Source organism: Lissotriton helveticus, chromosome 2_1, assembly GCF_964261635.1.
Source record: "Lissotriton helveticus chromosome 2_1, aLisHel1.1, whole genome shotgun sequence".
NCBI classification, from domain to species: domain Eukaryota; kingdom Metazoa; phylum Chordata; class Amphibia; order Caudata; family Salamandridae; genus Lissotriton; species Lissotriton helveticus.
The window spans coordinates 536,060,402-536,182,823 of record NC_136059.1 but is presented as its reverse complement, the minus strand read 5'-3'; the positions used below and the strand labels follow the sequence as shown (position 1 = coordinate 536,182,823).

General features: G+C 44.8%; 1 protein-coding gene across 1 annotated transcript; it reads right to left on the bottom strand.

Annotated features, from left to right (window-relative positions):
- Positions 1 to 12,560: 12,560 nt before the first annotated feature.
- Positions 12,561 to 100,555, bottom strand: LOC144819414 (uncharacterized). The gene is made up of 5 exons (XM_078677311.1): positions 100,305 to 100,555; positions 77,903 to 78,060; positions 75,174 to 75,342; positions 31,318 to 31,453; positions 12,561 to 13,857 (listed from the first exon to the last, which is right to left on the bottom strand). The coding sequence occupies exons 1-5, from the start codon at positions 100,351 to 100,353 to the stop codon at positions 13,602 to 13,604; spliced, it is 768 nt and encodes a 255-aa protein (XP_078533437.1). The 5' UTR covers positions 100,354 to 100,555; the 3' UTR covers positions 12,561 to 13,601.
- Between the last annotated feature and the right edge of the window lie 21,867 nt (positions 100,556 to 122,422).

The window sequence follows — 122,422 nt, the reverse complement described above, 5'->3', positions numbered from 1 at the left end:
TTAGAGGCTTCATGTCAATATTAGGTACTACTAAAATAATCTGTTTATAACATCATTTGCACTTTATCGTTTTCGAAGCATATTATTAATGGATCACTGAAATAATATCGACTGCCAAAATATCGAGTACCCAAAATATCGAGGAAAAAATATCTACAGCCAAAATATCGAGTTTGTATGTACAAACAGGTAAGTACAAAAATATCGAGTACAAAATATCGTTTACAATAATATAGATGTAAAAAATATCGACTTTATTAAAAACAGTGTTAAATTAAATTAAAATTTAAAATTAATTACTAAAATATACTTACAAAGACTTAAATTAAATTATAATAATTAAATATTTAATTAAAGTTATATTTTTTTTTAACAATCATATTTATTAAAACATATATATATATTAACATATTATAATTAAATAATAACCTATTTTATTTACGTACAATAGCAAAATGTAAAAAATACTATTCCCACTCCAGTGGGTGCAACAGTAGGGAAAGCGTTGGATAGCGTAGGGGTAAAAAATACTATTCCCACTCCAGTGGGTGCAACAGTAGGGAAAGCGTTGGATAGCGTAGGGGTAAAAATTACTATTCCCACTCCAGTGCGTGCAACAGTAGGGAAAGCGTTGGATAGCGTAGGGGTAAAAATTACTATTCCCACTCCAGTGGGTGCAACAGTAGGGAAAGCGTTGGATAGCGTAGGGGTAAAAATTACTATTCCCACTCCAGTGGGTGCAACAGTAGGGAAAGCGTTGGATAGCGTAGGGGTATAAATTACTATTCCCACTCCAAAGAGTGCAACAGTAGGGAAAGCATTGGATAGCGTAGAGGTAAAAATTACTATTCCCACTCCAGTGGGTGCAACAGTAGGGAAAGCGTTGGATAGCGTAGGGGTAAAAATTACTATTCCCACTCCAGTGGGTGCAACAGTAGGGAAAGCGTTGGATAGCGTAGGCGTAAAAATTACTATTCCCACTCCAGTGTGTGCAACAGTAGGGAAAGCGTTGGATAGCATAGGGGTTAAAATTACTATTCCCACTCCAGTGGGTGCAACAGTAGGGAAAGCGTTGGATAGCGTAGGGGTAAAAATTACTATTCCCACTCCAGTGGGTGCAACAGTAGGGAAAGCGTTGGATAGCGTAGGGGTAAAAATTACTATTCCCACTCCAGTGGGTGCAACAGTAGGGAAAGCGTTGGATAGCGTAGGGGTAAAAATTACTATTCCCACTCCAGTGGGTGCAACAGTAGGGAAAGCGTTGGATAGCGTAGGGGTAAAAATTACTATTCCCACTCCAGTGGGTGCAACAGTAGGGAAAGCGTTGGATAGCGTAGGGGTATAAATTACTATTCCCACTCCAAAGAGTGCAACAGTAGGGAAAGCATTGGATAGCGTAGAGGTAAAAATTACTATTCCCACTCCAGTGGGTGCAACAGTAGGGAAAGCGTTGGATAGCGTAGGGGTAAAAATTACTATTCCCACTCCAGTGGGTGCAATAGTAGGGAAAGCGTTGGATAGCGTAGGCATAAAAATTACTATTCCCACTCCAGTGTGTGCAACAGTAGGGAAAGCGTTGGATAGCATAGGGGTTAAAATTACTATTCCCACTCCAGTGAGTGCAACAGTAGGGAAAGTGTTGGATAGCGTAGGGGTAAAAATTACTATTCCCACTCCAAAGAGTGCAACAGTAGGGAAAGCGTTGGATAGCGAAGGGGTTAAAATTACTATTCCCACTCCAAAGAGTGCAGCAGTAGGGAAAGCGTTGGATAGCGTAGGGGTTAAAATTACTATTCCCACTCCAAAGAGTGCAGCAGTAGGGAAAGCATTGGATAGCGTAGGGGTAAAAATTACTATTCCCACTCCAGTGGGTGCAACCGTAGGGAAAGCGTTGGATAGCGTAGGGGTAAAAATTACAATTCCCACTCCAGTGGGTGCAACAGAAGGGAAAGCATTGGATAGCGTAGGGTAAAAAATTAATTAAAAGTAATTAAGAATTTAATATAATATAATAATTAATCAATTAAAATTACAAATTAAATTTAATTAGCAATTCTAATTTAATTAATTACCTATAAAATAAATAATTAACAATTAATTCTACAATACCAATAAATATGTTTACATATTTAATTAATTATAATTAAATTACTTCCCACCCAATTCCCCTATAAACCCACAACCCACTACAGAAAATAAATTAGAATAATTAACATAATTAACAATTAATTAATTAATTTAAATTAATTGCCAATTATATTTTAATTAATTACCAGATAAAAATGAATTAACAAATAACAAAAAATGTATAACAATAAATAAATTTACATATTTAATTAATTATTATTAAATTACTTCCCACCCAATTCCCCTATAAACCCACAACCCGCTACAGAAAATAAATTAGAAAAACTAACATAATTAACAATTAATCAATTAATTTAAATTAATTGCCAATTAAAATGTAATTAATTACCAAATAAAAAAATAATTAAAAATGTATAACAATAAATTATTTTACATATTTAATTAATTATTACTAAATTACTTCCCACCCTATTCCCCTATAAACCCACAACCCGCTACAGAATTAAATAACGCAAAAATTTAAAAATACAAATTTCATTAATTATTATTATTTATAACATAAATACACAATTTTCACACATATAATAACAAAATACACACTATAAATAATTCAATGTTATTAAAAATTAGATAATTTTAATAACCTATATTATATACTTTAATATTTTAACTGTCTATATTTTTAACAGTCGATATTACTTTACTTACCTTAAAAACGATATTTTGCTGTCTATATTCTGTCCAGTCGATATTTTGTCCAGGTGATATTTAAAACTCGATATTATGTCCTGTCGATATTTTGAAGTCGATATTATGACTGTGCACCATTATTAATGTGTCACTCTGAAATACACCATCTAAACTTTACAGAAAGCTGCAGGTTTGCTTAATATTGATTATTACTAGATAAGCATTTTAGCATTTCAGGACTTCATTATTCGGACATTTTATTTCATTTGTAATTGCATATGGAAAATATCATCATCACAACACTGTTAGCTAAATTTTGTTTCTCATAACACGTCTTCATTAAAGAATATTTCTCGTAAAAATCTTTACATAGTGAAAATTGATAGAGGCAACTATCTTTTGACATTTACGCTCCATCAGCAGCATGGGCACATGTTGGGTGGCGTCCTCAGTTCCAATGTTGACCTTCTCTGGCAGTAAGTGAGCAGGAATGCAAGGTGAGAGATGCCACCTGTGTTACCCTCTAAGTGGCTGTAGTACCTCAGGGCCGGCTCTAGGCTCATGGTGGCCCTGGGCAGGGAGTGTAGGAAGGGGGCCCGGAAGAGGGGGTCTGGGCGGGGCAAAGCGCGCAGGCCAGTAAAGAGGGGAGGGGGTCAGGGTGTTTAGAATTGGAACAGAGCCGGAGGCCGCCAAATCCCTGCCAGGGGCCACCACGCAAATATGTATCCATCCTCAGAGGATTAATATATTAAGGATATATATTGGCGTGGTGGCCCCTGGGGTTTGGTGGCCCTGTGCAGGTGCACAGCTTGCACATGCCTAAAGCCGGCCCTGAGTACCTGTGTAACATACTTTGCTTGCACACCTGCTGATGGGGGCTAGCTTCCTTCGCCGACCGCTGTACGCACAGCTTTCACTTCACTTATCTTTCGTCAATTTGTTTGCATTGCAACAGATGCAAACTGTAAATCGAAGAAAGGGTGGAGGAGCAACGTGGGCACCAGCAGACTTGCTCTTCGGAGGTCATCAGGCATTGAGTCTCAGAACACCTGCAGATGTTAAAGGTGTTTAACTCCTCTAATTTTTCTGCTCTCCCCAGGAAGAACAGCGTCTGACCACTTCCTGTCCTGTGAAGAGACGGGGAAATTCAGCTGTAGTGCTGCCAGGTATATCGTGTCTTTGGATATTTAAAGGGCCTTGGTCCATCCCTATTCTTGTAGTATATAGGGGTTCCAGGCCTAGCACTTCCAGTCCTTCCTGAATGTATGAGTGGGTTTGACGCAAGAGTGCATTTCCTATTTCCGCCACGATGAGGAAAGTCAAGTAGTGCACTGACTCCTTGGTCCCACTTCAACGATTCCTCCTCTTATCAGTAGCGTGGAGAAGTGTGGCTCACTGGTTAGAGGAGGCAGACCTGGAAGCAGAGGTCAGCCCGGGACCAGGGTTCAATTCCCGGCTCGGCGGGGTCTTGAGTCCTAAAAATGTCCATGGACTCGACAATTCTCTCGCTCCGGTGCCTACTCGATTCACAGGTTCACACTCTGCGACTCTGGGCAATAGCTTGCTTAATCTCCACAACGGCCCCTCGCGGCGGGATGCCTGGCTTTCACCTTGCGGATACCCTGCCGGGGTTATCTCACAGGGGAATACCAGGACAGGCCTGGCTTTCACCTTGCGGATACCCTGCCGGGGTTATCTCACAGGGGAATACCAGGACGGGTTCCCTAAGCAAGCGCTTAGAAACCGCTTGGTGATTTGCGCTATATAAATTCCTGTACATCATCAGGTGACTAGAGCGGAGATCAGAAAGGCATAGCACATCATTACGAGAAGATCCAGTTTGTGAGCACAGCACAGATGGGGCAGACTCTGGAGCAGCAAGTCAGCGTGTGCTGGCCTGCCCATGCTGCCACTACCACTGCTGAGACAACTGTCCAACTGAGGGACCCTAGCACATGGAGAACACTGGGGTAAGTGACGCATCTCTCTTCCCATCATCTTTCTTCATCCCATGTGTTATGTGCAATTTCCTTGTATGCACTCTGCCCCCTGTGCTGTCTTCCCTTCCCCCACCTCTCTCACTTGCTCTCCGCCCTATATCCATTCCTGTGACACCCTCATGTCCTTGGCAATCCTGTCTCTCCTTGGGTGTTCTCGCTTGGCAAGGCGGAGAGGCTGCTGGTTGCCAGTAGATTTGGATATCTTTCAATGCACTGGACCAGCCTGCACGTTCTGAGCAGAGAGGTACCGGTGAGGTGCAGTGCAAAAGGTGACCTGCTAAACACAGCTTCAGGAGCACATTTGCAGATGTATGCCTGCCACATGGCACCCGAACCTGTTTTGGGGGTGCTAGAGGGTGTCAAAGTGACACCCCCTGCACCCTTGTGAAATTCGGTATTTACCGATTCGGTAAATACCGAATCGGTAATGCCCATTCATTCCCATGGGCTGCAAAGCCCATAGGAATGAATGGGCATTACCGGTCGGTATTTACCGAATCGGTAAATACCGACTTTTACAGATTCGGTAAATCCACATCTGGATTTACCTACATCTCCCTCCTTATATTTTACCGATTCATAAATACCGAATCGGTAAAATTCGGTATTTATGAGTCGTTAAATATATTTACCTACATCTGGCCCATAGTTTCTAAAGTAGGTGCACACTTGGCTTCACACTAATTTATTTGTCTGCTACCAAAATAAGTTAATGAAGATGTTGATGAACATATTCTTCCAGCAAACTATCGTGCCTATAGATTGCTAATTTGTACTATTCATGCATTTCTATTGATTTTGAGTATTTATTTTAAAAGCCTATAATCAATCAGTCAACTCGGATTTATAGAGCACGGCTAATCACCCGTGAGGGGCATCATGGGGTTCTTGCTGGGCTCAGTCGAAAAGCCATTTATTGAGTCCCTTTCTGAAATCCTGCTGGGAGGATGCTGTTTGGAGGTGTAGGGGGAGGTAGTTAGATCATTTCTCTTCTGCAGGAAGAACACATGGATAAAATTATTTTTGCCAACTTAAAATAACAGCCTGTATTCCAGTATGTACCAAAGTGGTGGCTGACCACATTTCCAGCAGTGGATGGGAATATTGCAGTTTTGGACAGTACTTAACAGCAAATTATGTGACAAGACAAACCTCTAGCACTTGAATGGGTGTTTCTAGTACTTGAATGTGGAGAGGACAATGAGGCATGAGGGATGTGTACTTTTCTTTTGTTCACAACATATTAAATATATTGTAATGATGCTATCCTGTGGCTTCTGCTATCCTTGGACTACTGCCGAACACTCCAAAGAACCAGATACAAAGGTAGTTACTTGGTTTTCTATTACAAAGTGATATTAATACCTCTGCGTTTGCTGCAGGCATAAGCATGCTGGGTGATTGTTTAAAGTTTGAGCATCTAATAGCCTAATTGGAAAAACTATTTCATTTATATGAAATCTATTAATTAACTATGAAATAACCTTGATGTTTGAGAAAGTTGATCATTTTTCAACAACTGTAAACACCTTTCTGCAACTGTACAAAGCTCCTGATTCTGTAAACCTCTTCCATCTTTTGCAACTTGAATAGTTCTTTAATATATACAGTCTAATCGTGGGCATTTACCATGTGCACAAAAATGGTTACTTGTTTTTTCACACTTGCTTTCCGAAGTCCCCAACTTAATTATTAAGTTAGGATCTTGTTATCCATATTGACCAATGACACTGGGAAGTATGCCTGGCATTTCATGTCTCTACCTAGTTTAGAGCAGCCCAGGCCATGGCGGTGACGGACATGCTGCAGTGGGTCACATTGAGAAGCCGGGGGACCCAGACTGCATGGTAGAAATGTGGTCTAGCTGGCCCCACATAATTCCCATATCACTCTGGCACTCGTCAAGAAATGGTACCCCATTCCACCTGGACCTGTATTAATTATGAGGTGAGGTGTCACACCACAGGGGATTAGTTGCCTTTTCAAAACGCCGCAATTAATGTACGCCATCATCAACACATGAAGGAAAGGCCAATATTCCACTGCTACATCCACTCATATTAAATCTGGTGAGTCCCTTATTAGGAGGCAGCACTGAGGGTAGTCCCCCAGCTGGTGCGGCTTGTGGCTGGGGCTCCCTAGCTACAAAGATCGTGGGTAACACAATATTCTCCAGCAGACATTCATTGGTCTAGCCCATTTCATGAGTCGGATGACGTGGGACGGGCGTCGGGGCTGACCTTGGCAGCTGGAGGGGTTTAATATCTTGGGGTATTTCTTTTGCCAGTTCCAGCCCGCTCTTGGGAGCACAATATGGTTCCCTTGCACCTCCAAGTCAGGGAGAAGGTTAAGACTTGGTCCTTGTTGCCTCGGTCTTTATTTGGTAGATCAGCAATCTTTAAAATGGTATCCCTAACCCACCCCTTCTGTCAACTTCAAAATTATCCCTATACTATTCCCCCCACATGGTTTCTATAGATCAACGCAATATTAGGCCAGTTCCTGTTGGGGTTGAGGTACATCCTGTATAGCCCTTAGAACCTGCTTTCAATCCACCTTTTGTGGGTGTATTACCGCTGCAGATGTTCAATAATATTATATCGCATTCCACTTGCAGATCCTGAATGACTGGTGGTACAGTCCGCAGAATGACCCGGCTTACACCACAGAGCGCTGGGTAATTGGAGATGTTTCAATTCTTCATTGGTTACATAGTGGGTCTGGGATGAAAGCACTTCCCACACGATATGAGCGGTGGTGCGGGTATGGCGACAATCCCTTTGTAGAAAGGTTGGTGCGGGGGGGGCGCTTGACAATCAAGACACCGCTGTGGAAAGGCACTTTTCTCCCACAAATGACTGGGCTGCAGGGCTTTCAGGGGTGGGATGCTATTGGTATCTCTACATTAGGAGAAGTTATGCATGGCACTATATCTAAATCGTTCCAGGAGCTCCAGTCCGAATTCACAAACCATCGTAGTCAATTTTACAAATACTTGAAGTTGCGTCACGCTATCTTCCTGTATCTGCAGGACCTTCCAACCCTCCCAGAGATTAGTCTGCTCGAAGGCAAGCTTTTAATGAGCAACTTGGTTAGCCATAAAATCTCAAAAAAAGATCAATCACTGGTCACCAACGGCTCGGCGATGCTTCCCGCCCGATGGGCAACATGGCAGGTCTATATTGACGACCTAGATGATAACGATTGGACAGAGGCCTCGAAGGCATCCCATGGGGTGGCAATTTCCTCTTGTCTAAGATTAATCCAATTAAAATACTTACATAGAGTATATTATACGAGAAGTTACTTGTGGCGTATGGGTCTCATCGAATCTCCCTTGTGCCTCTGATGCGAAGTTGAGGAAGGCACGTTCATGCACACTGTATGGAGTTATAGAGTATTAACACAATTCTGGAGGGGTGTGGTGTCTATATTTGTGTGAGATTTTGGCAAGGGCTATTCCACTTGTCCCAAAGCAGCTGCTCCTTCATACTACTAATACAATAGAGGGGAACAGATATAAACGCTACATATTGTTCCTTGAGCTCACACTGGTGGAGAGAGATATAGCTAGACAGCGGAAGGCCAACACACTGCCGTCTGTGGGGGCATAGAAGCGTGGGATGGACTTTTGCATGGGGTTGTAAATAGTGGTATTCCAGGCCAGGGGGTTTCCCTACAAACACTCTGACAGCGATGGGCAAACTATAGGGGCTTATTCCTGGAGCCAGTACACGCAGAGGGCCTACATTTGGACACTGAAATTAAACAATATGGCAAAAATATACAAGACACTGTACCAAGATAGAGACGTGCAACTGTATAAGATTCTTGCTGTTGTATTGGGGTAGGTAGTAGGGAATACCAGATCTTCTGTGCATATAGTTCTATTTTGTATGGTTGAGGGTTTCATCCTACAGTCTTATGTTTATACATTGCCCGTTGGGGTCGTTTGCTTCTTCTTTGCTTCGAAACCCAATAAAGCTTGTGTGACAAAAAAAGAATCAGAGATATTTTGTCCTTGAAGAAGATAGGCAAGCATTTCCATAGGTCAAATGGAGGAGAAATTGATTCAAGGGCCCATACAGGATTGGCAAACTCACCCACTATCCTGAATATTTCATGGGAGACATTACTAGCCTTTAATGCGAGATGAATAATACTTTGACCTAGCATCTCAGATCCCCTTCTTATATTTTCCAAGTGCAGTGATACTGGCTTTTGATAATTGGAGAATAATTAAGATACCAGACTAGTTCCAGTCATTAACAAGCTTACTTAGTCTCTGCCTCTGCAAGAGCAGGAGAGAACCAGATGGCTGAAGGTCTGGTTCAATGAGACACCAAGGTTTTACAGGGAATGAGAATGTCAAGCTGAAGTCAGCCATCTGTTGACACTATCATTATTAGCCTGGGGATCAAGAGACAACTTGCTTGAAGTCAGTGTGATATGTCATGAGACCCTGGACTGTTTAATTTTAGAATAATTACATTTAGCCCTGACTATGGTGGAAGGACCCTGAGAGAGGGACTAGACTTGGTAAGCAAGAAAGAGCAGTGTGATTCGAACAAAAAACCGGGAGATAATCCATACTCCATGAAATCCCCAGGTGCAAACAACAAACCGGAAGAGTACCCTGCAAAAATGCATAGGTTCAGAGACAAATTGGTTGAGGCCCTAAGTAATAGATACTTCAAACAGTCTATTAGTGGCAGAGAGATCAGGGGTATCTGTCCATATGTTAAAATCTCCCACAGCCAAAAACGTGAAGGTATTAAGCACCAAAGGAGAAATAAAACTGGTAAACTATTGACTGAACTCTGTATTATTTCTGTGGTGGGTGGGGAGGGCAACAACAGTGTGATATACCAAAGCACCCGTTAGGGATGTAGAAGCATTACAGGAGATGTTAAATAAAATGTGTTCTGAACTTAAAATCTCCCTCTGAGCCAAGGTTGTCAGTCAAATAATCTCGATAAATAATTGCAATATCCGCCACAGGTTTTGCACTTCTGGTCAATATATGTAATGTTATATCCCGGAGTAACTGCTCTGTAGATCTTTGGTGAAGAGGTTTCTTAAACTGAATTACAGTCAAAAAGAAAATGACTAGGTGGTGATCAAACATGAAATGATGTACCTCATCACAATGTTTCACCAGGGATCTAATGTTCAATAGGGTGGCCAGAAAACCAGTATGACATGCTGTCATGCATGCGGGTAAGACAGCAGATTTTCCAAGGACGTATCAGAGAATTGTTCAGAGAGAAGGCAATCCTTACGTGACCCTAACAAAGACATGGTAGGAGCCCATATTAGTACAATTAGCCTTGCAGGTACCAAGCTTGTGCATTCTACTGGAATCAGCAAGAGGGGAGAAGAGTCAGCGAGAGAAGCTCATTGCTTTGAGTACCTGACAGCAGGCTTGCACAGGCCTGTGTATTTTACACATAATTACTGACCGAAACATTGAAAATCTAAAAAAACGTTTACTTGTAAGATAGGGTGTATGTAAGTCTCCCTGATGGGCAAGGTGTTGGACTCCAGCTTTGATCAGTATGAGCTCCAACTGCCCCCAGCCAGGGCATCACTCAGACAAAGAGTTTATTATCTTTTAAGGGAGGCATTTACACCCCCCCTGAAGATGGCTAATTGTCATAGTAAAGCAAAAGAAAGATGGGAAGATGTGAGTTGGCGCTGCTGCAGTAGCCAGGATTTGGCACACTTCAAGGAAGTGCTAATGGAACAATTTATCAGGACTGGCCCGAGTTCTGGATTTGGCTCAGGAATAGCTTCCAGAATCTAGCTGAATCCCATTCTATAGAGATACTGGATACAATGCAAAACTAGCCGAATTGGAATCAGTGATGTACACAGAATTCGTATCCACTTTTTCAGAATAAAAGGTCATACTGCCTGTCTGTCTTATCACAGATATTTGTTAAGAAAAACATTCCAGTTCAGATTGTCCCAGTTTCAGCACAAAAGTACATGATAAACCGCTGAAGGGACCACCTAAGGAATTGCTGAAGGGATAGGGGATATCATTGCTTGCTCATAGACCCCTGCCCCCTGCAGCACAGTATGTATAACCCACCTAACTCTGGAACACACAAAGTTGAAAGGGCCGAGGACGCTGTCAGTCATGCAAAACAAGATACGTGTTCTGTAACACTTTAGCATTCATCTGCTGGCTGTGGGCTAAGGCAGTTTTGGATACCTGTGTGGCTGTGGGGTCACAGTAGTGCTTTTGATGCACGCTAAATGAACGTTCTGATGCAGCCTTGAAAAGGCAGGAGGGATGAACTACAATGTCTTTTATGAATGTTTGAAGGGGTGTTCATAACTGCAAAGGTTCCACAGTAAGAACGAGCCATGAACCAGTCCAGCCTGCTCACCACACAGGCATGGGAAGTATTAGCCCAGGCGTAACTAGTTATGGAAACATGGTGGCATTCCAGAAACTTTCTGATCTCAGCTTAGAAAGATTACCAGAGTGCCAAGAAACTCCTTCAGTGTTCCTGCCAATGATTCAGAAGGAGAGGTCCCTGTGGCAGGGGGTTGGGGAAAGCCTAAGTGACTTTCGGACCTCAGTGAACTAGGTCCGCGTGGTCCATATAATAGGGTTTGGTTCTACCCCATGCAACATCATTGCCATCTTACCCACATGTGTGGGTAAGACTGCAGATCTTCCAAGGAAGAATCAGAGAATTGTTCAGAGAAATGGCAATTATTAAGTTACGCTAACAAGGACCTGGTGTATACGAATGTGTCTTCCTGATACAGAAGGCACAGAGAGACTTCAGGATTATAAGCGATCTGAAGGAAGTCAACATATTTGTATGTACAGTGACTTTCCAAATTAATTAAGACTTTCCTATGAATTATTCTATTAGTTCGATCAGAGCAGTTCTTGGCCTCACTGGATCTGAGACTGCAAGCCTTCACATCCCCAATCCCAGAGAACCAACACTGGGTTCTCTCTTTTGCCACCAAGGTTTGAATTTCCAAGTCAGGTTTGGATCTGGTACCTGGCCATGTGAGCTTGGTTACCCCTATCTTCCTTCATATGGTCATATCCCATTCTGTTTTTGCTGCTGGAGATTTGGAAAGCTCTGTGATATTCTCACCTGCTCCTCTATTTGGAACTCACACTCCTCCCTTACCAGAGCGTGTTCTTTTCATGTAGAATGAAGGCAAGAACAAGGTTCATCAGCACCATCCAATTCTTCTAAGACAAATTTGTCAAATTTGTCCTATAAATACGTCACCTAAACAGATAGGAGAGATAGCAACGTATGTGGGCATGCCATTCAAATATCAGTTCTGGCCCTAGTGTCCATATAGGGTTGCCTCGTGTCCTTGACCTCTTGCCGTTTGTAGCTCCCATCATGCATCAGTTACTCCCTTACTGGTACATTCCAAAGTCATTGATGGCTTTGGGGTGTCACTTCCGTTTTTTCTAGTTGGTTGCAGCTGACGATTTTGCAGCCCATGTGACCCGTGAGTTATTTCCTGTGCCAAGATGTAAATAATGCTACCTCTGTAATTTTTGACACCAGATTACCCAAACCATTTATCCCCATGAGGCCTTTTCTCCAAGCCAAATTGTACTATTCGGCACCAATAAAATTCCCAGGGATAGAAAAGCCACAGCTTTCCCATGAGTACATCCGGAAAACTGTGACTGACAAAGTTTTTCAAACATAAGCTGAGACAGTTTAGTGATTACACAACAAAAATAAATACAAAAAAGAGTACACTCAGATGGGAGAGGACATTTCCAACATACTTTTATATTTTTTTGAAACACGGTCACAGGGTCCGATTCACAAAAAAAGCCATGCAATTACACCTGTAGACATACTCCTACACATGGCTGTGCATGTATGATTTTTTCCAATTCACAAACATTCCCAGTAGTATGCCTGATAAGCAGTGCCCGTGGGCACTGGAGCAATACCAATGCTGAGAGGCAAATACATATTTTTTTCTTCTATATATTTTCTCCACAAGGAATAAAAAGTTCTCTGTCCGAAAGCACTTTCCGCACACCCTATAGTTTGGGAGTGTTCTGTTCCTGTTTTCACTCTGGAACAGCCTTTTGCTGCGGTAAATTGGCAACTGCTTCATGGTGGGAAAGGGACAGAGGGGTGTTTGTGAATGCCAACATGAACTCACGTTATTGAGCGTTCATAAACTCTCAGGGCAGACCACGCCTGGATTCACCCACTTTCTGCTCACGTGTGTGGTGTTTACTGCCACTGCCGTTGAAGTCTTCAGTTAGGTATTAGTAAACACATGTATGCCAGCCAGGAATCCATTTAGTGGAGCTATTTTTGACTATAAACATGGGTTATGGCCATGAATGTCTTTGTGAATCGGGCTCCCTCCCCTGTTTCTGTTTACGCCTCTTTCTTTAACAGCAGCTCTTTGCCAAAACCCAGATCTGGCCATGTACTAATGAACAGAAAATCCCAACAACACAAACCTATCTTTTTATTTTGCTTATTGCCAGAGAGATTTTTGGTATTCACTCCTCTAACCCTTTATGGAACAGAGTTACCCTCCTGACATATAGTGCACAGAAGATCGCAGAGTAACAATCATTTCCTTGAGTTTTAGGCAAAATGCACATTTTGTAATTGAATGTTTACGTTTAAACCACACTTTCGCATTTGAAAACGTATAAAAATAACAGCTTTATCCAAAAACGCATATTTCGTAACTTGAAAATAAGGAATACATTCCAGAAAATCTATCAAACCATTTTTTTTAACATATATACAAGCCATAATGCTTTGTGGTTTTCTACTTTAGAATTTAGCGAAACATAAGTGCCAAGTGAGTCCTTCTTTGGGGGGCATGCGCGCTTCCAGGCAAGAAATCCACGCTGAGTCCTAAGTCCTTTACAGTCACCTTAGACGTGGCTGTTCCCTCGAGTCTTGTGATCAGGGCTTGCAGCTCACCGTTGAGGTTTTTCAGCTCTTCGTTTTCTCTCCTTGTGATATCGTGTTCGTTTAATGCCAGATCTGTCTGCCACCGGACAAAGGCAATTCTTTCTTCAAGTTGTTTCAGGCTAAAGAAGAGCAGAATTGATTATCGATGAAGAGGCAGTTGGTGATATGTTTTACAAGAACTGTTACTCAAACAAGACTTATGCATAAGTTGCTGCTGTTTATTATCAAATATACATATACATCATCCATCTGATCTCAGCGGGCATATTCGTTATACCGGTTCGATTTACGCGTGCAGATGTCTTGGCTTACTCGTGCAAGCTATTGACAAAATGTTCATTTGTAATAATAAATCACTTTACTCACAAGTATCATCATTGCATACGATTTTTTTAGGCCTCGCCTAGGCAGCACTTGCGCTATGTCTTCGAGACATGCTGTATTCAAGTATAGATTTGAAGCTCCACCCACTGTCAACCTATATTTTGAATTGGCTGCTGTAACTGTCCTTTGTACATGGTGGCTTTTGATTGGTTTATAGGTTTATTAGTCCCTCCCTAGTACCTCCCTGTTTTCTATTGTTACCTCCCATCACGGCTGGCCTTTTTACATGAGTTGTTGCTAAGTATATTTTATTTACACCCTGTCAGCACTATTTTCTTAAATTACTTCTCCTGCATGTTGTTGCAGGCAGGACTTGCTCTCCCGCAACTGCTTGTGTTTTTTATACCTGTGGGGCATACCTTATGTTTTACGTCTTCTAAGGTGTAAAAGAAGTGGCATGACATGAGGGGCCTTTGTGTACCTCATCTGCTCCTCCTTTCAGCCCAAAACAGCATCATCCTTATTACCCCTTCCAGTGTTTATCCCTCCAATGACTCTTCCTCCTCTCACCCAACTGTCTTCCTTCATAGTATGATTTTTGTTGCCTCCTACTAAATGTCTCTTCCCTCTGTAGCATCTTCTTGGTCATTGTCTTCTCTCCTCTCCTCTTCTCTTCATGGCTTCCCTTTTCAGGCTACCACTCTATAAGCAGGAGCACAAAAACATCAATGGGCAAGGTCTGAACCCGCGGTCACACTGCACACATAAATCATTTTTAGGCTATTTTAGTCACTTTGAAGCCTTGGCCAGCGGCTCTATGTGAAACTGAAAGTGGAGAATTTCACATGCAGCTCTGCTTGCGGCAGAGGGGTAAGGGGTGGGGGGTGGGGGGAAGCAGGCTTGCATTACACAGGCAGTTCTCAGAAGAAGCCATGGCACAGCTAAGGGGGAAAAACAGGCTGCTACTGGATTGAGCAGTAGGAGGTTACCGAAGCAATGTCTGCTGGTGGTAAAAAAGGTGTTTCAAATCGCTACAGACCAAAAAACAAAACAAGGACGTTCCTGCATAAAGCAATGCACAATTAGTGGGAAGAGTTAATTTAACATCAGAAAGGCTGAAACAAAAAATGTGAGACATAACAGTGGCAGAAAGCAGCAGTCTAAGGTTGTTCATTATGTATCCGCGTGCAACAAGGTACACAGACAGTTACATTATTTTTAAGGTTGTTTACCTAAGATTCCTGGACAAAAACAGCCCAACTGACTTCCTTACTTAGTCAGGATTTGATTACATACATTTTGTTTATAAAATCAGCATTGGAGCAATTACCACACAAGTTCCACTCTGCCGGTCACGTCATGCACAAGAGTACGCCGGAAGCACCAGAGTAGGCAGGGACCTAACCCCAGCTTATATGACGAGAAGCTTACTCTGTCCCTTGAGTGTGTCAAAATCAGATGCAGCCGTTTTAAGTCCCAGGAACGCCTACAGCACCTTGAGCACCAAGTGGTTGACACTGAACTGTGCAGAAGTGGACATGGGTCCCAATTAAGTAAAGACAAGAATATGTGCTCACAGCTGTAGTCCTCATAAGTTGTACCACATTTATTACTACATTAAACTGGTCCCATTTTACAAACAGTTCAACACCAGCCACTGCCAAACAGAACCAATAGACATGCAACATTATATAGATTCTGCCTACAGGTGATAACCATCAATCCTTCTTTCTACATCCTCCAATTCCATGCTATCTCAAAAGCCCCCATTCCACTACAGCCCTAAACCCCTGCATGAATCTGACTTCAAATAATAACTGTTCCTCTTCCCTTCACCCTGTCCTTACCCTCCATCCTCTGCATTCCTTACGGTCAGAGTATAGCCTACTGTATTGCATGCCTGTTCACTTAACTCCACTATATTTCTGCGTACTAACGATTCCTCTCCTCAAATCACAAACACACCTGTGTGAGCATTCACTGCAATCTAACAATATCGACTCTCTGCTAGCCTACTTACTCAGCTCTTGTTGCTCTCTATGGGCAGAAGTCTAACCCCAATAATCAACAAATACTAATAATCACCAAAGGAAATCACCAGCCTTGGGTTTCTGGAGTAGTATGCTACCCGCCACAAAGCACTTCAACAACTTGTCAGGTGTAGTAAGCACCGTAATAAATTCAGTTACAAAGCAACACAGTGGCACTCAATATACTACACACTCAGTGAATCCAAGCATTTCAATCACAAATGCGGAAACATTACACAAGACCATCTGCCACCCTAAATACATGAAGCCACATCTTAAGTGTACAATAAAAAGCTTTCAGGGTACAGACAAGAAATATTGGCTACAACAATTAAACCAAAGATGCCTAAAATGTTTGGCACTCAAATGTGTCCAAGCGCAATCCTGAATGTAGCATGAAAACATCTGTAATCATTGACACCAACATTTGTGATAGGCAAATGGAGAACAACATGTAGAGTAGTAGAACCATGCAATACTTCAGGACCGTAAAAAACATTTCCTTTGGTGCCAAAGCATTGAAAACCTGCAAGGGGTGCTTAAACATGCACTTTGTACTTATAGTTCTAGCTTACTAGAAGCACGGCTGGCAGTAAAAGAGGTACAGTTACTGCCAGCCTTGCTTCTTGTAAGCAGTGACTAGAAGTGCAAAGTGCGTGTTTACGCACCGCTTGCAGGTTTACAAAACATAGAAGTAAAAGGCATTGTCATTTACAATGCTGATAGCTGGAACTCTCACACGCGAAACCTATTGCATTGCTAATGCTTGTTACAGTTTCAAATAGGAATAGCTCCAAGAAGCATAAGGTACCAATGATAGTCAATGGTCACTGTAGATTGGAAATTAGGTGCAATTTGATGCTGACCACAATGGAACGTTGGTCAGATACACCAACCAGAAATGTTCTAGTCAAAGGTTTTACCTTTTGACTGTAGTCTTTATAGTCCCAATCCACCACAGAAGTAGACTTCTAAACTCCCAGGACCTCAGGGAAGGCACTTAGCGACTCACAGGGTGTTAGGCTTAGGTCAAATAGTGGTATCCAGTACAGGTCCAGTTGCCACTGGTCAGCTTGGAAGTTGCAGAAAAAGACGTCTTGTAGCTTGTTGTGTTTCTGTAGTTTCAATAGGAGGTCAGCCATATGACCCTTGAAATCCAGTTATTTGTCCTGGGTAAAATAAATAGTAGGTCCAGTCCTGCAGGGCTCTTCTCAGGTCGCAGATAGCAGTTTCAGTCCTCCTCTGATTTTCCTCAGGTTTAGGAGTGTTCTGAAGTGAGTGCTTGGAGGTGCCTCATTTATGCCTAGTGGAAACTAGGGAGTGATAATGACTCCTGGGCACGGTCTAACCAATGAGGTAAGAAGTCCCTTGGCCAAACACTTAGGGCTTTCTCAGGATGGCGAAAGTCATCAGTCACACTAAACTTGGGGTGTGAGGGCAACACTAAACTTGGGCTTTGAGGGCTGGGTGCCTTTAACTGTCACATAAATATTTTTCTTAAAAACGGTACTTAAAAAATTAAGTGAATCCTCAAAATATCACAATATTTCAATTTCAGAATCACCATAAGCCGCAGCTTTAAGAGCAGGTGTCTTTTGTAAAACATTACACCAATGCTGTTTAAAGGTGTCTTCAGACAGCATTAAGGGTGAACCAGAATCAGCCTAAATTCCTAATTCTACATTTCCAATAAACTGAAAAATAAGGTCCTTTCTGGTTTGCTACAACACCCATGTCATTTTGTAATTTTACTGTAAATATCACTTATGAAACATCTTCCCTGACTGGTACTGGAATTGTTATTCCTGCACACATGCATAAAGTGTCATGCATTCAACTGTCTTGTACTTGTTACATTGCTTACTCTGCACAGGGCAAATAGAATTCTTATCAAAATGTGTGCCTAAACCACATCTAAAACACACTAAACTTCTAAAACAAATATGGTGGTAGCTGGCAGCTCGTCCTTAATTGGTGGTTTGAGTGCCAAACACAGTGGCTTGGCATCTGGTGGCACAGGTCAGTGTAGACGGTTGGCAGAAAGGGTTAAGTTCAACTTCTGGCGGCAATATGCTGGCAGTAAGTACTCCAAGCAGATGGTATTGGTCTATCCTCAGGGGGAGTTTAGGCCACAGAGTGGCACTGCCCCATTGTTCTGTTTTGACATTAGGGTGATGGTTTTTAAACAGCTGGGTATGCTGGAGCCTACTGGGGGAATGGATGTGGCCTCATGGCTAGAGCAGTCAACCTCGTCATTGGAAACCAGGTTTGAGTCTCATCAGGAACGCCCATCATCCTGTGAGTCTGAGCATATCACTCAATCCCCACCGAGCCTGAGAACAAAAGGAATGGTTACGTTTTTGACACAACTGGCACTCACTTAAAGCACTCTGATACCTTGGGCAGCATGCGGGCACAAGAGTGATACTGCAATAAATTGGTAGTTTTGTGGATTTTTTGAGACTGTGATGAACTTCAAAGAGACTCATGACAGAGCTTGCACAGTCTCATCAGTTCACAAAGGAAGCATTTTTAATATTATTACAAGGTAGCCATAGTTGTTGCTTGATTACCTTATGCAACTATGAAACAGTGACAGTCAATAGTCCTGGCTGGCTATAGGTCCAATGTTACGGGATGAGTAAATAGATGGATACCATGGCGGAAGAGGCAGAACTATGCGGCACGCTATGCCAAGCAAAGATGTCAGCTTAAATGTTAATCCAATGCCAAGAGAGAACCTCGACGATCGGGCTAGAATCAGTAGGACATCGGGTGGCTTTACTAAATACTTTGAAGTGTGCAGATGGCACAGTTGATAATGGTGCAGTATAATTACCCTTTAAGGTCTGTCTTGTGAAAGTCAAATGGGGATGGCTTGTACATAGATAAACATGCTTGTTTTAATCAATACTTTGTTTTAGTTCGAAGGGATTATTGGCCTATTTCTGACAAGCCAATGACTATTAGTCTTTGACTTGAAACGGGGTCATGTCCAGCTGGTCTAAGCTGAGTGGGGTGAGTTGCCTAACAGCCGATATGTATCATTGACAGTTCACAGAGCACCTTCGCTGTGACCAGGTAGGCACATCGTGAAAGGCTGAAATCTTTATCACCGTTTGGGTTATGAGCTGAGATCAGGATATGGGAAAGGACTGGTTCACAAACCGCTATCTTAAGCTCATGTAACATCATTGTTGAGTGATATTAAAGTGCACCAAAATGAATAACTCCTTTTCTCGAACAGGGATAACGACGGCAGAGTTCGAAAGTAAAAGTGGAGCTGAACCTATCGGTTGATGTGCAAGTCAGTGAAAGCCAAAAGGGTATTATGAGGTGTTGGAAGCTGGGTCTTAGAAACCCAGATGGAGCCTGGGTAGATTAGTGGGCAACATACCCATAGCACCCCACAAGTTGCCCCAGCACTGGTATTAAAGCTATTCCAACTTTATTATTAGAATAGTGAAATTTAGATTGTCATTTCCTCATAAGGGGCAACAAAATCACATCGCCAAGTCCATATAGGCAGCTTAGGAGGTGCACAATGGTCCCACATTTTCCGCTCTTATCAGGTTCCCAGGATGGCACCAAGCGCGGGCATTACTGCCCTCTCTTGAGGGCATCATGCTGCATTCTGGTTGGTATTATAGATGAACAACATAGCTATATAATGCAAACACACACAGGAAAATGTGTTATACAGTTGACACCCTGACCACATGTAGTGCCCTTATGTCAAAGGAAGGTACAAGAAAGAAGTTCAGACAATTGCCTATACACAATGTAATCAAGCAGGGTATAGGGGCTTCGATTACTTAAGGCCATCTGCTTAGAAGTTGTGCCGTCATGGATAAGACTCCGCCAGCAGCAGCACATTCACTTGGGCCTAGTTTGTCTTGAGTCACATTCAAGTGAACTGGGCCATGTACCTAGGTCACGCACATTAGGCAGAGGGGTTCCAGTAGGTTTCACATAAATGGGGACTGCACCAGAACATGAAACTGCAACAGTTAGATTCCGACTTAATGTCGCCGCACCACTCATAATGTTAACAGTTAAACGGCCTTTGAGGAAGATCAGCTGAACAGCAAAGGATTCAACTGCACTTGGAAAATTCCTTTAGAGGATTATTAGACAGATAGAATCATTTCTCAGGCCACTCGTTTATAAGCACCAGAAGCTGGGGAGGCTCTTAGCTTGGGGAGGACGGTCACAGACGTTTAATAGCCTGTTGTGGCCAATCTAGCAGAACATTCTACTAACTTTCTACTAATGGGAGCCTCTATGTGGTATACAGTGAGGGGTGCTTGCCTTGAGTGTGGTGAGTTTGTTTGTTAAAGAGCATTTCAGGATTTCCATGACTTTTAGTCAAACGACCACTGCGCAAGAGGGTGGAGGGTGATTACAAAGGACAGAGGATGGTTGATGGCGATGGCAATGCAAGACTGCCAGCTTGCTGATTAAAATGCATCCTATCACCAAGTAGATGGGTGCTAGGAGGCAAACCAGTGTATATGCAGGCATTTTATCCTGGTGGAGGGTAATCAATTCCGGGAATAAACTTAGCGAGCTAGATCCTATTCTTCGATGGACTCACTCAGCAGGGAAGAAAGCAAGATTTTAAAACAAGTCTAGGTACTCATGTGCAGATGCACAAGAGACAAATATCCACTAGAAACAGATTCAACACCATTAACTTGTTCGCCATAGTTTATCAATAAGATTGTCAGTGCAATGTCTGGTCAATTGGGCAAAGTAGTCGCGTTACGCAAACAAAGGAATGTACAGGTTGCACAGTCATAGCAGTGCATACCACACCACAGAGGGTTACTTCAGTTAAGCTAGAAATGACCGCTACACCGCCACTGCAGCTAGGCAGGTTGTGGGAGTTCTCATCTAACAAGGGTGCTGGGGTTCCAAAAGTTGGTGAAATGCTGGGTTAGAGCACAAAAAGGCTACAAGTTAGTGAAAACATTAGCATTCCCATTATTCGAGAAAGGGCAGGGAACGGTACACATGGTTCTCCTCCTGTTCCCACCATTTGCCATCTCTTTGGTATACATTAGCAGAAGTTTGGAAGTGGATGACTTAGGCCAGGGCGGGGACATCTGCATGGCTACAGAGCACCTAAATAGCAGTCAGACGGATACAGGGCTCCCCTCCCTCACCTTATTGCATTAGATGGTAGGGCAGTGGGACCCACTTTGCTATAGGCGTTACATTTGTCCATATAGGGGCAGAAGGGTATATTGGCAAGAACCTGCAAATAGGTTTTCCTTTTGGCCATGTCTATAAAAGATGTGCACCCTGTAAAAGTGAGAGAATGGGTAACGGGATACTGTAGTTAAGCAAGCCTGGTGGGCTGCGTACGTTTGTCACTCCAAAAAATGTGCTGTGACTCCAACCGTTTGCACAATACAAACATTCCCTTAAACCAGATTTGACACCATTAATGTGTTCGCCATGGTTTAGCAATAAAAAGTTCTGTGCAAATATCTGGTAAAATTCAGCAAAGTATGTGCACTGTGTAACCGAGGGCATGTTACAGGTTGCTTCAGTTAAGCAAAACATTACCCCCACCTCCCTGATAGCCATGGTAGCTAGGCTGGGTGTGGAAGTTGTCATCTAACAAGTGTGCTGCAGTTCCATAAGTTGGGGAAACTATTGGTTAGAGCACAAAAAAGCTATAATGTAATAAAGAACATTTGTAATTTCTATTACTCAAGAAAAGGCAGGTATTTGTACATATTGTTACACTCCTGTTCCCACCCACTTGTCTGCTGCGTGGTACACATTGGCAGAAGTTAGAAAGTGCACGACTTGTGCTTGGAGGGGACATCAGCAAGGCGACACAGCAGCTAAATATTGCAGTCAGGAGGTGATGGGCTGGCATTCAATATGGACATGTAATGAAGCAGAATACAGGGTGAGGGGCAGGCGCAATGCTATAGGCGTTACATTGGCCATACACAGGCAGAAGGGTACAGTGCCAGGAATCCGCAAATAGAGTGGTTTTAAAAAGGTGACTTGCATAAGTTTTCAATTCCATAAAAGTATGTGGAGAAACAAGGGTTAAGAGCACAAATGCAGACAGTTACTAGAACACAGTGTGCAATCAAATTTGGAAGGAGCAGGTAAATTTCCCACTGCTGGTGCGGCACACGGTTATCAGTTTGAACCCCCATTTTTGGGAATAACCACGTACAGGGTTAAACAAGGGCTTAGTCAACCCTAAATGTAAGGCACATATTGCACGCGGTATACAAAGGAGTAAATCAGACATAACTATGGTTCCGAAGAGCAGTAGTTTTGTATTCCCTATTGGGTAAGAATCCTTTTGTTTTCAAACTCTTTTTCTTGAACAAAACAACAAAAGGCACAGCAAGACAAGCCATCAGCTGTATACATACAGGTACAGTAAATGTACAGATTGCTCTCAGTGTACTGCTCTCCCCCTCGATATTTAATAGGTCTTGCAGTCTTACGTCACGGTGACGTGGCTCCACCGTAGTGGACAAGCATATTTCACCCCTGTGCATGTTCCAGGCAGCCCACTTACGATATCATTTTTTAGGGCATCCTCTGTGTTTAAAAACATCCTTCTCTGCAATCATTGCTCTATACATATCTGCAACCCATTCTCTGATTGTTGGTGATTCCCCCACACCCCATTTTTGTGCGATGTTTCGCTTTGCGGTGGCCCAGCCTAATGAAACCCATGATTTCTCATTTTGGGTTAAATGCGTGGCCTCCCATATGTTTAGTAGGCATAACTTTGGTGTAGCAGTTAGTTCCCCCCCCCTGCTCTCTCCATTTGTTCTGTGACTGCTTTCCAGTATGTTTGGTCAACTGGACTTTCCCACAATATGTGAAAGAAAGTTCCCTCCTGGTGGCACTGCCTAAGGCAATAAGTGTTGGCCCTCCTACCGATCCTGACCAGAACTCCAGTGGCAAGGTAGACGCAATGCAGAATTTTAAGTTGGACTAGTCTCAGTCTCATAGGAATGGCTATTTCCCTGGGGCGGCCAGAGCGTCTCGCCAATCGTCTTCCTCTAACTCACCAGGTCCACCTCCCAATGCTGCCGCAAGCGCGTTAACAAGTCAGGTTGGCTATTGATCAATTTTTTGTACGCTAGGCATATGGCCTTCTTGGTCATGGGGTCTAGCATTAGTCTGTCTTCTAGAGGGGCAACTTCAGGAAGTGGGCCACCCCCCGGTTTGCTGTTTTGAGCGCATGGCTGATCTGCAGATATCTGAATGTTTTGGATTGTGCAAGGTCATATTCCTTCTGTAGTTCTGCGAATGTGGCCAACCCTCTTGTATTTCACGTCCCCCAGCGTTGATATACTAAATAGATCCCACTTATCGAATCCGGGGCAAGCGCTAGGAAGGCCCAACTGCTCGGGTTCCCAGAGTGGAGTCGCACGTGTAATTTTGTTGTGCCAACCCAGTTTTTTGTTGACCGCCTGCCAGACTTCAATTGTGCGGGCAGTCGTCCCCGTAAGACCCAATTTCCTGGGTTCATGTATAGTGCTCTGTGGTACCCACACTGCCCCATGAGCCACCAATTGGTGTGGAAACTCTGGTCTCCCCAAGAACTATGGCCCCTGCGGTTGACCAGCACGAGTTGAGATGACCTGAGATCAGGTAAGGCGATTCCCCCGTCATACCATCGCGCTGTTAATTTCTGCATCGCTATGCGCAGGGCCCATCCGTCCCACAGCAGGGTGTGCACAGCGCTATCAATGTTTGAGAAGTAGGAGTCTGGGACCCTGTAGGGAGTGTTTTGCAGAGCGTAGAGAAAGCGGGGCAGTGCCAACATTTTAAAAAGAAGCGCATGTGCCCGGAGAGTCAATGGTAGGCAATGCCAGTCTTTTATATCCGTGCAGAAGCACGTCAGACCCTTGCAGATGTGTTTCGTAAAAGCGGGTTGGATCCGTCGTTATGTATATTCCTAGATGTCGGAAGCCTTCCGCTGCCACAGGGATGTCATACTCCATTGGTATGCGCGGCTGCGGGCCATGCAATTGGAATACATAGACCAGTTTATTGTGTATCCTGAGTGGTTGCCGAATATGTGGAAAATGTGGAGGTTACAGTGAAGGGTAGATGTGGGGGAAGCCATTTACAACAATATATCATCCACATAGACCAAGATTCTGCAATTGAGATTCTCAGTCCATTTGAGTCCCCAGATCAGAGGGTCTCCCCTCAACCAATGAATGGTTCTAATATGTTAATGTTATGTTATGTTATGTTAAATTAGGGCTTATATAGCGCAACGGCTACTCCAAAGGAGTGTCCCGGCGCTTTGAGCTCCAAACCAAAAGGGGGGCAGAAAACATAACAGTAACAAAAAAAGGGGCCACAGAGGGGAGAATTATCCGGCAAATAGCCAAGTTTTCAAGTTTTTCCTGAAAATAAGCAAATTAGAGGTGCTCCGCAGAGACAACGGCAATGAGTTCCAAAGCTTAGGAGCGAGAAAGCTAAAAGACCGGCCGCCTAGCCGAGCCTTTTTGATACGTGGAACCCGAGCCAAGGCCAAAGTTTCTGACCTAAGGGAGCGTGCCGGTCGATAAAAGTCCAGCCTCCTCTGAAGATACTTGGCACCAGTGCCATATAAGGCCTTGTGGGCAAGAGTCATGGTCTTAAACAGTATCCTCTTCCGCACCGGGAGCCAGTGAAGGGATGCAAGAAGATGAGAGGCACTAGTCCGACGATGAAGGCCAAAGATGGCACGCGCAGCAGCGTTCTGGGTGATCTGCAGGCGTTGGAGGAGGTATTCAGGCAGGCCCAGATAAAGAGCGTTAGCATAATCCAATCTGGACCCTATGAGGGCAAATATTAAGGGCGACAGGGGGCTCCCTTGCAGAGTACCCCCACCCAGCTGAAACTGTCGAGATGTGTGACGGTTCACCACAATTTGGGCTGTCGGGCTGGTGTATAATAACTTAATCCATTTAATGAAATTGGGCCTGAAGCCCAATTATTTGAGGACAGCAAACATATACGTCCATTCAATAGTATCAAAGGCCATATTGACATTGAGGGACAACAGGGCCACATCTTCCCTTATCGTGTGTTCCCTACCCAGCACCCCATGCAGGTGTCATAGATTAAAGGCAGTGTTCCAGCCGGGCATAAAGCCTGACTGGTCCAGTCAGGCTTATCAGACCAGTTATCAATGGGATGAGTCTATTGGCCAATAATTTTGCGAGTATTTTAGCCTCTGCTGTGAGTAGAGAAATAGGCCTGTATGCCTTACAGTCGGTGGTTGGTTTGCCCTGTTTGCGTATTACCACGATTGTGGCTAACCGTATCTCATCTGGCAACAGACCTTTCTCATAACTTTCTAAATACATCTGGCAGAGGTGGGGAGTTAGTTTGGTGGCAGCCGACTTGAAAAGCTCAATTGGGAGCCCTTTGGGTCCCATGGCCTTGCCCGAGCGTATGTCTTGAATGGCATGTTGAATTTTCACTACTGTGGGTTCCCCTTCAAGAGAGTCTCTCTCATCTGGTGAGAGGTAGTTAACATTGAGAGTGGAGAGGGGGTCCCGTGCGGCAAGTGGAATGACCGCCACTGCCGACGTATACACTGATTCGAAGTAAGTAGCGAATGCTTCTGCAATATCCCGGGGATCAGTTATGCCTTCCCCCTTGGGCACTTGTAGTTGGTGTACCCACCTTTATACCTGTCCCTCCTTTCCAACCAGGCTACCCGTTCTCTCCCCATGTCCACATATCTTGTGATAGATTGACTTTTGTTTTGCCTTGGCCGCCTCTGTGAGGAGCGGTCTGTAGTCTGATGTCTTGACAGCCAATAACTGCTGAGCAGGATGGTCGGAGGACTGTGCCAGGGTTTCCCCCCCCCTCAGGATTGCTACTTCGAGTTGGTCTATGTGCTTCGTTAATGCCTTCTTATGTCCCACCATCAAGGCCAGAATTTGGGACGAAGTTACAGAGCCAACATTTTCCTTAACGTATAGGTTGGAATCTTTTAATAGTGCAGCCTTGATGTGTGGTATTTTAAACACCCATGGGTTTATCGTCAGGTTCGTACGTCTATATTGGGGACTCACCATCATTTTAGTCAGAATGGGCGAATGGTCTGAAATTCCATACGCCAGGCAGCGGGTCTCACTAAATTCGGACAAGTCCTCAGCATGTGTAAGCATGTAATCTATACACAATTGACTGTTGTGGGCCCCTGAGGGGAAGGTGAATTGTGTGGTCGTGGGATTAAGTTGGCGCCAAGTGCAGAGTGGAATTCAGCCAGCCTAGACCCGGGGCCAGGATCTCTGTGCGGGGGCAGGCGGTTGAGTAAACCGTCTACGGTGAGGTTAAAGTCCCCTCCTATCACTAACGTACCAACCGGGAGATAAAGGATACATTTACAGAGATCTTATAGGGTGGACTGTTGCAGTGCTGGGGGAACACAGACTGAGAGCAAATTGAGTATTTTCCCCTGCCAGGAGCCAGATGCCGCCGCAAATCTACCCTGAGCATCCACCCATGTTTTCTTAACAATACAGGGGCGGTTCCTCTGCAGGAGCATGCCAGTCCCATGGGAACTGGAGGTAAACCCAGAAGGTGCTATCAATTGGTAGCCCCATCTGTTTAGGGCCTTGCAGGTTCAAGTTCAGGAATTTGTATAGCGCACTACTCACCCAGAGGGTCTCAAGGCGCTTGAGTGAGGGTGGGTGCATTACTTATCGAATAGCCAGGTTTTTAGTTGTTTTCTGAAGGAGAGGTGGTTCTGTGTAAGTCGGAGGTGAGTGGGGAGAGAATTCCAGGTCTTGGCCGCTAAGTAGGAAAAGGATCTTCCCCCCATGGTGGATCTGTGGATGCGCGGAATTGCGGCGAGGGCTTGATTGGATGATCGTAGTTGGCGGGTGGGTGAGTAGAAGGACAGTCGTGTGTTGAGGCATTCGGGTCCTAGGTCGTAGAGGGCCTTGTGTGCGTGGGTGAGGAGGCGGAACGTTATTCTTTTGTTGACGGGGAGCCAGTGGAGATCCTTCAGGTGACCGGAAATGTGAGCATGACGGGGAATGTCCAGTATGAGTCTGGCTGAGGCGTTTTGGATGCGTTGGAGTTTTTTCTGTAGTTTGGCTGTGGTCCCGGCGTAAAGGGTATTTCCATAGTCCAATCGGCTGGTGACCAGTGCGTGGGTGACTGTCTTTCTTGTTTCGGTGGGGATCCAGCGGAAGATTTTTTTGAGCATGCGTAGGATGTTGAAGCAAGAAGATGAGACGGCGTTGGCTTGTCTGGTCATCGAGAGGGAGGAGTCTAGGATGAAGCCCAAGTTATGTGCGTGGTCTGTAGGTATGGGTGCAGTACCCAGGGCCGGTGGCCACCATGAGTCGTCCCAGGCAGAGGGGGATGATCCTAAGATGAGGACTTCCGTTTTGTCCGAGTTAAGTTTTAAACGGCTGTTCTTCATCCATTCGGCTACTTCTTTCATTCCTTCGTGTAGATTGGTTTTGGCGGTGTTTGGGTCTTTGGTGAGGTATTGCCTATCAGGTGGGTTTCTTGTAGAAGAGCTATGTCAGGAGCATGTCTCTTTAGATACTGGAGAATAATTCCTCACTTCAGTTTGTTCACAAGCCCATTTATGTGCCATGTAAGGAACCTAAGGTCTGCACTTTGCCTCATTGGCTTAGATGTGTGTGGACGCCATGTGTGGTAACAGCAGCACAGCCATTACCCATGGATTACAGTGATATTTAGTTTTACGGGCATTCAGATTATTTACTTGTTTGTAAATCTGTACTCTCACGGCTGCTTGAAGACAGTCCCAGATTACGCCCCCATACATTGCAATGACGCTGGATATTCGGGAGTGAGAATCTAGTTCCAGTATTGACCATTGAGTAATATTTCGTTGCTGTGCTAAACTAAAACAAGTAACTACCACCCCACCACATTGAACTCCCTTCACCCTCCTCCTTGCATAACAGAATCCACTGACCCGCTTCCCCAACTGTGCAGAGTGCCCGCCACCCTCCCAACCCTGAAGTGGAGGAAACGTAGGCTCAACCCTCTCCTCCCATCCCCCTCCATGGTAACCATATCCTTTGCTACAGGCACCAATATGTACAGTTAATATATACTCATCGCAGTCCTGGACAACATTCCCCAGTCCTTGGTGCAGTGTTCCCACTCATTCTCTACCAGTAACAGGACTATATTGGCCATCAGTATATAGACAGTTCCACGTTAACTTTGGAGCCCGTTTTGCCCCATTGAGGGTGAGGCGACGCACTTTGAATGTCGGGATGAATGTCCACCATTCGAGTCTCGGCTCAAGCTCCTTTAATGATTTCACAAACCCCCCGTCGTATGTTGTTGTCCAGGGTCCTGTGTGGATTCTTGCCTCCTTTGCGCCTTTACCACTCGCCGTTCTTGTCGGTCCGGGAGTCCTTTGTCACCCACTCTCCGCCAGCCGTCGAGCCAATACAACAGGGTCCGTAAAAAAACAGCTTTTGCCCTCCGCCTCCACACGCAGTTTTGCAGCAAACAGCATGGCGTATTTGACATCTTTGTCCCTGAGAGCCTTTTTAACCTCCAGGAGTAAACGTCTTTGTTTCTGGACTTTAGCGGTGGAAACAGGGAAAAACATGATTGTGCTGTTTTCAAATTTGAGTGGGGGAGCACATAAGGCTATTTGAAGATTATGGTCTCGGTCTCTAACGTTAAACACTCTCGCCAGTATAGGTAGAGGGGCGCCCCAAACTTGTGCCTACCCCCTGGTATATGGTGGGCTCGCTCAATTTGGGTACTCCTGTACAGTAGGCGGCCAGCTGGTAGAGATACGGGTATGGTGTGGCCCACAAACAATAGTTTGTTAACAAATACACTGTTGGCCTGAGAGGCGAACTCCAATATGTTTTCCAGCGGATTCTGAAATCAGTGACTGGGGAGTGATGGGTAAATGTATGACCCGCAACACATAACAAGTAGGCTTTTATTGACAGTGGGCACCTTAGGGATTTTATCCTGAACTGTGGTTAAAGTAGAGAATAGTTGTTCTCAATTCTGGGGAGGCCATCGAACATGGGTGGTTAAAACAGAGAACAGTAATTCCCAATTTAAGTGGAGGCCATCAAACTTGCCTACAGAAGAGTAAATAAGCCATGCACAAGCCCACCAAGCAGGAGGGCTTGGTTCAACTCTGATTCAAAATCTAATCAAATAAGAAGGGCTTAGTAAATAAAGCGTGGTCTCTTTAGTGCATACACCATGAGGTTCCCCAATAGGGATGGGAAACACTTGCAGAGGTAGATGGGAATTGTCCAGCCAGAAGGACTGGTAGCCTGTCAGAGGTAGATGGTAATTGTCCAACTAGAAGGACTGGTAACCGCACATTGCAGGAGGTTGTGGAGCCTGCCATGGTGGGGGGCCCGGATATGACGGCAGCCACATCCAGGGCTTTTGCGTAGTTACAGGGCAATCCGGAGGCTGAGGGGTACCCTTTCAGGAGCACACTAGGGGTGCATTATGCCAGAACTCCCAGGCGTCTTTACGGCAGGCCCCTAAAAAAGGTGTGAGTAAAAGTGATGGACTAGGGGTCCATGGTATGTAAGGGAGATCACCAGTAGCGGCCCGTGGTGGGACTGCTGCCAGGCACTGACATGGGCAGGGAGGGGCAGGGTGGGAGGTAGTAAACTCCGGAATACAGCCACACAGAGGTAAGTAGACAAACAAATAGATCAAATTAATTTTGTTGCGTGCACTGCATCGCCAAATGCGATGCCGCGCGCACAACGAAATTTGTAACCCCCACATAAATGGTAGCACCGATTTGATTGGCCACGGTGCAGTTTGGCTTATCAGGCGGGCGAGGAAGCTTAGGTTAGTCACCGCTGCCTGCCCTTGGATCGCCCATTAAGTTAACCCACCAAGTTGGCATACTCCTTGTATGTAATAAACCTGCAGCGAACTGTTTCCCAACAAAATTTGTGTGTACTGTTTATTTTGCACAGCGCAACTAATTACTGCTAATAAGGGGGGTTGCCGGCACTATGTACGTTGGTGCGATGATATGTGCCTTGTCTCAAGGGCAGTGATACTCACTAGTCCTGACCTTTACTTCAAGCATATGGCTTACGAAAGGCGTCTACCCAATCTTCCAAATATGTCGAAAAATAAAATTGTCGCACACTGCCAGTCCCAGGAAAAAATCAGATTCAGCTGAAGAGCTCCTAAGAAGCACAGTGGGCGGGAATCCTGAAAGGCTTGTCACCAAGTATGCTGTGGAATGTCTCCAGGTTATCCAAGAACGAATAAACACTCAAGCAATGAATTGAAAGTAATTATGTATCTATTGAGAAAGCAAGCAAAACTAAAGGAGCCCACCAGAACTGGAACGCGTGACAACAAGCAAGTAGCAAGAGTGTGAATTTGTGTAGTACATAGAAATAGCTAACATAAATAAACAACGTGTACAGATACAACAGTAACGACTTAAAATGGATCAATAGTGACCTTGTGTGCCGTAGAAAGTGATGACCAAGAGAAAGTAGGAGTTGTATAATATGAGTTTACAGAATCCCTACAAAGAAGCTGAACACTGGCAGTGATGGGAAGGAGCCACTGATGCTGGAAGCAATTATTCAGAAGGAAGAGCACTGTTACAGACTATTATTCCTTCCCAATTTGAGCACAGAAACGATGGCCTTTCTTACAGTAAAAAAAGGCCACGCCTGAAATCTGACGAGAGCGGCAATATTAAGCTAAAATACAAAACTCAAAAGGGAGCATCACGGTTAAAAAATTCACTTGTTCACAATAAGCGGCAGCTCAAAGCTTGCCGGAGAGTGTCAGAGTCATCAAACTTAAACACAGAATTTTAAATCCATGAAGATCTTGTCATGATCTTGGGCGCCAGTGGTTTTGGATGGGTGTTCGGCGTGATTGTGTTCAGAGTTGAAGGTGGTATTCCATATGAAAAGACACTGCTGTTATATCATTATATTTATTTTTAACTCTCCACATTCCAGCAGTTCCACCCCCAGCATCACTCGGACCTCTGTGCACTGTGTAAAAGAATTAATGAGGTTTCATTTAATTTGGGAGTATCTAAATTAAAAGAACCTCTGGAAAAGGGATGACGCCTGAGAACTATATCTATATGAGCTAGTCGAGTTTTGTTGTTGCCGTGAATAATCTCAATAAACAGATTTAAAAAACAGGTAAGTATGTAAGAAAGCCTCAGTGGATACTTACTTATCCTGATATTTTCTCTTCAGATATTGTATTCTCTGGTGAAGTCTCATGTTTTCTTCTTTCATAGCCCACTCATGCTCATTGCGGGCAAGCACAACTTCCTTCAAATTGCGCTTCTGATATGCTAGTGACTGACCTTTAAAAAGAAGATAAGGCATTTCTCATAAGTTACGCTTCAAATTTCCTTGTTGAAATTGTTTAATTGGTGCACAATAAATGCCAGGTTGTATAATGTGTGCAGTGAAAAAATGTTGTATGTTCATCATAATTGGAAGAACTATTTCAAACTGCAAAAGTTTTAATAGCACATTTAGCAACAAGAGCCTTTACAAATGGCGCTCCCTTTCCCCATAAATGAAGCACATAAAATCACTGACTTTTTTATGATTGATGTTATTTGTGAAAACAATATAAAGTGTAGAGATGCACCACCACAACAACAATGCAAAAACAAGAACAAAGATGTGATGCTTGTCATTATTTTTTTGTTTTTGGAAAATTTCACATATTTGCAGTGAAGCCAGCCAATGCATTTCGTCAGTGAAATTGACTTCTTCAGGGCAAGTATAAACACACACGAAGTTCACCCTAGTAAAAACATCACAATACAGTTTCAGAATGGAACCACTGTAATATATTTTGTAATATTCTGTCTTATGCAATGCAAGCATGATTAAACATTGTCGTTCTATTCAAAAGGCAAATATTTTCCGCAAGAGTGACACCCTAGTAGGGTAGTGACAATTGTTACAAGGGCCAGCATCCGTTCGCTGAACCACGGTGTAGTGGATAAGGGAATATACACAGGGTATAGTGGATACTGTGGAAAGGAGGACCCGCTGAGGCAAAGAAATTCTATTGCTATAATAGCAACAGAGTGAGATTTTCATACAGTGTATGTACGCCTTTGGATTCCACATGTGTACAGAGTTTTGGAAGTCTTATTGCGTGACGAGACAGGCAGCATGACTTCAATGTCGAATTTCCCCTGCAGAAGGGTGAACTCACCTGAAATGCATTGGGATTCGCAAAAAAGTTGTGTTCTACTTTGCTTTATTATGTGTGATGATGTCTCCTATCTGCTGTGCTGAGAAACTTTGTGAAACAGAAATTTAGTTGCATTGCGGATGGGCTGAAGCAGAGCTTTACTGCCTGCCTACAGGACCTAATGCCTTTTTGTTTGAAGATTGGGCGGAGCAGTGCGCGCCTAACGTCCAGTAGGCTTGGGCACATGCAGATTATGTGCACAAGATCCTCACTTCCATTTCCCTTGAGGCGGCAGATGTGCTCTCTACGTTTCCTTTTCCAGGGAGGTAAGTGCGAAAGGATGCCTAGGCAATATCTTAAAAAAGTCTCCCTCGTCATGATATTGAACCCTGCACTCAAGTAGGGTTGTGGATTGAGGGCTTTATAGTCACTGAGAACAGACCAGCCGTGTACCCTTTTTGCCAGAATTGCTTTATCTTCGATTATAGATTTTAGCTGTTGTAGCTTTAGTTACTGCTTTTTTGAAGCTCAAATCAGTTGCTGGGATATCCCACAGATTGGTTAAGCCTAGTTTCAGTAGGGAATCTAGGACCTCCTAGACTCCCTGGTGGGTGAGTTTCGCGGGTGTGAAAGTTCGTCCCAGAGGTGTGAGTTTAGTGAGCCTTGCTCGACTCCCCTGATTTTATCCCAGCTTTTTATGAACACCCCCCTTCTGGCCACAGTCTGTTTCTGTAGACCAAATTCTAACCAGATTTGGGCTGGGAAGCATAGTTAGGGATGTGGAAGATCATTCTATAAGCACGGATTATGATTTTGTCCAAATCGATCGCATCCCTCCATAGCATTGACTGGCTTCCGTAGGATAACGTTGGCTGTAGCTTGGCCTATAAGACCTGTAGTAGTGGATCTAAGGTCAGGTCTAGTAGTGCTTTTTTTAGGGGCTTCATTGCTATTGTCGTTGTGATGTCTTTCCTGCGCAGGGCCTCCATCTGGGGTTAGCTCTCAAATAAAACTACAAGGTATTTGAATTCCGTTGCAATTTCTAGGTGATACCCGTCCAAGTGCCAGTGCAGCTTTTTCTTCCTATTGTACATTATTGCCATTGTTTTTGTTTTGCTTAAGTTAATATGAAGAGTGTTTACTTGCAAAAAGTGTTTGGTAGTATTCAGTAGGTTCTGTAATCCAATTGGCGTTCTACTTATTAAGATCAGGTTGTCTGCATATATAAGGTTGGAAAGAGATATATTTCCCAGTTTCGAGGCGTGTGCTATGCTTTTATCTAGTTTCGCCAGGAGGTCAGCCATGAAGAGGTTAAAGAGGGAAAGCGCTAGGACACATCCTTGTTGTTGGCCTTCAGTGGTGTTTATGCTCCTGGAGTGATGTGTCCCTGTTCCCAGCTTGAGTTTGACCCAGGTATTTGTGTGTAGTAAGATCAGCTGGTTTAAGAGGGGAGGTGGAATGCCCCTTTTTTAGGTCTCGCCTGTCAATGCGCATGCGCATTGAGCGGAGCGAGACTATAGGGGCTTAAACAGAAGTTTAACTAGACTGGCGATTTACTGGCGATTTCATGCAGTGCATGTGCACTTTTAGCTCAATGCGCAAGCGCAATGAGTTAAAATGCGCGTGCACAGCGCCAGTAAATCGCCATCTGTTCCCCAGGCTCGCATTTCTCCTCCCCCTCCCCAGCCGCCAGCACCTCCCCTCTCTCTCCCTGCAGTTTCACGGCCGCCAGGCTCGCTTTTCTCCTCCCCCTCCCCCTCCCCAGCCGCCAGCACCTCCCCTCTCTCTCCGCCGGAATCTTCCCCTATGGCTGTTTATTTCACGTCTCCTGGTGCACGGAATGAGCCTGTCACCGAAACAGGGGGCTGCCAAATCAGGAAAGTTAATATGTGAATTAAGGTGTCAGGCCAGGTGATCCGTTTAGCGTGACAAAACGCAACTCGCTGGATCCGATTTCGCCATGTAAGCATTCTCAAATTTTTCGTTTCCTTTTAGGCCCTCAGATATTAAGAGCTTGGACTGGACGCTCTGGTTTGCATTGTAATCTGTAAACTGGTCGTTCTAGTTTATATTGTAATCCGAATGAACAATTTATTTAAAAACATTGTGGACGCATTTTCATCCTTCGGCTTTCAGAAACAAGAGCCAGTAATAAATTAGTTTATTCCAGTCTCAACCTATTCCCCCGCAGGAGTTTCCACTAAAACACAATAGAGAATACTTGAAGCGGTGCAGAAATAAAATGATGGTACAGTTATACAAGCACATGCCAGCACTGCAGAGTATCAAGAGCCCATGTGTCACCCGTTAGTGTTTAGTATAGTTATTTCACCAAAAATATGAGCATTGCAATGTCGTCACCAGTACTCAAATACGATCTGTTATTATTTTACGTTACTCCAAAAGATTGCTGTGAGTCACCACACTTTAGTACAGAAACCAAGCGCCTATCACCATTTATTCAGACAAATCGGGAAGAAAGGAAACATCGAGTGAGTTGTGTGGCCACTGAAATACTAAAACAACTGTGACATCCAAGTTTTAAATGGGTTTGTTTCGAGAGATAAAGCCACCTTCTGTTGCCCTCTTAATTCCCGTTTGTGTTTTGCATTTTAGTACCTTCATTAAGACCAGCTATATGCTGACCCAGCGTCCCTTTTTTTTCAGTACAGGACTATGGGCACAAACACCCCCGAACAGGCCGGGAACACAAAAGTGACAAAATGCTTCCTGATTCAGTGGAAGCTGTCCGGATGGGAGGCTTTGTGAGATCTTCATCCGAGGCCAGATGTTTTCACAGGGTCGCACCGTTGTGAAGCCGAGCGGCTTTGAGGGGCCCACAACACATCCATGGAGAGTTCGCAGACTACAGTAAACGTCTCGCATTAGCATGTTAAAAGGGCTCGATTGGTTCTCGCGGCTGCCATTTTTGGCAGCCGGTCCCGCGTGTGGGCGGTTTCCCCTACAAATGGTGATGCTCGGGAATGTCTCCTCTGTTTGATTACCTCTCAGCGCAATGCCCCTGGTGTTTTATGTGCCACTTGGTAAATGGAATAGAAACATATCAAATATTTGTAAATTGACTGGGTATATCCAGATGCCGGCCCTGCCTTTTGAAAAAAATACTGAGTTTTCACTGTGGTCTTGTTTCCCTATTGAGTTACAAGCTTACTTCTATGGTGTTTGAAAATCAACTCTTGTTCTGCTTTGGCATTTTACTGGATATGTAAACGACAACCCCTCTTGATGTCTGAAGCGCCAAGGCAACCAGACGCCTCCTTCGTAAAACACCTTAACAGCATGAAGTGTTCATGGATTCTTTCGTGCCATTGCGCAGCAAGGCTTCAATTGACTCTAAAGCAAGCAGTGGAAACGAGCCCCCATTCCCTGGTTTAGTAATAAAACAGCTATAATCGGGATGTAGCGGACCCGCACACATCTCTGCCTCTGGGCCCCCCCTATCCCATTGTGGACAACCTCCCCCCCCACCCAGCCCCCCCTCAATCCCATTGTGGACAACTTTGAAAGTATTCATATTTTTTGGCTCATTCAAGCCTGTTTGATGCAAAAACATTGAATTATATGTTGAACTTTGCAAAAAATAGCCAAAAACTCAAGCTGTCTGGTGTACGCCAAACAAACAGCAGCAAAAGAAACATTGAACACGCATTCATAGAGCCATTTCTTGAGAGCTTGTTTAACTTGTGATTATCACGGGCCCTCCCTCACTCTATCGCCCTTCATCACTCTATCGCCCTCCCTCACTCTATCCCCCTCCATCACTCTATCGCCCTCCCTCTCTCTATCGCCCTCCCTCCCTCTATCACCCTCCCTCTATCGCTCTCCCTCTATCGCTCTCCCTCTATCGCTCTCCCTCTATCGCTCTCCCTCTATCGCCCTCCCTCTATCGCCCTCCCTCTATCTATCACCCTCCCTCTATCTATCTATCACACTCACTCTATCTATTGCATCACCATAGCATCCCTCAGCACCACCACAGCATCACTCAGGGGCACCACAACATCACTATGCGCTACAACAGCGTCACTGAACGCCACAGCATCACTTGTCGCCAAAACAACATCACTCAGCGCCACCACAGCATCAATCTGTGCAACCATTCAACAACAACTGGTTCAAATATTTTCTGTCAATGTTTCAAGCTTTATTACAAATGTCATAAAAAGATGTTAAATGTTTTCACTTCTGTTCTTGTTAAAACATTGTGATTTGTCAGACCAATACATGTAAGACATGGGAAAACTAAACATGTACCTTTACTAATGCTATAGATGTAACATTTGCTAATTTTATAACTATTGGCATTTCTAATAATAAAATTAATACTTTTATATTTTGAAAAACAAACAAAAATTTTAAAAAATGTACATTTTCCACACCAAAAGCTCAAACTTCTCTATTGCGAGACCTATTGCATTTCCAATGCTTGTTCTAATTTCTGCCATAGTCTACCACGGTCTACATGACCGAATGCAGAGCTGTAATATGTGAAGCATATAAATAGTGGTTGCTTTGCCTGTTTGACTGCATCAATCAGCAGTGACAGGGTCATGATGTTGGTGATGGATCCCATTTGTCTGCAGAAGCTGATTTGGTTTACTGGAATGATCGATTTTGATGAGGCCCGAGATGGAAGTTCTTCTAGGATCACACCTGCGTAGTATTTAGCCTCGTTATCGATTCGGGAGACAAGACAATAGTTGCTGGCATTACACTTGTCGCCCTACTTGTAGATTGGAGAGATCGTGGATCCCTTCCAAGATTCCGGGATGGTTTCTATCTCCAGTGCCTCGTTGAAGACTGGCGCCAGAGCTTTACTCCAGTACTATGGGTCATGTTTGTACAGGTTGGGTGGTATTCCATTGGGGCCTGGAGCACCTTCTGATCTCCCTTTGGCTATTTGCCTCCTGATTTGTTGCGCTGATGTACTATGGAGTACCTCATTGCTGGTTTGAGGTGCTTCAATGCCTGCTTCTTCTATTACTTCGTTGGATGTGGTTTGGCTCTATGTAGTGCCTCAGTGAGTGCCCCCTTTCGATTTGGCACTGGACTCTTACCCAAGTTTTTCTCCTCCCTGATCCAGGTTCTTGGAGTGATGGTGCTGGAGTTTTGCTTTATGGTTCAGTCTGGTACCTGGGTGTGTGTCGTCACCTGGTTTGGCTCGGGGTTCCTCACCGATCTTTTCTCCCCCTTGATCCTGGCTGTTAAAGTGGTGATGCAGGTGTTTTGCTCAGTCTTCCTCTGAAGTGAAAGTTTATTCCTTGGTGGCTTGGCCGCTGGAGGGTGTTAATTGTCCACCAGAACTGAGCAGCGTTCTTGCTTTTTGAATTGTGCAGCAGCCTCGTACACAATTATTCAGTGTCTTGCCTTTTTTGTCCCTTTTTGTTCTTTTCAGGATTTTCTCAGTTCTCCTTGCATAGTTAAGTTTTGAGGGTTCCTGCGGAGTTGCCTTAATATTTGGTTTATGGAGCGTTTGAGTCTTCTGACCTGGGGAATGATTATGTTTAATGAGGGGTTCCTTGCTGTTGACCCCTTTTTTTTAGTTCAAAGAAAAATTTATTAAAATAATTGAATAATGGCAACATAATATACAAAGAGAAAACAATAAGAATAGCATGAATATTAACTGAGAGCATTATAAGAAGTGTGATGAAATAAAATGAGGGGAGGGACAAAAAAGAAAGGGAGGAGAGGGAGGATAAAAAAGACAGGGAGATAACAATGAGGCTAAAACTTTAAAAAGTACAATCATTGAATCTACATAACATTAGAGGCAGTGCACAAATATGCAGATAAATAATCATTAATGAATAAGAAGGAACAAAAGGTTATTCAAGGGGGTTTCGAAACTTCTTGTTGAACTGGGGATAGGTGAACGGAGCGCTGGGCACATGCATCTAGGTAAAGGGTAACGGGGAGCCATAATGCAAGCCTTTTCGGAGCCAGGGAGGTGGGGTAAACAAATGCAGTATCTAGTCTGTGGTTGTAACATACATTAAACCACCAAGCTTTAAAAGTAATGCCCTTGGAGTCTTTCCAATTAACAGTAATTTGCTGGAACGCAACAGCCAATAATAAATCAACAATATGAACATTTGCATCAACATCAATCCAAGAAGAGGAAAGTGAACCAAGGAAAATGTCAGTGATAGAAAAGGGGATGGAGGTATGGAAGATAGAGTTAATTTGATTCCAGACTTTAGTCCAGAAAGCATGCGTGGGAGGACATGTGAAAAGCATATGAAAAAGTGTGGCATTGGGGTTAGAGCAAGACCAGCAGAGGTCTAAGGTCAGGGGAAAACGTTTGTGGAGGAGAGATGGCGTGTAAAGAAGGCGGTTGTAGAGGAAAAAAAGGGTTTGCGTGAGAGAGGCTGCCCTGGAAGATTTGCGTAGTTTGGTCCATATTTTGTCCCACAGGGATGTGGGCCACGAGACATCGAGATCAGATTCCCATTGCTCCTCAATGTTGGATTTAGGCCTAGGTGATGGAGGATCGTAAAAGGAATGGTATATGGAGGATGCTGATGGGTTAGAGCGTAGTTGAGTGTGTAGAGAAGAGACGGGAGTGATAGAGGGTGTAGTCGAATTAGAGTTAGAGAGAGAGTCATAGGCAGACATAACTGCGTTTTTGAGTAGGGTGTATTTATGAACAAAGGAGGCAGGGAGAGAGAAGAGTTGACGAAGAGTTGGAAAAGGGGTGAAGGCAGATCCAGTGAAAAGTTGGGAGACCCAGATTAAACCACGCTGCCGCCAAGTTTTCCAGTAAAAGGGTTTCAAATTGATAAGAATGCTATTATTATACCAAATCGTGGTGGCGAGAAGTTCTGTAATAGAGGAGGGAGGGGCCGGAGTCATGGCTAAAAGTAGTTTCGCGGTATGTTTATGAATTGGACTGGACAGGAATTGGGGCTTGCGCGAGAAGGATAAGTATTCAGCAAAGGTAAAAGGAGAAAGAGAAAGGCGTTCAAGTTCAGCCCATAGAGGAAGGGGGTCAGCAGGGTCTGTAAGCCAAACGGCTGCCTGTTTCAGGAGGAAAGCTTTATGGTAAGCAGGAAAATTTGGGAAATTAACCCCACCCTCCGATTTGGGGAGGCGGAGACGCGATAAGGACATACGCGGTTTCTTACCAGACCATAAAAATACAGAGAGTATGGAATTTATTTTAGTGAAAAATTTGGCAGGAATGGAAATCGGTAAATTAGAAATGGTGTAGAGGATAATTGGGGACAGCATCATCTTAATAGTGTCGAGACGTCCCCACCAAGAAAGGTATAGGGGTGCCATCTAGAAGTAAGGTCAGACAATTTTTGAGAGCATTTAGTAAGGCATAATGAAATAGTATCTGGGACAGAAGGAGTAATGTACAAACCGAGATACTTGATATGAGCCGGACTCCAAGTGAAAGTGGATGCAGCAAAATCGGGTTTAAAGGTGAATTTGGTGAGAGGCAGGATTTCGCACTTATCGCTATTGAGCTTATAACCGGAGAGATGGGAATAAGTGTGGACTTCAGCGAGGAAAGCGGGGATGGAAACCGACGGATTCGAAAGAAAGAGTAAAATGTCATCTGCATAGGCAGCTAGTTTAACTTGCGATTGAGCAAGAGGGAAGCCATGAATGTTCGGATTTTGACGTATTCTGGATAAGAAAGGTTCCAGGGCAAGATTAAAAAGAAATGGGGAGAGAGGACAGCCTTGTCGAACGCCTCTACCGAGACGGAAAAATGAAGAAATGAGGCCATTGGCACATACCGCTGCTCTAGGGTTTGCATAAAGGAGGGAAATAAGGGAAATGAAGTTAGGGCCAAATCCAAACCATTTTAACACGGAGAAAAGAAATGACCATTCTACCCTATCAAACGCCTTCTCGGCGTCCAGGGCAATAGCAGCTAAGGAACCATTGAATCGTGGGGATTTAGATAAGACATTAAAAAGGAGCCTGGTGTTGTCGGAGATAAAACGACCCTTAACAAAACCCGATTGTTCAGGACCAAGGAGATCTGGGAGAAAAGGATCAAGTCTAATGGCCAAAGATTTAGCATATATTTTATAATCAATGTTGACAAGGGAAATCGGTCTATAGTTCTTGCAATGTTGATGATCCTTGCCCTCCTTCGGTATGATGCATATGTAAGCATCCGAAAAAGTACCTGAGGAGGCATCGCTAGTCTTGAAGGAGTCAAGAAGGTGGAATAATTTGGGTAGAAGAAGGTTTGCAAAGTGTTGGTAAAATTCGACGGTGAAGCCGTCTGGGCCGGGAGCCTTATCCTTTTTAAGTGAATGAAGTGCAGTGCGGAGTTCGGGAATGGTAAGGGGAGCTTCAAGGGAGGTCAAATCAACAGGAAAGGTGGAAGGAGGGTGTATGCTGGATAAGAAAGTGGAAATAGAGTGAGCAGAGGGTTGAGTGCCAGAAGAATAAAGTGCAGAGTAGAAGTGAGAAAATACCTCCAGGATGTCAGCATCTTTATGTTGCAGTACTGAATTGATATCAAAAACAGACTCCACATTTAACTTATTTTGTTTGACTTTCAAATAATTGGCGAGAATTTTCCCCGCCTTATTTTTCCCACCATAAAATTTTGAACTGGATTTCAGTAGGTACAGGGAAGCATCATCAGTGGATTGTTTATTATAATTCATTTTTGCAGTGATTAGAGCTGTCAGAGTCTCCTGAGTATGAGAGGTATAGTAGGAGTGCTCTAGGAGTTTAATCTGAGACAGAAGATCATTAGTGCGTTGACGAGCAATTTTACGTTTTGCCGCAACATGTCTGAGGATAAAATCTCTGGCAGCTGCTTTGAAAGCGTCCCAGACAGTGTGAGCAGGCATGGATGGGGTCTCATTAATAACAAAAAATTCATTGGTGAATTCAATAAAGGAGGTGGTAAATTTGGGATCAGTGAGGAGGGTATTGTTGAAGCGCCATCTTTTAGGACCACTGGATTTCGGTAGAAAATCAATGTTGACCAGGACAGGAGCGTGATCAGAGAAAACTATGGGACCAATCTCCGCTTGGGTAAGGGATTGGGAGATATGGTGGGAAAGAAATATATAATCAATACGGGATTGGGAGTGATGAACCGGGGAGTAGAATGTAAATTCTTTGTCGGTTGGATGACAAAGTCGCCACGCATCAATTAATTTGTGCTGGGAAATGGCGTGGGCAAAAAGTTTATGGGATTTATTAGGAACAAATGAAGATTTGGAGCGCCTATCCAAAAAGGGGTCCAATGGTAGGTTACAGTCACCTGCTAAAATGAAATTGTCATCTATGCAATCGGTGATACGGGAAGCAAACGCTTTCCAAAAAATAGGATCCCCACCTGTGGGGGCATATACATTAAGCAAAGAGAAAGGGACACCTTTAGAGGATAGTTTGACAAATAACCACCTGCCCTCAGGGTCAAAGTCAGATTGTAACACTGAATGAGTAAAAGATTTACGAATTAACAAAACAACACCATTTCTTTTGCCATCACCGGGGGCAGAAAAAAACGTACCCACCCAACCTCCTTGGAGTTTAGCAGCCTCACTGTCAGTTAAGTGGGTTTCCTGTAAAAAGGCAATGTCAACATTGAATTTAGCTAAATGAGAAAGTATCTTTTGCCTCTTAATGGGCGAATGTAAACCTTTAACGTTCCAAGAGACAATACGAACTGACATTAAGAAGATATGAAAGGGGAAAGTGCAGAGCAAAAGTGAAGGTAAGCCTCAAAAAATTCGAGAAGGAAAAAAGTGAAAAAAGGAATGAAGGTAGGAAAGTATACAGAAGAAAACAGGCAGAGAAGTACTAAAAGGGGAGAGCATGAGAGAAAAAACTGCGATAAGAAAAACATGGGGTAGTACTTACAAAAAGTGATGGGGGATGGATGTTCAAGAGCAGGAAACAGAAGGGAAGGAGTGGAGACGAGAGACGAGAGGAGGGGGAAAGGCCAACCAACGGAGGACAAGCAAACGGGGTCACGGGACGTCCCATCGGAGAGACACGACGGCACACAATGAGATGATCTGTGAGAAAAAGAAAACAGTGAGATTAGAACAAGCAAACGACTAAATAACAGGAGAAAAGCGGTAGATTAAACAACTGGAGAACAAGAGTAAGCCAGCACAAACTGAGACCGACAAGGTCATGTAATAACTGGGGAACCTGTGGAAGAAATATCATAACGTTAGAGGAACAACAAAATATCATAAACAGCAGGAAAGACCGGAAATGTTAGCAACAGAGTCATGGCGGAAAGGAAGAAGAAGGGCCAGAGAATTCCATATCAGCTGGACCGCAGGAATTGAGGAAGCTGCGTAGTCGGAGAGGATCTTCAAAAGTCATTGTCTTGTTGTTATAAGCAGTGGCGGTTTCTCTTTGTGGGCGTTGGGGCTCCGCCCCAGGTAATTTAGCCCCAGGCAATTTTTGTTAACTAGTTTCTTTTTCAATTATAATAAAAAAATGAAATCGGGGCAAAGAACACGGGGCACTGCCTCGAAGTCTGCTGCCCCCCACTGCCAATCCCGCCGCGCTGCACCACTATGTTTTTGCCGGCTGAGACCCTCAGAGCCCGGAGGCCTGTGATGTCGTCAGCTCGCAAAGACATAGCCTGGATGCCCAGTCTCCACCCCCTGATGGCGTGGAGATTAAGTTAGCCCCGGGCGTTTTTCACACAAGCCCGGGATTGCTAACGTCTCCACGTCAATCAGGTGGAGGAGGAGAGCTTGCTGTCGTGTGTGTCACTGTCACCCCTCCCAACTCGTCACAGGGCGTGGTGAGACCCTCCCCTGTGACGAGTGGGTATCGTTTGCGCAGACTCTGACTTCTTCCCGCCGCCGTGCATCAGGAGAAGAAGACTATCAGCCATTTTCTAGACCGTCAGTGACGGACTGTCTTTCAGTGAGGTCAAGGTCGGAGCGGGGAGCCTGAAGAAAAGCAGTCGACTCTACCGGTCGTGCCCTGCCGTTTTGGTTGCAGGCAGCAGGCTGGGCAGACCGGTCACCGGGCTCCGGAGAGAGTAGAGAGTGAGACGTGTGAACTGAACTCGGGCAGGTAGGGCCCCACACAGGCGGGAAGTTTTCCATTTATTTCGCACATCGCAATCATGCATCCTAAGCGGAGCCAGGAATGTGTTGTCACAGTCTAGACCTAGACGTTGTCTGAGTGTCTTCTAATGCCGCGGCGCTCTCCGAGTCCTCCCCTTCATGATTCAAACTCTTCAGGTCTCGGCCGGGCCTACAGTTATGAAAGGTGGCGCAGATTAGAAAATAAATGGTGTTGAACTGCAGTCTGCAGATTTCCAAATAAAACTAGACTAGTGGCCTATAAACAAACATGCGATGCTAGTCACCGAAATTTCAGATCTAAGAGAAACACCCAAGCAATGCAAGCATCATCCTGTAAGGTGCAGAAAATACCAGCAATTTAGTGAAATGTCTAGTTATGTTTAATTGCAAAATAAGTTAGGACCCACACACTCTGGTGTCAAAAATATAATATCTCAGATCGAAGGTGAAAATTTCACGTTCTAAACTTAGAAACCGACTCATGCACTCAGCACATCCTAGAAAGCCTGGGAAATAACTGCATGCCTTGTGCAGGATTTCGATGGTGTTTTGAAATCATTATTTCAAAGCCAGGAGAAAAATAACCGTCGATCGTTAAATTGTGATAATGCCTTGCTGCACATAATTATCGATACTATTTTCAACAGCGTCCAGTGTCCACATATTTGTTTGTAACCAAATCTACTGAGCGTGTGCTAAGAAAACTGTAGCATTCCATTTTAAATAAGGTACCACCCTCCCCTTACTGGAAATACTGACAAAGCCTCCAGGACGAAGTCTGCATGTCCCAGCATTTTATACTCTGAAAATCCCGACGAGAGAGCAGTTTTAATAAAAAGAATATAATTATACGATTTTCTTTTAGAAAATCAGTCACAAAACAAACATTTATTTTGTAGCAGTTTAGACCAATTTGCAGTTTAAGTACCAGATTATAAACGGCGTCACAAGTTGTGACAATTTACTTGAAACTAATGGTACACGTAGTATTGAGTAGTATTGGACTAGTGGTAATTTGACACATCAGTATTGACACAAACCAAAAAACTCACGAGTATGCAAAGCCTTCACTCGTGAAAGAATAAGTACCTAACCTGGCCCCAAATTTTTCTCAGACGTCCACTGGCGCTGCTGCCATAAGTTCCTTCTTTTTCCTCTTTTGGGGAGTCAAAGTTTAATGATGAAAAATATGTCCTGTACCTCGAAATAAAGTGTCTGTGATACTCATCTGCAAGCACCAGCTAAAATAAAGCACTGCAAGTAGGATATATTTTTTTCAGTTAATTTCATATCATGGTTAAGTAGGGAGGCAGCCTAAATCTTGCAGCGAATATAATGCTTTGCTTTCTTAAGTTTTGCTTGAGTGATTTTTTACCACATTCGATAGCACACAGATAGATATGTGCCTCACCAAATGAATACATTCGCTATGTTTTAGCCATTTGCAGTGGCGTAAGGGCTGAACATACACTGCACATGGTGCATTGATGTGTGGAGCACGCACCAATCACACACCACACACACAAACTGCTTTCTCTCTAAAGAGTGTGGCAAAGGACTGGCAAAATATGCTCGAACATTATTTATTTTCAACGAAAGAAGGCTTCCCCGGCAACAAGTCACAGTGGGATCTTCCATTCAGGTATGGTATTATGATATCTCATATCTGTAAACGTTTGGTAATATAATTTACTTAAAGGAAATTGTACAGTTCTCTCCCGCACAAGACACTGTTAAGCACAAGACACTGTTAAGGAAGCATCGCACGCTTTCCATTTTAAAAGCATTGGTGTATCTGAGGTAGAGTGTTTTACAAATTGTAGTACAAGGAGAAACACCCCTTTTTAAAAAAAAGTTGTAGAGGTTTGGATACATCTGAATATTAGATACAGCCACAAAAGAAACGATTAGCACGAGTTAGATGTTGGCGAAGCTCAGCCTACGTTCTGCACTTTATTACCAGGCTAGTGTTTGAGGGAAATATAAAACTTCAAGGCAGATCTTGCATTGGGAATAGCGTGTGCTGGTGTTGTCCATGTGTGTTGAGGCTGAGTCCGCTATGTGGAATCTGAGCCACAATACTAAGTTATGAAGTATGTGTAACTGCAAAAGATAGAAGGGGAGAAGAATGTCATAACTTTTAGGGAGGGGGCAACTGAACAGCTGCAGGGGCTGGCAGGGTAACCTCAGACAATACATGTGCAGGCGGGAGCCCCCACGGAGCAGATCCATCTAAGGCACCACCTCGGCCCATGGGACCTGCCTATGTGCAATCAAATTCAAACCATGTTGTTCTGTGTGTCAGCGATTGAGGTCAGAGCAGAGGGCCAGGTTTAGGGCAAAATAATATGCAGTCATTTGGTCACGGGCAGTACTGGTCACGGGGTGTCCTAACGTACCAGTTTTGTAAACTGGGTGAGCATGGCGTCCCGGGCTACCACTACAGATCTTTTACATAGATGTCAGGCTTCCTCGTAATGTAGGGCTACACTATCGGCCACCCCCATTGGAGGAGTGTAATGTGCAGCTGCAAGACATCTGTGGGTTTGGTGGCTCTCCAGTGTGATGAAAGGGTCTGTTTACCTAGCAAGAGAGCTAGCTTTGTGAATCACACTAGCACTTTGTGTTTTTTCCCTCACCTATACATTACAAGGGCATTTGCATCATAGGTGTTCATAATAATGAGCTCACTAATAGTGGCAAGGGCATAGTGTTTTGCTCACTACATTCTTCGACACCAAATGCGTAGGACCTTGTGCGGGGGGAGGGGTGAGGGCAGGTAAGGCTGGCAGGGCAGGGAGGACATAGCTGTTGTGCGTCTGCCTTGCTGACACCCAGCCACTAGTAACACAACACCGGGCGCAGGGATCTCAGGGCAGACTTGGCTGGTAGTGTGAGGATAGCGTAGTGATGCTCTCTGAGACAATCTGCTGGAACACAATGAGATAAAGTGCCGCTGTTTCTATTGTGGGCTGCCCACACTTGACTGCTGCCATTTCAGTGATACGCAGAGTATGAGATCTGTCAACAGTTGCTGGTACCCGATGACGACGACTGTAGGACTGCAATGTAATTATAACTCCTGGTTTTTATTTAACCGAGAGACATCTTGCCTAGTGTGGAATTCTTTGTAAAGTTCAGAAAATGCAGGAAAACCCTAAACGCCACAGCACAACTAATGGTCAAATTGGGCAACTCACACTTGAATGGAATAGCGGGTTGGTACTTGTGATAATGGCAGAGCTTAATTTGTTTTGGAGTAGGTCCTCATTTTTGGAGATCTGAACTTATTTTCTTATCCTCAGACTGACCCTGCAAGATGTGGCTGTGGTGAAAACGAAGTACATGTTGTAATGGAAGGCTAGTAGTTATGGTGAAAGCGAAGGGGATGGTGAGCGGGGACAGGTGCAGGATGCAGTTATGGTGTAATACTGGTGTTGAAGAAGGTGTAAGGATCGCTCTTTAGAAATGGTGAAAGGAAGGCTCAGGTCAGGTGCAATGATGATGAAAGGTGCAGGGCCCGGCGTTTGTTAATGGTGCAAATTATGGCTGTGGTGAAAACGAAGTACACCTTGTAATGGAAGGCTAGTAGTAGTAATGGTGAAAGCGAAGGGGATGGTGAGTGGGGACAGGTGCAGGATGCAGTTATGGTGTAAGGTACAGGTAGCAAAGAAAGGTATCCAATGGGCTAATGACGAAAGGTGGATGGTGTTTGGTTGGTAAGAACTAAGAAAGAAGTTCAGCATTTGATGATGGTTGAAGAATAACACGTGAAGAAGAAGAGGAAAGACGTGATGTGGTGATGGTAAAAGAAGATGCAAAAAGCGGAGCATGTAGTATAGGGCACACCGCTGTTTGCATGCCTACCCATTCCTTACAGTGCAGTCATGTTACAGGAGGGAGCACTAGGGTTAGTGCCCTTTCATTTCTGGTGCTCTGCAGCAGTTTCAAGAACTTCTTGGAGTTTATTGTTGCTCATATGGCTGTAATTTCTGATATTTCAAAGTTTCCCTCGTCTTCATTGGATGATTTTAGCTCGCGAGAAAGTGTCACTCATAGTTGTTGAAATGTCACTCATAATTTCACAGAAATTATGAAAATGTCACACATGGCAATGTGAAACCTTGGCAGCTATGAGCATTTAACCACATGTTGTATGCGTCGCACTTAATGCACATGGTGAGCACGTGTATGTATGCATTAGCATATATGTGTGGCTATCCGTCCCAGTAATGCACATTTGTTGGGGGTTTATGTGTAAACTGTTTGAATCTCAGTAGGGGTACTGCAGCCTTTACTTCTAATTAGGCGGACAACATGCTTCACTCACTTAACTACGAGGCCCTCGGTAATTACAGTACAATGGCTGCAAAACCAGCTGAAGCAGCACTGTGAAAAACATTAGACATTACATATTTGTCAATGAAAAAAATAAAGATGTCAATGAAAGATAAAGGTAAAATGGATACAGATTGCAATGCTTGAAAAAATAACTTATAGGACTCCAGACATGCTTTAACTGTTCCTGAATGACACAAATGGGTGTTATGTTGTGTAGTACTGGTGGTGATCTCTCAAGATTAATTAAGGGTTTTGTATAAAGAGTGTCACTGAAAAAGCACCTTTTGCAGATTTCAGCTGCCTTCACAGTGATTTCATTTAAATATGCAGACTAGAAGTCCTCATTACTGTACTCAGCATACGACGTTAATACCTGTATAGCGGTGACACATACGTTTAATGTGGAATCCAATGACAGCCAGGTGACTGAGTAAACATTTCTTGCACATTGCTGTAAGTGTTCAAATGATGTGAATATAACACCATCCTGCCAGCACGATCGTGGATAAATGTCCTTTATCACGAATCCCTTCCAGCACGCATACCCTCTCACCATATTGGCATCTCCTCAGTAGAATGGGCGCGTATGTGGGTCTTGACTTGCTCCACCTTTGTTCCCTAAGGCATGCTACTATATTTTATGAATCAATAGCTATTTCGTTTTTGTGCCTGTTTTAAGACCACTTACTGCACACTTACATGATTTTAAGAGAGTTCCCATTTTGTGATCCTGTGCTGTAAATACAAACCTTTTTTCCTCCTATATCCTTCTGCGTGCTATCATTCCAAATCCAAATAACTGACTAACCTATCCAGTACTTAAAATGTACTTGCATGTTTCATATACTTTACTAATTCAACACTAATCCTCTATGGGTCCCAATTTTTTATGTTTAGAATGTCACGAGCAAACCATGACTCTTTTAATTTAAATGTTGTTGGAGGCATCCACTCCCACTCTTATGCATTCCTCCATTCACCTATGCAATTACAACCACACATCCTACCCCTACCCATGCCCCCAGCTATGCACTCACTTAATCTTTGGCCCAACCACCCTTGAACGCACACTTATCCTGCTCAGTTATCCACATGGATCTGCGTAAAGTTGTATATCCACCCATACCTATACATCCCTGAACCACCTTCAACCAAGCACATATCCATCCACTCTTAGCTGCGCATTGATCCATCCTCTAACACCCGGCTGTTCACCCATATGTTCGCATGTGCATCAAGCTACTTATGTGATTAACACCTATCCACCATAATATGCACATGCAGTCATCCAACAGTCTCTTTAACTATGTATTCCTCTTAACAGCCATCAGCGCATCCTGTGTTTGCATGTTTCCATTTGTGTATTGTCTCACTGCATATCTCTCTACATTTTGTCTGTATATGCTTCTGGGTATGCTTAAAGTGCAACATGAATGTGTTTGCTGTTTATGTATCTAAACAACAACAAAGACATTACACACAAGCATTGGCATAGCCAGTAGGTCTCACCTTTGGGACTTTATAAGTGTTTAGTTATCCAGCACAATATCCCTGGTGCAACAACATCAACTGTTGCATGGCTAAACACTTATATATGGTCCCAAAGGCGAGACCTCTTGGCTATGCCATTGCTTGTTATTAATTATTATTATTTAGTAGAAATGTAGAGAAACGTGAGAAATATAATGCATACTTGATTTTATACACTGTTAAAAGGAAAGCATTTTTAATGAGGCGCCTGAAAAACCACCACCTCGGCTGCTGCTGAATAATTTTCTGACACGTTGTAAAAGCTTTCTAATAACCTGTTTTGGATCTGGTTCGTGAGGGACTGGGCTGGGCACGTGTAAGCATTAATGCATCTGACAGCCCAGGCCTCCCTTGGGGCCTTGTTGGCGCAGTCTGGGTTGTAATTAATGTGGCCGAGTATATTGCTGTAGGTTTAACTTTATCCCAGATACTGTGATTGTCAATTACAGTAGCATCCCTTCTTCCAACTAAACTACACTCAGAAAGGCCCACTAGTCTCCAAAATACAAGTGGCAGGGCATGTGCTGGGTGTATTAAAAGATTAGATTGATGAGTTTGACGTTATTTAAGGTGTTGTGCTTGTGCCTCACTCCAGTTCCTGTTGAAAGAGTTGGACGGTCTCTGTCTAAACGTACATAAGGTGGATTTCTGGAAGCATGCTGATGGGCATGTATGTGCGTCTCATGCCACCTTCACAAATGCCAAATTGTGCATTTTTAAAAGAAGTCGCCAATTACCACCAACTACAAGTTGGTGGTAATTTGCGATTTCTTAACCTAAAATCACAATTCCAAAATGCTACATACATAGCATTTAAGGAATCGCAAAATTGTGATTCCTTAAATGCTAAAGAAAAATGAGGAATCGCTAGTTTTTGTGATTCCTTATTTTGCGAATTGTTGTTGCATGTAAAAAAACAGTTTGCGATACGCAAACGCCGGAATTCTGCAAATTCCGGCCTTTGCAAATCGCAAACGGCTTGATACATCTAGGCCATGATTGTTAACTTAGTGAAACTGTTCATTTTGTGATAGGTGTATGTTAATGGAAAGCATGATAGGGAAGAAGCTACTACTGAAAATTATTCAGACAGCTTTAAAGCAGTATTGAATGTGACGACATGGAAATTGTTGAATATACTTTAGCATGTCTGTTTACATTTCTACACCTAAATGCACGCAATTGAGATTTTGACACTAAGGCTGGGGAGGTGACTGCAGTTCACTGATGTAATGAAACATAAAAAGGCCCCATGCAAGGTGCATTAAGCATGCAAGAACCCCCAGGATATTCTGTTTTCAACAGTTTTTTCACCCTCTAATCTGAGTATATACAGGACTGTAGGTTTCAATTGTGGTGCAGGTCCACCATGTCTCAGGAGAAGTGCCACAGAGCACTACTCCGTGACTGCCTATATTATTTAATATGCTTCCATCACAGACCCCAACGTCAATGTACATGAAACCTATAAGAATGCATTTCACCCTATATTACTGAGAAACCTACACACCACAGTCCATGTGGCGTTGGGGCATCTGGTTTTGTTGCAAATGTGAAATTAACAGCTGCTTTCAAAATATTCAAGCTGTTCAGTGGTTTCTGCTGTGTATCCAGTGGACACTATTCTCAAAGCTTACGTCCTTTTTACCTTTTCACAGGCACCAGGGAGGAAATCAGCAGATAGTTTAACAGGCAGCGGACAGTAAACCAGCAGAAAGCTTTTCAACAGGCACCAGAGAAAATCAACAGATAGCTTGACAAGCACCAGGGAGGAAATCAACAGATAGTTCGACAAGCACCTGGCAGAGGAAATCAACAGATAGTTTATCAAAGAAACTACAGGCAGCAGAGAGGAAACCAGCAGACAGCTTTTCAACAGGTACCAGAGAAAATCAACAGATAGCGTGACAAGCACCAGGGAGGAAATCAACAGATAGTTCGACAAGCACCTGGCAGAGGAAATCAACAGATAGTTTATCAAAGAAACTACAGGCAGCAGAGAGGAAACCAGCAGAAAGCTTTTCAACAGGTACCAGAGAAAATCAACAGATAGCGTGACAAGCACCAGGGAGGAAATCAACAGATAGTTCGACAAGCACCTGGCAGAGGAAATCAACAGATAGTTTATCAAAGAAACTACAGGCAGCAGAGAGGAAACCAGCAGAAAGCTTTTCAACAGGTACCAGAGAAAATCAACAGATAGCTTGACAAGCACCAGGGAGGAAATCAACAGATAGTTTATCAAAAGAAACTACAGGCAGCAGAGAGGAAACCGGCAGAAAGGTTTTCTACAGGCACCAACAGGAAATCAAGAGATAGTTTGATAAGCACAAGGAAAGTGGGTGACCTCTGTTAGGTGATACATCTATAATCTAGTTTAGGCTTTCTTTGAACTGTTCATTTTGTTGTTTGTCAAAATGAACACAGTTGACAGTTTACTCACAAAACCATTTTTGGGAATGACACAGGAAGATAAACTTCGGGTGAAAGGACTTGGACCTGATAAACCTGAAATAAACATTGAACAGTCTACAAAAGACCGGGGCAAGGGTTACACACGTAGATTTACACGGAGCTGGTTTGATAAAATGGAGTGGTTAACTGCCAGCTCTTCTAAGAATGCCTTGTTCTGTTTCCCCTGCTTGCTCTTTGGGGGTGAAGTTAGCTGGACTAAAACAGGAGTTACTGACCTTAAACATCTGGCAGAAAAAATAAAGAGGCATGATTCCAGTGAAGCCCACTTGACCAATGTATTAAAGTTGTCTTTGTTTGGAAAATCAAATATTGCACTACAGTTAAATGAAGCCTACCGCAAGGGGGTAATCAAACACAATGAGGAGGTTGATAAGAACCGTTATATATTATCCAAACTGATTGACTGTGTAAAATTTTGTGGAGCTTTTGAATTGGCATTGCGCGGCCACGATGAAACTGAACATTCCCAAAATCCTGGCGTCTTCAAAGGGCTGGTTGATTTTGTGTCCAGTATAGACAGTGCAATGGAAGCGCACTTAAAAAGTGCAACTGTATTTAAAGGCACTTCCAAGACAATCCAGAATGAGTTGCTTGACTGTATGCTGGAGGTAACAAAAGAAATTATTGTACAGCAAATAAGAAGCACTGATTACGTAGCTATCCAGGCCGATGATACAACTGATGTCTCTACCAAGACGCAGTCAGTACTTGTTTTCCGCTACATTGATGGCAATTCCAAGGTAGTAGAAAGATTTTGGTGCTTTTCGAATCTTAAAGATTCAACTGCAGATACAATATCAGCATCTATTCTTAATGAACTTGAACATATTTTCCCAGAGCACAGTGGTAAAGAGAAGCTAATTGCTCAGAGCTATGATGGTGCCAGTGTCATGCGTGGTGCCTCTGGTGGGGTTCAAAAAAAGATCAGAGACATCTATCCAAATGCGCACTATGTCCATTGCTATGCCCACCAACTAAATCTAATCATGGAACAGGCTGCTTCAAAAATAACCAGATGCAGAATTTTCTTTAAAGAGTTGGGTGGTATAACTGCTTTTTTTTCCCGTTCGCCAAAACGGACTGAAGTGCTTCAACAGATAGTGGCAAAAAGAATACCGAGAGGGTCTGCAACTCGCTGGAACTTCAACATCCGAGCTGTCAATATAATTCACGAACACAGGGGTGACCTTTTAGAATGCATGAAATCTATTACAGAAGACAGTACATTTGATTCCACTTCTGTGTGTGAAGCTAAGGGCTTTACCAGGACTCTGGAAGACAGGGAGTTTCTTTTTTTTCTTTATTTGTTCCACTATATAATGCCACACGTCAATTTGTTGTATGACCAATTACAAAAACGAGACATTGATACTGTATCTGCCCAAAAAAACACTTTTGCCTTTATGATCAGCATCAACAAAATACGAGAATCCATTGATAATTTGGACTCTGAATTGCCAGATGATTCTCGATTTACAAACCGCAAACTACAGATAAACACCTTGAATCAGGAAGGAAAGGAAGTATGCGACATTATTGTGGTGCATGCCAAGGAGCGCTTTGCATTTACAAGGCATCTAGTCAGTGCAACACTACTGGATAGTGGCCTGTTTCAAAAACATTGCAAACATTTTCCTACTGCAGCACTTAATGAAACAGTGGAAGCATATCCAATGCTAATTAAGTCACGATTGCGCACTGAACTATCAATCCTGTATGGAAGACAGGACTTTCAGCAGGCTACCGGTGGTGCCATGGCTTTATATATATTCTTATGTCAAAACAACTTGCATACTTCTTTTTGTGAGACTCTTAAATTGCTGAGAATTGTCATTACGACACCTATGACAACATCTGAGGCTGAAAGATGCTTTTCCACACTGAAAAGGATAAAAACATTTTTAAGGAACACAATGACCCAAGCTCGACTTAATGCATTGGCCATGCTGTCAATGGAAAAAGAACTAATAAATCAGATTCCAGATTTTAACAAAAGAACGATTGAAAGGTTGGCTCACATTAAAGAACGGCGTGCAAACTTTCTGTACAAATAGAAACCATAGAAATGCACGTGGTGCTGTGAATCATTGGTGCTAACAAATATAGTTTTTGTTTACTTTGTATTGCAAGCAGCCATTCAAGTATACTGCAGGTCCAGGAACCTATGAAAGCAAATGCACCATGTGTTAAATTTATGTTTCAGTACCTTGCATGACTTGAGAGTAATTCAGACATATCATTATAAAGCCACCTAAGCTTAGTGTTGTTTCAGGGTATTAGTTAATGCACCTCTCTCTCAACCTTTTTACAAAGTTCCCCAGCAAACACGACCCAGTTTTGTGAATATCCTACACTCTGGCAAGCTTTGCATTAACTTACAAACTATAGCCAGACACACTGATACCATGCACCTTCCATTACATACTTAAAGATGGTGCATACTGGGCTACAGTCAGTCTTGTAAGAATTACAGGATATTGTTTATTGGTTTCATCTTTATAGTCAGTCCTGATCCAGGTATTATAGTCAGTCCTGAATACAGTCTCGTTTTACAAACTTTTGCTGTAATGCAGTGCCCTTTAGGAATTACAATTTTCTTCTGGCTATTCGTTAGATGAAGCTGTAGTTTTTTTGCTCTTTTCCTAATTGCAAACTGATACACTGTAGTGTTGCTGTGTGGTAGAGGCCTGTAGAATCCTGGACGTATTTTTTTTAACAATCTCTACCTCTGACCATCATGGACTGATACTGAGTGGATTTGTTAATAATATTACTTCATTTATAGTGATAGGGTTCATTTCTGAACTGAAGAGCATACTAGATTTGACACTATTGCATATCTTTACATCTACTCATGACTCATTACCTCATACTTACTCAACACACCATAAAAAAATTCAAACAATTATTTTAAGGCGGCAGCACTTCATGTTCATCAACTCCATTACTTTAGCAGAATCTGATGCGAATTGCCATCTGCAGTGATGCAACATCTGTAAGAGAGCACTTATATTTGCATGCAAGGAGTCTGAATGTTGGCTCATTTCACTTTCACAAATGATATAACCATGTTTGTTTTCTTGTTGGAACATATAGAGTTATCTACTAGTAATATTTTGTTGGTTTCCTCATGGGTGTTAGATAATATAAATGTGTGAACCCATACAACTTTGAGAAAGTTATGTTTCTTCCATGCACCAATACATATTTCATGTAAATATACAAGTTTTGTTAAAGTACTGGTTAACCAGACACTTTAGCAGTGATGTACAAAGTATTTAAATTTAAAGTATATAAAACATACTTCTTGTACTATTAAACATTCTCTACACAAAGGTTTTGGTCATCTTCCTGCTCCTTATACATTTTTTTGAAAGGATTTTACCATGCTTTATTGTTTAAATGTAAATCTATATAAAGCATTCTACATTACTGTTTGAACAATTGGCTTTGGGGTGAGGGATATTTATGTTTCGTGTTTCAACTGTAAAGCTAGCCGGCTCAAAGTTTGGTTGACAGTCTATAAGATTTAATTATTTTTTTCTTCAAATGAATATTTCTATCTGTAGCCAATTATATCATATGAAGATTTCATTCACCTCCTGTGTACTTTGCTTTGAACAAATGATTCATAAAGGAAACAGACAAGCACAGGTAGGGGAAACATTTGTTGCATGCATGTATATATTTTATCTCTGTATGCTTATGTGTTTTTTGTTTATACATAGTGCCCTTATGCATGGTATTGAGTTCCAAAAAATGAACACTAACCAATATGAGATTCAATTATATGTGGAAAAAGTAGGCATTTTACTCTGATGGGCTACCTTGAATGCCATTTTATCTCAAGTAGCCACTTGGTCAGTAGACAGATCCAACCTATTTATGCAACATTGTTAAAATTAATTGTGGTTTATTGCAATTTAGAATGGTTTATTCATGAGGCCTTGGAACTGATGATAGTTTTAGGGGAGGCAGTGGCCTGTTTCTGTTAAGCACAATGGCTTCCGAAAGTCTTGAAAATCCACCATTTGGCTGCTAATTTTTCAAAATTTTCGCGGGGGGAGAACCCCCCCGAACCCTCCTTAGGTGGTTCGGGCTCGCTCGCTGCGCTCGCTCGCACGCCGTTCTACGCCAAACATTTTCAGCCCCACCACTTTCAAATCTCACCAGCCGCCACTGGTTATAAGTAACTTTGAATAAACAAGGGTGAAAAAGTCCATATTTGGCACCAATGGACCGCAGTTCTGGTCTCATGTCAAGAAATTCTTTGCGACGAGAGGCAGTAGCTTTGGCGTAATCCTGAGCAATAAACAAGGTGGAATCCGACCATTTCAAGTGAGGTATTGCTTTAGCCGCAAAAAGAACCTTCAGCAGATCAGTATACTCAAGAAAGTACATTATGACGCCTCTTGGCTTTGTCGCAGGAGAAGTATTGGAAGGAGCTCTACCAAGCCTATGTGCGCGTTGAATGTTAAGAGAAGTACCTTCAGGAAGATGGAGGAGCTTGGGCAAGAAGGATTTGAAGAAGGCAATGGCATCATTCCCCTCGCAACCTTCCTTCAGGCCGTAAAGACGCAGGTTATTGCGCCTATTCCTGTTTTCAAGGTCTTCCACCTGCTTCTGGAGAGTGGAGAGCCTCACATCCATATGTACTGATTTGGTAGCGGCTTCCTGGAGAGAGGACACAGTCTTTTCCACATGAGAGACCCTGGTATCCATTAACGACCAATTGTCAGTTAGAACTTGCAGCTTTGAGTTGGTCTCCTCCATAAATGGGCGCAGTGCTCGTATTTCCTCAAGAAGGAGTTCCATGGAAATAGCTGTCGGTGATTTTGGGGGCGACGGAGGATTATGTTTCACCCTCTTAGGAGTGGTTTTCGCTCCGGGCAGGGGGAGGGCGTCCATGTTGAGAGAAGAGTCGCAACTGGAGGAGCCTGCAGAGGCTTCTAATTGAGCCAACGCAGTGAATAGCTTTGAGTTTTTAACGAAGTTGCGTTTAGGGGTCTTGCCTGGACCCTCCGCCATGGAAGCGACAATGAAAGGAAATCTCCAATAATGGGTAGAGCAGATATACAGCGCAAGAATGAGGAAAACCCAGCAAAGTCAGTGAAAGGAGGAGGTGGAGTGAAATCCAACACAAGTCAGGAGCAATTGAGAAGAAATGGTTGCATTCCGATCAATATGAAGTGAATAGCAGAGGTGGCAGATGAACAAAGCAGTAGAAAGTGCAAAATGGCCACCAAAGCTGAGGAGAGTGCTGGAAATCGAATAAAAATGAAATAAAATGATTCCAGAAGAAAAAGAAGGTCACCTGGCCATGTATTCATGAAGCGCCGTCATTTCCTGCAATTATGGGATATTGCCGTGAGCTGTGCACGTTTTTACAGATGACGACGTGTCAGGCGCGCTCCTGAGACAAGCGCCGGCTGAGGCATCAAGATGGCGGTCGCGGCAGTGGTAGGGCCGCGACCGAAGCAAAACGGAGGCCGCCGTGCAGGGATGAGGAGTTAGTGTACAGCGTGTGGTTATTCAGGCGCCGGAAGGGTTCCGCTATCGTTTGCAGGTAAGCATTTCGATAGAGAAGGGCTGGAACCGCCGAATTCCCCCGATGTAGACGGAGCCTCACCCCGCTGCGGCCATCCGTCACGGGCGCTTAGCCACGCCCCCTCTGTTGACCCCTTTTTTAATCCTACCTTGATGGTGTATGTATCCCTGAAGATCTTTGTGAAGCTCTCCCATGTGGTTAAGGGGTATGTCGTTGTGTTGAATTCTTGACGAAGGAGGACTTATGCATTTTTTGAGAGCTTCTCTACTGAATTCTGTGCCAATTGTTTTTCTGACCTGGTTTAAAGTTTTGGGTTTTTGCTTTGAGTGTTACTTCCTGTGGTAGGTGGTCACTTTGCTTGTTGTCTCCCAAATGATAAGAGGAGATTTTATTAAACACGGAGTGCAGTGGCGGCTGGTGACATTTGAAAGTGGTGAGGTGTAAAACAAATGTCATATTTCATTGCGGTGAGCGAGTCAGAACCTCCTTCAGTGGGTTCAGGGGGTTCTCCCCCTGAGAAAATGTTGAAAATAGAGTGGACAAATGGTGAATTTTCAAGCAAACCAGAAGGTGTGAAGAACAGCTCAGTCAGTACTACTGTTTAGAGTTGTGGGAGTTAGGAAGTTTGACACATAATGAGAATGCTCTGGGAATAAGGAACTAAAATGAACAACAATTTACTGGTCCAGCAGTAGCACAACTATTCTTAATCATATTGGATAGAACCACAAGCTAACATGTACAATGCCATGATTGGCAGGGTGATGAATTTACTTGTACACTAGCGCTTAGGGAATGTAGCTCATCATTTTATCATAAAATGACAATAGGGTGCTGTGTCTCTCTTTCCAGCATAGGGTGCAGGAGTTCACTGTGGTGGAGATATTTGGGTGGGATTATGCTTACAGGGTATTTCTTGACTTCCCTGAAGGCTTGCTCTTAAGGTTCCAGAGATGACAGCATGCAGCGGTTCAGGTACTTATGCACTGGAGGGGGCGGCCACGTATCCGCAGCGCTGGCGACCCTTCAAGGACTCCCTGTCAAGAGATTGATTTGTTTCAGATCACTCACGGTTTCACCAGGCTTTATAAAGATCCCTTATTTATGAATGACATGTTCAGGTGGTTACACAGATCCTTGAACTCTCAAAATCGTTCCTTTGTAGAGTCCGTACTTTAAAATACGTAAGTCAAGATGGCCAGACCGTCTCAGTGCCGCCCTTGAAGGCTTGGAATAGGCTGTCTCTTGCGTAAGGGCAAAAAGATCACCTCAAGTTCTATAAAGTGCTCAAAAGCTGTCTCTTTCAAGCCACTTATTAACCTTCAGAACATACATGGTCTGGTCTTCCTTCATTAGGCAGTTAAGCACTTCAGTGCACCAAGAACGTGCTGTACAAATGTATTAGCGTACCACTGCTGCTGTGTGCTACATTGCAGTGTTTGAGCAGTGTAGTGCAGTGTTATCTAGTTAGTGGCCTCTTGCACAGAGGTGCTGTGGAGCTATTTAAACCCAGTAAAGAGTCAGCACTGAGCTTGGTTGAGCTTTGTGCCACTAGCCCTTGTCCATGCCACCCCAAGCAGACGGATGTCCAGTGCCTGCACTAGGGAGGGTGCATTCACCAGTGCCAAGGCACCTTAACACAACTGTACAGATGATCAGGGCATTTAGAACTGAAAACGTAAAACTACAAATAACTTGAAGGAAAGAAAAGCAGGCGTTCGTAAACAATTTACATCTGACTCTCCCCACTTGCTCTTCGCCCATCAGGGTTATGGCTTCTTCCCTATCAGTTCTCCCTCCCTTTCACGTTTCTTCTACTACTCCTTCGCCCACTATCAATCCATCACTCCCCCTTTCTTCTCATCTCATCATTTTTCACTCACCTGGGCGTACCTGGATACAGAGGTGACTACCGAGTGTGTCCACTACAAATGAGGTGCAATGAAGCACATATTACTGTTTCAAATAAGTGACTAACCTAATTCACAGGAGCTTTGGTCAGGCACCGTGCAGATAAGGCTCAAAGTTAACACATATCCACGTACAAGTATCACTAGCCCCTGTAAGGAATCAAACTTCCCCTAGAAACATGCAAACTAAACACTGCCTGACTACAGGTTCGATACATTCTAGTCTCTGACGAGTAACGGGCATGGCACATACAAATAACATTCCAGACACACATTTTGCATACATGGTATAGCAGACACATGACAGGCTCACAACAGTGTCCCTTTTGCAGGCTCGATTCCTCTTGAGAGCCAGGGTGACCTTGGGAAGACGTTGCTTTTGAAAAAGGAACGCCATACAAGGCAGCGATAAAAGGAATCTGAGCTGGGAGGGGGTCTGACGGTGATCACACCAGCGCCCATTTCATAAAATGTTTCACTGCACACTCATTGGCGGAGGAACTGAACCGAGGAGCACAACCTTGCAAAAAGCGACCAAAATAAAAACAAGCATTTGCAATGCAATAGGTCTCGCATTAGGAAAGTTTGAGTTATTTGCCCTGTCCATGACAAATTTGTTATTTATGTGTTATTTTTGAAAATTGTGAAATTAATAGCTTTGTCATTTACAATGCTAATACTTTTATTTTTTGACAATGTGATACCTATAGCATTTTTAATGCAACATGTTTTATATTTACGTGACTTAGAAATATTGATTTTACAAATAACAATGTTTTAAAAAAAAAAAAAGATTAATACCTAAATAAAAGTTCTTGTAATTTATAATGGCAATAGCCTAAACTTTTGTAAATAACTTTTGTGAAGATTATGTTCAGTGTATTTTATCGTGACTAAAATATAAGAACAGAAGTGAAATATCAACATTTTTTTGTGACATTTGTAATAAAGCTTGAAACATTGAGAGGACATATTTGAACCAGTTGTTGTTGAATATTTGCACAAATTGATACTGTGGTGGCGCTGAGTGATGTTGTGGTGGCGACAAGTGATGCTGTGGCGTTCAGTGATGCTGTGGTAGCACATAGTGATGTTGTGGTGCCCCTGAGTGATGCTGTGGTGCCCCTGAGTGATGCTGTTGTTGTGCGATAGATAGATAGAATGAGGGCGATAGATAGATAGAGTGAGGGCGATAGATAGATGGAGTGAGGGCGATAGATAGATGGAGTGAGTGCGATAGATAGATCGAGTGATGGCGATTTATAGATAGAGTGAGGGTGATAGATAGAGTGAGGGTGAAAGAGTGAGGGCGATAGATAGAGTGTGTGTGAGAGAGAGTGTGTGAGAGAGAGTGTGTGAGAGAGAGAGTGTGTGATAGAGAGAGTGTGTGAGAGAGAGAGTGTGTGTGAAAGAGAGAGTGTGTGAGAGAGTGTGTGAGAGTGAGGTAGTGAGATAGAGAGTGAGGTAGTGAGATAGAGAGAGAGTGAGCTAGTGCGGTAGTGAGATAGAGAGAGAGTGAGGTAGTGAGATAGAGAGAGAGTGAGAGAGTGAGGTAGTGAGATAGAGAGAGAGAGAGAGAGAGAGAGAGAATGAGGTAGTGAGAGAGTGAGTGAGGTAGTGAGATAGAGAGAGAGTGAGGTAGTGCGATAGAGAGAGTGAGGTAGGCCGAACGAGATAGAGAGAGAGTGTGGTAGTGAGGTAGTGAGAGAGAGAGAGTGAGTTTGGTAGATAGAGAGAGTGAGGTAGTGAGAGAGAGAGGTAGTGAGAGAGAGTGAGGTAGTGAGGGAGAGTGAGGTTGTGAGGGTGTGTGAGGGTGAGAGGGTGTGATGGTATGAGGGTGAGAGGGCGTGAGCATGTGTGAGGGTGTGTGAGGGTGTGTGAGGGTGTGAGGGTGTGTGAGGGTGAGGAGGTGTGAGTGTGAGGGTGTGAGGATGTGTGAGGGTGAGAGGGTGTGAGGGTGTGTGAGGGTGTGAGGTTGTGTGAGGGTGAGGAGGTGTGAGTGTGAGGGTGAGTGAGGGTGAGAGGGTGTTTGAGGGTGAGAGGGTGTGAGAGGGTGTGAGGGGGTGAGAGGGTGTGAGGCTGAGAGTGTGAGAGGGTGTGAGGGTGAGTGAGGGTGTGTGAGGGTGAGAGGGTGAGAGGGTGTGATGATGTGAGGGTGAGAGGGTGAGAGGGTGTGAGGGTGTTTGAGGGTGTGAGGGTGTGTGAGGGTGAGAGGGTGTGAGGGTGTGTGAGGGTCCGATGTAAATGGTGGCAGGGCAGGCATCATAAGACAGAGAGAAACACAAATGTTAAGATAACAGTGCTCGAAGGGGTTGTGAGAAGGTGGAAAAGGGATTAAAGGGTTTCAGAGGGGCTGGGGCCATGCAGTGGTGGTAAAGAGAGCTCCGGTGGGACAGGGCGATACATGTGAGGAGATTAGAACTGGGGTACGATGTCGGGCACTGGTTGAAGCTGAGGGCGATACATGTGAGGAGCGTAGAACTGGGGTGCAATGTCGGGCACTGGTTGAAGCTGAGGTGCAAATGAGACACAAAAGAATGCATGTGCCACGAGCGCTGGGAGGGGGCTGGGCAAGCATGCCAGCATTCACGAGCAGATGGTCCTGTTTATGACCTGCGGAGCGTGTGAAGTGGCTGGTGGCAAATGGACTCAAAGTGGCCGGTCGCTTTGATGTTCTTGGCTCAGCAGAATATATGTATTTAGAAAGCAACACAAAACTTAGAAAGCAGTCCACCCTAAAACGCAGGGACTGAGTTAACACTGGATTGTAAATAACTTATTACACTGAAATAATAAAAATTAACAAAACGGAATTTTAAAAAACATGACACGTGGCATGCAAAATGGTTCCGATACATTTTGCAGCAACAGCAACGACATCTCCCTTTGGGGCTTCTGTGGGATGCCTAAAACGAATTCTCGCTCTCGCTGTCTAGAACGGTCTACTATGGATAGGCCTCCAAACAAATTTCGACAGCAAGTCTCACAAAGGGGCAGAAAAAGGCCCCCAAGGGTTAATTCCTTGAAGGTAATCATTAAAAGTCCGTAGCGCCAGATAACCAAACCAGTAACAGTGAGAGAATTAAAAGGGGACATTAAAAAACGAACAGTAAATACATCTTGTGGCCCAGATGAAATATTCATTAGGGTGTTTAAGTGTAGCTCATACCAAATGTAAGAAACGCTAGTTGAAAATTTCAACACCCTGCCACGATGTGTGCTCTTCCTTGGGGTATGGATGCCTCGTTGGGACTATGTGACTATAATGACAAACACACTTTTGTGCGGCTTCACAAAGCAAGAAATAGTGAAGTTTCCACATGATGGAAACATTCATTTTACATTGGAGTCAGATGGGAGTTCTGCATCTATTCTAAAGCTATCCACGGGCATATCTTCATGTTACAAACACCGATCAGAAAATATGTAGAAAAAACAGATAGAAAAAACAGAGTGAACACGTTTGCTTGATGACTGGGTTTTGAAAAGCATTACATTCAATCGATGTTAACATGAAATTGCTGCAACCTAGAATGGCGGTTGTGCAACAAAATGTACACACTGTTGAGCGCATCATGTGGCCACCGTATATGGTAAATGACGGCTTCTGAAACCGGTTGCGGGCGCCGTGTTTCAAAACAAACAAGCTCTTGGCATTGCTGTGAGGGGGCGGGGGAGGGGGAGCAGCTTGGGAGCGCATTCCATTGAAGTCTGGTGTGAGGCTGACGGGTTTGACGTGCACGCGCGTCTCACACGACTGGATCACATGAACTGCACGTAATCCGCATTGAAAAATCCCCTTGGTAAGCTTTTCTGTTCCACCTCTATATGTCTCGACATCTGCAATGTGCAAGCGCATTGGCAGAGGTCGAGACGTAACAATGAACCTATTCTGTTCTCTTTCTACGTGAGAACGGAGGAGATTTTGCAGTGTGAAAAACATGCACACAAAGAATAGTAAAGTAAGCGGCACTGCATGGCATGAATTCATCTATTAATATGGGTACCTCACCCCAACTAAGTCTATCAATGTCTTCCTGTTGGCCTATGCCTTTCTGTCGCTCTTTCTGCTCATCTTTCTGGTCTCCGTCTATCTATCTATCTATCTATCTATCTATCTATCTATCTATCTATCTATCTATCTATCTATCTATCTATCTATCTATCTATCTATCTATGTATCTACTTCATTTGCTCCCTCTCCTCTTTACCTCTCCTTTCTCTATTTACTTTGTTTACATCTCACTCGCTCTGTCATTCTCTGTCGCTCACTACTTATTTTTCTCTCTCCCCCCTCCCACTCTGTCATTCTCTGTCGCTCACTACTTATTTTTCTCTCTCTCCCCCTCCCACTCTGTCATTCTCTGTCGCTCACTACTTATTTTTCTCTCTCTCCTCCTCCCATTATCCTCTCCCCTCTCTCCCTAACTCCCTCTTTGATCACTTACCGTGCCCTCTCTCTTTCTGCTCTGTGAATCTCGGTTGAACTTCTCTCTGTACTGATTCTGTCTATACAAACCTGCCTTCATTTTATTCATGAACTGACTCCCACGTTTCGGCTCTATCTGATCACATAGGGCTCTTTACCTATCTGTTTATGCAGCCTCTCTTATGTTTTACCTGGCTATTTATTTGCAAATGATTAAAGCACATTATATTCCTATACCATTCCAAGAACATTCTATTCCGGACCCTCTGTCTAATGCCCACTGTGAACCCTCCACCTACCCTGTGCCCTTCTGTGATTCCTTTTTTTTTAAATTAACATATACCGAGGCAACACTGAAATGCAAAATATACTTGCAATACAAAAACAGCTGTTCAACATTGTATCTCAAAAGAGGGATGATGGGATTCTTTCAGCAGACTGGCACATATTTCGCAAGGAACTATTTTTTATAAGGAAAAGGTCCAATCGGAAACTGATAACGGGTCAGTTACTTACAGTTGAGACTGGGGAGAGAGGTGACACCGAGGACGTATGATTTCCATTTTCTGTGATTAGCAAATAATGTAACTATATCATGCCTACCATGGCCTCAACAGGTGTTCATGCTTATGTCGTAGGAAAGTAGAAGTCGATTATGCACGCGGGGCTGAGACCCAACTGATGCACCTGATATTGCTAGACGGTGCCTTATGGATATGTAGACTGCAACGTGGTAAGAAAGAGGGAGGGAAAAGCGTCATTTATTTTCACTAACCCGGTAGCCACTGAGCACGGCAGTACATGGCCAATGCAGCAGAAGTACTGCAGCCGCCTAGCTGTAATATTAATCATACATAACATTTGTGCTGCCCTTTCGCCCCCTTGCGTGGCGCCTGGGCGACGCAACTGAATGATAATTATGCCCCTTAGTGAATATGCCCCGAAATGGACACAAGTCCCATTGCTTCCAAGGCCCTCTTGTAGGACACGATTCCAGTCACTCTGCACTAAACCTTGGGCGCAGTTGGAAACTTCTTGCAGTTTATGATCCTTGACAAATCCCCAGTTTCTGTTTTCTCAGGTTTATCATCCTGCGGGCTTTTGGGGCGCTTTGCAACAGAACCCGAGATCAGAGCACATTATTTTTCTGAAATTGAAAATCAATTAATCGAGTTTTTACAAATGTAGTTACCCTCCTACTTCACCTGAATCTCTATTTCAGATACCCAGCTTAACACCGGAAAAAAGAGTGTTTTAAGGACTGAAACAAACAGCCTACTAGTTATTAAGATGTACTTTCAAAGAATGACTTAATTAGTAATTAAGATGGACCAGTGTTGAAAAGAATCTTACTTATGATTAAGGCTCCATGTTTTCAATTTTTACGGATTTTTTACAGATAAATACAGACAGAAAACAATGGGGCAGATTTATGAAGGCCTTGCGCCGCCGGTGCGTCACCATAAATCTGCCCCAATGTGTTTTCTGCCTGCATTTATTTTTAAAAGTGGATAAATACAGAAAATTGTGCTTCTTTTAAGTGACTTTCCGTGCTGTCTTTCATGAATTATAGGCGAGCAGCTGAGCAGATGGACAGCATGGGAAATTCAAAAACGGGATGAAATTTCGTAAAATCACAGCATATGTCAATATACACTTATGGTAAAATGCTAGTATTTACCAGTGAATGTATTGTCATGTAATATTTGGCAGCTTAATTAGCTGAAACACAACAGACATCAAAGTATGAGTGTGTGTCTATCAGTTAAATAGATATGGAAATGTACAGTTTTATAAATTTATTTATACGCAAAACACAAAATAAATATGGATAAAAACAGATAAAATGGGCAAAAGATAAATATGGATAAATACAGACGGAAATGGACAAAAAATAAATACCATAAAACCGGGACCCCTACTTATGATTCATCAGCGACGGCCGGCATGCTTGAGGGAAGGAGGGGGGGTCGCGGGTGGGGAATAAAACAATTAAAATAAAATTTACCTGAGTGCCGGGGTACCGCACCGCCTCTGCTCCAGGCCGGTCACGCTGTACTGGTGGGTCCTCGTGTTCCTGCTGCAGGAAGCAGCCAGCAGGCAGCTTCCCTCGCATACACAACTCAAGCCAATAACAACGCTGGTAGGCGCAGCAGGAGAGTGCCCCAGCCGTGACATTTTCTCTGCATAGAGAAAAAGGGAGAGTGGGCGGTCCTGCTCGAGGGCAGGGGGGAGTGGCTTGCCCACTGCTGTGGGTACTGACTGTTTGGTCGGCTCCAGGGCTGACCAAACAGTCAGTACCCACAACAGTGGGTAAGCCACTCCCCGGCAGCCATCGAGCAGAACCGCCCACTCGCCCGCCCCCCACAAGGCACAGAGGCACTTCTGCTTTCTCGTGGTGCGAGAAGGCAGAAACATAAATGGTAGTTTTTACTGTTTATGTTTTTGCCTTCTTGCACCGCAAGAAAGCAGTGGGGCGACGCCCCAATGGGAGAGCCGCCACTGACAGAGTGTAACAAATGTATGGTCGAGAAGAAAAGTAGTTGTTGAGTGATATGTAGGTGCAGGAGGATTGTCCTCTATGAAGCAGCCGTTCAGGGCCCTTAAATTGAGATATTCTAGTTCTCGTAGTAAGTAAACTGATGATCTGGTTTGCCTGTTTAGGTAAGTTGGTCCCTGGGTTGGAATTTCCCACTCCTCTGATAGATCCCAAAGTAGGTCCTTGTCCCATGAGCAGCCCAAAAGGTGAAGATTGAAATCTCCAGCTATTACCTCTTATGGGTGGTTTTCAGATGCGGGGTCTGTTCTAATACTCCCTACATGAGTAGCCGGATCCTGTCATAGTCTGGTGACAGTTAGTTGTTTCGACGGTCAAGCATCTACTTCAGCAGACAAGTTCACTCGTTGGCCTCGGTGTGATATCATGATTCAAAGTCACTTTAAGGGAGTTTTGCCTCTGTGTGTGCTGGTGCTATTGCTTCAGATTCAGCCAGAGTGTTGGTCAGGTATAGGGTCTGCTTCATGGTAAATAGCTTCTCGACCTTATTTCACCTTTAGCCTTCAGTTCTATAAAGTACTGATTTACCAGGAATGCCAACACAAGTTTTGTTTGCACTTGACCTTTGTTTGTCACAGATATGGAGAGGGTTTTAGATCTATTTTTGACAGTACGGACTGAGGTTGTTGGGTCATGTATGCCCCACTGGTTGCTTGTTTTGTTCCATCCCAAGTCATATGAATATGCAATTGGTTATTTATTTATAAAGTTTTATATAGCGCAAACTTGACCCTAGAGGGTATCAGAGCACTTTACATTTAGGATCGTAGTGTTACAAGTTACATCAGATACAAGAGCCTAGTAAGGTACAGTACACATAAACAATGTTTCAATCATTCGTAGGAGGGAGGGGAGGAAGGAGTAATAGTGTGGAGACAAGAAGGAACAATGCCCAATGTCAGGCTGGGTAGGTGACTGCCAAGGGGGAAAACCAGGGCCTATCTCCTCATTAGCTGTCAAGCAGCTCACCGGTCATCAGCCATGTTGCTCAGGTCTCAGCGTTCAGGAAAAAACAGTTTTTGGTTTATTTGATTTGCAAAGGTTATATAGTGCTATCTAGACCCGGAGGTAACAGAGCGCATAACCAGGGGAACGTTGCATTAGAAGGTATGGGTGTTATCAGATGATAAAATAGTAGGTATTTTAATGGCTACGGGCCAAGTAATAGAGGGCCCGGTGTTTATCTTTTTGACCAACCTTGGACCGAGTTTTTAACAGTGGATGAGGTATTATCTACTGAGAAACATGTCAACGCATGTTCCAAATTGTGATAATAATGTGCGGTCTGCACCTGCAGTGTGTCTTTCTTTACCGTCTTAGTGCGTTTTTTTGGTTTTTAAATGATGTTGTTTCTTTTATTTTCAAATTAATTTCAGTTTTTGAGGGTGCAGAGAGCATCCATTGCTGGGGGTGCTTGCCTCAGTTGTTGCAGGACTGGGTAGTGAATGCACTGCCCATTTGAAGGCATATGGGTATTTTAGTGTTGTTTGGCTGCACTGTAATGATGTCTTACTCCTTCCTAATTCATTTGTCTGTAGTGCCTGTATATTTTTGATGTTCATAAAAAAAAAATACTCACTGACATTTTCGGATGAAGACCTCCCAAGGCCACTTCACGAGAAAAAAAGGTATGGGGCTTCACCATCCCTAAGGTGGTGGGGGCAGTAGCTCGTCTACCGCCCCTTTTGACCCTCTACACCCATCTCTACATAAGGTGGAGGGCTCTGCTAACTGGTTCAGATTTGTTTAGCTAAAGCAGTGGGGAAGTAGAATCACCTCCAGCCTGGCCAGCTGGGACTCTCCTTTCCCTCTTAGGGAAAGGAGAGACTCCTTTTCCTCTTAGTATGGTAATATGGCTTACAGTCAGATAGGGAGCAACATTTTGGAGAGATGCTATTTGTATTGGCCCAGCTAGTCGTTAACATGATCCATCCTGTAGATTAGAAATAATTAAAATAAAGGAGCCCCATGCATGATAATGTTTACTGGTGATTGCAAGTGGTGAGTACAGGTACTCATTTTTGGGGACAAGGACTTATTTTTGAACATCAGAGTTTGACCCAGAACAAGAGAAAGGGGTGGAAAAGGGAGGCAAAATGAGGAAAAGAAGGGGCGTGGCTTGGCGGGCGACGATGGCGGTTGCAGCCTTGTAGAGCTCCCGCTGGCCCGGACTTACTTTGTTCATTTATCCTGGCCCCCGAGCCCGCAGTGACTGCCTGGCAGGTGACATCGATCCAGGGGTGTGTCCTGCCGTCTCCGGTGTCTTGATCCCGCGCCTTCATCCTCTCTGGGACCCTGTGGCGCCGACGGCGGTGTGCGGCCTGGCAACTGGCCGTGAGCCGGGGACCTCGATTTTCGGGACGCCGAGTGGCGGCTGCAGGCGCGCTGCCGATGGTGGCTTCTGCGGCGCGGACCTTGGCCCGGCCCTGCAGCGTCCTGACCCCCGAGCCCGCGGATGGGACTTGGCAAGTGACATCGGTCCAGGAGGAGGTCCTGTCTTCTCCGGTGCGTTGATCCCGCGATCCCATCCCCTCTGAGACCTTGGAACGCCGGCGGCGGGGTGCGGCCTGGTGACTGGCCGTGAGCCGGGGACATTGATTTTAGAGACGCAGAGTGGAGGCTGCGGAGGGTGGCGTCGGCGGCGCGCACCTCGGCCCAGCATTGCAGAGTCAGTAGCCCGAGGATTGCGGGGGTGCCCTGCCCCCGCTGGTTTCCTGAAGACGCTTGTGGGCAGCACGGTGTGGTGGAGGCCTGTCCTGCCCTTGTGAAGCCGGGGCCTTGAGTTTCGCGACGCCGGATTGTATTGGCCTGTCACGTCTCCCTTCGAGGGCACTGGAGCCGACGTCTTGACCCGGGGCCAGTGGCCTCCGGCGCCTATCATAGTGGACTTGCCCCCGAAGCGCCTCCCCGTCCGTGCACCTTGGGCGGACATTTGTGGTGATTGACGCCGGGACGGCCTGTCCCGCCTGGGTGGGACCGGTCCCCGGATTTCGTGGCCTCGGGCCTGGGCTGGCCTCTTGGGACTCTCCCACTACAGTTCTTTTCAGGGGCCTGGGCCTCCAACGCTAGTGGCAGTACCTGGGGGGTCCTGAGCCTTGTTGGTAGGAGTGCCGGCCTTGCCCGGCGAGCGGTCCCGGCGAGCCCGTGCTGGGCCATGACCAGAACCGGAGGTGGCGGCCCGCCTAAGCATGGCCCTATCGATAAATTCACGGGGCCTAGTGGTGGCTCCGGGGCGGCCGGTGGCAGCGGTGGTCCTGGGCCGGACAATGCGGCGATCCTGGCGGCCATCACCCAATCCCGGGATGCGCTTGATGCCAAAATCGGAGCGGTGGGTGAAGATGTCACGCTGTTGCGCCAGGACCTCCGGAATGCGGTGGGTCGGATCACCGAGGCCGAGTCCCGAATAACGGTGACCGAAACGGACATCGGCGCCCTGAAGAAGCGGTTGGCGGAAGTGGAGGGAGTCCAGAAGACGTTGGCGGCCCGCGTGGAGGATGCCGAGGGGCGCGCACGGAGGAACAACCTCCGCTTTATTGGCTTTCCGGAGAGGTGCGAGAAAGACGACATGGAGGGGTTCTTGACCCGGTGGCTGGAGAGTTGGCTCCCCGAAAGGGTGCTGTCCACGTGCTTCGTTATCGAGAGGGCGCACAGGGCCCTAACTCAGCGGCCACCGGAGGGTGAGCGTCCCAGGTCTGTCATAGCCCGGCTGTTGAATTATCACGACCGTGATGTCATCCTGCGGGAGGCCAGGGCCAAAGGCTCGCTTACCTTTGAAAATCGTACCATTATGATCTTTCCCGACTACACGAGGTTGGTGCAGAAGCAGAGACAATCCTTTGTGGCTGCCAAGGCCAAGTTGAGGGGCTTGCAGCTCCAATACTCTCTCCTATACCCGGCCCGTCTGCGAGTGGTACACCAGTCCAGAACGCACTTCTTTGATTCACCTGAGGAGGTTTTCCGTTGGACCGACGAGACGGTGCAGCTCCGGCCGCATCCCCAGCCGGGCCTGAATCCGGGCGGGTCCCAGAGGTCATCGCCGGAGCGGTCGAACCACCGGAGCCGGAGGGGTCGACACCGGAGGTCCCGGTCTCGGAGGCGGGCGGCCTCTGCTAGTGCATCGCAGACGAGTGGTGCGAGGGACTCGGAACACTCTGATGCCGACAGTTGAACACTGGTGGGACTGGACCTTGTTGCTGAGTCCTGAGTTGCCCTTCATAGGCTGGTGAGACTGTTCTCTTTTGACTTCCCTATGCCAGTCTGTTCCTGGTTCCTGACTCCTATTGTTTTTAGCGGGAGCACGGTAGGGCTCGGGAGGCACCTTTTGTGGGCCTCTGACCCTCACGGTTGTGAGTGTAGTGGGGGGGGTGGTGTGTGTGTGTTGATTGGGGTGTTGGGATCCATTGGTATGGCGGGCCCTGGGTTCTCTGTTCTGGACCCGGGACTTTCCATGCCGCGACAGATGCTTCAATGTTCTCTGAAGTATTGGGGAGGGGGGAGTGGGGCGTGGGGGGATGTTCTTTGGTTGCTAATGGTTGGGGGGGCCTGGGTCTGGGGGGGGTTGCTGAGTTTTGGGAAGGGTAGGGGGGGACCACACGTGCCTATGATCGTTGATTTTGTTGTTTTGTGGGGTGCGCCGGGGTGGTGTGGAGGGCCGGGTGCTGGTCCCGGTATTGACTATGGCTGATGCCGTGACTATGTCTCCTCCTAAGGCCCTGCGTGTTGTGACGTGGAATGTGAGAGGAATGTTGGATAAAATCAAGCGTGGGGCTGTGCTACGATGGGGGAAGAGGGAGATGATAGATGTGCTGCTGCTTCAGGAGACCCACATGCTGGGCTCCAAGGCCCTTAGCCTCCAGAGATATGGGTTTCAACAAGTATACCATGCCGGTTTTACAAGGGGCTCGCGGGGGGTGGCTATCCTGGTGCACCGTAGAGTGGCTTATGTGCATGAGAGGCAATGGATAGACCCTCAGGGCCGCTTTGTTTTCATCAAGGGCCAGCTGGGTTCTGAACAGGTGGTGTTTGGTAGCGTGTACGCCCCCCCCTCTCCAATGGGCCCTGTCTGAGCGGCTGTTCGCGCTGTGGGATGAGATTCCGGAGGTGCTGACCATGGTGGGAGGTGACTGGAATGAGGTTATGGATGTGGGCCTGGATCGTCGGAGGCGGGCGCCGGCTGTGGTGGATCCCCCCCCCCGCTGCTGCTCCCACCAGATTGAGCGCGACTGCGAGTGGTCTGGGATGGGTTGATGTGTGGCGCCACTTTCATCCTGCTGAGCGTGAATTCACATTTGTGTCAGCGGTGCATGGGTCCTTTTCAAGGCTGGACTATCTGTTTGTGCCGGGTGCCTGTCTGAGTCGCGTCAGGGATGCGGTGATACTCCCCAGGGGCCTGTCTGATCACTCCCCGGTCCTGGCGACTATGACCCTCCCCTCCCGACGACAGCCGTTTAGATGGCGGATGTCGTCCTGGCAGCTGCAACGGCCCGAATACGTGCATCACCTGCGCGTGGCGATTGATCTTTATTGGCGTGAGAATCTTGTGGGTGATGTGGATGCAATGGTGGTGTGGGAGGCACTGAAACCCACGGTACGGGGTATTGATATTGCATGGTGTGTGGCTGCTAGGCGGAAGCATCAGGAAGCCATTGTGACCGCTGCCGCCCGTGTGGTGGAGTTGGAACGGCGTGGTAGTCTTGGGAGCGACGAAGACGTGGTGCGGCGGCTCCTACAGGCCCAACAATCGTATGCCTCCGTCTTACACGATGAAGCCCGGCAGGCGTGGCTCGCCACGCGCAGCAGGGTATACCAGTGGGGCGACAAATCCTGCACTATGCTACACAGGTTGTGCCAGGCGACTTTCCAGCCTCTTGTGTTGCCGGGCCTTGCGGCTGAGGACGGCTCAGTTATGACTGACCCGGCCCTATTGGCGGCCAGCTTTGCCCGCTATTATGAGACGCAGTACGCCCCTTGTGACCAATTGGAGGAGGCTGGGATCTCCGCTTATCTTGACGACCTGCTACCGCGGGCCGTTTCTGATGAGACCAGGACCGCCCTGGACGCCCCGCTCACGGCTGAGGAACTCGGGGAGGCCCTTGGTCAACTGAATGCCGGGAAGGCGCCCGGCCCGAGTGGCTACCCGTGCGAATTCTATAAACAGTTTCACGTCCAGCTGGGGCCCCACTATCGGCGTGCCCTGGAGGCGGCGCGGGTACAGGGGGAGATGCCGCCGGACTGGCGCCATGCCGAGATCGTGGTCTTTTTAAAACCGGGCAGGGAGCCGGACAGGCACGACTCCTACCGGCCTATTTCCTTGTTAAACATCGAGGCTAAGATCCTGGCTAAGGCCTTAGCGAACTGCCTGCTACCCCACATCTCTGACCTGGTCCACCCGGACCAGGCTGGATTCATGCCTGGGAGGGCTACCCGACACAACATCCGACGGGCACAGGCGGCAGTGGATGCTATGGGAGCTAGCGATGAACAGGCGGCACTCTTCTTGGCGGATATGGACAGGGCCTTTGATTCTGTGAATTGGGTTTATCTGTTTGCCCTCCTGGCCCGCCTCAACCTGGGGCCGGTTTTCTTATCGTATGTCCGTCTCCTCTACACTAACGTGACGGCCTCGGTCCGTGTGGCCGGTGCTACCTCTGGGCGTTTCCATATAAGACGTGGCACTCGGCAGGGCTGCCCCCTGTCCCCGTATCTGTTTGCCCTTGCCATGGAGCCCCTGGCGTCGCGGGTACGAGTGGATGCCCGATTGTGTGGCTTTGTCTGGAATGGGGACCTGGCGGACAGAATTGCGCTGTATGCGGATGATGTCCTCTTCTTTCTCACCGACCTGCAACGCTCGGGCCCCCGGGTCCTGGAGATTATGCGGGCGTTTGGCGAGGCATCGGGCCTCCATCTCAACCTCAACAAATCGACCCTGTGGGTGCTGGGCGGCGGAGTGGTTGCCGACCCCTGGGCTGCGGAGTTGCGGGTGGCGACGGGAGGCCTAAAGTACTTGGGCGTTTTTCTATCGGAGTCGCGGGCAGTGGCCTGGGCGCGTGGAGTCCTGCCGGTGTGGGAACGGGTACAGGCTGATGTCAAAACTTGGTCCAGGATGCCGCTCACTATCTTTGGTAGATCGGCCATCTTCAAGATGGTGGCGCTTCCGCGTCTACTGTACCAGCTCCAGACTTTCCCATACCCTATCGGCCTGGAGTGGTTCCGTCAGGTTAACTCTGTTTTGGGTCGTTTCCTGTGGGATGGGGGTGCGGCCAGAGTAGCACTGAAGACGTGTTTTCTGTCCACATACTGTGGCGGCCTGGCCACCCCGGACCTCCTCTCCTACTACCAGGCTTCCCAGCTACTTGTACTTAATGAGTGGTGGTATGGAGATAGAAGCGATCCAGCTTACGCCCTGGAACGGTCACTCATGGGTGACCATACGCTCCACACCATTCTGTATTCGGCTCGCCGGCGTCGCGGGTTACCCTCGGTCACAAGGGTGGTCTTTGCCGTGTGGCGACAATCCTTGCGCCGCATGGGATGGTGGGGCAAGTTGACGGCTGAGACGCCGCTTTGGCATAATGGTCTGCTCCCTGAGCTAGCGGCTCTGGCCGGCTTTGAGGGTTGGGAGGCCATAGGGGTTACACAACTGGGACAGGTCGTGTCTGGCACCACTCTCAAATCCTTCGAGGAGCTCCGCACGGAATTCCAGATGCCTCAGTCCCAATTCTTCCGTTACCTTCAGCTGCGCCATGCCCTCGCCCCGAGCGTCGCCGGTCTCGACTCCCTGCCAGAGTTTAGCCCGATCGAGGCCAAGGTGTTTATGGGAGACTTGGGAGACAGGAAGGTCTCCAAGATATACCAGACACTTGTTGTCCACTGCTCCTCCACCCTGCACTCCCTTCGGGAGGCGTGGGAGGTGGACGTGGGTCCCCTTGATGACGACGACTGGAGGGAGGCGCTGGAGTCCCCACGTGGAACTGCCATTGCTATCCGGCTCCGGCTCATTCAGTTCAGGTACCTGCATCGGGCATACTATACACGTGAACGTTTGTGGAAAGCTGGTTTGATTGCATCCCCGGAATGCTTGCGCTGTGGTGCGGTGCCTGGGTCCTTACTGCATACTGTGTGGACGTGTGGCCGGCTGACTGGGTTCTGGAGGGGTGTGTGGAGTTGCCTGGCTGAGGTGCTGGGCTGGGACCTTCCTCGTACCCACCGGTTGGGCCTACTGCACATCATGGAAGGGATTGGGGGTAACATGTATAAGCGCCATTTACTGCTCTTGGGGCTGGTTGTGGCCAAGCGAGACCTGGCCCGGGCATGGAAAGCGGTGAGGGCCCCCCCCCTTTCTGCTTGGAAGGCGGGGCTGGATTACTTCATGGGTCTGGAGAGACCGGTCTTTGAAGCAAGGGGCTGTCCCCACAAGCACTTCAAAATTTGGAAGCGTTGGGCTGACTATCGTGGTCTATTCCTGGACCCCCCTGCGGAGCGTGAGGAGGACATTTGTTCACAGTGACACTGTTGGCCCGAAGTACCATTGCCCTGGCGGCGCTGCACCTACTTGCTTTTCTTTATTGCTTTCTATGCACGTGTGGTGGGGGGGTGGGGGGTGTCCGGGGCGGGGGGGTGGTGTTGTGGGCTAGGGTGGGTCACTGGGGTGCTTCTATACTGAGCATATTTTCTGAGTCTACTCTCGCATTTGCTACCTATGTAATTGCTGTTTTGATGCTGTTGTGGTGTTCTTCGGTTGTGGAGATACCACATTCTCAATGCTCATTTGCTCAATAAAATTGGTTCTGAAAAAAAAATGAGGAAAAGAAACATGGGAAAACAGTGACAAAGGTAGAAAAGAGGGGTGGAAAAGAACCTGTAAGAATAAGCAAAGAAACAGGACGATAGAAGAAAGAAGTGGTAGAAGAAAGAGACAAAGTGGATTCCAGTTTAGGCTGCTTTGATATTTGACAACCCAGGCATTGGTCAGCAGTGGCCTTTATGTTAGAAATTAAACACAGATTCTTACCTGTAGAAAACGATGGCTCCTGTCTGGTTATGTCTCTAAAAAGTGTCTGAGCTAAATGCCGGTATCCCATCTCACAAAGCACATCACAGAAAGATGTGAACACGTGTTGATCTTCTTCCTTCAAGATTTCAAGAAGTTTGGCAACTTTACGCTCTGTAGAATCTTCCAGCTGTATATCAGAAATTGAACCCAAGTTTACATTCTTCAGTTTTAGAAAGAGATGCTAATGTGCTCACTTAAATCTATGTACTGGTGAGTTCAGAACATGCCTTTTATCCTAAGTCTATTATTATCATCTGATCTCTCTGGTACCAACAAATGACAGTTTTGTATAACTGCATAACCCTCAGGCAGTAATCAATAAGAGAGTAGTATCTGTCTCTACATGACTGAGATGGGTAGTTCTGTACTGGGTAATGTCACCTCAAGCAAAATACCTTTTCATTGAGCTGCATCCCTGGAGCACATTGCCAAAGGTAAAATAAGCCAAAGTTAAACATGACAACACTTCCTACCACAAGTAAACCGTCTCAATGTGTCGTAGGAAGTGTAGTCATCCGCAGCGTAACTCCTACGCTTCTGATTTTCTTTACTGCGGACTTGCCAACTTTCTCTGACCAAAACAGGTAGGATTTTTCAGGTTTCAAACATGAGCATAATGATAACATAACAGGAAATAATATCACATGATGTGACATAGATCAGTTTACAGATAATGACAGTGTGCTCTTGGATACAGATAGCATCACCAACAGGGCAGGACAAGATAAACTTATTGAGCTATCTTACTGCGCCCCATTGGAAACGGCAGCTGTCTAGCATCTACTACCCATCCTTTTCTAAATGAACATAAGTGATCTCCACCTTTACTCTTGAGGTCTCATTTATGGCTTTTTTGCCCTAGGGGAGCGCAGCAAGCCTTGCTGCTGTGCTGCCCTACGGCAAAAGAAAAGGGCAGGAATGTGCTGTATCTATTAGATACAGTGCTTTCCTGCCCTTTTCACAGGCGCACAATGGGCTGCAGCACACCAAACCAGGCACCTTTGCACCATGGTGCAAGGTGCCTGCGTTGCGGGGATGATTCTTTTTTGTGCAGGAAGGGAAATCTTCCTGTACAAAAACACATGAGGCTTTTTCCTCTTTCTATGTTTGCTGCAGAATGAAGCACACATAGGAAGAGGGAAAACGAGGAGAAATAAAGATATTTTTCCTCGTTGTGCCTCCCTTACGCCTCACCTGGGAGACATAATGGATGTGGCTAGGAACGTCCCAGCAACACCCATGGAACACCCCTTTCACGCAGTTTTCTGTGACAAAGGGGCACATATTTATAAGGCGGCTGAAAGCCACGTAACATGGCTTTACGTGGCCTTATAAATATGCCAGTGGCACAATGGCAAGCGGAACATCACAAAAGTGACATTCTTGTGGCGTAAAAGTGCCTTGGCTTTTTTGTTATTATTGCTGCCTCTGCCTGTGTCCATCAATTGCATACATTTCCAGCTTTCGCTCAGGCCCTACACCCTCACTCACTAACCCAACTTGGTCCTAGTAAAGGTCGTTTGCAAAACCTTAGCTCAACCCTTGGTTGCTGTGGTTTCGTGCAGTGAGGCTTTGTCAAAGGAACACGTAAGTTCAAAGCATTTAGAAGTACCAAAACAGCTGAAATATTGGAGGAGGAAGGAATCCCTGTCTGTACCTTTAACTTCATTTCAGACCCCACCAGACTCTAAATATGCACATGCCTCACAGAATAGACCCATGAACTCATGTGTAGAATGTAAACATAATGAAATACTCTCTCAAAGTGAAAGGCTTCCAGTGTTGAGACACAGTTGGGTTGAGACAGGAATTCACACTTCAACAGATGAAATCCAGCAAGAAACAAGCTAGATATATTCAGTGGATGCCATAATCTGACAATAATGGTGTTATGTGATGTGACAACAGATGTTCTTCATTCTAACCATTAACAAACTTACTAAAGGAACATTCCCCCATCCATCTCTGTGACGAGCTGATATCAACCACGGCATACTAACACAATAGGAATTAATATACACAATGGATGAAGGACTTTATGTTTAGTCGGACTAGAAGCATTTCTTGCAAATGGAATTTGGAGTCCTGATGAAGCTCTCAGTGTCGGAGAGTGAAACGCGTTGGCTGCTTGCTGTTTTTCCCAAACAAGATCAATAAAGAATATTCACTAGTGCCTACGAGTTGGGAGTTTCTGGAAGATTTGTTGCACTGAATTCATGAATGGACTGATTATTGCAGATTATTGCAGATTAGTGTACAGTGATGTTGCCTCTCCATTAGTTGAAATTGTATGGTATTCTGGGTCTATGACCCGGGAGTTGTGCAATATTTCCTTTCATTGAAGGAGGACTTATCGGGGGACACAACTGTTTTGTTATCTTAACTGTCCATTTATTTGGGAAAATTGTTAATAATGTTGTCTGTTTTACAACTAAGGCAGAAATTATTTATGTATTGCATTTTCTGGTTTAATCCAGTATGATTTGGTTAATTTTTTCACTAGGCCTTTTCATGATGTACTATAAACTTAGTTTGGTGCAAGCATAAATCAACTCAGCTTTAAATGGTTTGTAGAAAACAACTGTGAATGTCACCTCTGTGTAGGATAGAGTAAGTGTACTTACATCTGAAAAAAATTATTTACAATATGGTAGAAAAAAAACAAATAATTTTCTTAATTACCCTACCTCAATCTCGCCTATTTGGTCTGTCGTCAAAACGCCTCTCTCATTCAGTCTTCTGTACAGAAAAGCACTTAGAGGGAGATTCTTTGCAATGTAAGCATAATTGTGCTGTAGGATTTGGGAGTGACTCTTATTCCCGGTCTTCCCTTCGTGTCCTCCACCTGAAAAAACAAAAGTAATCCAGATTACAATACCTGTAGACATTCTCAAGCGCAAATAGTACATGAAAACCTTCGGAATAACTTAGGGGCATAATATCAAGCACGGCGTTAACATTATCGCCGCTTTAGTGACAGAAAACTGCCGCTAAAGCGGCGATAATGGGCTTCATAATACGCTGTAGAGAATTCCCATAGAAGCCCATGTTTGCACCAGAACATGGGCTTCTATGGGAATTCACACAGGCGTATTATCAAGCCCATTATCGCCGCTTTAGCGGCAGTTTTCTGACGCTAAAGCGGCGATAATGTTAACGCCGTTTCTTGGTAATATGCCCCTAAATGATCTAGGTTGTCCTCCTTTTCATCAACTTCTGCTAATGCCATACTGTAGAATATTAGAATCACTGCCAGACGTTTCAACAGTTCATTTTCTCCTCTCAGTCCTAAGGAGAATACTGTATTTCTTTTGTTCTTTGCGAACACTCTACTTTTTAATATATATTACATATAGGGCTCCCGCTTTTATGGTAATTATTTTTTGGGACATTTCCATCTGTATTCATCCATGTTTATTTTTTGCTAATTGTATCTGCATTTATAAATATTTATTCAGGGATTTGTGAAAAAATGAAGCTGAAATTAGTATATTTCCACATTTATTTAACCAGTAAATATACACTCATGCTTGAATGCCTACTTGGGTACAATGCTGTAAATACCTGCAGAAGATAAATTAATGCACTTTTAAGAAAATATGCACATTTCAGTATCAACCTAATGCATATATACTGCTATTAAAACCTCTTTACTAACATTCCTTTCTTTAGTAGCCCACTTACCTATCAATCCACACAGCTAATGGCCTAGCAGTCATGGCGGACAGTATTTGGAATTACTCAAAAAGTAACCCATTTCCGTTTTTTCCCACATTTAAAAGTAAATACAGACAAGAAAATACATGTTTTCTGTCTATATTTATCTGTAAAGATCAGTAAAAACGGAAAACAGGGAGCCTTATTACATTTCACCGCCATGATGAAAACTCACCAATATTAGTCTTGCTCATTTCACCAGTATCAGGGTATTGGGGTTTCTTATTTTGCCAATACCTTATTACTGTTACTATCAGGTGGAAAACCTGGAGCCAGTGTCCAGCCAGAGATGGGTCATGGAAGAAGACCCATGGACAGCAGTAAAACTTGGATCATGGCGGCAGCAGACATGCCCCTTCTTTTCTGCAGCAATCAAAGCATACTTTTCAACTGTTTGCTCATCTCAACTCTGAGCTTGTGGTGTCATCAAAGGTGGCCTTTTGGTGAAGAAATTGTAGCAAGTTTGCATATGGCATCATTTTCAATTATGTTTTGAAGAAACATTTTGAGAATTGCAATACTAAACCTAACTACAAGACATGGGAGAATGTAATTTATTTAGGAGCATTTCTAAAGCACATCATACACTAATCAGGTTTTTTGACAGCAGGAAAACATAATAGACCGCTGAGAATGCGATCATCTATGTATACGTCGATGTCTATTTAAGGTGCATTCAAATTAATATGATACTGAAAGGGAATGATTCTATATTAATTATTTTCTGTTAGTGAAACAACATTATTAGAAAGGACTGGTGCACCTCCCAAACCTAACACCAATGTGTGGAAAGGAGTACTCGGTTTAGCTATGGACGTCGTTGCTGGTAGGATCTTTCTAGTTGGTGAGTAGCTTCAATATGCCCCTGAAAATACTATTGCATCAGGGGTCAGCAACTTATGGCTTAGCAGGTGTCTTTGCTGCTGGACAGAACGGTGGCGTCCTAGACTCCTGGAGACATTTACACCTGAAAGAGTATAGCTTTTAGAGTGCACAATTAGTATTAATACCAAATTATTATTTTGTTAGCAAGACAAAAAAACAGTGGTAGGTGAGGAAGGAGATCTCATAATTATGTGTGATGAAGCTATCAGATGAGGGTGCAATCTTGGGATAATACTATGTAATTGTACTGATTATTAGATTAAGGTATTTGCAAAATGAATGTTGAGAAATCATATTGCCTTTAGAAATAGTCTGTGATGCAAACTGCTTACATAAATGAAGAGATCTAGGAAGCAAGTAGTACTAATAGTTAAGAAGAAATATTAATAACAACAATAACAATAAAAATGATAATGATTAATTAATGATACTTAAATAATCAATAATTGCCTAATAATTCATACATACTAATTAGCTTGAGGCCCAATTAAAGACAGTGAAACCTATCTGTGTTCAGAGTAGACTCTGCTGCTTGGAGTAAAAATTCCAAAATACTTTTATAATTTAAATATAGAGTCAGAGGACACACAAGAGAAGCGTAGAGGAACGATGTAATCACGAATCACCAGAGTAACGCCACGTTTTAAAATGAGGTGACGGCTAGGGTGTTTGTTAAACATGGGAGGAATCCTTCATAACTTGGATGTCTTGTCTAGTTAGTAAACCCTACAGGCACTTGGAGAAACTTCAGATTCATGTCCCACCTAAACGGCACTGTTTTCCCCACAGAGATAAATAAAATAGGGGTAATGGCATGCATCTTCAGACTGCATTAAGTAGTTACCCCATGGCATAAACATCATCAGCAGATTAAAGATATGTAAATATTTTACAACATAAAACAAGACACTCCAAGTAAACTCTGAGATACCCAGAAAATACAACCAATAAGAAATTGCAAATGAAATGGAAAGTACAGGAGCATATGCAAAACATGTATTAATACTTACACAACAGTTATCAATAGCACATTAGCATCACGTCCGATATGCATCTATGCAATCACACATACACACCTTTGTTACAAATATTATCAAACTTATCGATGGTGTTTCTTCTTCTAAGGATAAGGATCTCCAAACATACAAGCATAAATATCTACTGGGGACAGATCCCAATATTAGAGACTAGGTGTACGCACCACAATTCAGGGTTGGTCTTTTTTGTAGCTCACATAATACCCTAAAATAACTTTGCATGATATCCCAGTAATTAGAAGCATACAATGAAGTAGATGTGAAACACTTTTTTTCTACATGCTCTGCTCAAATCCTTATTTATAAGACCCACATTGGCCATTGTAGCCAGGATACAATTATATTTAAGATTTTATTTTGCTGAATCAGTCCAGGATATTGGCTGATTGAGAGAGTAGTTAAAATTGATAGCTCTCCACATGTTATTGTCCAATGTCATTTACAGTCCTGTAGCCCATTATTTTTCCTATATAGGAGAAAAACCCCTCAGTGGGAAAAGTTGCGTAATAATTTATAACTATGACAGGGATATAATGCCTTTCATCAGCTGTGGCTCCTCCGTTATGGTGGAGGAGCATCACCCCCTAGCCAGCAGGGGCCAACTTGAAAAATAAAATAGTTTTATTATCATTTTATTTTTCTTCTCGGAGCCGAGCCTTTGGGGCGGGCCATCTTGACGCCAGCACTGCAGCAAGCATGGACCAGGAGTGGTGGGCACTGCTGCAAAGGTGCTTGTTGGTTTAACAGGCTGTCTAAGGATGGCCTAAGCGGCATTCGCACTGAGATCTCTCCAAACCAGCTGTGTTGCTGGGTGGAGAACAGCAGGCACAGGCTCCCTGTCCCCATGGGTGTGCAAAACCAGCCCACTCAGGCCCATCCCACTTTTCTCATGCTGGGTAATAGTTGTACCGACATGAGAGCAGCATCTGGATTGGCAATAGGGGAGTCTGGGAACCTCAGCCTGTGCACTAGCAGTAGAGCCAGAGGAGCAGTATAGCGGCGAGGCAGCGGGCAGCAGCTAATTATTTTTTTCTTTGTTATTGTCCCCCTGGAATGAGATACTTTGAAGAAGGGGCTGTCAGACTCTAGGAGCGCATGCTTAACAACAACTTTACGATTTAGCATATGTTATTCACATTGAGGAAGATTATAATCACACTTTAAAACCAAAAAATAACAATAGGACCATTCTCTGTAACCTGAATCAAGGAGAAAATTATTGACCTTACCCTGGACTGTCCCCAGAGCGGCATGTAAAGCATTGATCCATATTATTTGCCTTCAATCCCTTCTGAATAGTGATAAAACTTCATTCTCAATTCCCACTGACACTTTTATTTAGCTGCAGCCTTATTCAGTCAATTAAGGAAGTGATGCAATTTAAAATCTTTAAGAAGCACTACTACATCAAAGAAAAAAAATCTATCCATGTAAGTGTCACCCTAAAGTATTTTCCAAGACAAATTAGCTAATGTCCCATTATCACAAGAAAGAATACAGAAATTGTTCTCACAGTGATTGATATCTTACATTTATATGCTCAGATAAGGTTTAATAAAGAGATAAAACAGTTTTGGTAGGAGTGTCATATTAATTCTAACCCCTCCCCTCGCCTGCCCCCTGGTAGGTTAATAATAGATAGGCATTTTTCACAATCTTCATGCACCCTGGCAGCAAATGCCCTCAAATTTTATTCTGGTATTTTAGAAAGGTCCGTCAGAAAGAATATCTTTGTGGTTACATTTAATTTTCTTGTGTTGCCTGTCAGACATTGACTTTGCATTGTAGCACCTCTGGGAAGGGATTGAGATTCAATCTGTGATGTTTATTTTTTATCGTATAGTCTGCCTGTTTGTTATCGTGTATATGTTTCATAAAACTTGTGCTGAGTAATGTTTTCCGCATATGCGCGCTATGTAAGTTACATAAACTAACACACAATATCCCATAATACTCTGTGGAATGTGGAGACCGTTTAAGCATATACTTAGTGGTGTCTCTTGAAACAACATTTTCAAATAATAAAGATCAGACATTTCTGGAGATTAAGTTTTGTCTAAGTAGGTGACTCAGTTGATCAATTAGTTGAAGAACACAATCCAAAGAACTTGGGTGGGACCAAAGAAACAGGATTTCATTAGCATATGTGAAGAGTTTCTGCTTTTTGACTGTCAATTAAGATTTCATGAGTTTTAAGATCATTTCATATTGGGGGCCCTATTGCTAAATGAAATAGAATGGGGGATGATGGATACGTATAAACCAAGTAACTATTCGTAAGTTGGTGAGCCTTCACATTTTGGTATATGGAAGAGAACAATGCAATTATAGATGCGAGGGGAACCAAAGGCAAAGTGATTTTTTGTAATCTTTGGAATTATATACTGCAACATTGCGCCCTTCGGACACTTAACCTAGCTCTGCAAAATTGTATGTTCAATTACAGATGAAAGCATAATTTATTTATATAATACTCTGCACTGTACCCACAGCAGTATGCAACAGTGTACAATAAATATTCTGTGTATGTTCAAATCAAAAGCAGGGTGTTCGTTACACTTAGTCAGCAGGAATCAGAAAACACAATTATGAGGGAGGCATCTAACCCTTCATGGTCCTTTGCTAAAGAATACCATCCCTATATCATGAGGTGTGCCAAGTTAATAACATTATTTCTATCTACCTTTGCCAGGAGTTGGTTTGTTAATCATTCATTGCCGTAGCTGGCAAGTTTTTGTCTTTGTGATATCAGTGAAAATGGCACAAGCAAATGATTAGGCAATGCCATGCTAAGGTGCCCTTGGTGTGATGAATGCCCAGTACTTAACTCGTATGTATATATGCAGTAAAGAGGTTACTTATTTAGAGGAAGGTTTGTCCATTTTGTGATCTCTGCCAATACGCAAGGTTCCGAACTGGGAGGGTCTAACTTATGACTTTTTCAGTTACTTAATTCTAAACATCACTTACTGATACATTGTCTCCCTCTCTCTCTCTCTCTCTGTGTATATATTTTATATATATATATATGTATATATATATATATATTTCTTCACACCAACTTTCTTAGTTCAAAGAAGGAAACTTGTGGCCTGCTTTCCTCTGGTCTGACGCCCTCTCAGTGTTCGTCTCCCCCCCCGGTTCTTATGCTGCTAGCGCCTTGAGACCTTGCGGTGAGAATGGCGCTATATAAAAACTTTTGACATTGACATAAGCGTGATGATTTTAATTAAGCAAAAATGGTCAAAAAGGCCCGACGCGTTTCGGTGCAGCCGCACCTTGGTCACGGGTAACATCAGTTCGTTCATTTTGTGCTTTATAAAGTGATTCAGAATTCAAAAACATAAACATAAAAGTAGGACTACCCGTCCCTGGCAAGTAAGTTTGGGACCAACCATGGCGGCCATCTTTGAATGTCTATCAGAATCCACCAGTGTTGCTATTATATATTACTCACATTGTGTAGGTGATGCTTAATATGGACAGCACATGCAAAAGAGTAAATTAAACTTCATGACATTATAACCTGTTGTGATGATCACGAACTTAAGTACCAATTCAAATGTGTCCCAGCTAATCAAAATAGCATGTTGAATTCATATTGAAATTCATATTGAAATCACATTGAGTTCATGTAAAGTTCGCCCAAGTGGGCATATTCAATTTCTTTATCGTACATAATTATTGGTAATTGTGTTATGTGGTGTTTAGCCCCAGTGGGCATAATCTGACACCATGCATGATGTTCTGTCTGTTTGTTGATGAATACTGCCCAAGTTCGGCTCTTATTGCGTCCTTATGATATCATCACCAATCGTACATCATTTTTGACTTGACACCTTTTTTAGATTCAATTTCCTTTCCTTTGGCTGCCACTAGGTCCACTTTCCAACTGCCTATGGACAATTTGTCTCCTACAAACATAAGCAAAAAGAGAATACAATCACTAAAACTAGAATACGGATAAAAACTGATAAAAAACTTCGATTCATACAGTGTTCAGATCATTGCATATGAAGTTGGTTGGGACAGTACATACATTAGCCCAGATGAACAGATAACTCCTCATCCTTATTCAGACCCAACGGTTGAACCGTGTCATATTTAATTATCATTCTGGATTCAAGTTGACGGAGCTGTTTGAGTCTATTACCTCCCCTCTCAGAAATGGGAATCCTGTCAAGGGCACAAAACTGTAATAGTTTTACATTCTTCTGTGAAAGTCTTTAAAATGTTTGGCAATGGGGTAGTTCTTGTCCTCATTAGTGATAGCCCTGGTATGCTCCAAGACTCTTTTCTTCACCTGGTGTATCGTGCTACCGATATACACCATAGGGCAAAGGCAGCATAATGCATAGACACAATAGTCAGATTTGCAAGACAAGTGTTTCTCAATTGTGAAAGCTTTATGATTTTTTGATAAGCTTATTACTTTTCTGTTCACACTAGTTTTGCAAGCCTTGCATGATTGACAAGTCTTGCAAAACTAGTGTGAACAGAAAAGTAATAAGCTTATCAAAAAATCATAAAGTTTTCACAATTGAGAAACACTTGTCTTGCAAATCTGACTATTGTGTCTATGCATTATGCTGCCTTTGCCCTATGGTGTATATCGGTAGCACGATATACCAGGTGAAGAAAAGAGTCTTGGAGCATACCAGGGCTATCACTAATAAGGACAAGAACTACCCCATTGCCAAACATTTTAAAGACTTTCACCAGAAGAATGTAAAACTATTACAGTTTTGTGCCCTTGACAGGATTCCCATTTCTGAGAGGGGAGGTAATAGACTCAAACAGCTCCGTCAACTTGAATCCAGAATGATAATTAAATATGACACGGTTCAACCGTTGGGTCTGAATAAGGATGAGGAGTTATCTGTTCATCTGGGCTAATGTATGTACTGTCTCAACCAACTTCATATGCAATGATCTGAACACTGTATGAATCGAAGTTTTTTATCAGTTTTTATCCGTATTCTAGTTTTAGTGATTGTATTCTCTTTTTGCTTATGTTTGTAGGAGACAAATTGTCCATAGGCAGTTGGAAAGTGGACCTAGTGGCAGCCAAAGGAAAGGAAATTGAATCTAAAAAAGGTGTCAAGTCAAAAATGATGTACAATTGGTGATGATATCATAAGGACGCAATAAGAGCCCACTTGGGCAGTATTCATCAACAAACAGACAGAACATCATGCATGGTGTCGGATTACGCCCACTGGGGCTAAACACCACATAACACAATTACCAATAATTATGTACGATAAAGAAATTGAATATGCCCACTTGGGCGAACTTTACATGAACTCAATGTGATTTCAATATGAATTTCAATATGAATTCAACATGCTATTTTGATTAGCTGGGACTTATTTGAATTGGTACTTAAGTTCGTGATCATCACAACAGGTTATAATGTCATGAAGTTTAATTTACTCTTTTGCATGTGCTGTCCATATTAAGCATCACCTACACAATGTGAGTAATATATAATAGCAACACTGGTGGATTCTGATAGACATTCAAAGATGGCCGCCATGGTTGGTCCCAAACTTACTTGCCAGGGACGGGTAGTCCTACTTTTATGTTTATGTTTTTGAATTCTGAATCACTTTATAAAGCACAAAATGAACGAACTGATGTTACCCGTGACCAAGGTGCGGCTGCACCGAAACGCGTCGGGCGTTTTTGACCATTTTTGCTTAATTAAAATCATCACGCTTATGAATTTGAGGCTCGAGTTTCCTTCTTTGAACTAAGAAAGTTGGTGTGAAGAAATATTGAGGATCGCCTCCTCACTCGAGCCCGCCGCCATTAAGAAGGCTGAGGGATTGGCGGACTTTGCTTCTTGAATATGTATATATATATATATATATATATATATATATATATATATATATATATATATATATATATATATATATATATATATATATATATATATATATATATAATTATATATATATACATACATACATATATATATCTTTATATATACATATATATATATTTATATATACAACAGTTTACTCCAAAGAAGGGTCCTTCCAGGATCCTGCTCCCTTTATCAGGTGGCGCGTCTTTCGGCGAACCCAAATGCCGAACAATTAATTTAATGCACAGTTTGCTCGGAAGCATAACGCGCACTCAGTAGTATGGATGCGCATCCATACTAGTGCGCGTTATGCTTCCGAGCAAACTGTGGATTAAATTTATATATACATATATATATATTTATATTTATTTCCCTTACTTACATAACTTAAGCATGTTGTTCTGTGACTTCGTAATCCACAGCCTCCAGAGGTTCATATGTTAAAGAGCAGTAAATAAATTATTCAGCAATGAAGGTGTAAAGGTGAGTTGGGAGCTTCCGCCAGGGTGTTCATTAAAATCTATGCTTTAAAATGTGTATGTGGCTCCTTTAGCCGATCTCATTGCCTCCTTTGGTTTTCAATTTCATTTTTACACAGATGATACTCAAACGATCTTGAGTTTGGAAGAAGGACAGGACTCTGTCATGGGCCAATTTAAATGTTGCTTGCAGTCTGTGGATGGCTGGGTGAACACTCGTACACTCAGGCTTAACACTGATAAGACCGAGGTCCTGGATTTTGCAACCCCTTCATTTGATCCACCATTAGGTAGCCTGAGTCTTTAGCTGCTTGGCCTACTCCTACTTCCAGTTCCCACAATTTACGAGTAATCTTTAACAACAGACTATCTTTGAAGTACATATTAATAAATTAACTACTGCCTGCTTTATGAAACGGGGCTTGAGGAAAATGATGCTTTGTTTGTCAGTTCTTCTGAGAAGACTCTGGTTTAATCCCACTTTACGTGAAGGTTAGACTATTGCAACGCTCTGCTTCTAAGACTTTCTGTACTTTTTATTCATAGCTTCCAACTTAGTTTTGAATCAAAAAGGGGAATAAATCACGTATTATGCGAGGCCAGGGTCTATGAATGTTGTTCAAAAGCCCTCATACACTCTTTAACTGATTATTAGTGGTATATCTTGATTCTCCGCTTGGGATAGTTAGTTGAGTGGTTTCATCATTGGGTCCTTTTCCGCCTGAGTTTCCCGTTCTCCAGGCGGTCAACTTTCCTCCACCTGGAGGGAGACCAACTGGTTCTATGGTCGTCGTGATCAATACGTGAAAAACTATGGAAATAAGTGAGGTTAAAAATACCTCCTTTTCTATAAAAAGTGCTTTATTAATCAGGAAGGGGTAAGGTTCAACCCCGGTGGAGAACTCCGCTCTGCCAGCGGAGTTTATGTAGTTTTGCCTTCTCCTCGCTCCGTTGAGAAAGCAGAGTTCAGGCAAAACTCCGACTCCGTGGTGATGCGGAGTTAGCCGGCCCCTCCACCCTCCAATATTTGATTATTTAAAAATATAAGCACTTACCTGCTCTGGCGCCTCTGGGCCGCCTCCTCATTGCCATGGTCTCTCTCTCCTCCTCGTCCTTGTTGTCCTTGTCCACGCAAACCCTAACGTTGTACGTCATGCGCATGGAGGGGAGCAGAGCGGAGTTCCACTGAGTTTTTTCCCAACTCTGTGGAACTCCAGGTAGTGGCTTAGTAAGGTTAAAAACAGTGGTAGGTGCTCAGGTGGATGTGCAAGTGATCCACTGCACCTATTTAATGCTGATAGCAGTGGTCGACATGTTTCAGCCCTATGTGGTCACTAAGGATCATCAGGCATACATCAGAACCGAGAGGGAGCGGTGTAAATATTAACTGGTCTTTTGTAGGTAAGTTGAGTTACTTACCCATCTTCGTCACAAAGTGCAATGGCTTAGGTTGTGGCGTTGTTATAGGTTAAGTTTATACATATAACTTGGGGAAAAGAAAAGAAATGGGGAAAATGGAACAGACATGGAATAACTCGATATTGATTACATCAAGTCTCATGCTGGCTTGGTACTTTGACTATTCAAATTTATTGTTATATGATGTTTGTTAGTATTCACAGACATAATTATCATCTATGCACAATATTTCATATTCAATAATATGACTTATTGTTTCACATGTCAAATGGACCACATGTGTATCTCAAAGTGCATTCTATATCGTAATCGCTGAAGCATGTGGGGTGATCTCGATTTATATAGTCTCCCACTGTGTCTATAAAGATATAGGTTATAGTCAGCTAGGGATGGACAGCGTAGGGATGGCAAGAATTTGTATTATTATCGGCGTATAGTTAAAAGGAATCATAATTATGCATATAGGTGGGGTAGTGTGGGCAATCTAGCGGTAGGTGGAGTAGCCGTTTTTTACATGGAAGGTTGCATGTATGGAATGAAAAGAGATCTCGCGACAGTATAGCGGCGGGTAGATTGGCCGGTTTTCTTATAGAAGGTTGCATGCATGGAGTGAAAAAAACAACCTAATATGTAGATACAACTTTATTGCAACATACCTCATTGGGAGTCTGTGAAATATCCTACGGGTGCTAGAGGAGCCCTGTGGAACAGAATATGCAACGGTGAGGCTGAGCAAGTTGCGTTACCTTGTTTACTGGTTACCATGCTCTCTTAGTTACCTCAATACTACTATTCACGCTGTGAATGTGTAGCTTCCTTCCATCACCCCGAAATGGAACTGGACAGACTCGGAAAGGATTCTTTTGGCTGTGATATCTAGCAATAGGAAGGGAAGAGTTCCTACTGTCTCTGGATGAAGAGAACAGACAATATTTATCAAAAGGAACTAAGGGGGTTATTATGATGGCGGAAGGACTTCAGCCCGTCCACCATCTTGTCTGGGAGTGGGACAGCCCACCTACAAGGCAGCGGTCCCACAGGGGGTATTACGATGCGACCGCCACGGTGGTGGTCGGATCTGCTATATTTAACATTGTGGCTGGCAATGTTAAAAATGCACTGTTTACATTTCCCTGCACTACGTGACAGGCACCATGTGGTGCCTGCCACATGTTGTAGGAAAATGTAGGGGGGCACCATAGGTGCCCCCCAGTGTTCTTTTCCTGGCCCAGGGATTAAGGGTGTACCGCTACGGGCCCCCAAATCCGTTTTCCCGCTTGCCATTTTGTGGTGGGTTGACTGCCGCTAAATGACCGGCAGAAAAGGGATATCATAATCCCTATGGCAGTGTCTGACAGGCACCGCTGCCATGCTGGCCAATGCGGCTGCTCCGACAGGCGGGTGAAAAACCACAGTACGATGGCAGAGGGCCTGCCACCGACAGGCTGTAAGAGGCGGACCTTCCGCCATTGTAATCAGACCCTATATTTTCAGAAAGAGACGTGTAATTAGTTAGTCTCATAATACTGTTGAATATCGATCGTCAAAATGAGTTTATTACAAAGTATTCTAAAATAGTACAGTTGCTGTGCCTATTAGGTATTGGATCTTTTTGACATTAGAGCATGTCGTAATACTTCGCCAATACTAGTAATGGTTCTGACACTTGTGATGATCCATGTATAACTATGTGCATTTATGTGTTAAACATAGTTTGTAAACCCCGTTTCAGATCCAATATGTATGTGGTGGGTGTTCCTGTTAAGCATTGTGTCTCTTAGTTGGTGTTTTTAGTTTATCAATGCTTATGGTGGTTCTTTTGAACACCAGTGTCATGTTTATACGGTTGATATCCTGTGAATATTTACTTAGGGAATATTCATCTCTGTGTAAATGTTGTGGTCCTTTGATTCTCATGTTACGGTATGGAGTTAATGGAGTCCTAAGTGAGAAGAGTGAGTTAGTTTTAGTGTTTTAGTGCTTTAGTGATAGCCAAGGGATGTTATCCTTCAATCCTTTTTCATATGTGTGGAGAAGGAACACCCAACAGCGCCAAGACACGGGTATAAGTTGCGCTTTATAAATTGTAAAAATAAATAAATAAATAAATCTTTGTTCTTTTTTCTTAAAGGATCGTTTCTGCATTGTGATCTTGTTTGTTGTCAAGGGTTTCTAGGATAACCCATTCCATATTTTTTTTAGTATGGTTCATATTTAGGAAATGGTTGCTCATGCGGGTGGTATATTCTTTGCATCTAATGTTACTGCGATGTTCGCAGATACGTTGTTTGATCTTCCGACATGTCATGCAAATGTATTTCAAATGGCATGGACACATAATCATGTATATTACATGGGTTGTGTTGCCTTTTGTGCGGTGTTTTACTGTCCACTTGATATCATTGGTCAGTTGTAAGGTTTTTGTGTTTTTTGGTCAAGTGACATACTGAACAGTGGTCACACAGATAATGTCCTTTGATGGCGCTCCTTGACCAAGGTGTTGGGTTGGATTCTTTTGGGAATTGTCTTGGTCTAGTATGGACTAGAATGTCATGGATATTTTTAGCCCTTTTATTCGCAAATCTTGGTTTTGGCCATTTGAGGTTACCTGAAGTCAGGATGCGCCCGTTTTTATTGACTATTTTCTTAACTTGGTTCAATGCTGTATTGTATGTCGCTACATAAGTTATAGTGTCTGTGTCAGCCATTTTTTTGCAGGTGTCGAGAAGATTGTCACAATTATTAGATCTGGCCTTTTTCTGGCATTTGTGAATGATTATATCAGGATAGTGTTTATCTTTCAGTTTCTTGCTTAGGTCACTTGGTTGTTGTTTGTGTACTCGTATATTGCTGCAATTCCTCCTGATCCTCAAAAACTGGCTGTATGGAAGATTTTCTGTCAGGGGTCTGGGGTGGAAACTGTTAGATGAGAGAAGACTGTTTTTTGCACTGGGTTTGTAGAATGTTTTTGTTAGTATTTTATTATTTTCTTCGTAGATGGTCATGTCGAAAAATATGTGAACTTCAGAAATTCATCTTGAGTATTGAGCTACTATGGAATTCCGGTAGGGTTTCTGGCTTGTCACCCCAGATAATTGGTATATCGTCTATATACCTTTTCCTGAAGAAGATCTTTGTTTTGAATGGGCTGGTGTCACATAGAATACATTTTTCTTCAAAGGTACTTGCGTAGAGGCCTGCCAGACTAGGGGCAAATGTACTGCCCTTTGAAATCCCATGCTTTTGGTGATATAGAGTCTCTTCATATTTAAAATAGTTTTCAGTCAGGGCTAGGCGGCAGCATTCTAGAATAAAGTGTCTTGGAGTTTTGTGTAACCAATTTTGTTGGAATAGTATTTCTTCAATAGTTTGCAAAGTAGCTTCTTGAGGGAGGCTCATGTATAGACTCTCTATGTCTAATCCTACTAAACAGGTAGTTCCTTGTTGGAATGTCACATCCATGAGAAGGTTCATTAGGTCACATGTGTCCTTTAAGTAGGTGGGTGTGTGTTGTATAAGAGGACTTAGATAGTGATCCACAAATCAAATTGTGAAAGGGGTTCTAGCACTGAGCCTATCCCTGAAACTATTGGTCTTCCCGACTTATACAGAATGTGGCATCCAGATTACGTTTAGGTCTTTGCAAATATATCAGGATTTCTTCGTATCTTTCCACACTTCATTGGCTCCCTGTAGGGAAACAATGTCTTTTCAAGGCTCCCTCTTTATGTTGTAAAGCTTTACATGGCAGTTATAAGATATCTCTGTTCTTTTGATATTTACCTGCCAGATCATTGCGTTTTACATTTCACAAACATTCCAAAACTGTGCAGGATGCATACTGGCAGACTTGCTTTTTCTGTTTTTATTGCCCGGGCATGGAACAATCTTCCACCAACCATCTGTGCCTAATATCATTTCCTGAATTTTCGCAGGTTATTAAAAACTATCTTTTTCCTAATGTTTCAATGGAGTGTTTTGCAATCACGAGGCACTCGAGCTGTTTGACCTTGATTTCAAGATCCTCTAGAGTCTTGTTGCCACTTTTCTTTTTGGTCATATTGCTAATCATCTTGCCTCTGAGAGTGGCCTACATCGCATCCTAGGGAGCTTCAGGGGATATGTCTGGAGATGCATTTTCTTTGTAGTAGGTTATAATTGTGGATTGTATTTCTTCCCTACAAGAGGGATCGTTCAGAAGCGTGTCGTTGAGTCCTCAGAGTCTATCCACATTTTGTGAGTAAGTAATCGGGATATCTGCTGAATCTGCTGAAATGCCGGCATGATCAGAAATGATGATTCAATCTTTGGGTTTGAGCAGGAGGGAGTTATGTTCTGAGAAGATAGTCTATTCTCGAGTGAAAGTTATGGGAGTTTGAGTAGAAACTAAACTCACTGCCGGTTGGGTTGAAAAGCCTCCAAATGTCCCGAGAGGTTGTGTAAGGTAGTTAGCTTTTTCATTTGGGATGAATGTATGGGATTTCCCGAAGTCTGAGTTTACAGAGTGACAATCTATTTAGTACTGGGTCCATTGGGAGGATAAAGTCCCCTCATACTAGGGTTCTAGAACTATTTGGGATTTCATGTAGCCTTTTATTCAGGTCGATCCAGAATGTGGGGCAGTCTGCTCTGGGTGCATATAAGTTTCCGATGAAAAGTTCTTGGGTGTCTTTCATGAATTGGGAGATGACCTATCAACCTTCTGTGTCCATTGCTTCTTTAATTAATTTAATACCTGAGGATGTGGCAAAGACAGTGATGATACCATTCTTTTTGTCTGTGTCAGGTGAGCAGGCCAGTTCTGAATACCAGTTATTTAGGAGATTGTAGGCAATGTCCTTATCTAATCTGATCTCTTGAAGAAGTAGGATGTCTCCTCTTAGTTTATGACAGTATTCTACTATTTCCTTCTTTTCACCAGGTGGTTGAGGCCTTTAACATTAAGTGATACAATCTTAAGAGTGTTGATAGGCATGATATTTATTGTGATGGTTGTGGTCCAGGTTTGAGTCGCATGGAGTGTAGGTGGGAGATATAGCAGCACATTTTCATGAGATGGACCTTAGGGCTGGGAGGACCAGTCTTGTTGGTTTGGGGTGTTCCCTGGAATGGAGAGGGGTAAAGGGGGGTAAGAGGAAAGTGCAAGGAAAGCCAAGAAGGTATAGAGAAGATAGAGAGAGAGATAGGAGAGAGCAGAGAAACTAAAGAAAGTAACAATGTCAGAGGAAGCATACATACACGAAATGTGGGGACAGTGGCCTCCACGCAGCCAGCAGATGGGAGCTTCACTCGGAGGGAGTAAGCAAAACATTTGGGCAGGGGGAGTGTGACAGCCAGAGGAGAAGATAAAGATCCGGAAGAAGAATGCCGGTAAGTACGCTGACATGTATGCAGTTTGAGCTCTTAAGCAAAACAATTCCAATAACAGGGCAATGAGCAATGATTAATTGATGTAAATGTGTTGCTATACATTACAGGTGTGCAACATAAAAATCTGATTGTGACACGTTTCATAAGAGCTGCAATACTTCTTTACGGTTCAAACAAGAGTATCAAATATGTTATCATGGATTACATTTCATGCAACACAAATACCACATATACCACATCACCTGTAAAGATATGCATTTTCTGGATTCAATGTAATACAATTGGGCATTACATATCAGGATCGTGGACTGGAGTTGGCTACCTTACTTGTGATCAATGAATCAATATAAATCAGTTGAGTCATTACAGATCAGGATTCTGGACTGGAGTTGGCTACCTTACTTGTGATTAATTTCAAACGGGAAAACCAGCAAACAACTTAAATATAAAATTGAGCGAAAGCTGCAAGAAACTGTTAAGATCGTACATTCATGAGACTAACACAATGTGAGGAATCGAGAGCAGAAAAATCGAATTTATAAAGTTGTCCTATGTGTTGTTGGTAGATGTTGTGGTAAGAGGAGGTAGAATGTGATTGGAGCGATTGATGTTGTGGAGGTGTTGGAGGTGTTTGAGTAGTTAAGTAGTTGGCGGTTGACAGTGAGTTGGTTAGCTTTATAGCATTATAGTGGGTGTGTTTAGATAAACTCTGAGAAAGGTTGTGTTTTCTACTATGTAAGTATAGATGTCGGATGTCGATGCTAAGGGGTATGTGTATGTGTGGCGGTTAGGTGCCTTTATTTATAATGCCGCCTCCTGATTTCAAAACAGTCCATTGAAACCTTAGTCAAACTTAAAACTCTAAAATACCAATCAGCAAACTAATAAGCAAGAGAGCACACACCTGGGTGAATGCCTATAAGGCGAAAACATTATGTGAGTTTAACAAAGGCAGGCATTTTCTTGCGAACTACCTGAAAGTGAAAAGCCAGAGCGTCTCCGTTAACGCTATCAAAAACATAGCAGGCAAAATGAAAACTGAAGCCAAAGAAATCTCAAGTTCCTTTGGCCATTATTATAAAAATGTATACTATCCGGAACGACACCCAACCCCTGCGGATCGTGAGGAATACCTGAGGAATATAAACCTGCCCTCACTCACGGAATGGGATCAATCCTCACTTAATAAACCATTAGAGTCAGATGAGATGAAAAATGTGATCAAAACGTTAAAACTAAAAAAAAGCCCCCATGCCAGATGACTGCACAAGCCAATTATACAAAACCTTTAAACCCCTACTCCACCTTATCTGAAATCCCTTCTCGTCTTCTATACCTTAAACGGCAAAACAGGCCCAGACTTCACCGAAGCTCTAATCTCAGTTATCCACAAAGATAATAAGGACTCGTTAGGCACCAAAAATTAGACGACTTTCTCTACTCAATGTAGACTGCCAATTATATGCTGAAATCCTTTGCTCCAGGTTGGAAAAACTTCTCCCATCTCCAATCCACCCTGCTCTAATGAGCTTCATTAAAGGGAGATTAGCCTATGACAATATAAGATTATTTGCACGCATATTAAAATTATTGCCTCTTGTAAACTCTCCTGCGATGGCAATGGTTCTAGATGACGAAAAGGCCTTTGATAAGATCTCCTGGCTTTTTATAAGATCAGTAACTTGAAAATTCACCTTGGAACTACCTTCGAACAAATGTTTGTACTATATAATAACTCCTCAGCCAAGGTCAATTGCTCCCTCTCAAAAAAAATCCAAATTCCCCCAAGGAACCAGGCAAGGATGTCCCCTTTCACCACTACTCTTCCTCTCAGTGGTGGCGGGTGCCTCTCTTAAGTGGAAGGGCGGCCACTGGGGGAGGCCAGGGGTTTAGGGAAAGGGGGGGTGGAATAATATAAAAATTATTTTCAAAAAAACTTACCTGCCTCTCCGTTCCCGCTGACGTCTGCCTCACTACTCCTCTCAATGCCGTTGGGTTGGAACGGGATGGGCACTAAGAGCACAGGCTCCACACTCAATCCAGACGCTCCTCTCATATGAAGTCAACGCCAGGATTGGTCTGAGTGGCCTCGTTTGCCGCTCAGACCTGTGCCTTTTCTCTAACCCGGCTGTGTAACAAAGACGGTTTGAGAAACATAACTGGGCATGTGTGTTTTGCAGGCCTATGACGGCCGGCCAAGCACACATGCGCACTTACGAGTGCACTCTACTCCTCCACCATGACATGCCCAGCCCTGTCCGCCCTATAGTCATTGCGGGGCTCAGACAGACAGCATAAATAATATCACAATAACTGTGTTATTGTCATTTTATTTATCATCTGCTGGTGTGGGCTGTGGGTTGATGCTCTTCTGCCATTTCTGTGGAGCCGCCCCTGCTTCCTCTTAGCAATAGAACATCTCCTTAAACAATTTCATCATAACTCTGTCATCACAGGCACCCTCTTTGGCCCCACAAACCGCAAAGTAGCAGCCTATGCGGATGATGTCTTCATCTTCTCGAAAGATACAGAAGCAGCTATCCTGGAAATCCTCAAGCTAATCGTGCCTATTCCCATGCCTCTGGCTACACACTAAACAAAGAAAAAACTGAAGTTTTTCCACCCACTCCCACCTGCACACCCTCAATTATCATAGCCACCTCCATCTGAAATACTTAGGCCAACACCTTAGCAAATCCCTCCACGAATCATGCACACTTATTAAACACATCCCACTGAAAAAGATCAAGGACCTGATAGATAGTTGGTCACCCAAACACATGACGTGGTGGGGAAGACTAGAGTGCACCAACATTCTAAATGCTCCACAAGTGAACTTTATCATTAGTATGTTCCCCCTCCAATTATCAGAGTCCTTCAAAAATCTAAACAAATCCACCACTCAATTCACCTGGCATAATAAAAAACTTAGTATTGCTTTCCAAAATCGTATTACTCAGCAAAGAGAAAGTGGGCCTACCCAACATCAGTAGGATGCAATTGGCTTTCCTGCTTAAGCAATCCATGCATTGGTTCTGCACAAACCCCCTCCCCTGTGGACAGACATCGAGCTAGACCTCTTCCAACCCTTCACACCACTTGCAGCTATCTCTATGGACCACTTTAAACCTCAACACTCTTTAAACATTCTCAGATATATACAATACTTGTTGTAAAACACCTAGACAAGAATTGCTCTTTCGGAATTAAATATTCCTCATACGAATCCATATGGTACAACCCATTAATAAAAATTGACCCTTAAATCCCTCCACTGGCACTCCTGGTCATCTCACAATATTCTATACATCAAAGATGTAATCAACTGAAACAACCCCATCCCATTTTCCTTACTTCAAGCCTCCTTAGGCGTTCCCAGTAAAGAATTCTATAACTTTCTAAAACTCAAAGTAGCAATAAACCACCATCAACATTTCCGAAACCCTCAAATCCCGAGTATACTTAAGAAACGTGCCACACTCTCCATCCACACTCCCAAAGCATAACAAATCTGCAAGATTTTCCAAGAATCGGCCTCTAACCCCATTTATAAATACCCAAAAAAGTATTCAGACTCCTGCCTTATGGAAGGTTACTCCCAACTTACTGATAATACCTGGTCACTGATTTGGAAACACTCCACAAAGCTTCAGATATCTCGGATTATACTCCAATGCAAATATTGGTCACTATATACAACTTTTTGGACATCAGCTGACCTCTGCAGATTAGGCCTTCTTAAATCAGACAAATGTTGAAACTGCTTCTCAGAAGTGCGCGATCTTGACCACATGATCTTTTATTGTGCCATGCTCCAGTCGTACTGGGAAGACAAAACTATCAATGACATCTTCCATTGTAGGGTATCACTGGATCCAGTGTTAATCTCCTTAGGCCCTGGTCCCTCCTCAACACCCCCACCACTAAACAGAACAGAACTACTACTATTCGACATGTTACACACACTGGGTGTAAAAATAATTCTCTGCGACTGGAGAGATTTCAAATCTATCTCTTCCCACACTTGGTGGGCCTGGCTTTGCTTCCGTAGAAACGCGGACAACATCATCCTTAACCAAAATGAGATAATTATAAATCGAGACTACTCTGGGCCCTATTAGACTCTCACATCTAAACAAAACCCAGCTAACAAACCAACTTGGCCGGGTTATGGGATATCCCTTCCCCCCCTTCTAACCTCCAAACAGCCTCCCCTCTATCCAGTCCCTTGCCCTCTTTCCTTTCGCTCTTTCCCCCTTCTTCTCTGTCCTCTCTCTTTCCATCTTTTATCCCTTTCTTAACGATAAGTAAATTGCCTCCTATTGTAGCCAATGTTCCAAAGCTCGCAATCAGACAACGATACCTCTCTCTGACCTACTTTACACTGTGGCTCGTACCTCCTCAATGATAGGAGTACTTCACTCTCATGTTGGACTGAGACCTGATAACTGAATTTAATGTGATGTACTTTACTTCTCGTCTTTTCTATACATTTGTTTACTGTATGTCTTATTATATTGAAATGCCCAATAAAATGTTTAAACAAAAATAAAACTCATCTTTTGCAGTTGTAAGTCGGGTGTCGCCTCCTAATTTGACAGCGCCAGGACACCCATGTGGGTATTTGCACACTTAATAAAGCTACATCAAATCAAACAAGTTCAACAAATGAAGGAAACGAAGCTTAGTCTTTCCCCCATACTTCCTTTCCTTCAGATCCCCTCCTGCCTTACTCGAGCCAAGTGATAAAGATGAGCCTCCCACAAGAGGCTGATAATACTGCTGCTAGAAATGAACAGGTGATTTTGTGCAAAAAAAGATAGATCATGCAGGGAAACAGCCAGGAGAAATGCCCAGGAGATACGTCATACAAAAGATGACAGTTCTGTGGGGGAACACCTTCTATATGAAAGAACCAGACAAAACTCCGTGGAAGGGTCCACCTCCAGTAGGCCGTGACTAGCATGCTGTCATGCTTGCTTTCATGCTGTCATGCTTGCTTTCATGCGGTCATGCTTGCTTTTATCCATGCTTGCTTTCATGCAGCTATGCTTGCTTTCATGCAGCTATGCTTGCTTTCATGCGGCATGCTTGCTTTCATCCATGCTTGCTTTCATGCGGCATGCTTGCTTTCATGCGGCATGCTTGCTTTCATGCGGTCATGCTTGCTTTTATCCATGCTTGCTTTCATGCAGCTATGCTTGCTTTCATGCGGCATGCTTGCTTTCATCCATGCTTGCTTTCATGCGGCATGCTTGCTTTCATGTGCAGGTTCTGATGGCCCCTCCTGCTCTGAAAGCAGCTCCCTACTCTCTAGCCTGAAGCTCACCGAGAAAATCCCTGTCAATCCGGACTTGTTGCATTTTGTCTACTGATGTCTCATTAAAAGGGGCCATTGTAGAGAAAAAACCAATTTCCTTCACCCAGTCTCGCATATTCTATCACCATCAACAGGGCCTCCAAAATGTTGTGTTGTGGGACCGGGTCTCCTTTCGTTGTCACCAGATGACCCCTTGAAGTGCTTCCCTTGCGCAGGTTTTCCACTCTTTTCTGCTATGCTAGTAAATGCTTTCTTCATTTGTGAAGCAGTGGAGCTCACAAGGTCAAGGCCAATGTAACCATATCTGTGTCATTTCATCCTGCGTTACATCACATTTGGCTGTGGAGCCCTACCTGAAAAAGACTACTCTGATAAAATATAAATGTGTAAACTTATGTAATACATTGTATTTATTTGTGGGATTTTTGTATGTTGCTTTTTGTTTAGATTTGCGTGAATATTCTGAAGTTCGAAGATATTATCGTATTACTGGAAAATGATTCTCAAATGTTATGTTTATTTTATTCTATTAAAATATGTTGACTGACTGACTCTCCCAATCTGTCAAAATGAATAGTGACATCCATTTTGATACCCAGTGATGCAGGCAGGGGCAGATAGCTTGCCACATAGGACAAGGAAGTGCTAGACCAGATACCACCCAAGAATTCCTATTTTCTTAAGAAGGGTGTCGTAATTGATTGATTCGGTATCTTCACAGAGCAGCAACTTCCACGTACGTTGTTTTATTTTGTTTGAGTCATACCACCATGCATACATCACAAAACTGGATCAAAATGTATTTTTTTTAATGATTATACAAAAATATTCTCTTTCCACGCAATCATGCAAAATTCCGGATACAAAAGGGATGATCAAATGTGTTTTTTTCTAGACTGATCCTGTTGCAGTTCGAAAGCAAGGCAGGTGTCTTTTCCTATAGTGCCTAGGGGCTTGTTTTATTTTTGCTTAATGCGCTGCACTCACCGTAAATCGGTCTCCGGTTGAAAGTGACTTTCCTTTTTGAGGTCGTCATTCTCCTCGGTGCACTGGAAGGAGGCTGTGGAAAGCCGAGAGCTCGGTCAGGCTCGTCCGGCTGCTCTTCGTGCTGATGGCATCCGTCTAGCTTGCAGTACCCCTTGCATCTTCCTTGAGCACGTTATTTTCATTTTCTATTTTAATTTCTGTTCTTCCATATACACATCATGTTGACTGGGAGCTGGTTTCTGGCGTGTGAAACACGTAATCCTGCCCTGTGTTTGGTTTCCAGTTCCCTGGGCGAGGCAGGTATGCCCGTTGCTACGAGAAGTGGGAAGGCGCTGCCTGGCACATGGAATACCAGCATTGTTATGCCTGGCTGGTGCAGCATTGTGTAGGTTTAAAGCGGAAATTGATCGTTTTCGAATGGAAAACTAATAACTGTTCACTCTATGCAAACTCTTGGTGGCTTTCTTTATCAGTATACGGCGTTATAACTAGAAATTGGTTTGTTTCGTTATTGATATAGGGGGAGAGGATGTGGCGTAATGGCCAGAGCTTCTGACTTTGGAGCTGGGGAACCAGGCTGAGTCAAATCAATTTTATTGTATAATTAATAAAAATCTTTACAGACAGTAACAAGCGTTGGAAGTACAGAGTGCTATGAAAGCCTTGTGATAAAACCGTGTGATAAAAACAAGGAAGGTATCCTACCACCTAAGTACCCATGAGCCCGGGACCGACTAGCTATAGAGTTTCACTTGCCCCCCCCCTACTCACTTACAGAGGCACAAGTGGTTAGGAACCCCAGAACACAACACACCCGACCCTCTCAGGAATCGCGGTTACAGGACATATGCTTTCGCTCATACACTCGTACTACTCCACAATAAGATCTTAGAGAGGCTCGAGGAAAGCGTGAAATGTTTACTTTAACTATTGTGCTCTAGTATGCAGTATACGTGCCACAATAAGTAAGAAAATGCCTAACACAAATACAGTGAGCACAGGAAGTGGTCCATAACAGGGCCGGACTGGCTACCGGGCAGTTGTGTGTGCAGCCGAGCTAGGGGCTAATTTCTCTGTGGTGGGGGCTTATTTCGTTGATGGGGAGCTGCGTGCGATTTGAAATAAAAAAAGCAAAACGAATTTCGTTTTGCAGACGCAGGTCCCCATCAACGAAATTAGCCCCCAGCACGGCAGCACACACAACTGCCCGGTAGCCAGTCCGGCCCTGGTTCATAAATCATAAAAGGAGCTGTCATTGTATAAGACAGGATAGCCTAACCTCCCTCCCCTTCTACAGAAGCAGAATGATTATATATGAGAAGATCTCTGGGTGTTGGTGGCAGACCCCGTACCTTAGCATATACAGATGAAAGTTCTACATCTCAAGTGCCGTCACAATCTCTTCCCTGGAAAGATCCCTCTCCAAGTGTGTTTTTACCTATTCATGCATACCTATACGACAAAAGTATGTGTTCCTAAACAACAGCTGCATTTGCATGTTTTGTCTAGGTGCTAGGGTCTGACCAGATAGAATAACAAGGGGCATTGTTGTTTGACCTAGTCTACAGTGTTCAGACTAAATTTCAGGAAAGAACAGAACGCGGAAACAACAGCAAGTTCTGTGTGAATGCACAGTGTTGCACAAAGCATGATACCTTTGTTTAGTAACGTTGCAAAGCAGAGGACATTCTGCAACTTGCTCATGCTAACATAGGGAAATGACAATGGGCCTGCACAGGACACACAACTTATCAACCCCATAAACAAATATTTGGATTACCTGTACCCTCTGCTGCCTGACCCTCTACTGCCAATTCTATTATTGCTACTGCAGCTGCGACCAGTGTGACAGACACTGCTGCCATATTACTGGTGTGGATGATATGGTTGTTTTGAGCCATCCTTGTCTAGGCCTCCTGGTGAGACTGTGAGCCTATTGTGCAAGCCGCAAGTTAAAGATACATTGATAAAATCTAAGATCTTGCAGTTTGGAGGGAAGGCTGAAGTTGAACAATGTTTTCTTGGTGGTAAACAGCTGAAAGTGACTCCTGATATCTCACTACCTCAGCCTTACATTGGATAATCATCTGTCTTTGAAACCTTTTTAGACTACAAAAAAGAACAGCTGAGTCCACCATGGGTGACTTAAATAGGGTTAATAGCCACCTTACAGTTCTTCGTTGTAATCATTAATCCAAGCATACGAAAAGTGTTCTATTTCATTCCTACAAGTGGATGTCCTTGAAAAGGACATTGATTCACTCTAGGGTATGATATGGAAACATGATCTTTGTTGGAGAAGTGCTATTCCAATTAAGCTCTGTAGAATGGAGCGACCTCAAGGCCTCTTAGGGATTGCATATCAAGGTAAACATACTTTTGCCATTATCCATTTTTGGCCAGTATGAGAATGATAATGCTGTGATCAACTCTCAAAACGTACACCTCGGTCAATTTTTCGTAAGTAACTGCACTGGCTCTTGTTAACAAAAGAATCACCTTTAAAGTTCTATCTTCCATCACACTTTACATGGTATTGGTCCTAAGTATCTTAACACCAGGATTCTAGAATATTGTCCTTCGAGATCTTTACGCTCAAGGATCTCGCGATTACTGGTTGTTCCACTCATCAGGAAAAAGAGGCACAGGAGGCTTCTTTCTCTTTTCAAGTAGCCTCAATTTGGAATCAGCTGTTTTTCCAACTAAGAAACACCTCGAATGCGACTGCCTTCAGGAAACTGTTAAAAGCTCACTTATTTAGTGACTCGACCTGATATGCCGTGTTAAGCACCGGGACACGCTTGAGTAGCTGTGCACTTTATAAGTGCAGTCATTCATTCATTTATCAAATGTTTTTGACTAGATTCCATTTATTTGGATTGGCTATTCATTAAAGGTGCCCTTTCACAATCAATTCTTAACCAAATCCAAATTCAAGAGTGCAGATAAATAAGATGTCCAATATTTCTTTGTCAAAAGCTTTCATGCACTCTGTTAATGAAGTCCAAATGCTAATGAACTGCCACGTTTCTCTATCAAAAAACATAGCTCCAAACCTTAAGAGAATATAGTATTTAATTAAATCATTTACCTATGCTTGACTGCATGGGCACTTGGATAGGTCTTACATTGAGCATGCTGCCAATGCATAAGGAGGGTCTCATAGTTCTAGGCATCAACTCCTTGATGGCCCATTCAGGCCTCCTCATATGTAAATTCAATACCTGTTTTTGATATGTCCCTCTTTTTCACCTGTTTATCACTTGGTCACCACTTCACATTTCTTGTGTTTCCCAGCTCTGCTATTAACACAACCATTTCGGACTACTTACTAGAAGGGCTATTTGCGGGAATCCGTATGACCTCCACAGCATTCACTTGGGCATCTCAGAGCCATATTCCCTGTATCATAAAGCACTGTATATTTGCCTGAGTGATATTAGAGCTCTTGAAAGGCATCCACAAGATATAAATCTTTGATGCCTTAGCTTCATTCACTAGGAATTCTGCCTTGGCTTCCAGTTTAGGGATGGATGTGTATATGCAATCCTGAAATCACTGGTTTCTTTAAGTTTAGACTTTTGTGTGATGCAGTGCCTTCTTCACAGTAACCACCCAGGCATTCCAAATCATTTTAAATTTTAGAAATGAAATTCTGAGCCTTAATTTCCCCTGGTACTCTTTCCATTGACAATATTCTATACTCAATTCTCTCTGTGGTCACTCCATGTCTTTTAATATAGCCTTAAACAAAGACTCAACAGAGAAAATGTCACTTAGAGGCCCACGCAAATGGGATTCTGTTTCATACATACTTTAGAGTGGCACAGATATTGTAGAAAACAATCTTTTTTCTTTCAGAGCCTTCTCTCTGTTTCCTTTAGTGGTAATCACTGCAGGAAGGTTCAGCAAAGGACATGGGACTATTCCAGTTTCAATTCCATATATTATACAATCTGCAGGCTTGTCATCAATTTCTAGAGGGCGAGAGAGCTGCCCCAGTGCTGACTACACATTTCTACTGATATTGCATGGCAGCGCCCTCTTCCAAATATGGTCAAATTTGCTTACACCTAATTGTCACATTTAATTTAATTGTAAGTCCTTACTAAATGGTACTACATGAACTCAGGGCCTGTACATTAAGCACAACTAGTGGGCCTTAAGCACTCATTATGCCACATACTGAAGTAGCCTTTTTAAACATGTCACAGATGTTCCACTGAAGCCTGAGATGCAGTTTTAAAATTCAATTTTGACCAGGCAAAATAAACCTTTTGCCAGGCCTAAACCTTCCTTTGTAATACTTATAAGTCACCCCTAATGTAGACCGTGAAGGCTCATAGGGAAGGGTTCATTGCATTTAAAAAGTAGGATATGTGTATTTAAGTTCTACATGGCCTGGTAGTAAAAAACTCTTAAAGTCGTTTTCACTACTGTTAGGTCTACCTCTCCCATTGATTAACATGGGGTTCCTTTATTACATTTAATAAAGGATAACTGATGATTGGGAACATATAGAAATATGCAGTTTCAACTCAAATGAATTGCAATTTAAAATTCTGTTTAATAGTAAAGTTGGAGTTTAATTCACAATTCAGAAAATATCACTTTTAGAAAGTTGGCATTTTTGGTGCCTTCTTCCAGTATCCTGGGTCACATCATATAATAGCTCTGCTGTTGGGGTTTGTGTATTTCTTCCAGATAGTGACACAAGGGGAATAGGTGTGGACATGGTGGATAATACTTCAAGCATGGTTGGGGATGGAGCTGTACTCAGCCCCACTTATATTTCAAAGGGCTTTGCCTCTAGCACACACACAATAACCTGACACTAGCCTTTTGTCCCCCCAGACTTCTTGGAGTTTGACAGGGAAAGGGAAGAACATTCCAGACCCAGGTGTGGGGTTAGTATAGGGGATCCTCCACTTCAAAGGCTGACACCAGGTATTCTTGGACCTCCAGGCCACTCATCAGTACATTCCTGGACCTGCAGACATTTCAAGTGGAAATACTGCCTTGTTCCCCAGAGGACTGCCCTGCTGCTTGAGGAATGCCTTATTCCCCAGAGGACTGCCCTGCTACTCTGAGTAGGAAGAGTGGATATGCTCCCTTTATCCAGTCTACCGGAGTGACTCCTGTTCTGAGCTACAGGGGGACAACAAGCTCCAGAGGACTCCCTGCAACTGCCCAGTTGACCTGCTGCAACTGGACTGACCTGGACCTGCAACTGGGCCTGCCTGAGCCATGCTGGCCTCTGCTAGAGTGAGACCCTGATCCCCAAGAGGTGCCTCCCCAGGTCCTGGACCCTTGGCTAGCATCAGAGTACACTCCTCTACAAGAAAAGGGGAAAACCTATAGGTTTTGGGCTATTTGTGACTGTTTGTGCTGACCACAATGACCTCAATTGCAAAGCTACCTTGAATCTGATTCTTCGGGCTACTGCGAGGATCTCACAAGTTGATAAACTTGCATCAACACCATGGATGCAGAATAATTTTATTTCTTACCAAAACATTTCTTTATTGGTGAAGACATAATCTCCAAACCAAAATTATCATTCACAGCATCTGTAACATTGAGTTTATAATGCCTGTGAAAAGTGTGATGAGCAGGTGGCTGCTTTGCATATCTCCAATCATGATAATTCGTCATCCTCCTCCCAGTAGGCTGAAACTGCCATGGTTGAACACCCTTGAATGCTACCAGGTAGAAACTGTGCTTCATTTTTGTAAGCCTGTGAAAATGCCCAGCAAATCCACCTATTTAAAGAAGCTGTAGATACCTTTCTTCCCTTTGCTACTGAACCATGAGCAATAAAGGGGTAGTTTGATGTTCTAAACCATAGGTACTCTCAAACATTTTCCCAGGGGCTTAAAAGTATGGTCTGTGGAGTGACCAGGAGCCTCACGTATGCCATTAGGATGGTGGGGGAGGAGGTATGGAATGTGGGCGTAAGGGAAGCGAAGCTCATATGTTCATTCCATATTGGCCTCTAAGTCTAGTCCATATTCTTTATTAGTATCAGAGATTTGACAATACTTTGTTATGCTGTGTCTGAGCTACTCGATACAAAAGGGGATGATGGACGGAGCGTTTGAGCAACTCAAACACTCACCCCCAGTCAACTGATCTGGGTTTAATCCATCACCATTCTTTAGCTCACTCAGCCACCCCAGGACTACCTGCCCCACCCTTGCCTCATTTTGTTTACCGGAAAGGAGATAGGTCCTTAGCGGGACTGAGGGAGGGCTGGACCCTATAATATTGACATACACAAAATTGCCCCCTTACTCAATGATTTAGTATTTGGTATTTAAAGACTAAATAAACAAATTCGTTAAATCTAGTCCAGTATATTTATTTATACCTTTTTTTTAAAGAAACTATTTAAGAAGTTTTAAATGGCAAAGAGAGAATACACAATACAAAAGAATTACAAAAATGTGCTACACAATTAAATTATACAAAAGGAAAACATCAAGTATTACATCCAACATACAATACACATTGCAGTGTCACAATTTTGCAATATATATAAGATCTGCGTCCTCCAAAGTTTCAAAACGGCTTCCCTGTAATCCCAAGAGTACTAGGGATAGATCCCAAGATGGTAAAGGACTATGAACCATGGGTCTCTTCAACCTAAATCTCCTTATAAGTCTTGTCACCAATGTAGATACCTTATCCAGGATCTTGGAAAAAGATGGAATGCTTTAATTGCAGCCCACTGGAACGATAATGTAGATTGAGCCAACCCCTTAAGCCCTCCATCAGAAAATCTAAAACCTGAAAGGGATCGATTGAAGTAGGGTCTTCTGATTTAGCAAGTCAACATTTAGAAAATGTAGACCAGTGCCTTTTATATGGAGAGAGGGTTGATTGATTCCTTGAGAACTGGATCACCAGAGCAACCTGTTCTGGACAATTCAACCTTTCCAGAGCTAACCGTTCAATAGTAAAGCCATCAACCTGAGGCCCTGGTAATGGGCCATGGTCAGAGTCGAAAACTGTCATGAACATGGGTCATAGGGGAGATGAAAGTCATGTCCCAGATGAGAGAAGGAATGACGTCTAGGTCAATAGGGTGCTATCAGAACCACCCTCAAACCCCCTCCTCTCACCTCTTTTGAAGGAATCTTAGTAGAAAAGGAATCAGCTTGAAGGCATATAGTAACCCTTGAAGCTAAACAACTAACATGGCATCCACTGCTCATGATTGTGGACATAGATTTTCCATGCAGAATTTCGAGCACATTGCATTAGCTGGGTCTAAAAGAGATCTAACCAGGAGACCCCGAATCTGACACATATCTGATTGAATTGTTGAGGAGACAGGCAATACATCACAGACGATGGAAGTTTGTGACTGGGCTGTCTGCCCAGTTACTCCATGTGCCCTGGATGTAACCTGCCTCTAAGGCCAAAAGATGTTTTTTTGTTTCAGATCTATTTTATTTTCAAGCGAAAACACAGAATACAGGTCCGGTTGCACAGTGTTAAGCCTACAACCCTATATAGGGCTGGCCGCGTCTGTTGGTGTTTCACTGGTGATATAAGGATCCAACACAAGGATCAGATTTGAACACAGCATGTCACCTACAACTCCTGAGGGGCCGGCCGCGTAAAATAGTATATAGGGTTATAGTATCAAAGCGCGGGATTGTGCAAGACCTTTGAAAAACTGTAATTTTATTGCACAGGCAACGAGCCCAAAGACAACAGCCAGACGTAGGCAGGTAAGAGAACCTGAGGAGAGGAAAGAATAAGAAAAGAGATAAGACAGAGCAGCGAGAATAAGAGTGGTGTGTGTGAGCGGGGGGAGCGTGTGCCAACACATAATCAGGCGGAGTCTGGTTTCCAGGGAGTGGCTTATTTAAGCAAGCAATCAGACTACGATAGCAATCTACCAGGGTCAGGTGGAAGTATAGCGTCTTCGAATAGGCGCAGCGTCCTAAGTTTGGTAGGCATATAGCGCACACACTCGATTGCACAAAAGTATTTAATCAGAGGTTGCCAAACAGCCTTAAACCGGGTATCGCACGCTTGCAGCCGTGCTGTGAAGAGTTCCATAGCTATGACATGTCATAAACGCACAAACCAAGCAGCGACTGGAGGGGCCCCGTTTTTTTTCCAGTATAACGCTATGAGCTGTTTAGCAGCCCCTAGCATGTGAAGCGCCAGAATCCAGTCACTATGGGTGAGTGCCTTCAGATTAGCAGGCTTGATGCCCAGTAGGATCGTGCTTGTGGCCTCAGGCAGAGGGAACCCCAAGACCCCTTTGATATGGCTAAGGACCTCCTTCCAGAACAGGGTCAAAGATGGACACGCCCACCAAACATGAATGAAATCTCCAGATGCAGTCAGACACCTCCAACACAAGGGAGAAGACGCAGGAAACATCTTATGCAGACTCGTGGGCGTATAGTACCATTGAGTCATAAGTTTATACACATTCTCCCTCTGCAGGATACTGCGATAGATTTTGGGGTTATCCTGCCAAAATCGGTACCACTGCGAAGACGTGATTTCTGCGCTGGACGTCGACTGCCATTGCCGTTGGTACGGGTGGGAAGGCGTTGCAGGAGGGTGCTGCAGAATCTGATAGATCCGAGATATCAGACACTTGGATTCGTCAAAGGAACGGACCAGCCGCTCGAAGGGGGTGAAGGCGCGGGCAGCCGCCTGTTGCATCTACTGCCCAGATACCCAGTGCCGCAGCTGGGCGTGTTGTATTCCCGCCTCCAATGGGACGCAGAACTCCTCTCTGCATTGGGCAAATGTCTTGAGCGTGCCCCCCTCATACAGATCGCCGATCACCCTACATCCCCCTTGCGCCCATTTAGGAAAGGCATGTGTGCGATGGGCCGGAGGGAATAACGGATTCCCTTCCAGTGGAGTATGCGGTGAGGGGAATGTCGTGAGACCTCGCCGTACAGCCACTTTGTCCCATATATCGGAGAAGTGTGGCTCAATGGTTAGAGCGACAGACCCTGATGCAGAGGTCTAGCCCGGGACCAGGGTTCAATTCCCCGCCTCGGCGAGTCTTGGGCTCAAAATTCCACGGACCTCATAATTCTCGCCTTGGTGCCTATTCCAATCATGGAGTCCCACTCTGCAACTCTGGGCAATAGCTTGCTTAATCTCCACAACAGCCCCCACAACGCTAAGGATGCCTGGCCTCCACCTTGGGGGTGCCCAGGAGTGGACACCTCACAAGGAAAGCCAGGATGGGTTCCACAGCGGTATTCGTACAAGCGCCTTGAGACCCTTGCGGGTGAGTAGTGCGCTATACAAGTATCAATTTACATTTACATATATCCAGGACCGTTTTAGTGGGCAACGCTATATAGGCGCTTCTAGAGCGTGCCGCCCGGTGGTGCCAGGTGAGATCCCAGATGGGTCGCCCAGTCACCATCCGGTCCATATGCAACCATGCCTTCTCGCTCTCAGTCGTCGTCCATTCCACCGCAAAGCGAAGGAGCGAGGCCCAGTAGTAGTCCATGAGGTTGGGACAGGCCAGCCCTCCCCTGTCTCGCGTGATATAAGAAGCTTATGAGAGAAACGTGGCCGACTCCCATATAAAGGCCGTTAGTTCGCATTGGAGGCCTTGTATATGATGCTGCGGAATAGGTGTGGGGAGGCATTGAAATAGATATAACATTTTAAGGAGGATCGACAGCTTAATGGCATTGATTCTGCCCAACTATGACATCGTCAAGGGTTTCCACCCCCGTAGCTCTTTTAAGACAGCCTTCCTACACTCCCGCCAGTTTACTTGGGTCCATGTATCTAAGGAGGGAGTCAACTGGAGGCCGAGATAGCGGATGTGGTTGGAGGCCCATTGATAGGGCGCATGCTTCTCTAGGAATGGTATCGCCTCCTTCGAAATGGTAAGATTGAGGGCCCAAGATTTGTTGTGATTGATTTTAAGGCCGGAGGCCTGCTCGAAAAGCCTCAGCAGAGAGTGAAGTGCTGGGAGGGACACTTGGGGGCGTGTTAATGTAAGGATAAGATTGTCCGCAAAGAGCGCCACCTAGTTCTCACGACCTCCAAGGGAGATAACGTGGATATCCGTTGCCTGCCGGATCAGCTCCGCTAGGGGCTCCACCACAAGGGCAAACAACAAGGGTGAGAGAGGGCACCCCTGCCTAGTACCCCTATGAATGGAGAAGGGCGCAGTAAGCTGCCCGTTTACCCTAATTCTGGCCTGCAGAGCCAGATATGGCGCCATGATCCTAGAAACCATATTCTGGCCGAGCCCGACTTTTTGCAAGACCGCCCGGAGGAAGGCCCAGTCCACCCGGTCGAATGCCTTCTCTGCGTCAAGCGACAGGAGGCAGGCCGGTATATTCCAGTGGTGTGCTTTCCCAACTAAGTGTGCAATTCTACACACGTTATCTGCCCCCTGCAGATTGCGGATGAAGCCAACTTGATCCGGCTCTACCAGTCCCGGCATGTGGGGATCCAGGCGTTTCGCAAGCTGTTTAGTTTAAATTTTAAGGTCTGTAGTTAACAAGGCTATGGGTCGGTAGGAAGCACAAAGCGTGGGGTCCTTTCCCGGCTTAGGTATGAGCGCTATCTCCGCCATACCCATGGAGGACGATGGTCCGTCCGTGTCGTTAAAGGAGTTGTACAGCCTCAAAAGATAGGGCCGAAGTTGTGCTTGGAACATGCGGTAGAAGGACAGGGGCAGGCCGTCCGGGCCCGGCGTCTTCCCAAGAGGGAGTTCCCTTATGGCTGCTGTTAGCCCCTCCTCGGTGAGAGGACCTTCCAGGGTCTTGGCGTGATGGGGGTGTATCGGCGTCCAGGTTCAGAACGTCCGTTACCAGATCCGGTGACGGTGCCTCCGCTGAATAGAGTGTGGCATAGTAAGCTCTGAACGCCTCACTTTTATCCCTCTCCGAGGTAACTTTCGTCCCATCTGGCAGCTGAATATTAGCTATATGGGCCTTGGCAGCCCACGACCTCAGACGTCTCGCCAGCAACCTGCCCACCTTATCCCCCCTTCAAAATACAGCTGCTTCAGAACCAACAAAGATTTTTCAGCCCTGTTAGTACGCAAGAGTCGGAGGTTAGCGAGTCGCCACCTAGACGCCAGCGAGGAACGGTCCTGATCCCGTTTTTCAGCCAGTTTTATATCCTTTGAGAGGTTATCTTCCAGAAGCCGGGCTTCCCCCACCCGTGCAATCGAGAGAGAGGTGATGTGTCCCCGGATCGTGGCCTTGAAGGCGTCCCACGCCACAGGGAAGGGCGTCTCTGGGAGGTCATTACTAGCAAAGTAAGAGTCAATGGCAGCCCGTATGCTTTCCACATCTGCTGAGTCCCGGAGAATACTAGGCGGCAAGCGCCACCACATATCACGGGTGGGGCAAGTGACCGGGTCCTGCAGGAGCAGATCAACATGGGCATGGTCAGAGAGCGAGATGTCAGACATTGAAGCTCCTAGCATGTCCCGTATCAGTGTATGGGAGAGAAATAAATAATCGATACAGGAGTAAGAGAGGTGGACATGGGAATAGTAGGAATAGTCCCTCACCTCCGGGGAGTGATACCGCCACGTGTCCAACAGGCCTAGGTCCGTTATCTGCTTGCGTAGAGCTGAAGACATAGTTCCCACCCCACTAAATGAGGCTTCACTGCGATCCATTCCAGGGTCTCATACTAGGTTAAAATCACCCCCTCCCCCAGGATCAGTGCGGGGTCGCCCTGCGGCACGTGCTCCCACCGGATTGTCCAGAGGTATCCGTCCTGCAACTGGTTGGGCGCATATACATTACACAATGTGAAGAGGCGCCTCCCAATCCCAACACTTACTCTAATAAAGCGTCCATCCCTGCTCCTAAAGGGTTTCGCTTCCCCCCGCCTGATGCCACTGCAGTCTATCGTACCCGGGTCCCACTGCCCTGGGCGGGTTCGCTATCACTCCGTTCCTACCGGGGGGGGGCAACGGCCCGCATGCGGTGGCCCAATGGGCGTGCAGCAGAACTCCGATCCTAGGGTACCCGCCGTCCACCCACCAGGGGACCTAAGTAGCAGGTTGGGGTGCCGCAGCCATATCCAGGGACCCAAGGACCCCAATGCACGTCACAGAGAGGGGCGCATCCCCCGCTCAGCCTTTCCCCAGTCCAGAGAGGGCCAAGCTGTCTTCAAAGTCAATCTACTGCGCTCCCCTTCAGCGCCCCGCCAGCCACTCTTCTCCGGGCAAAGGCAGTCCTCCTCCTCCCCGGTCCAACCAGTCACACCGGAGCCGAAGGCCTGGCCCCTCCTGTAGCCCAGCGCAGCTTCTCTAGATGCAAGGAGCCCTCCACAAGTCCCGATCACCACCTTCCCACAACTGCTGCACCTTGGGCGTCCACTCTCCCACCGTCTAAGTCTGTACCAGATGCAAGCTGCAGCCACTATGCGTGGATAGGCAGGAGATGCCACTGATCCAGCAGCCCCCCGCATGAAAGACACTAGAGGGTGGTCGGGGGCAATCGCTTCCCACTGATGCTCCCCGGTCTCAGCGCCGGCCCCCACTCACTTAGAGGGCCTATTTCAAGACCATCAGCGACAGGGCACTCAGCTGGGCAGGGTCGAAGAGAGATCTCACCGAGAGCGCGCAACACACCTCAGTCTATGGGGCTAGGAGAGAAAGGGTTCCGCTCCCGCCTCCAGCACCCCCTCCGATGTAGGGACCAAAGAAGAGCCACACAGGCCCCAAATGGCGGGTGGGCGGCGAGTCAGAAAAGTCAGCCCCTCTCTATATGCAGCAGCAGCCTCCGGTTGCCCCCACACCTCATACACAGTACATACCGGGGGATTTCCAGCAAACTCCATACAGCCCGTGCCGCCTGTGGATCTGCTGGCGATGACCACCTCTATGCAGCAGCTGCGGCTCAGTGCAATAAAATGGCGGGCCGCGCCGCTCGACGGGAGAAAATGGCGGGCGCTCCTACAGGCAGCCGGGACTTTCCCCGCCCGCGTGGCACCCGCAGGCCACCCAAGGGCCCTCCGCCTCCGTCTCCGCTCCTCCCAGCCCCAAGCGGGCCGGCCTCAGAAGTATGTAGACAAGAAGGCTACTCGCTGTGGCGGCTGGGCACCTCGGTGCTCAGCCCGGCCGCGGCCCCCGCTTATCCCCGGCAGCGCTGGTTCCTCGCCACGGAGGCCTCCGGGGGCGATCAATCCCAGCAATGATGGTGTAGCAGCCCCATCACTGGCGATCGCAAGGCCGCCCCACTCCCGTGCTGCTCCGACACTGCCGCTGGCAATCTTCTGCTCCTTCCGGCGCACCTACAGGGCTCTGAAGACGCTTTCTCGCCCCAGATGCGGGTAGGCACCAGGCGCTTAAGATGGCGACCAGGTCCCATCAGGGCCGCACACTTGCCTGCAGGCCTCGAGTAGGCTCACCACTTCACAACTCCGGGGGGTAATGAGGCTCGATTCCAACTCCCAGAGTCTTCCGCCATGCGGGGGCCCGGGTCGGAGCCCCCCTCGCCGCTAATAAGCTGCTGATAAATACTAAAAACGTTGGCGGCGCCCGGAGCTCCCACGACACATGTCCTACTCCATTGCTAATCAGGCCAAGCCCCCAAAAGATGTTTTTTTAAAAAAAATATATATATTTTTTTAATTAACAAAGCCACTTGGACAGTTTGCACAGATTCATTTAAATCACATAATCTCGCCTTCTCGGGCACATCGCATTTGCAGTGCACATTAAGCAATAAACATTAAGCATGATACCTCAACATGACAATACCCCATTCCCGCATCATGACCAAATTTGGTTAGTCTAAGTCTTCCTCAACCTCAACCACACGTGGTGGTGCACAAATGTTGCCCGGAAACTTGTTCCAGGCCCCCCAAATTTTATCCCATTTCCCTGGGCAGCCACCGTGAACATATACCGCTTTCTCTGCCACCATCGCCTCATCCACGTCTCTACACCACTTACTGAGTGTCGGTGCAACCGCCGACCCCCACATCATGGCGATGTTGCGCTTTGCTATCAACATGCCCAACGTCACCCAGTCTTGTTGCCGGTGGTTAAGATCATTGGGCTCCCACACATTCAGCAGGCAGCGACGAGGTTCCGGCAGCAACCAAAAGATGTTTTTTAACCTATAACATAATCTGAGCTGCCACCAGATTCAGTGATTCCCTCCCTGTTCCCACTACCTGTTCAAGTAATATCCTGCTACTTGATTGTCCTTTCTCGCCACCATACTCTTCACTTCCAGAATAGGGTGGAATACCAAAGGAGATTTCATCACTGCAGACAGTTCCATGCAATTCGAGGGCTGAATATTCTCTAAGGGAGACCAAGGAGCTTTCCTTCCCTGATCTTCTAGAACCACTCAACAGCCACAAATACTGGCATGCTTTGTTAGTAAGACTGTGTTGGATATTGAAAAGAACCACCATTGTCATATTACTCTACACCAACCACAATGATAATCCTTGGGCTCTTTCACGAGTCACTGAAATCTACTGCTCGTAATTTGCAGAGCTCAGGATCCAATGTGTCAAGGTGTGATTCACTACTGGATTCAGTGTCACGCGCCCCGGTCAGAGGCCAGAAACAACGCTATTTTCATGTCCACGCTTCTTAAGTTGCCTTCTTTCTGCAACACAGTGACTTTTGCCATACATTTGCGTACGTGTCAGTGCAGGATGGAATGCTCCAAAACTGCATTTGCTTACATTTCAACTTCGTAGCCACACTATCATGACACCTTGAACATTCAGTACAATATATAAAGTTTACTGCACAAATGTCTTGGCTTATTATTGGCCGATAGGCAACAACGCTATCTGCCTAACAAAAATGATTGCAGCATGACCAAAGCTTTGAAATGGCAGCATGGGGCTGTACTTATTAAATATACAGTTCTACTTCCTCGTTAAGGGAGAGGAGCACTCAGCTGACACATCGAGGCCACGGCACGCTGGAATTCCAGCTCAGCTGATTCCTGTTATCTCCACGAGAGATGTCCTATTCTACACCAAGTCGGACAGGTTGATGATACTTGCCCACAGGTAATAGGGAGTTAGATCACACAACAGGGATTTTTTGGCAGAACACCCACCCTGGGCACAATTAGGTTAGGGGGGCGCTAGGTAGGAGCCCACAATATTACACACATATATGTCAGCATATATTCATTGATTTAGCACAATGGCGGAATTATTTATCCTCTTCTCTGTTCTTGTATTGCTAATCATGCTAATATGTTCCATTCTATTAGTAATTGCAGCACAGGTTTTTATTCAAGAATGTCACTGCTACAATAAATATTGAAACTGAGGTTGTGTATTTTTTGCGTATTTCTTTAGGTATGCATTAGAGTTCCTTGCGGAGTCAGGGCTGTCATGTTCTGAGGTTGCACACACATTTGTTACCTTGTATGGTTAGGGGTGCAAATAGTGTACTGTGAGTTAGCAATGCTATAGGCAAACATTTCCTGAGCGGGTGCAAGGAATCAGACTTGCACCATCCCGTTTAGGTTGTCCAAAAAATTCAGTTTTACAGGTGAGGTACAATCCCTACTACATCAAGTGAAACCTTGCCCCTAGTACCACAGCTGTTGATGCTGCTAATTTACCTTGTGTCCTCAGCCACGATCTGGCCATGGCTCTGGATTGTCCCAAATGTTTTTGTATATTGGATTGGATTGACAACATTCTGTCAAAAGGAAGGAAAACTGCTCCCACTTTGATGTTGAATTTGGCACTGATGAATTTCTTGACTTAAGATGGAACTCGCTGTGACTTCTGGTGATTCAACAGCAGGCCCAACTTTTAAAGAGCTTTGGTTCCTGTAGCCACATCTTCCTCATCAGTAACTAATCATCCAGGTATGGAAAATTGTAATGCCTTTCAGCTGTAAATGTGCCACAATAGGAGTCAGTACTTTGATGAATATCCAAAGAGACGTAGCGAGGCCAAACGGGGGAGCCTAAAACGGGAAATGTTGTTCCTTTATTGCAAACCTCAGGAAGGGTTGACTGTTGATATGCAATGGAACATGGAAAACCAGGCAGCTTGGAAGTCCATCTTCACCAGATAGTTGTCTATCTTTATCAGTGGGATGATAGATTGCAATGTAATCATCCCGAATGGCTCCATCAAGACAAATCTCTGTTCCACACCTTCAGATCTAGGATAGGATAGAATTTGTAGAGCGCACTAATACCTATAGGTGTCCAGGTGCTATCGCGGAACAAAGGAATCAGCAATGGTGAAGGGGCCAAGAAGGGGTATAAGTTGTGAAAAGCCATGTTTTCAGATGCTTTTTAAAGGCCATAAAAAGAGTCTGCATCTGAAATATAGGTAGAAAGGGCATACCATAGTTTGGCGACTGCTACCAAGAACGAGGGACAATCCCATCTAGTCTTACAAAATCTGGGGATCATAAGGTTTTTGCAAGATGAGAGTCTCAGTGTCTTCCCCAGAATGTACCAATGAAAAAGCATATTCAAATGTGAAGGGCCCTTATGATGCAGGGCCTTAAAAAGTAGGCACAAAGCCTTAAAACAATGCGTTTTCTGACAGGAAGCCAGTGCAGGGAGGAAATCCCTTTCCTAGTGAAATGCCGCTTGGGCGTGTTCAAAATGAGACGAGCTGCCGCATTCTGTACAACCTGAAGTTTGTTCGGGAAGGAACTATTACAACTATATACAAAGTGTTACAGTAGTCCAGCAGTGAGGTAACCAGGGCAATGATGACTGACTGGTGCTGTTCCAGGATGTTGGGGATGACCTTTTTTAGGGTCCTCATGATGTAGAAGCAAGTGCTGAAAGCGCGACTGACCTGAGCATCAAAGCTCAAAGAGTCATCAAAGATGGCCCCCAGGTTCTTGGCTGACCTAACATGGGAGGGGAGAGGTTTGCAGACATCTGGCCACCAAGTGCTTGACCAGATGGAATTTTGAGAACTGAACACAAGCACTTCAGTCAAGCTGCTATCTTCCATCTGCCTTTGGAACTAAAATGTAATCATATAAATAAAACCCAGTGTGACTTTGTTCTTCAGGGGCTGCTACTATTAACTCTTGTTCGAGCAGATCATGTGAAACAAATGTATTGCATGATTAATTAAAATCTTTACAAAATGTGCTAAAACGTAACAAATTAAAATTGTTATTAAAAAACACATTCTACTACAGTATACAGGAATGCAATGATCATTAAAAACCCTTCAATAAACAAATTCTTACTCTGGACATAAAGGGCCGGGGTGCTGCCAAGTGTCCATGAAAATATTATCCATGCAAAGAGTGCCTTGAAAGGCGTGTGCCTTGTTGCACAACTGATTTTCCCAACTGTTTTCAAGTTCTGAGCTTCCCCTTAAGTATGAAGATGAGTTTGTCCTGTTCAATGTTATGGAAGTGTTTGAAATGGCCTGTGACATACTACAAGATGATTCAGAAAAGGGGGTGGTGATGAACAGAGTGCCTGAATTAAGCAGACCACTCTTACCCAGTCCAAAGATCAGGGCTTGATCCATCACCGTTTTTTAGCTCACTGCACCATCCCAGCTCAGAACTTGGCTATATGCAAATTAGTCTGTTCCTGTCCCAGTGCATGATGGGAACAGGGCAAACCAAACTACCAAGCCAATTCTTATACTGGGAAGGAAACAAGCTACCGGGGACCGGTTTCTGGCATTTCAGCCTCGTTGGCCCGGCTTGCTTGAATCCTGATGGTGCAATGAGCAAGGGACTCACATCTGAGTATACCCTTCCACGCTTATGGTGGACAAAATGATTCAGAAAAGGGGGTGGTGATGAACAGAGTGCCTGAATTAAGCAGACCACTCTTACCCAGTCCAAAGATCAGGGCTTGATCCATCACCGTTTTTTACTACAAGATGGCCAGGTGTCCATATGAATGTCCTTATGAGTTTCCGTCAGAAGTAAAGTGCAAGCCTGCTGTGCAGCTGGATAACCAATAAAACAGGCTCTTCATAATGGTCCATTGTGGCCGCAGTAACCATTTCAGGTGCTAAGCATTTTAATAACAAGACCAGAGACATATAACAGGGTCTACATGGGAGAAAAAAGATGCATCTCATTACCATATATATTGCATGAAAACATCTAAAGCATATTACAAGAAAAATGGCGAGAGGAAGAGACATGCCTATAATTGGTTCCTAAGTATAAACATACAAAGTGTAAACATGACCACAGTAAAATAACGTCTAAACCAGTTTTAAAAATATAAATGTATATATAAAACTCTCAATTTTTCATCTCTTGAGATTTAAGAATAGGCATAAAATTGGACGTGAATCTTACTGATATAACATTCAATACAGTGTTTGGCGGGTTCAGTGCCACAATAATGGCCTCCTTACATGCGAGCTTCTAGTAAACCGGGGCACAGGCATGTTACGTGAACTACTGTTTCCTCGGCCTCTGTCATAAACTGCACAGAGCATCAGATGATCAGATATGCCACTTCGGATAGTAGTCCAGTGTTGTGAAGGCCAGTAGACGACTCTTGGTCTGCAGTGAATAATTCATTTCCAGATACTCTTGTCTTTCTGGAGATTTGTAGGATCCTATCGCCATCTGGGCATGGGACCTCTGAGCCAGTGTTTCCTTGTTGAGAAGTCTACTGACAAGCTGGACGTTAATACTGACCATTTCTTTAAATAAATGTTGGTAGATTCCCGAAGACCGTGTCTTTTAGATGTGTAGGTTTCCAAGTGCTGAGCATGGGGAGAATTGTCTCCACCTTTCTTTAGCTCATTCCGTATTACTCCTTCAAGTGAGTTAGAGCTTGCCACTTTAAACTTGTGGCACAACTTAACTTATGCAGATTTCTTGGACACAGATGGTTTAAGGATGCCCAGATCTAGATGTAGGGGAGAAACCCCCCGCCATCATGGCATAAGAAGACGATAAGACAAAACCACAGCCACCATCATGCAGTTGGATCGGGCCCTTTTAATTATCTGGTGGGCCCGGGAGGCAATGAGAAAGATAACTAAACAGCATGGCAGATAAGCGAGTAAGGCAGCATACAAAATAGGAGGGTACATAGCCAGTTGAGTCAGGCCCCCTCATGTGGCGGGACTGAGGGGCATGCCAGACCTGGAAGGGGATCAGTGAGTGTAGAAGCGATGGGGAGGATGTCTCATCCACAAGCTCCTCAGCATCATTTCCAGCTGCCAATGCCCCGTCTCGAGCGGCTGAAGGCATCTGAGAGTAACAGCCACAGTATCCCGGCCAGCCGAATGTCCTCGGGCCGCTGTGGGAAACAAATGGAGTAAGGCTTAGGTCAGGAGGATGTGCAGCCGATAGTGTCCAAAAGCCGTCAAATGGTGAGCCTGCGGGACAAATCGGAGTCTGTGTGGAGGGTGGTAGAGTCTTGAAGTGAGGCCACCCACCCATTGGTCGCCACTTCCTATGCTTCACACCCAGAGGCAGGATTGGAGGCCTGTCGACAAGAGAGATGGGGATGCTCCCAGAGAGACCTTGCGGGAGAGATCGACTGTCCAACTCTGCGCCCCATCAGCAATCAGGTGCGATGTCTGCATGACTTAGGCATTACCTCCGCTCTCAGGGTGCCGGGGACCTCCCGTTGTTATGAGGGAGAGGCAACAGGGCCACGCAATGGGAGTTCCTCCATGAACCACAGCCAGGTGGATTCAGGAGAGTCAAAGAAATGCGACCTGTTGACGTATATAACCCGGAGGTGTGCACTGAAGAGCAAGCAGTATAGAAGTCCCATTCCTCTCAGCTTTTGCTTAGCCTCTGTGTATGGGGGCCAGCATTGCTGTACCTCAAGCTTGTATTTGGCTTCTCTGCACCCTGAGCGCTGCTCTAACAGAAGGCTTCTGTGGGGGAAACCAGCACGATCCCCGCGGAACCACGCACAACCTCCCCGGGGGTGAACAGACTTGAGGCACGGAGCGCGACCCTCGGCCGCGGAGCCCGCCGCGCGGTGCCGGCTGGGGCGGCCGACCCCGCCGGGAGTGATACGGAGCCGGGACTCGGCGTCCGGGAACGGCCAAAGCAGCACTGAGTACCGTGGCCTCCCCCCACAGGAAGAACAGAGCAGGGGTCCAGCGGAGGCACGTCTCCCGGAGCGGGGTGCTGCGACGGACAGCGAGGGACGCTACCAGAGGCCCCGGCTTGGGCCTACACGGGGAGATCCTGAGCCCGCGTCTTACAGCCGCAGCAGACACCGAGGTGAGGAGAAGGCCGGTGGGGCGTCCCAGACATCAGACTCGGGGGGCAGTGAGTCAAGCCCCCGGCGAGCAGCGCACAGAGACTGGGCTGAAGCGACCCAGGGGCGGGGGCAGTCAAGAGGCGCGATTGGGCCTCACGGCACCACGGGAGCGGAAGGCCCACCAGAGAATACGCTGCATGACCAGGCGACTTAGGTGGCACTCGGAGGGCACACACCGGCCCCCGGCGATTCGGATAATTGCGGGCGTCCCGGCTGCCGAAGTCGAGTGGTACAGGCGGCAGCGCAGGCCAGACCCGATACTACGCTCCCACATCAGATAGAACGGGACACGCCGGGGACCGCGGACGGCCCCAGAGAGGCCTACATTGCAGGCCTGGGAACGAGCAGACGGATCACCTCAGGCGCCATATCGAGGGGTGAAATCTGGTCCCTGTGCAGAAAGCAGCGACCGGAACACACGCAAAGCACGAGTGAGCCCAGCAACTGACACGGACCTGGGCGCTCTCCCACTGGCGGGTTGACGGTGGCAACACGGGATGGGGTCTGAGTCCCTGAGGCGGCTTTAGAAAGAGAGGCGCTAGGACAGCGAGTGCAATACCCCGGCGCGCCAGACACATCGCAACGCGGGGTGGAGCACAGGCGCAACCCTGGTCAAGCACCTGCGGCCATCCCCACAGACCCACCCGCAGACAGAGCGGACCCTGATGGCACAAAATCGGGGGGCGCGGATCGGGCCCTCGGCCACCGGAGATAGAGACTAGCGTATGCAGCCAACGGCCGCTACGAGAACGCCCTAGCACTCCACCTTCCCGGCAGACACGCTTCTCCGCAGAGCCGGCCACAGGCCTACATCACCGTGCCCCAGTGACGGCTCAGCGGCGGCAACGCCTCAGTGCGGCGCGCTGAAGGGGATTGAGGCGCCAATAGCTGGAGGCACGCCTCAGACATGTCTTCCTCCAACCGCAGAGGTGGTCGCACTATTCCTGAAATGCTCGCAAAAGGAACAGCCAAAGGGGATAAGAGTCCCGACAAACAGACGCCACTGCCTCAACCCAAAGACGGAGATCGGGCCGAAGGGGACGCGCCGGCCACAAAGTCCTTTATGGAAGCTCTGTTCACCTCCCTCAAGGAGGATATTCAGACCCTCAAGCAGGAGATGGCTGGGGGATACAAAGAACTACGTCGCGACGTGGACGGGATTGGGGAGAGAGTGGCTGAGGTCGAGAACGCAGAGGTTGCCAGAGGCGAGGAGGTGCACACTCTTCAGCAAGAAATAATCAGGCTCCAGGAGCAACAGATGGATCTGCAGGCACACACAGAAGACCTGGAGAACCGCTCACGACGCAACAGCATCCGAGTCTGGAATGTACCATCTAAGGCTGAAGGAGGGGACGTTGCGGCTTATATCCAGGGTTTGTTTCGGGACATACTGGGGTAGCCTGAAGACTTCGAGATCAGAATAGACAGGGCGCACAGAGTGGGTCTAACACAACGCACACCCGCCCCCCCACCGGACATTCTAGCCTTCCTCCCTGATTTTCCTCTCAAGGAGCGTATCTTGAAGATGGCTCGGCAAAAACAGCCCCTCCAATATCAAGGGCAGGCAGTGGAATTATTTCAGGATCTGTCCGCAATCACCTTACAAAAGCGGCGGACATTCAAGGTGGTCACTACATTCCTACGTGACAAAGGGGTCCCATATTCCTGGGGTCACCCCTTCCGCATCATCTTCAAGTGGAATGGGACCCTACACCAACTCAGATCCCTGCATGAAACTTGCGTCCTGCTGGGCATCCCCCATGAAGGGGATGGATCCGGGGACGAGACTGGTGCTCCTCCTTCTCAATCGGCGTTCTCCCTAGCCGCCGGAGACGGCTGGCGGAAGGCGAGGCACAGGCGGCCAAAGAAGAAAGTCAGCAAGCCGGACCC

What these genes read in the sequence shown, in the direction of transcription:
- LOC144819414 (XM_078677311.1), bottom strand. Translation starts at nt 100,353, where the DNA reads ATGACGACCTCAAAAAGGAAAGTCACTTTCAACCGGAGACCGATTTAC. An exon ending in CAACCGGAGACCGATTTACG is followed by an intron (nt 78,061 to 100,304) that starts GTGAGTGCAGCG and finishes TTGTTTTTTCAG; the next exon opens with GTGGAGGACACGAAGGGAAG. An exon ending in ACCAAATAGGCGAGATTGAG is followed by an intron (nt 75,343 to 77,902) that starts GTAGGGTAATTA and finishes TCTGATATACAG; the next exon opens with CTGGAAGATTCTACAGAGCG.